General features: G+C 36.2%; 3 protein-coding genes across 4 annotated transcripts; 2 read left to right on the top strand and 1 right to left on the bottom strand.

Moving 5' to 3' along the window:
* Positions 1-60,986: 60,986 nt before the first annotated feature.
* Positions 60,987-81,074, top strand: LOC100893185 (ras and EF-hand domain-containing protein-like). Its single transcript, XM_030992553.1, has 14 exons — positions 60,987-61,119; positions 62,972-63,062; positions 64,486-64,572; positions 68,473-68,535; positions 69,341-69,412; positions 70,043-70,158; positions 72,507-72,587; positions 73,708-73,828; positions 74,595-74,724; positions 75,733-75,814; positions 76,882-76,996; positions 78,751-78,852; positions 79,759-79,835; positions 80,562-81,074. Exons 1-14 carry the CDS (start codon positions 61,088-61,090, stop codon positions 80,671-80,673), a joined length of 1,281 nt encoding a protein of 426 aa, XP_030848413.1. The 5' UTR covers positions 60,987-61,087; the 3' UTR covers positions 80,674-81,074.
* A 3,813-nt stretch (positions 81,075-84,887) lies between these two features.
* On the top strand, positions 84,888-98,832 carry LOC755300 (dnaJ homolog subfamily C member 25 homolog). The gene is made up of 11 exons (XM_030992880.1): positions 84,888-85,018; positions 87,969-87,997; positions 88,976-89,035; positions 89,709-89,811; positions 90,952-91,058; positions 92,299-92,370; positions 93,519-93,587; positions 94,719-94,783; positions 95,662-95,857; positions 97,314-97,379; positions 98,431-98,832. Exons 1-11 carry the CDS (start codon positions 84,904-84,906, stop codon positions 98,548-98,550), a joined length of 1,002 nt encoding a protein of 333 aa, XP_030848740.1. The 5' UTR covers positions 84,888-84,903; the 3' UTR covers positions 98,551-98,832.
* Positions 98,833-104,778: 5,946 nt separating this feature from the next.
* LOC754756 (ATP-binding cassette sub-family B member 8, mitochondrial) lies at positions 104,779-120,205 on the bottom strand. Of its 2 annotated transcripts, none has more exons than XM_030992884.1 (16): positions 120,004-120,205; positions 118,959-119,095; positions 116,960-117,189; positions 116,475-116,633; positions 114,661-114,806; positions 113,470-113,545; positions 112,781-112,921; positions 111,442-111,625; positions 110,206-110,384; positions 109,609-109,728; positions 109,019-109,225; positions 108,597-108,668; positions 107,672-107,787; positions 107,213-107,334; positions 105,852-105,940; positions 104,779-105,015 (listed from the first exon to the last, which is right to left on the bottom strand). In XM_030992884.1, the coding sequence occupies exons 1-16, from the start codon at positions 120,141-120,143 to the stop codon at positions 104,935-104,937; spliced, it is 2,199 nt and encodes a 732-aa protein (XP_030848744.1). In that variant the 5' UTR covers positions 120,144-120,205; the 3' UTR covers positions 104,779-104,934. The 2 variants fall into 2 exon arrangements, with proteins under 2 accessions (XP_030848744.1, XP_030848741.1); XM_030992881.1 differs by having other exon boundaries at positions 104,780-105,015; positions 118,959-119,107.
* Between the last annotated feature and the right edge of the window lie 1,691 nt (positions 120,206-121,896).

The raw sequence follows: 121,896 nt of genomic DNA on the forward strand, positions 1-121,896 counted from the left end.
GGAAATTTTTAAATATGGATGGATAGTGAATCTTTACAATTTTGATATATTTCGATGCCTCTGTGGATTTATTATAAGCACTAGAAAATTTAGCCCCTAAAACATTTCTGCTTTTGAGAAAAAATGAATATAAAAATTTACCGGTGCTCCCGGTAAATTTTGATAAATTTCAAAGAGCGCCTATACGGCCGTACAATGGTAACTGCGACGATGAAAATCTCAGAATATGTAGTTGTGATATATAATTTTCAAACGGGAATAGGTAATCGGTCGATTTTAGTCAAGAAACATTGTTTTATAGCTTAATTAATATCTTGACCTTGAGAGGGAGCTAGACAACATAAACAGTTTTTTGTTTACAATTTCATAACTTTAGACTCGATTTCAACCGCGAAAACAATCACTGAATATTGAAGGATCGCATATGCTTCCAATATGTTCATTTGAACCAAATTCATGACCCATACCAAAACTTTGTAAGTGTGTGTAATCCGTAACCAAGTATTAGGAATGTAAATTGACAACAAAATCCTTTTTTAATAATATTTGGTGGAATTCAAATTCTACTATTCTACTATGGAAGTTCATCAGGAACTTTACAAAGTATTAACAACCGAGGAAATCCGGATCAATACGTAATGATTGTACTATTGAAAATGCTGCCATCTTCGTTTGATACTATACATGTTCAGGCATCGTTATATTTTGCTTTAAAGTACTAGCTTGCTCAAAAGTTGGATTTCACTAAACTTTCACCGATAGTGGTGAAACATTTTTTGGGGGAGGAAGGCTGGCATGAAATATTACCTAGTATGTTTTAATAAAAATGTCCGCTGCGCTAGTAAAATAGACAAATATATAAACAAAGAAGGAGAAGGAGAAGAAGAAAAGGAACTGTTTTCTTCTGTTCCTCCTGTGTCCAAGTTCTGAGTTATATATGAAATGTAAGCCAACGTTTTATGATTAAAAAAAGGAAGCGAAAACATGTTTACACATTTTGTTTTAACAAGACAATTAATCGTCTAGCTATATCAGTGTATGTAGGGTTTAGTTTTAGATTAAATGTTTAACATATCGAAAGAAACTATGTTATGGTAAATCTTTTCCCCCATTTTTAGACCTAATATCTGCAATGTCTGCGTGCTAGTTTTTGGCATGTTAACGACATCATAATAGGCAAGATTACCAATAGTATAACAGCTTTTTTATAATTCGATGGATTTTTACAGGGCACAGCGACAATTAATATGTTTTTATTAGTACTGTTTTTTTTTTTTTTTTTTTTTTTTTTTTGGGGGGGGGTCGTCTTGAATTTGTCACTGGACTAAATGGATCACGGATTTTTGTTGTTGTTCTAGTTTCGAGGTACAAACATCCTTGGTATTAGACGTCTGTCTATATTTTCTGTCCTCCAGCCAGATGAAGAAGATGGCTACCAGGTAGGAATACACTCGGAATCCTTGAATGCTCTAGCGCCCTGACATGACGGGGGTGTTTCACAAAGACTAAGTTAGACTTAAAGTTGGACTTCAACTGTGGCAGGCCAATATTATGCCACTGGTTGCTCTCACCAGTTTTAGATAATATTTTTCCTTCAATGATGAACTATCAAAAATGGTAAATTCTGTAGATTTGTGTCCACGATTTGTACGTCCCTTGATAGAATAATGCCAGTAAATGGTGCGAGAATGAAAAGGTATGAATGATCAAGACTAGATGGAAGACGACGGATGAAATATCAGCCCAACTACCGCTCAACCGGAAACATCATTATGCATTGCATAAACTCTTTCTTGTCTTGCATGCATCTTAATTAGAAAGGTGAGCTTCCGACATCATTATCATAAGAGATCCATCACTCCTCTGAAAGAGATGTTAATTTTACTTTTTATTACAGTGAATCGTGAACGATGATAATAATGATGGATTCTTATATTATAGCGCTTTACCATAAACTAAACAAACACTTCCTGTGTTACTGTTACCCTGTGCTCTTGATACTACTACTTCTACTATCAATATTACTATTCTTATTACTATTACTATTGATTATATAATTACTATTACTATTTCTATCACTATACATATTACTATTACTATAACTATTATTATATCCTGCATCGAAAATGTATTGGTTTTTGATTGGTTGAGAGCTCGTTACATGACCAGTAAAATTTCAACTATTTGAAGGTTGCTCTGATAAAGTACTATTCGGGAGTACTATTTGGGAGTACCTTTCGGGAATAGAATTTTTTTTTCTTTCTTTTTTTGTTAAACTAATTTTTTTTTTCTTCAAATGTTTTTTTTGGGGGTAAAACATTTTTGAAGCAGGATATAAAACAAATATACCATGCCTTCTTTTCGAGGGACTGGTTGGAACTATGGGCCTCGGTGACTCGAATAGGACCATTTGCTTCGGGCTTCGCCCCTCAGCAAATATTACTATTGGAGTCACCTCTTGCGCATATCATTAACCAGAACCTATTATATCAAGGCAGTGTATATTTGTATACTATTTCTATTACTATTACCGTTACTTTTACTGATTACTATAATTATTTATATTACTATATATGTGGGGATACATGGCTTGGTATAGTGGTTAATTAACTTGATCCGCAATCCAAGGGTTGAGGGATCAAATTCAAGCCCGGTAGTAATGTGCAGTTTGCCGGGACATTAATCCACATTTACCACTCTTCAGTCCAGTGTCCATGGATGATGATATATTTTAAGTAAACCACAAATTGGAATCAGATCAGTGACGACTGCGCCAAAATATCTTGAAGAAATCTACTTGTCTCCTACACCTGGGACGTTTTCCATGGCCAGGCTGATATCTATAGATAAAGATGGGGAAGTAAAGTAGCCTCAAATTTAATGACTGATCACGATGAGAGAAATTGCTCATTTATCTACATATAATTACACCTGCAAATATAATTCCTGTTCAAAGGGTCTAACACATTCCACCAGCTTCGTTATTAGAACAGTGTGTTAATGGCTCTTCATGATAATTACCCCTTAGTGCCTAACATTTCTCAGATATACCCGTAATGTCTTGTGTTTTATTTCCATATGGTCCCTCAAACACTTCGATTTAACAACATCTACAAAGCAAGAACCGTGTTACTTCCAATATAGGGAAGCACTATCTAAAAACAATCAAGCTAATTGCAGGAAAGATCTGAAGTGCTGATTTAAACCAAAACAAACCCAGGTCATTCATAGGCTTACATGTGTATATTATTCAGAAATCCGTCAACGCCTGCAGATGTATATTTAAGTGCGTTCAAAAGCACGCACTCTCATACCTGTGTCTGTATTGAAGTAACGGTTATGCATTGTGCGTGTGCGAGGAAATTAGCAAACGCACTGCACATCGTCGCGAATGTATTCATATCTCAATCAGATTTCGCGCATGGCGTAACGTAACTCGCACATGCATAACGCCTATTAGAGAACATTTCACGATCAAAACAGACAGCTTGCGCGTACACCATTAACAACAGTTCTCACAATATCATACGTACGGTGTTCTAGAAGGGAATTCTCAATTAGGTATTATCAACTTGAGCTTAAAATCGGTGTTTTTTGTTGTTATACGCACCGAAGAGTAATAAACCACAAGCGGAGTGACCACTTTTGATATTACTTCGAGTTGGTGAGTGTTAGTAGGAGAGGTAGAGGAGTACCCGGGCGGGCCTCACGAAGCGGCTAGGGAAAGAGAGAGCGCGAGGAACAGATTGTCATCGAAGGTTAGATCGGAATCAGAATGAATTGTACAGTGTTTGAGCATTCTCCCAGTATGGATGATATATCGGACTCGGAGCTCCACATGGAATGGGAGCAGTTACTTCAAGAAATAGGAGGAACAGCCCTTCTAGCTGGGTGAGTAGAATTAATACAATTACTGGCTTTTACTGCCATTTAAAGCCCTACTGTATTTCCTGTAGCTACTTGCTCCCTCTATATATAAAACAATGCCTAATCGGTGACCATTGGTCCCCCGTGATCCTCTTTTTCTTATGTTAATTGAGAGCTGAGTTTATGAGATAACCACCTGTCCAGTGACCTTGCAGGGCGGTCTAATCCCTCCTAGCCAAACTAGTACAAACGGCCTTTAAGCCAATGACATCAATTTTCTAAGAGCTTGACGACTTGCCCGACAAAGCAACAAAGTAAGTATGCAGACTACATTTCAAATTATTGTAGATTTGAAGTTCATTAATGGATAACAGGTTTGATCAAATACATGTACCGTAAGTCGGCGCTAGATTGCCAGGAAATAAATATTAGTAAACTGATCTATTGTATTAGATTACATGTAAACATGTTTGATTTTGGGGTTTTCCCTCCTCGTTTACGCCTAGTGCTTTCAACCATTATGTACCTTTTATTTTAGAATTACCTTAAAGAAGTCTTCAAACAAGAAACAACTGATTTCTGAATGCTATATATATAGGCCTTCTTACATTACGTCATGATGATATATAAAAAGAGGTATTAGGTTGAAAACTTGCATTAGTGTTAGGTGGAATTGTGTAAATTGAATAAATTTATGTGGGTGCGCGTGTGGGTGTTGTTGTGTATGTAATTTAGTACGGAAACGTGGGCCGATTAAATATTCATCCTCATTTAAGTTTTCCAAAGTTCACACAAGACCGGAAATGCACGAGACTGGAGGCGTACAAGGCGGAAAGTTCACGATCGCAACATTTTTGTTTTAAGGAATCTAAACTCATGTAGATCTTCAGGGTCGATGGTTTATTGGTCGGCCAAAGGTTGGCTTTTAAAAGCGAGTTTACTCATTTATTTTTGTAGCAGTGATAATTGAAAAAAACATATTAACCAGAGTGGAAAAACAAAACAGATCATGAAATTACACATCATGTGGTCACAAATGTTTTGTAATCAAATGGATGCATCACAAACATGGATGAAATATAAAATCGTTCCCTTTATGACAAGAAACAGAATATCAACTTCCACAACAACAGCAATAATAACAACAACAAAACACGTCAGAAAGGAGAGGGGAAGTCACATTGCTCCAACAGGATAGACACGGTTAAACAGGTACTATTGCTATCCATTAGGCATGCATAATGAGCTGTCTGTCGAATCGTGTCGACAGCATAAGGCATTATAATCACTAATAATGTTGTGGCCGGGAAACACCATGAGTAATTTGGCATTGCTATACACTTTGCAATGCATCTTATCGAATGGAGTATCAATGTTGGAAATGCAGATATACCATCGTGTCACCGGGGTGTTTCTCATGGTAAAGGAAGTGTCTGTGGGCAGCTCCTGTAAAAGGAAAGGTGCGAAACGGCGAAGTAGAGAGAGAGAGAGGGGGAGAGGGAGAGAGAGGTGGGGGGGAGAGTCAGATGTCAGATATATAGATAGATTGATTGATTGAGAGATACAGATTTAGATAGAAGGGGGGAATAGGCAGAAAGCTAAAAGATAGGGAAAGAACGAGAAGGAGGAGGAAGAGAAGGGAAAGAGAAGGGAAGTGAGGAGTATAGTGTATGAATCTATTATTATTGTCCATTAAAACTAGCTATGCATGAAGCATCAGTATTATTAATGTGACCAAGTAAAGCTATGAATAATTTACGAGGCTTTTCAGCTATACAATGCATCATCGTTTTGTCTATTATCATGTCGCCGGGGGGTGTATCCCATCAACGTGGTGACCATTGTTTCACGGAAGAGTTATGATGGATAAGCAAGGGGGATGGAAACTGTAAAGAGGTAGAAAGGGGTGGGGTGTGAGGCGGAGCAAATAGAGAGAGAGAGAGTGTGTGTGTGTGAGTGAGAGAGAGAGAGAGAGAGAGAGAGAGGGAAAGAGGGAGATAGAAAGGAAAGGAGAGATGAAGAGAGGAATGGAAGGAGGAGGAGAGTTAGATGGACAGAGGGATAACATAAAATAGGGCAGGAGAGATGGTGGAGAGAGCTAGAGGTGGAATTAATAACATAGAGAAATATAGAGTAAGGGTGTGTTTGCGTGTGTGATAGAGAGAGAGAGAGAGGGAAGAGAGTCACGCACATTACATAATACAGGCACACCATGTATAAACAAATGCATACATTCAACTTCATGACATATGCCTTGCCTCGCCTTGAAATACTGGGAAAGTGTGACTTACGAGATAACTGCAATGTGTTTTTACACATGTACAGAACAGCTTTGAGCTTTACGGCTAAAAGTCATATCCGGTCGTATAAGTTACATCATAGAAAATTGTTGAATATGGGGGGAGAGTGGATTTGAAACACGGCTTAAGACCCCGCATCTTCCCGTCGTCATGGCGACCCCTCCAACGGATGAGACTGCGCATCTCATAATTCTATTCCTTTCAAACCCACAAGGAATTAAACAAGTGGGACTGTATTTGTTTAACCGTGGGAACACATGCTGTACATGAAGCCAATAAGTTAATCAGGTTAAGCATGGAAGAGTAGATGATATAATGGAGGCCTTGTTTAGTCAACTGCCAACAAAAGATGGTTGTTGGGCATGATGGGATCCCTTGAATTTATCAAATAGTAATTCATCTTCATCAATTCGTGATGAGGCTGAAATGAAACTCATTGTATGTGACTGCTTGAGAGGAAAATTAAAATACTCTATTTGTTATCACGGATTATGCTTGGTATAACGCTCATCATTCATATTCATTGCTGCTACTGCTACTTATACTACGACTTCTACTACTACTACTTCTACTACTACTACTACTACTACTACTACTACTACATCTACTACTACTACTACTTCTACTACTACTACTACTACTACTACTACTACTACTACTACTACATCTACTCCTACTACTCCTACTACTACTACTACTACTACTACTACTTCTACTACTACTACTTCTACTACTACTACTATTACTACTACTACTACTTCTACTACTACTACTACTACTACTACTACTACTTCTACTACGTCTACTACTACTACCACTACTACTACTTTTAATACCACTACCACTCCTTCTACTACTTTTGTATTGTAATTGTAAATGTATAATAATTGTAACTTAACTTATATTGATGTACAATAAACAAAATGCAACAACATTATATTGAATATGTCAACTAATCAATGCAGTTCTGCAAGGACTACATTACTCATTACTATCCAGATATTATCTGTTCCAATTCCATTGCTGTAAATAGTCCTGGGGGGTGTTTCACAAAGATCCTAAGTTGAACTTATCTCTAAGTTGGACTTAAAAATTATGGAAAGCCATTAGCATCTTTGAAAATATTTTGTACAAGTTATTTTGGAAGGTATTAATTGTTTATTCAAATCATTCATATTTTTTATCATCAAGGAGATTTCATGTTCTTGATGTGGAATTTATAAAAAGTCGAAAATACTTGAATTTCTGCTTTTGAATATATTTCATTTTAAGACTCCAATGGCTGTCCATAATTTTTAAGTCCAACTTAGAGTTAAGTTCTACTTAGGATCTTTGTGAAACACCCCCCTTGATGCATACATTAAGTTAATGAAGAGCATCATGAATGCATTGGCTCGGCCCTGTGCTTTTTCTTACCTGATTGAGTTATGATAAAGGAATCAGACAGCATTGGGCATCTAAATGATGCTGCTTTTAGCATTATAATTATAACTAATGAATATTCATGACCGACCAAGAAGCATGGACATGAACAACTTTGATTAGAGAATTATGCTAATTATATATCCCAGAGTTTCCTCTCATTATTACATTATTCACGCCGATTCAAATCAACAACTGAACGAGTAAGAAATTATATTACGCAAAGGGTTTGAACTTGATTTGTTTTCGGTTTAATAATAAAGTAATTCATCTTATTTTGAAATCGATTCATAAAACTCTATTCAAACATTTTCTGATTTTAAGATGGCTCATTTTCATAGTAATAACCAATAAAGGATGAACATGAATTAGTGTCCCGGGTTCGCAACGTATTCAAAGCCCTAGTGACGTTTGGTAAGGAACTAAATAAAAATCTCATTATCAATTCTGAAAAACCAAGATGCAGGGCTTAAATTAATCCAAGGCAACCAAGGCCATGGTCGTGGATGCCCTTTTGATTGGCCTCAATGCCCCTCTCATTGGCCTTGGAGATTTTTGGTGCCCTTTCCAATTCTTCCTATTTGTGCTGTGATATAGGAATGTGCCCTACAGAAAAGTGGCCTTGCCCTAAAAATATTGAAATTTGAGGACGTGAGATGCATAAACATTTTTTGGGGAGGATCGAAATTACAAAATTAAGGTGCAAATAAAAACAGACAGAGAGAGAGAGGATGGAAGAGGTATGTAGGGAGAGAGATTTCTTATATAAAATTAAAAAAAAAAAAAAAACAGAATACATACTATTTTCTTCCAATTTTTTAATGTTGGCGTAAAATCTCAAAGTTCAGGCTGTTTTTATTATGTAGGCTCAGCAAATACTGATAAGTCTTTGTGTATGCAGTGGTTCTATGATTTATTACCTAGGAAATCCTCGCAGTGGATATGACGTGTGATTTTTGTCCTTCCTGAGCCTTGTTCACAGATGCAGTAGTAAACCGCCCGGTCCGGTCGCAATGACGCAAGATGACCACACTTCTCAGAATGCTATAATGACGTTACGCACGAAGGCATCATTTTGATTTTACTATTTCCTATGCTATGAAGCCAATTACACGCATATGCGCCAGTAATTCAACGCGATCTTTTGTACTGGCCATTGTGCATCCATTATTGTGTTTACATTTGTTTTATTTGCTATGGTATGACTCTCACACAATATGCAATAAAGACGGCGCCAGTAGCCGACGCAATCTTACGTTAACAAAAGTAACAGCTCGTGTGCAAGAGATTACACATTGACGTAAAGTGAATGCGCTTATGAGCTTTGTTGTGCGAAGCTTCCTTTTTCATCATCCCCACTTGCCATTCCTTTTACAAATTACAAAAGACTGAGAAGAAGTTGAAGAAAGAAGAAGAAGAAAAGGAAAGAAGGAACGAGAGAAAGAAGGAGAAGAAGAAGGAGGAGGCGGATATGAAGAGGAAGGACACGAACAAGAAGAAGAAAAAAAGGGGAAAAGGATGAAGGAGTAGAAGGAGACAGAAAAGGAAGTAGAAGGGGAAGAAGAACGAGTGTGAAGAAGCCTATATGTCCAATCCCATTAAGTGATCGGATTGGAGACAAACCAATATCATTAAGGCTCTGCTTGTATTTGCTAGACGTGTTATGGTGTGTGTCAAGCTTAATGGATGCCGTGGACGTAGCTTTGGAGATGGTTAGACAGAGAGAGACAGAGACAGAGACAGAGAGACATAGAGACAGAGGGAGAGACAGAGACAGAGACAGAGCGAGAGAGAAGGCAAAAGGGAGGAAAAGGAAGAGAAAGGGAGAGATAGAAATATGCAGCGAAACAGATAGAATCAAAATAGAAACATGATGAAGAAAAGGGTTTCAGAAGAAAGGTTGAGTTGATGTAGGCAATGTAGAAACAAATTAGAAGCTTTCACATTTGTCTTCTTATAATGTGGAGGAATATCATGTCATAAAATGTCGCGTGGAATGGATTGCGCTTGAAATTTATAATATTTTTTTTCTAATTCCCAATAAATGTTCCTTTACTTCTTTAAATCTTTCAACCACTTGTTATGGTTCCACATCTACTCATGATTATGAAACATGTCAACAGGGAGAAACAGGGCGAGGCATGAACAAAAAAAAGGGGTCAGTTTAATAACAATAATAATAATAATAATAATAATAATACATTTTATTTATATAGCGCTTAATACAATGTTTCTAAGCGCTTTACAAAATTAGCAATACTTAGATAATAATACATTCAATATCATATTTACACAATTTAATTGATATATACTAATCAACTTACATTCAAAATACATAAGCACTGATACATCTAGTCAATACATTTGAATACAATAGAGTACAAATAATTTCAGGCCAAAACATTACAAATTCAAATTAAGGCAATTTAAGAGATTGACAATAATTCATAGTTCATTCGATATTTTACAGAAAAGAATAAAATACAAAATATCCATTAAAATTTGAAAGCTTTCAGTCATATCAAGCTTGAATGATCGGAAAATTCAAAACCATGGATTTCGTTCTTTATGTGTATGCCAAACGTGATACGCCTGTAGTCATAATAGATTGTGTTGCTTCGTTTCTACTATCCTGTAATCACCGTGTTAACATTTCGCCCAGCTCAAAAATCCACCTTTTCTTCCTTCCGAGGGAGTTCAAATCGCATATTGCCTTATAAAGGAGAGGATATTGGAAACAGATTGAATTCAAATGCAATTTTCATTCCTATAATTCATTCTCACTATAGGCAGTTTTAGATGGTAATGGTTGTTCGACAATGAATTCAATTCGGGGAATTTTAAGGAAATATACCCATTGCAATGTTTTGATCTAGTAATTTGTAATCTGTTGTACACTAAAGGAGAATGATTGAACAACAAATGGTCTTTAAATTAAGTCTTTATCCACGAAGCTCGATTCTATATGAAGATAATTATAATACTAATTCTTATCTACCCAGGGTAGCCTCATCAGTATTTATACCGTTCTCTCTAAGGGCCCTGCAATCAAATTATTACCTCGGTATTATCATGTATGGCATGTATTTATAAGAAATTTAATTATTGCAAAACATCCACATAAAGTGGCTATTCAGTGTTGAATATCAGAAAAGAACCATTAAATGAGAAACAATTTTGTTTCAGTTAAATTTCACTGAAAAAGTGAGAAAGGAAATGAGGGAGAAAAGGGAAACGGGCAAACAAAATAAATCGCAAAGCACTATTCAGCTGAAAAGAAGAAGGCACGTTGATTTTCATAACATTTTCATCATAGAGAAAACATTCTTGTGGAAATAACAACTTTGACATTTAAGCAGATTTGTGTAATAGTCTAACAGCAGACAAAGGCTTTAGTTTATAATTGAAGAGAAACTGAAAAGCGTGAAAGAGGGAGAAAGTGGCAGGGAGAGAGAATGAGAAGAGAGAGAGAGAGAGAGAGAGAGAGCGCGTGGATGAGACAGAATTGTAGGTTAATAAGACTGATTTTAATAATGTAAGACAACTCCCCGACGCACGTTTTGTTTTGAGTAGGCTGGCTATCTATTAGCGAAACAGAATCTTAAACAAGAGACGTCAGTCTCTATTTAAGTAAAGCGTGGGTGGACATATGCACAATAGACAATCCAAGTCAACCACTTTGAGAAGAGAGGGACTGCACTGGTCTTATGAACGCAAACCATTAGAATACCGAAGAGAAACAGCGTACAATTTACCATATGGAATTTTTTGTCATCACTGTTTCTGTATTCCCGACATTATCGCAAATACTTTCAGAAAATTAAGCAAAGGCATTTTAAAATTCAGCATGTCATGCACTAGTCGACCAGTGACGAGTACAATGATTTGTTAGGTAATCCAAACAAGATTTCTGGCGAATAAATGATTGTCCTTTTGATATCTTGAAGTTTGTGCAGTAGTGTTTCCTGAACGGAAAGAAATAGGCTTTTATGGCTTTAAAACAATTGTGTACTTCTCAATGCAGTATTACTGTATATGTATTATGAATGTTACTGCCTTTTAAAAGTCTACAGCTATATGGTTTAATCTCATGTTGATCATACCATGTAGTGTGATGAACCATACAGATATTCATGATATGAATAAATAAATAAATAAATATGAAAAAGCTGAATTAATGTAAACTCACTATAAACGGTGAAATGTAAACATATAAAATTAATATACCTGTATGATTTTCTAGGAACAAATTTGAAAAATCAGGGAATAAATATTAGGCATATTATTCTTATATAAACGAGACTGAAATTTGTCCTTTATAAGCATTAATAATATTTGATTTACAAATTTTGAGAGGTTTCTTCCTTTTATTTAAAGCTCATATTAAACCATGCAAATTGTTAAAGGTAAAGACCAGTTTTGGAAACGCCCCCCTCTCAAAAAATGAAATGGAAGCTCTTATTACCAATCATTTGAAAGAATGTTTTTACTAATACGTGATGATACCAATTTTGCCGAGAAACCGCCTACTCATTGATATGTTAGGTAAATTATTATATCTATTTGGACCTGATACATCTCTCTTTGTACAGTGCTTGTAACTTTACCAAGACTGGGCCAAACTTCTTAAAATTTTGATGATTCCAGAACCTTGCAGTACACGCCAATACTTATATGCTAGATGATCAACTTTTTCTGATGTATTCCACACCTTTTCTTTCACAATGCAATCGCGTTACCAGAACTCACCTTTATCTTTAAACCATGCACATTGTTAAAGAATACACTGGGCCTTTAAAAATTATTTCTAAATCGCTGTTGTCTGTACCTTGATCCAAAGAAGAATGGATCTCATTTTGTGAGAATTGCATCTCTCATCGTCGAGTAGATAGATTGATTCTATTACATTGTCAACTTTGGTATTTCAAGATAGCAAGCAAACATTCAATTAAGCTTTGGGGCAACACATTGCAACAATCAGACCGCAAAAACAGGTTTTGAATACAATGCAAGTGATATCGTGGCTTTTTCTTTCAATAAAACCTTCATATTGTGAAGAGTGAAGATTAAGGACATTGTTGAGTTTCCAGTAAATAAAAGTTAAAATCATAAACACCTTCGTGAAGGATATTGCCACTCAATGTAAAATTCATAAACTTGCAATTACGCCTGGGGGCAACACATTGCAACTGTCAGACCGCAAAAACAAGTTTTGAATAAAATGCAAGTGATATCGTGGCTATTTATTTCAATAAAACCTTAATATTGTCAAGAGTGTAGATTAAGAACATTGTTGAATTTCCAGTAAATAAAAGTTAAAATCATAAAGGAAATTGCCACTCGATGTAGAATTGCAAATGCGCTTAGCGTGCCAAAATAACATTCATAAAGTTATGATTTATATTAAAGAAGTGAACGTGCTGGCATTTCCGGGTAATGGGATTATATAAACTGAGTATTTTATCCATCAAGACTTCCAACAAAGGCACAGTTGAATCTATCGCTCGGGGTGATCTCAAAGTTATGATCCACCAGAGAGTCTGAAGTTCTTTAGACCAGTCTGAAGATAACGAATCCATTCTTTTATTCACTTCATCGCACTGGTAAATCATTAAAATGATAAGAAATATTATTGAAATAACTGGTCAAAAGCATTTATCGGTACGGAGATTTATATAATAATATATTATATTGTTAACGTTGTGCACAATCTTGTGCCGGCGTCCTTATAATTCCTGCAAAACATTTCTTTTACAGGAAATATTTCTTTACTTTTGACCACGTAATATTGATTTCATTCAATAATACATTGTATTCCCTCCAACTCTTCGTTTTTCCTTGTCTGATGTCTAGAAACCTGAAATACGCTGAACAATATCAATTGGAGAAACAAAAAGAGTTTCCCTGTTTCCCTTCAGCCCCCCCCCCCATATCTGTTTGATTATGCATGATTTGTCTTTATGCATCTATCGATTACCTCAATCGCTCTTTCTTTATTTTTCTACCACTCACACCTCTAGCCCCATCGTTCCCTTTCTTTCTTTCTCCCTATCTCTCTCTCTATCTCTCTTGTCAATTTCTTCCCTCACCATGCTGAACCTTCTATTTCTCTCTCTTCCTTTTACCTGTCTACCTTCCTCCTACGTCACACCTCCACTCTCTTCCCTTTTCATTTATTTTCCTCTGTCCCCATCTCTCTGTCTAACTCTCCAACGCCCCGCCCTATCTCCTTTGAAAACCACATGGACCAGTTAACTCCTTCATTAGGGACTTTTAGATTTGCGACATAGAAGACTGCTATACGTGCAAATCTAAACGTCCCTATTTCCATCGGGTCTTTCTTTCTCACTTTGCTTTTACTATTTCCTTTCCCTATCTCTTCTCTCTCTCTCTCTCTCTCTCTCTCTCTCTCTGTCCCTCCTCTGTTTCTGTCTCTTTTTAGACCCTCTCCATCTCCCGTTCTCCCACCCCCCCCCCTCTCTCTCTCTCTCTCTCTCTTCCTCTCTCTACCATTCTTCCTTCCCTTACCGCACGGTTCAGCGAACTCCTTCAATTCCCATCCTGTCTCTGCGGCCGTTGGACCGTGATGAATTAACTCCGCGTATCATTCTCGGTTTGTTAACCATCCGAAATCAGCCCAGACAAGATACGACAGTACACCATGATTGCAGCTCAAGCGTCTATCCCACCAGAGTCCATACAATAACGATTGCCTACCTACCATTCAACCTCGAAATAACCTTGTATTTCAGCTCAAACGCTCACATCGAAAGCATCTAACGTTAAACATTGCCGTATAGAGCAATCTTGGTCCGTCTTGATAGATTGTATTCATCATCTTTATTTCCCCCTCCCCACACACACACACACACTTACACTTACACGCACACACCAGCACACATACACACAAAAACTTGTATCTTTAAACCGAATTTTTTTATCGAAGCAACTTTACTCTATCCATAGTTTAATAGACGATTTTTAATTCACCTGTTTAGTTTTCATCTAGAAAAAGATTATTAAATACATCTACAAATATTCTTTTGAGATATCTGATTATATATAAATATATTTATCCATAGTATATTATTTAGGATAAAATCAAGTATTGTTTTCGGGTATAAATCTGTAGCAAAACAGGTAGCGTCTATAAATATATGACTAAATAATATGTAAGAGAAATTTGAGCGAGCAAAGTAACTGAAAGATAGATCAAAAGCATCTAAAATTATGAAATAAGAGAATTATGAATGATAGGAGTGAACTTGTTTATTCTGTTACATTCTCGATATCAGTTAGAGAATTCATATTCATAAATGCAGGAGTTTATTCCTGAGGGCGAATTTATATCCAGTGCACAATAAATCATTTTGCCATAATATAATATGTTAAAATCTTTCTTAAAGCACCGTGTATCTAACACAAGTAATGACGTCAATGGTTTAGATTCCCTCCCCACACACCAAATATTTTTTTTTAAATGTGATATTATTTGTGCACTTGTAATTAATAAAACATTTCTCGTTCTTCTAAATTTTGGCTTACTTGTAGAATTTAATCTTATTTCAAAGAGCAAAATACTAATTATTTTGTTACTGATTCATTCATTAATAAATTAATTCACTTTTTCATGGTCTTCTTCTCATATTTACAAAGTAATTACGAAATAGTAAACATTTCAAATGTTAAGTTGTTACATCGTAAAAAAACAATTACTAACATTTTAATATTATACATTAATCAATCATGAACAAGGATTGCCACAAAAGCCAGGCTTGAAGGCTTGAAATCATTTATAAATGCTGATATATAAACAAGGAAATACAAGGAGGGGAAAAACTTTCTGCTTATACGTTAATGTAATTTGTATTCTTAAGTTATTTTCTTTCAATGACAGAAACATCGGTGAGCACAACTGAACTCGTGTCAAAACAAAGGCACGCACAAAGACAAACAAACAAAGACACAAACAAAGAGAAATAAACAAAGGCACAAATAAAGACAAATAAAACGAACCCTTGATACGAATATATTTGTTTTCGATTTTTCACCAACAAACGTCCACGGTTGATATGCATTGAATATTGACCTAATCAATGCAATTTATCCCAAATGCAAACAAGATTTGTTTTTCTCTCTCATCTTTCCTTCCCCTCTTTCTCAGCAATTTTTTTATGAACTCCACGCCGGTAAAATTCCCGGAAACTATCTCAGAATACCCGAAAGCCACAACAAATCAACTTCGTATTTGCATCTCTACTTTATTTTATTTTATATCCAAGTACGATGTCAAACAGATATAGGCTTATTTGATTGTGTTTGTTAATATTTAAATGTTGAACACTCAAAAGGAATTATGCATGATAGCATTTTTATATCACAATATAAAGTCATCCTTTAGAATACCATATACAGAAACAATACACGATCTTGATGTTGGACAGCCTAAACGGTAGCTCTCGATCTATCATACCTACATGTGTCAAATAAATTCATCGCGACCTTTCGAAAGTGGATCAGACATAATTTCACAATCTCAAACATGATCTTACAGGGTTGGCACTTTATGAGAAGAGTAAATATGGGTTTTGAAACTGTAAAATGCACAGTCACGTTTCGTTAACATCCTTGATATGGAAATGCTTCAACTAAATTGCACTGGAAATTCCAAAGTTCCCCGCAGTCATAACAAATCAATTTCATATTTGTAGATCTCTTTTATTAAAAACGAATGCGCCACAAAAAATGAACTTTCAGCATTTGACAAAGAGTCCAAACCCCATCAATCTAAAATCTCAAACTGGATTACAAAACGAATGTATCGTAGTATAACTCATGAAATGATGTGATAACTGAGATTGACTAGACGAATAAGTTTTTTTTCTTTTTACCTGATAGGTGTTTCTAGGAGACCTCTTAGTTCTGTTTCCATCTGTCTCTTTTTGTTTCTTCTGCCTACTACCGCAATTACTCCTAATTTCATTTCGCTAGGATAAATGTTTATAAACCCTGTGAGTTGTATTCATTTATTTATTTCTTCTTCTCCTCCGTCTTCCTCTTCTTCGTTTTTCTTCTTTAGATACTTCTTGTTTTTCTTGTTATTCTTTTTGTATTCCATTCTTTCTTTTTCTCTTCCTTATTCCTTTTTTTCTATTTTCTTCTTTAGATACTTCTTGTTTTTCTTTTTATTCTTCTTTATTTTAATTGTTCATCTTCATTCTCTTCTCCTTCTTTATCTTCTTCTTTTCTTTTCGTTCTTCTTTTCTTCTATTTTTTCCTTTCCCCTAATTGTTTTCTTGTTTCTTTTCTTTTTCCTCATGTTCATTTACATAACAGGGAAGATTTATATTTACGTTCCTTGATGTTCAACTTTATGTAATTTTATCCTTCGCCTTTTATCTTCCCATTCGTAGACATTATCTCATTGTACTGCTTTCCTTCCTCTCGTCACTTCTCCACTCATGTCTGTCTCTCTCAATACATCTTTCTCTCTTTCCATTTATCATTCGACGTGTCCTCTGCATTCGTCCGTCTCATTTAATTCCTGTCTTCAACAAAGCTCTGCCGAAGTCTCATCATGTCGTCACAACGGTCACATTACCCGATAAGAGCTAAGTAAAACCTCTTAGAAATGTTTACAAGGTGGACATCTACAGCGCTGTCCGAGTTACTATTTATAACATTCTCTATCGTCATGACATTCAAAACAGACAGAGAATTAAAAAACAATCTCTTCTGCCGTCTTTTGAAATGAGGAGAATAACCTGCATAATAATGCAGTAAATTGCATTATGTGAATGTATTTTTATTCGATTCAGAAGTCGGGGCCGAGAGGAATGAAGAAAAACCTTGACATTTAAAATCAAAAAGCGCGATTTTGTTTTCTCTTCAATTCATATTTTCCAGTACAACACGGGGACAGGCGTGAAATGTTGCTTTTTAGCGCTTATTCCTGAAAATAAAAAAATATTTGGACACATTCAAAACAGATCGAGGTTGACAAAAAGCAGTAATCAATTTTCTATCTTCCTTTCTTACCAAACCAGAAGGATGCATAACGTCTGCAGTAACACAGCGAATTGCATTATTTTCATTTATGTATTGATTTAATAGAAAACTTAGATTTAAAATGCCTTGACATTTCAAAATGAAGTGCACGAGAAACGTAGGACAGAAGGAGAAATATTATTAGCTAGAAAAATAAACGTGCGACCAATTATTCATGAAGAGTACAAGTTGAATGATAAGGGGGCGGTTATTGATGAAGCAATGTCCCTTCAGTTATGCACTATAGGATAAGATTGAAAAACTTTAGCTCGGCAATAGGTTTCTTTACTTACTTTTTCACGAATTTCACTTTGGAGAGATGGATCGCTTTCATACATAAAGAAGTATTGTTTCACGTGGATCACATTGACTATAAATAGATGAATGAATAAATACATAAATGATTAATAAAGAAGTAAATAAACAGATTAACAGTACAGAGACTTAACGTCAAAATCCATCCACTTCATGGTGGAAACATATAATACGTAGAAAGAAACGCCACTAACCTTTCAATACAACTACGAATTTGAAATATCTCATCAATGGTGGATGGCCGATTTTTTGAAATCATAACCTCTTTTTAGATTTTTGATTGCTTCCTTAAATTTGGAGATGGTAATAAATCGAAGAAATTATTAATGAGGGATGTACCCCTCGGGACTCTCTCCTTCGTGTAAGCGGGTAATGAGGTCACTGTTATGAGGGCAACTCCAGCTATCATGGTCTTTCTCCAACGCCTTCAAAGACCACCCTTGATGACCCTCTCTGGCATGTATAGGAGGTAATGCATCAAACCCCATGAGAAAGACTCCAACCATGGGTTTCCTTCTCTCTGATGTCCACATCGCAATGATCAGTAACGCATTTCAAGAGATCCTATTAACTGGATGGTGGTGATTTTCAAGTCCATTCGTCGTGCATAACCTAAAATGGGATTTGTTCCATTACTACAACTTTCCAGGAAAATTGCCAGACACATTTTAGGTGACCTTTAAAAACGATGGTAAATAAAATTATATAATAATGATATATAAGTAAATAAATCAAATAAATAAATAAACAAATAAAGAAAGAAAGAAATGGGTTCCTATTTACCGTAAAATTTTAATTCTTGTCTGCAAACTTTAAAATCAATTTAAACGAAATTGTTGTCCTCAGTTATTTCTTCAGACAAACAAAACGGATTAACAATATTTAATGAGGAGACGTACATTGATGATGCTCGATGAGGGGGAGGGGGCTACCTTTTTTTAAATGTTGTTGCTTTTTTTTTCCTTTTAAAGCATAGGTGAGAAAGAATATCAGGCAGTTGATAAGGCATGGATAATATTTCTTTTATTTCGTTTTTGTGTATGTTGTGGTGTGTGTGTATGCGTGTGTGTGAAACTACAGCTACAGTACAGCTACATGTACTGAATTTACACGACCCTTTATCGTGATAATTAGACATGTTACTGATATAAAAGAGAAATCAACCGCATTGCTTTGATAAAATGAAGCCACCAAAGTTGAAAAGGCTTCGAGTAATAATATTTGAGACTGTAAAGTACATTATCAAGAAAAGATGCTTAGGACAATGTGAAACTTAGAGTGGAAATATATACACAGACGCATTTAGAATAACAATGGTTACAAAAGCTAACCACACTGAAGGTTGCAATGCCTCAGATAAACCAAACAGTTCTCATGTCACCTCCCTGGCAAACAGTGCGGTGCTGAAAGCATGAAGGAAATCGAATCTGACACTTTGGGAGAATGTGTCTGAGAGTACCTTAATATCTCATCTCATGGTCGGCCTTGCAGGTGATGAAGACGTATTATTTTACCACCTTCAATCATAGGATCTCTTAAAAGCTTAGAGTGGGATTCGCTGATGGACTGCCTGAAGTCTGACGATACAATTTTAGAGCCATATAAGGTATGTGGAAACACTGGCATGAAGAAATGAAGAAGTATAACATTGCGCCTTTTTAGCCTTAAAAATACCGCTGTTTCGTTAGAACTCATGTGGATTGTTTAAGGCTCTTGGTTGGATCCGGTTTCCGTATAAAATCGTATAACATATTGCTCCGATTGTCTCATTTTCGCTCGCGTGAACATTGCCAGCACAAAACACTGACATCTACCTCCTGGATGGATCATCTCCCATTCCCATTCACTATACGTTACGTACTAAAAGGCTGTATTGTCTGACCGTTCATGAATATTCATGTTTTTGCTAAACTCGGCAAAATGTTTGCTTTTACTGAATGGAAAAATTACGGTGGGGGGTTGGATGAAATGGACATAATGAACATAGCAGAAGTGATAATTGATAATTCATGCTTCTTATCCTTCGTGTGCTTGACCTATAATCTTACAATCACTTGGCAGACTGAGTCCAAAGTTCGACTTGTTTCACATGTGTATTATAGGCAATGGCGAGCTTGCAACCTATTTTGAAAAATTACGGTGGGTGAACTTTCAAAAGTCAATGAGACATGAGGGCTTCAATGAAAGAGCTAGTGATAACGTACGTCGGGGTGGGAGGAAAATCGTCACGCAAAGTGAATGCAATTTGTTTTCACTACCGTCACTTCGTGAAAACAGCGACGATATGACACACATACATTTAATGAACCTAAGCAAATTAAAAAATCAATGTTTAAAAAGATAACGGGACTGCTCTATTCAGATCCATTAATAATAACAATGGTCTTTGTTCTTCATCCAGGTGAAAATAATCGCAGAAATCACACTTCTTACACAATAAATTTTGCACTGGGCAGAGTGATCCTTCATATTTTCTTTGATTATGTAGGGTTTACCCACATCATGCTTTAGCTCACACCCACACACGAACGCAAACACTCAGCTACATATCACTGTAAATATTTGTTAGATATCTGCTCGTACTCTCCTTTTCTGTAACAGGGGGTGTTTCTCAAAGATCCTAAGTTGAACTTATCTCTAAGTTGGACTTAACGATTATGGAAAGCCGTTAGCATCTTTAAAAATATTTTGTACAAGTTATTTTGAAAGGCATAAAATGTTGATTCAAATCATTCATATTTTCTGTTAGCAAGGAGATTTCGTGTTCTTGATGTGGAATTTATGAAAAGTCTAAAATACTTGAATTATTACCGACAGATTCTATTGTAAGGCTACAAATGGCTCTCCATAACTTTTAAGTCCAACTTAGAGTTAAGTTCGACTTAGTATCTTTGTGAAACACCCCCAGGGGTTCAAAGTTCTGCTGTATTATATTCTCTTCCTCAATAATCATGATGATTGCGAAACTATGCATAGAACATATCAGGTGATTAAATATGAAAATCGTACCTGACAGTTGATTACAGAGCTTGTGATACATGTATGTTTAGAGATCAGGAAATTTGGAAGAAAAGAGAAAAGGTCGATCAGATTATTAAAACATGGCAGTTGTTGAAGGGATACGTGTCTGTGATATCCAACGGCACCTCTATACGTTGAAGTTTATAGGGTATGACAGTGACAGAAATCTTGTTCACGACACGACATTATATTCAAACCTTTCTGCTTTTGCAACTAGATACTGACACAGTAGTTGTTATTACTTTTGAAAGACTATAATGTATAGGTGTGGCAATATTATAAATGTTATAATAAACATAAAACATAAAACATCAGTCTTCTGCTTATGGACAGGTCATACTAAATCATTTTCGGTTATTTAGTTACAGATACGTTGCTAAAGCAAAGGTATGATATCCCGCGTTCCTATTTACTTAATCTGTTATCACTTTTCATATCAGGACAAAATGTTGTCTTCTTTTCCTTTCGTTCACCTCTCTCTCTCTCTCTCTCTCTCTCTCTCTTTATATATGTATATCTGTACTGTACTGTATATATATATCTCTGAATAGAAACACATATATCTTTTGTTCCGTTTCAAAGGCGCAATCTAAATAAAATGGAAGCTAAACACCTTTGACAATTCACAAAATAACTATATCTTGGACTATTCTTCTGGAGTGGAATTCCAAAAGAAATCAACGATGACACAAATTGACTGGCAATTATTTTATATGAAAGAAAGTTATTTAGACAGAGGGAGCGCGCAATAAGAAGAAGAAGAAGAATAAGGTAAAGTAGAAGACAAGGACGAAGAGGGAGAAGAAGAAAGTGTACGTGTGAGAGATGGATGTTGCTTCAGATAATCACCCACGGTAAGTTCGATGACTGCTGTCTGTCCTACCCTTTACCTTCAAGCACGTGATGGATGATTGAAATGCTTTCCACTCAAGGTATTAGAATGACCGCCAAAATAATCCTCCAACGATTGTGGTCGTGGTTGCTCCGTGACAATTTCAATCATTTATCCACCTCTCCTGCCTGATCCTTCTGCCGCCAAGCAGACCCTGAGTGCCACATTCTTCTTCATATTTCCATACTTAAGTAGTTATCTGACAAGTTTCTACCCCAGAGGGGGGTACTCACATATTGAGACACACGGGGGTGTGCCGGTCTAATGGGTCACTTTTTCACACAAAAATCCCTACACATGGGTCCTATTTTTAACAAAAATATCCCTAAACATGGGTCCGCTTTTTCAAAAATTTTACATTTTTCGTGTGTGTTTGTGTGGCAAACACCCGAAAAATTAATAAAATGGGCTTTACTTCTAGAAAAATCCCCCCAATTAAAATGAAGTAAAAACGGGTACGGGTTTCGAGGCTTCAGCGGCACACCCCCGTCCAAACCAAATATGAGTATCCCCTCTGGTGTCTCTACTCCCTTACAGTAATGCCACTATGCCATTGTCCATTAGATTAGGGTTGTGTGTTTTTTCTTCAACATTATTCATTACATGATGTTATCATTTAAAACTCTTGTGGTGATGATGTCCAAAATGATTCATCCGATTCTAATGATTCGTATTGAAATTAGAATACATAAGTCATATTACTGAAACACAATACTAGAAAAAATATTCAACACAATGACCGATATGAAAACTGACTCTGTTGTCAGAACCTTTGTGATAGTGAAATAGACGGAAAAACTGCATTTGCAGTATCGCTCCTATTGAACAAAAGAGCTGTATTTTAGTCGACGTTGTGATTAGATTTGGTACATAATCTGAATCCTCTCAGGCCTGCCTACAGTGCAAATATTGTGTGGAAATTGTGTTAACCTGGTATGAAAACTGTGTGAAGAATGTAATGTGTTAGTGTGTGAACATAAGGCGGGAAATGTGTTAACATAGTGCGGGAACAGTGTTAAAACCCCCGTTTCATCACATATCGACCACTGTGAAAGTTTCTTAACTTGTTAGTGTGTTAACATTTAATAAAACACAGAACCGTATCCTTAGGGCTTTTATCTAGAGTTATAACACAATTCCTTATCCATAAATGCGTTCAGCGTGACGTATCGTAATTATTTAAAAAGCTTGAGTGTAAACATCGTGATATCAAAAACTGTGATAAAATCCTTATTGGATCATATATTCAACTTTCATCTGTGTTCACACAGAGTGTTATGCGTAGGTCTGTCGACGAGGGATATGTATAGATCTGGAGTCATACACTGTTTAGTAATACAATTCCCAGTCCGTGGGAGTGCACAGGGTAACGTGGTGTCACACACTCTCCCGTGAGTACCCTGTTATGACACCAGACACGGACCATCGTCAGGTTATCAACCACGTTCAGCGACAGTCACCGAGTGATTGTGACGCAGTCGCACATTCTCCATACATTTTTCATAAACACATCTACCCTAAACTTGCAACTACTTTTGCGTAGCTACACATTCTCTAAACATCTTTCATAGATACATCTACTTGGATTTTGCAACTCTTGTGCGTAACTGCTCTCTCTCTCTCTCTCTCTCTCTAGTGCCATATCGTTTGACTTTTGCGATCATGCTGATCCACAATCCTCGGCTCCTAGCCTTCCGTATTATTACCACTCCCAGTTCTTTCACTCCTCTCTCTTTCAACAATTTCTGCAGACTGTCCATCCAAAGTATCCTCCTTCTTCCCGTACTCCTTCTTCCCACAATTGCCCCTGTCAAAGCAAGATTCTCTAGGCCTTCTTTACGTGTAATGTGACTCATGAACTGCATCTGCCTAATCTTACATCTGAAATATTATTTTCCTTTGTACTCCAGCTCGTGTAAGAACTTCCTCAATACTAACTTTGTCAGTCCAGGGGATTTTTAATCATTCTTCTTAAAAAACACATTTCGCAACTTTCCAAACGCTTTTTAGTAACTGCAGATTATCCATACGTCTTTCATAGATACTTATACTTGGACTTTGCAACTACTTGTGCGTAGCTGCACATTCTATCTACATTTTTCATAAATAGAGGCGCATTCATGTAATTAGATTCACTGCCATCGCATTGCTTTGCTATATTAAAGCACTTTATCGATATTTGGTTAGGCGAGAGTTAGAACAAGTATTCATTTCCGGTAGTAGGGACAAAAAGAAGATGTGGAAGTAGAACGAGATGGAGAATAGGAAGAATAAGGAAAGGGGAACAGAGGAGGAAGAAGATATAAAAGAAGAAAAACAAGAGGAAGAAGAAGAGGATATGTTGTAATTTGAAAGAGAATGTTATGAGAAGTTCTAAGCATTTTCAAAGCGATAAAAAAATTCTTATAAAGGAAAATAAATCTGTTACTTCAGACAGCTACACTGCACTATACCTATACCCTTTCTCAAGAAAGACGATATTCTTTCAAACTACAATTGCATGACTAGAACACGACCTTCTCTTTAGCAAAGCAGCTCACGAACATAATCATGTAGCATGTATCCTGACGAGCATCATCATGTAAAATGTAGGTTAACGATCATGATCGTAAAGAAGTAGGTTGAAGAGTAGGGTGATTTGACGGGGTTGCCCTAAATGTTGGATCAGGATAGGTTCAACCCACTGTTCACATGCACTCTTTCAGTATGTGTTTGTTTTAATAACTGTTCTGGGGGACCAATAACCAATATCGATTGCCAGCGGGAGAGTCGAAAAGGGCGAGATTCTGTAAAGGGTGAGAGAAAAAAATATGAGCATTATCAATCCGTTTTATACTTTAGTATTGTAGAATACCATTGCAGAGAAAAGGCGTTTCTTTTCAAATGCCCTCATACTCAAAATGTGAAGAGAAGGAGATTACAACGCGTGACATTAGTAAATACCAAATGCGTTTAGTTCAATAATACGCATTTAAGTGTATTTGCAGAACGTAGTAGTACTTCTCATGGTTTCTGATTATAAGGAAGAATAGAACAATTTCGTACTTTAAAGCTGCCAAAAAAACTCATCATTTATACAAATTCAAATTTCCTACATATAAACAAAATGTCCACTATGTTGAGACAGCTCATTTCGCAACGCCTACATGACCAGATAGTTCTTACTGTAACCTTTAATCACGACTGTTTTCATAGATATATTCGTATTTGTATGGCCTGAGGGAAGCTCTATGGGCGGGAGCAATTTCAAACCGCTCTTCGGCGCCCTTGTTTGACTCATTTCTCCTCCATCGAACAATTAATCTTGCCGCTTGTAATCCCGATGGAAAATGATTCCTTTAAATACCGGACTGGACTCGCTCTCTTGCTCCGAATTATGCATGCGTTATGGTCAGACCGAAGTCGTGCGTAACATGTGAAAATCGTTTGCAGAATACTTCTTGAATTGTAACAAGAGCACCAGCATATATAGTCTCACACCAAAACTCTCTTATATATTGATAGGTTCATACTTTCAACATATGTGTAACTAATACACACGGTAGCAAGGCCTTTCAATAAATCAACTTAAGGCCAGTTGCAATACCATGTTGTATTGATTATGCAAATGATCCTCGGATTATATAATTATGTCATTACGTACGTATCGAATGAAAAAGTGAAATATATCATCACTCGAGAAATTATGAATGTCGGTTTATATATTATTGTATGCAGATCGGGGACGTGAAAGCATCTACTATGTGTATTATAAATCATATGAATTAAAACCTTTTGTTTCAACTATTATTATAATGAACAATAGAATAGGTAATGTTCATTTTCTGTGTGTATCTGTGTGTGGCAAATGATATTTATTTTGAGATATATTCCAAAAAGATCCATTTATAACAATTATAGTTCGGTGGCAGTCAGTGCTTTCTTTTCTAGGCCTGTCTTAAGTCTCGGGTGACTTGTACATGGGTCATACAAAATATAAATGCATGTAACTGTATTTATGCATAGAAAGGAATTACTACTAATTTTGATAATATACATATTTGTCATCTGTGGCAAATACTGGATTTATCTACATTTGAATGGTAAATTTGTGGTTTTCTCCCCAATATAAGCTTAATTCTTTAATTCTTCGGAAATGCAGCTAAACAATTTGAGAGAGAAATGCTGACGTAAGAACCCTCATCCTGGAGTGTTAATGCATTGTTTTCAGAACAATTGGCGTTTTAATGGGTTGTTAATATAAATTACACACTCATTGCAAACTTTGATTGAATTTCGTTAATGAAAACATAATTCGAGTAGTAAAATATTAAAAAACGGACAACAAATTAAGTCATTGCAATATCGCCTTATTTTGTTTTATATTCCAACTTTGTTTTTAACACTTACAACCTAAACCAAGGGCATGTGAAGCAAAAATAAGATTAAATGACAAGCCACTCTTTTACACCAGCCGAAAAGAAGAGATTCCCTTTTCTTGTCAGTGTTCACTTCTTCACATTAGGCTTTGTACGATGATGTTTCTCCATAATGCCATCATTTATGAAGGCATTGCATTGAAAGCGAAATCCGGAGTAATATGAGAAGAAAAAAACATTGGTTGCGAGCCTTACTTTTGAATTATGGCAGTTGGCGGAGAAAATATGGCATTGGTAAGTGTTTATAAAGACTTGAAAAGAACCATTATTATATGCGACTAACAAATGACATTGAAAATCAGATGAGTTGGAAAATCTTAACAAATACGAACGGTAGAAGTTAGATTGCGTGATGAAATGGAGGGCGAATGAAAAGGGAACAAAAAAAAGTACATTATCTATGACCTTATAGGCAGAAAATTAATATAGGCTTGGTGGTGTGTCTATATAATGAAATTAAAGCCAAAAGCGCTAATTTGAAGCGAAAGTTAATGGAAGAAAATTGTGTAATTTGAGAAAGAGGACATGGTTGACATAAGTGAATGTTACGTTTGTAAAAGAATGTAGCTATACATCAAATATGAGACGTACAGAGAAATGAATAGAAACGAAAAGTAGACGAAAATATGAGACGAACAGAAAATGTTAAGACAAGAAGAGAGAGAGAGACACACACACACACAGAGGGAGAGAGAGAGAGATAGAGAGGGCAGAGGGCAGACTGTAGGAGAGACAAGCAGTGAAGGTTAGAAATGGCAAATACAAAGAGAATGATTACTTGTATTAATAATACTATTATAAAGCCTCGTGGATGTTAGACTAATTTAGATAAGTGTGGGCGAGTGTGTGCGCGTGCGTGTATGTTATTCATCGGACGGGATTAAACGGAAGAAAAGGAGAGGGAAAGAGAGAGGGAGAGAGACAGAGAGAGAGAGAGAGACAGAGAGAGAGAGACAGAGAGAGAGACAGAGAGAGAGACAGAGAGAGAGAGAGACAGAGAGACAGAGAGTGAGGGGCAGACTGTCAGAGAGACAAGCAGTGAAGGTCAGAAATGGTAAAGACAAAGAGAGTGATTACTTGTAAGCCTCGTGCATGTTAGACTAATTTAGATAAGTGTGGGCGAGTGTGTGCGCGTGCGTGTATGATATTCATCGGACGAAATTAAACGGAAGAAAAGGAGAGGGAGAGAGAGAGAGAGAGAGAAAGAGAAAAAGAAAAAGAAAGATAAAGAGAGAAATTGGGGAGGTAGAAAAGGTAGAGTCATTGATTTTAGAGCTTTCGGTGTTGAACTAATAATTTATCATGTTCATTACGCATTCATAAAGAAACCGACTCTCGTTCTAAAACTTACCCTAATCAAAATGCAATAGTGTACATAGCTAGGCTATGTGGAAGAATGGGTGATTAATAGGCAGACAAAGTTCATGGGCCTCAAGTATTTAATGTGATGAATTATAATAAATATCGGTATTATGTTTATGTTAATAATGTTAATGCTAACTTAATAATAATTTTAAAAAAATACCCGGTAATAACAACTAAATAGGCTAACTGTCGACAATGGCCTCCGTTTTTCCATTTTCCTTGGATAGCCTCAATAGAAAGGTTTAGCTGTAAGCGCTTCATATTTGTACTTTGCTGAAAACATTTACATTACATTTTGAGCAGAATATGTTAGACATACATCACAGCAGACTCTAAAACGTGTTTTCAATCGAAAAACGTTGTTTAATCTTTGGGGAAAACATTACCCTTTGAGTTATGCTGCAGTTTCACTCAAGCATGTAGTAGGAAACGGAGTAGATAGATTTGACTCGTAAAACACTTATACGAGCACGACACTTTTCATTACTCGGGAACATGATACCGGTTTCCCGCCAAAAGCACGTGTTAACAAATTACCGAGAGGTAGCCTATGTATTACAGAAGTCACGTGACCTTTTAAATGTTTGATGGTGGTGGTGGTGGTATACGTAGCCATCCATATTCAGAATAATATGTATTCATTTCCACGTCCCGATGACTGTGTTTGTATAATTTTCTCGCTCTTTTTTTGCTCTCACTCCCCTCTATATGTCTCACCCGTATCCTACCCATTTCTCTTTGCAGTTCACTAGTAAAGATCAAAGTGATAACATAGTATGCATAGTACACATAATATGTAAGATAATTGCTCTTGTACATAATGTAGAGTCTAAGATTTATTGAAATAATAATAATTATTTATTTTAATAATTAATGTTGCACCCTAGTGGCTTCCTCTTTACGACATCCTTACATATATCATTAAAGATGCCATACAATACGTTTAGGAATTTCGATTTACAATTAAATTGTTGGCAAATACTGAGTGGATTCATCGAGTTTTCTATCCCGGGTATTTCAGACAAATCCACCTCAACGAATGATTGAAAATGAACAATAACATCATAAAAACGCAAGAGTCACACATGAAAAGAAAGACAAATTCTTGAAAACCCTAGACATATTATGGTGCAGTGCCTGGGTTCTTTATCATTCTTACATATGTTTCCTGCAAAAAAAATTCAAGTGCTGTTTGTAAAGATCATCTGTGCAAGCTCTTAGACATTTCGATGCTAATTATTGCACGTATTATCCTTACAATTTAGCACATTTCATATACTCACTTGTACTTGAATTTGTTTCCTTGACTAAAATGTTTATATGGACATTAGTACTGATATAAATATCACAAATGCATGTTAGGTTCCGACGTTTGGAATAATTATCTATATAATTGAATACACTTTTTTTAGTAGGTTATACGTTTTCGCTATCATATATGATTTCAAACACAATTAATATAGGTATAATTTGCTATCTCAGTTAATTGGACAATACCATATGTTATCCGTACTAGTGAGACTCTTCAAAGGAAATACACTAAAATGTAATAGAATCTAAAAATAATCACTCTCTTGGATTGTGTATTGTATCAAACATGAGTAGCCCATCAAGATTCCTCAATCTGTGACGTCATCACTTACGTCAGACATTCTTCTGTTTCCTTCATGTATATAGTGCTATAATGGTTCCGATGTAACATATGGTGGGTGACTTTCGCAGATATATACGAACTTAGGTCACGGTGAGGCCCGCGCGCTCAGGCGTTCAGATGTGACGAGCCCATAGCTGTGGTTTCACGGTATTGCAATGAGACGAGGATGTGCAAGGAAATTTGCACATTTTCAGCATCTTCCTAAAAGCATTTGTCGGTGTAATCTTAGCGCAAAGTGTGTAGCGAATGAACGGAATGTATAGTCTTTATGTAAATAATTACAACTGAACGCCGAATCTCAGTTTTTTAAATTTTTATTATAAAGCAATCGGTAAATGAGATATTTGCCATTTTCAATGCTATTTTTGGCTATTCTCAGTTAATTTTTCTTCTCTCGTTTTAGCCTCTCTTGGTTGTCCCTTTTGTCTTGTTCTTTCATCTCCCATTTCTCCTTTGAACCTAATTACAGAGTTTATCATCTATTTGAAGTACAATATTTTACAAAATGCATGTTTTGTTTAAATAGTTTCGGGTAATGTAGGCGTGTGTGTTATTTTCAGAAAACAATTTAAGTGCAATTTATGCGAATCAAGCTACGAGCCGTTTGAAAAGACCTTTTTAATGAACTAATTAAATGATGAACAAACAACAAATGGTTTCAATAATAATAAATATACATCAAATCGTTTTCCAGACACTTCTGTAGTTATTAATAATATTAATCCATTTCAATGGATGACACGTTTTATGGATTGCTAAGTGACCCATCTAGTTTAAAAATTGACGTCATACTTGCCATATATGGTGAAGTTTCAAGCTCGCGCTTCCTGCACTTTGCCTCCCAATCGGCAAGATCACTTTGCATATTGTAATCTGTGCGAAGTAGATAATCAATGGCCCGTTTGGCAACATTTTCCAGGACGTAGTGAGAACTAGTTTGGTGTGATTGGGGATTAAAGGAACAGACCAAGCGTTATTTACTACCAAAAATATGGAGGTGGAGAAAGAATAAGAAGAAAAAGAGAGGAAGAAGGAAAATAAGTAGAAGAAGAAGAAAAAGAAAGAAAATACACAAAAATTAACATGGACTGCAGAACTTAAGAGTGTTATGAAAAGATATATTACCCACCCGTTTCAGATAAATTTTACTGAGGAGATTCGAAGAAGGCTCGCCTTGTAACTACTAGGCTTTTACAAAAATATCGAGTGTCGAAAAGGATACTCATAAATGTGTCAATATGGAAGCCGGTACACAGTATGGAAGAGAAGAAGACAGACTGGTTAGGTTTTCGACAATTAGATATTCATAACAGAAATGAGAATTGCAGAGAAATAAATTCGCCATGTTATTGGGAAGATAAAAGAGAGAGTAAGTATGGAGGAAATTTAAAAAAAGGTAATAAAGAAATTGTTTGACATACTGGATGTAAGTGAGAGAGCGAGAGGGAGAGAGAGAGAGTGAGTGAGTGAGAGAGTGAGAAAGAGAGAGAGAGAGAGAGAGAGAGAGAGGGAGAAAGACAGTGTTCAATTGGGTCAAAGCGATCGACAAGCACATTTGCGATTTGATTTCATATTTGAAGATTCACAAATATCATTCAATTACTGTTTAATACATTATTATGCACACACGTCACCGCAGGCTCCATGTAATGTTCCGCCGTGATGCCCGGTGCCTATCAACATGTATTGGTAACATTTAAAGGAACCCTACCCCTTCTACAGACAAAAAGAATGTATTAAATAAAGAAATGAAATTAACCAAACATGATTACCATTGTATGTAGAATAAGAAAATGTCTATTTAGAACTCCCATCTGAGGAAAGACCCAGAAAACATTACTTTTTCTCCCAGTCTTAGTTGGGTCTGAGAGGAACATTTATCTGGGTGGCACCAAGTGTAATACTTGTAATTTATATTAAAATTAAAAAAACTGTAAACAAAAATTAAAAAATCAAATTGGTCATCTACTTGAATTAATCTATCAACATATTACGTCAACAAGTCAGCAATTTGCGAGATTGATTTTTTTTTAAACGATGACATAATATTCATACAGTATTAGTGGTGTACCGCTTAGCACCCGTTGTCAGCATCAACGGGTTTTTTTTGTTTGTTTGTTCTGTTTGTTTTGCACATTTTTTTTTCTTCATATGAAACCACTTTATAACATACGACTGTATATAGGCCTATTCATGTTCTTTATCAACGCGGTATAATGCTGATCCTTGGTGATTGGTATTTCACAAAATCACAGTGACACACAGGGACACACTACCTTTAAGAAGAAACGAGGATGACATGCCATCCTCGCGAACATGGATGAGTATGATACATCTGTTTTTTCGTTACGATATGACCCACTTTACGGACAAATCTGAGGCCAAGAGGGAAGCTAGTATGAAAGAGAAAGAAATAAAGAAAGAGAGAGAGAGAGAGAGAGAGAGAGAAACACACAAATACACACACACCCGCACTAACACACTAACACATATTTATAGATAGTTAGAGAGAGAGAGAAAGAGAAGCACACACACACACACACACACACACACACTAAAACACATAGAGAGAGGGAGGGGAGAGAGACGCACACACACACACACACACACACACACGCAGAGAGACAGAGGGAGAGACAGAGATACAGAGAGGATGGAGAACGGCAAACAGCATGGCAAGAAAGAAAATAAAAGGAGAAGAAATTCCAGGACACACAAAGACGATGTAAGAGATAAATAAAAACAGACAAGTAAAAGCAGAGGAAGCACGTAAATGGGAAGGTAACAGACATAGTGAGAGAGAAAGAGAGAGAACGAGAAAGAGAGAGAGAGATAGATAGAAAGGGGGACATAGATTCCATAAGTACATTTAGCCACACAAAAAGATGAAGCGGAAAAAGAGTGGTTGAATATATATAAAGAGACAAAGAAAAAAGGGGAGACAGACATAAAGAGAGGCACAGAGGGGGTATGCAGAGAGAGAGAGGCAGAGAGGGGATAAACAGAGAAATAGAGAGAATGAGATAGATGGAAATGGTAAACAGGGATTATTTGTGGGGAAAAAAAACCGATGTAGGCAAATGAGAGCATTGACATTGCACCTGCGCACGGAAATCTCATGATCATGTAGGAAACGAGTATAGTGATAGATCACCTCATCATCATCGATCCGAACCTCAGGGAAGATAGCCTAGCTTTAAGGGTTAGGAATACCCCCGATGGTCTCTATTTCTGTGTCTGCCCCCTCCCTCTCTCTCTCTCTCTCTCTCTCTCTCTCTCTATGTTTCTTTCTCTCTCTCTCACCCTCTCTCTCTCTCTCTCTATCCCTCTCTCTCTCTATCCCGCTTTCTCTATCCCTCTCTCTCTTTCTAAAAGTGTAAAGTGATAAAGATCACCTTATCATCATCGACCTAAACCTGAGGGAAATTAGCCTAGCTTCAAGGGTTAGGAATACCCCCCGACAGTCTATATTTCTGTGTATGCCCCTCTTCCCTCTCTCTATCTCTCTCTCTCTCTCTCTTTCTCTCTCTTTCTCTCTGCCGCTCTCTCTCTCTCTCTCTCTCTCTCTCTCTCTCTCTCTCTTTCTCAACGAGTACAGTGATAGATCACCTCATCATCATCGACCCAAGCCTGAAGGAAAATAGCCTAGCTTCAAGGGTTATGAATACCCCCGACAGTCTCTATTTCTGTGTCCGCCCCCTCCCTCTCTCTCCCTCTCTCTCTCTCTCTCTCTCTCTCTCTTTCTCTCTCTCTCTCTCACTCTCTCTCTCTCTTTTAATATACCGAAATTACAGGGAGAAAAAATAAAATAATGCTTTACCTAAAATATAACAGAAACAAAAAACAAAATTATATAAAACAATATTTAAAAAACGGGAAAAAGGTAATGTACCTCGTCTGAATGCTAGACTATATTGTACAAAAATATGGAGTTACCTGAACAGAAATAACACTGAAAAACAAGACGAAGCAAATATAGAATGCCATATCGGAAAGGAAATTCTGTTTGCATTATGCAGAGAGTAAAAGGTAGAGTCATGACATTAGAGTGTATTTCCATAAAGTGTAAATAATGAAAGAATATGGCTGACAACAACTTATTTATAGTACAAAGCTATAATGCAGAAATGGAAAATCATCTAAATTGCTAAAGAAATATAGTAAATGTTGTATTTTACTACAAATGTTACATTTTGATCTAATTAACAAATAGAGATACGTATTCGGCCTAGGATAATATTATGTGGAATCAAAATTATTGAAGACGATGAAAAAGAAGGGGAAGGAGAGGGGCCTGTGAAATAAAATCCTAACAGCAATTAAAAAATCAACCACATTAATTGTTATTAAAAAGATGCCAGAAAGGGAGAACAAAGTGCCAGGTTTATTACATAATTGGTAATCTTGGTCGAGTTACAGACACAAACATGAATGAAAGCTAGACAAAATAATAGGCACCAGTATGCAGACACACCCACAAAATAATTAACGATACAAAATCAATTATTCTAAAAGGCAGACGAGGGAGTTAAATATGCATCATTTCAGACATAAAGGATTTGTTTTGCAGACTGGTTAATTTGATTGTCCCCTCCCACTCATAAATTATTTTGTAAAAGGCACACGGACAAACAAGTTCCAATTTGAAAGAGAGAGAAAATGTACTGAATCTTAGGACTATACAATAGGATGCATTATATTCATGATGGCTTGAGATATGATATGATATAAGTGCGAATGTTCAATTAAAAAATATATGAAAAGTGAAACATTAATTTATTTATTTCAGATTATGTTCCCTCTTCAGTTGATTGAATGCTGGCATTGAGGCTCCTGAATCAAAACAATAACAATAGTAAAAACAACAAATACCAAATTAGTTTTAAAACAAAATGTACAAGGGAAAAACACAATGTACGAGACAAAGGAAAATCTGTTATATACAACATTAAAACGCACATATATATATATATATATATATATATATATATATAGGTGTGTGTGCGTGCGTGTGCGTGTGTGTGTGTGTGTATCCGTCTGTCTGGCTGTCTTGTCTTGTAACGAATGTCTGATGTTTAGTCATGCATGCAGAGATTCAAATGAAAATTGTACCTAAATGTACTGCGAAGATCACTCTATCAAGACATTTTTTTCTGACTCACTCTGTATATAAATCTGTATCTGATATTTTTTTCGTCGAGACTTTCATTCAGTCTGTCTGGGACAGCACATGAGGATAATTAAGCTTTATCCTTCTAATCAAAGAAAGGGAAGGAAGCTGGATTCGATTAACGGATCAGTTAGTTGTGTTCACGTGACATCAACACCTGACATGCTGCTAACAAGTGTTTCATTTGCTTTCGACATGTGAGGAGGCTCAATTAGAAAGAAAATATAAGAAGAAATTCGTAACTACTAACAGCTTATCACTTTCAAACATTATGATATAATCAGAATGGGCGAATCTAGGTAAAGAGACAACTATACCTTACCTTTTCAATATCCATAGATGAAGATGTTAAAACTACTTTAAAAAAGAAAGTTTGGAAGAATAAGAAAGAGAAAAAAAGGGGGAGACATTAAATATAGCTAAAGTAAAGGGATATTGGAAAAGGAGAAGTCTCGCTGAAGGAAGATAGAAACGAAGGTGGGGAAATTGAGATAAAAATCAATTTGTAAGTGCGGTGGATGGGAAGACCAAAGAAAAAGAGACAACCGTTCTTTCATCGAGTGACCTTTTATTTCTTCTTTTGAAGGAATACTGACACATCCAAATCAAGAATATACATTTGCTGCATGAATGAATGACGATTATCTAATTTAATTTATCGTGTTTTCAATATCTGCCTGAGAAGATTTCAGTATAGAGAAACACAAACAAGGGGGTTCTAAACATGTCACGGTGAATCATATTAATAATTCATTTACAACGAAATGAAATAAATATAAATAAATAGTAGACAACTGAAATTGCCTTCTAGGTCCAATTAAATCATTTGCAATGTTATTTCAGGACGATTTTTGTTTTAATGAAGGAAAGTGGAATAATGAAGAGATGCACTCAATGAGATAGAAGGTGTAGAATGAGGACAATAACGTCTAATCAATGGAGGCATAGGACAGCACAAAAGAGTGATTTTCACAACCGGAAGCTTCAATTTCCTCTCTGCCAGTGACATTTACTGGTCGATTCCCCATTGACTTTTTTGACAAGAGATGTTGGTGGGAGGTTAATATTTTATAGTGATGTCATACTTTTTTTTTATTGCACTCACCAGGGTTTTTTTAATAAATATGTTACAAGCTTGGATCGACGAGAGAGGATCAGTTTTAAGAAAAGAGGTTAACAAAAGAAACTCAATTATATTTAATAATAAATTCATTCGAATAGATGGATGCGCACTGTACGATCAGGACTTAAAACAAATTATAAAGTACATCATTTGGTGGATAGAAATGTAATTTAAAATCAAGAAGGTAATTTGAAAATATGGGATTAAGTCCGACCAAAATAATCAAATATATTTGGCATTCCCATTAACATGATTCATTTTTTTTTAACAAAAACGATTTTGATGTTGAATACACCGGTTAAAAATGCAATTTCTCTTTTTTTTTTAAATGTGTGTAATTTTAATGATGTTTCTTCTAGATTATTATATACTCTGTTCCATTTAAATACAACGATTCCAATTTGAACAGCCGTTACACGAAAACAATAATGTTTTATCCAGAATTCTAACTATGCGCTTGAAGAACTGGCTTTCAATAACGATGTTAATGTGTGTAATTTCCGTGATGTAACTTCTAGATTACTAAATACCCTGTTCCATTTAAATACAACGATTCCAGCTTAATAACAGCCGTTAAACAAAAACAATATTTTTTTAGCCAGAATTCTAACTATGCGCTTGAAGAACTGGCTTTCAATACCTCAAAAATCGTTCCCTCTCCAGGGAGAAAAAGATCTTTATACTGACGCCTGCGTGCGTGAGCTTTGCATCTTGTTTGCATTAATGCTCGATGCCAAGCCGAATGTCAACCATTTCAGGCAGAACACTACAAAAAAATCATATGTTCCATGTCAAGTCTTTGAGAACATAACCCTGCGGTTGAAACATGATATTCTTGATATTCACTCCCGGAAATGGCAACGTGGTTCGCAACATTTACTATAGGGCGTTTTAAAGCCACACTGTACTACTTGTAGCTACTTGCTCCCTCTATATAGAAAACTTCCCCGATCGGTGCCTGTTGGTCCCCCATGATCATCCTTTTCTTGTTCTTATGTTAATTCAGAGCTGAATTGAAGAGATAGCCACATGTCATTGGCCTTAATATGTGGTCTAATCCCTTCTGGCTGAACTAGTACAGCCGGCCTTTAAGCTCATCAGACGTGTGGCCCTATCATGTGGTTTCGATTTTATGTTACTAGATATGAATCAAAATTAATAATAACAAGACAGAAAACATGATTAATAAACCTCAATAATATCATATACAATACTCATGTTCATGAATAACTTGAATATGATATCATCGACATTTTTTTAAATATCCCAATTTTCAATACCCAAAATTGTAATTACTGCTGAATTGTGAGCTTTCTTGAACTTCAGGTCCTGCAATAATTACACAGCAATCACAATAGGTATTTTCAGGTAAAACTGTTAATAGCCTTTTTCTCGATACCGTTTCATTTCATATCTATCACTTTTCATGAAATAAGCGGTAAGTATGATCTCTCAATATATTAAGAGCTTCATAAAGCAAGCGAGGTTACCTCAATGTTATTTTTAGAAATATCATCAAATAGTCTCTTTTTATTATCCATCAACAAACAGGTGGTGAACAGAAACCATCTGAAATTGAGAAAATCTCCGGAAAATGATCTTCCAATCAATGCAAAGCCTTCGCAAAGCGCCAAATATTACCGTAATGACATTTCGCAAAATTCGCCAATGTTCCTTCTACGAATCAGACCATATGGTGCAGCTTTTTGATCAGCGTCATAGCGAAGCGAGGTAAATGTATGTCAATTTACACGACTGTCCCTCGCTCTCCCAAGAGGCTTGAGAGCGAATGGCATCCCGCATCACCCTGCATACACTCTAGGTCTGTCCTCATCAGCTCAAGATTGCCAAATGTCCCGCTTTTTTAACTATCCCGATCGCAAATTATCCACATAATTTGCATCTTCATCAGTTGCAATTAGCAGATATTTGGTCGAGATAATCATCCCAAGATATCTTGGGCTAGTTTGCAAAATATCCCGCTATTAGATCCGGTGCGTGTTCACCAGCCCTAAGACTCACACTATGCGCGAACGCTGAGCAAAATATCTCGAGCTAATAATTATCTCGAGCTCGAGTTTCAAGTTTCGAGGTCAAGTCTCGAGCTGATGAAAACGCGATTTGTAACTTCGGGATTATTTCCCAAATGAAAAATAGCGGGCTATTTGGCAATCTCGAGCTAATGAGGACAGACCTTCTGTCTTTGTTTGCACTCATACTCAGCGAAGACTACACTGTGTTTTATTGAAAGAGGCCTTCCCTGACGTTTACGAAGGCAATGACTTTTGGTCTGTAAATACTCAATCCTCTACTCAATCTTTTTGTGTGGTTCTGAGGTTATTAAAGGTTTCATGAAATATTCACCAGGCGAATGTTATAAGACAATGGAAATGCTCATTCTGGAATGGACGTATTAGATCAGGCTTATTATTGCAGTGCTTTGGTATATAGAACTAACTGAATGCATTAACCTGTTAAAGTTGGCTTTGAAGGCCGTTTTGTATAATATTATTATGTACGTACACGTATGTCTTCGACTGCATAACACATGCGCTTTTTTCATTGAGTCTGTTTCTAATAAAAGCAAGAAATTTGCGTATGACGTATTTGATGATTACGTAATAACTCATGACATAATAATGAGCATGGTGAGTGGAAGGACTGAGGCTGAATAGCCAACAGACGGGTAGGAGATATATGAGGACAAGTTTGCCAGATTTCCCACACGTTTTATATAATTACGTGTTAAAATGACCGATAAAGGGATAAATTAATTCGAAGCTCTGAGAGCTGTAACAGCCTCATTTCATTAGAATATATAAACATGCTTCAAGGGAGAATGGCTTTGTATCTACTTAAAAATAAATAATGCTACTACGCACTGTGTAGAAAAACAAACCATTTGCCGAAAAACAAAAGGGTATTAACCACTATAGAGTTTACACCCTTCTGGTAGTTAACAGATTAAACAGTCTCTGAAGCGGGTTCATTTTGCCTTGATTGAACTGGATGAAACATATGGATATCACGAATATGAAATTTGTTACATTGACTTATGGGTTAAAGCCCATCTGCACTAGTTTGGCCAGGAGAGGGATTAGACCTCCCTGCAAGGTTACTGAGGGTGGTTATCTCATCAAATCAGCTCTCAATTAACATAAGAAAAAGGGGATTATGAGGGACCAATGGTCACCGATTAGGCATTGTTTGCTATATAGAGGGGGCAAGTAGCTATAAGTAGTGCAGTGGGGATTTAAGATCATGAAAATGGGGGTCACATACCTGACGGCAATGTACGGGAGGTCCTGTCAGTGTGGACATGCCTTTAAACCAACCTGATGCCTGCCAATCGCAATCGAGACAATGCCAACCAACAAACCCTGCCCAACTCAAAGTAATTGGCAATTCGTGATTGGTCTGGCGATAGCATCTTTTCATGAGACGCGAATAATATTGTGTGAGTGTGTGAGTGCGCGCTTGTGTTTTTTTTTTTGTGGAGGGGGTATGTAAGCTTGAGTAGCACGCTCTCTCTCTCTCTCTCTCACTCTCCTCTTCTCTATTCAGAGAGAGAGAGAGAGAGAAAAAAAAGAGAGAACTTAAGGTATAGATTCTAATTATACTTGTGTAAATTCCGGCGCGTACTCTTTTTTGTGATTTGGCAGATTTACTGGACCAAAACAAAGACGTATTTTACTTTCATCATCACATATATCTACAGATTTGAGATTGAAAATGAGGAGAATTATAATGAGTGTGCAACGTTTGCTTTACGGTTCTTCGTCATAGTGACGTCATTATTCCACACAATTCTCGTCTTCTACTTCACGCCGGGTTCCATTGGTTGCACCACTGACGTCACGTGACCTCATTGCACCATACGGCCAAGCTGCGACATCTGACTAAGATGTGAAACCATTGAAGTATTACATTAGTGAAACAGGGGGTGTTTTACAAAGATCCTAATTTGGACTTAAAAAATTATGGAAAGCCATTTGTAGCCTTAAAATAAAATATATTCACAAGCTAAAATTCAAGTATTTTAGACTTTTTATAAATTCCACATTTAGAACATATTTGAATCAACATTTTATGCGTTTGAAAATAACTTTTACAAAATATTTTCATAGATCCTAACGGCTTTCCATTATTGTTAAGTCCAGCTTAGAGATAAGTGCAACTTAGGATCTTTGTGAAACACCCCGTGGCATGTTCTGCATGTTCCCACTCACTGTTCCGCTACATACAGCTGAAGGCGATGACATAGAGAAACTATTTAGTGTTTGGAGAGTAAACTATAAGGGTGCTTTAAGATAAGAGCGTGAGCCTATGTCCAAAATAGAATACTATGATATGATAAGAAATGAAAGTTAAGAAGAGTCAGTGAAGGGAGGGCCGTCATTTTATCCAAGAAAGAATGATGAAAATTATAATGATTATGATGATTATAATAATGATAATGGTAATACTTATGATGATGAGAGTAGTTGTAATAATTATATCAACAAAAATAATAGTAATTATAATAATTATAATCACAATAATAATATTTATAATCAAGTATATTGTGTGAGGTTAAACGATGAATTTAGGGTATTTGTTTTCAATTACTTCTTTGAAACAATCGACTGAAATTGCTATGAGACATAGGTGTCGGGTATAAGTGAATGGTTAAACGGAATTGGAGACAGATTTACTTATTTAAAAGTCTATAGGTAGAGCGAGTAAACGTTTACAAATAGTTTAAGCCCTACCTTAATAGAACCACCTCAACAAAAATATAACTGGGCAGATAAAATGGCAATGGTCTAAAAATACAACGAATAGCATATAAACCTGGGGTGTTTCACAAAGATCCTAAGTCGAACTTAACTCTAAGTTGGACTTAAAAATTATTTGAAAGCCATTGGCATCCTCAAAATAAAATATATTCAAAAGCAAAAATTGAATTATTTTAGACCTTTTATACATTCTACATCAAGAACATGAAATCTCCTTGATAATATAAAATATGAGTGATTTGAATCAACATTTTTTTGCCTTTTAAAATAACTTTTACGCCTTTTAAAATAACTTTCACAAATATTTTGTATTGATGCTAACGGCTTTCCATAATTTCTAAGTCCAACTTAGAGATAAGTTCAACTTAGGATCTTTGTGGAACACCCCCTGGTCATACTAGGTTTGTATTCACGTAAATATGTCTGTTTCCCAAATAGATCGTGGTCTGTGTTCTGCCTGTAAGCTATTTTAAATGCACTTCGAGCGAAAAGGTCACTACTCAGCTTTGACTGATGGTTCTTCAAGAAAAATTAGAAGATAAGGCGGCTTATATTTGAGATTGATAGCGGGGCGAAATGCCAAGATTTGCATATTTATGAAAAGAACGTGCTCATTATTTTCATGATTGTGTCCGTAATGCATCTATGAATTAGTAATGTTTAAAAATGAATTAGGGATGGGATATAGCATTACATGAAGTAGAACGGAAATAACAGCAAAAAAAAACGACGAAACTATTAAAGAACATATAAGGGACAGGAGCTGCGAGAGCACATGGAAATACGCCTATCAATTGTTTCCCTTTCTTTTCTTTGTAGATTTAGTAATCATGGTGCTTTTAAATTGCAAAACATGATTTCATGAGCAGCAAGATATCCAGTTGATGATATTTCTTCAAAAGTGTAGTAAATAAAAGTACAAACATATATATTCTATATATTTGTTTTGCAGTAAATTGAATTTACCTGCTTCTACATCAGTGTAATTTAATGTAATGTAATGATGGTCATGAGTATAAACTGTTTGAATCTTCCTGTGCAACGTTGTAATCAGGCCTGTCATGCCATGGATATACCAAAGACTTCAAGATTAATTAGTTCTAGTGCAAGAATAATCTATACCTGTGTTACAAGGTTTGTCATGGAGATTATCATGATGAGACATCGGTAATTATGCAAAGCCAATGTGGGGCAGAAAATAATCCTTTCATCAATCTGTGCCTATTGTAAAATGCCCGTGTGACACTTAAAATTCGCCAGTTCAGGAACGAGAAGAAAGCAACATCGATATCCACAGAGTATAGTTTGAACAAATGCTGTTTTGCCGTTTCTTAGGCATTTAGGATAAAGAATTCCCAAGGTAGTCCAGTGGAAAAATACGAATTAGGACACCAACAAACGTTGTTTATCTGAAACTTCTTTCTTTGAGGGGTTTTAGTATTATGTGGGCAATTCGATTAGCCTTAGGACAAGTCGAATGTTATATCATTGTCACCTGCCTGTGTATAATTCAACAACAAAAACACCGTTCTCCGGTTTCAGATCAATATTGATACTGGCCTGAAAAGGGGCTTTTTTATTGGTTTAAAAGCGAAAGCTTTAACAATGTATTCCTGCTCGTAGAACCTGAAAATGTGAAAGCGTTGTATGTAAAGTTTGCTAATAACATTTCTCTAGTTTACTTGATTTCATTTTCTTTCAAAATTCCTCATTCATCTAAGCATCATTGAGTCTATGCATGTCAGTGGACAACACTGGTTAATCAGTGTAATTTATTGGAACTTTTGCCATGTTTGTAGATCATGTAAAAGGGTCATTGGGCAACAATAGAATGTTACAGCAGACGTATTCTGCACAGTAGATATATTTCAGCTTTTTGATAGCTAAATTCAACGCTACTTCAGTTAGGTTATGCAGTCGAACTCTTATAGCAAATTAGATAAAAACGCGGAAATTGTTTATACTCTATAACCTTCATGCTAATATAGTAATACATTCCGGAAGAATGGGACAATATAATTATATTATATTGAAAAATTGTATTTCCCATTAATGGGCATGAAAGCATTCGTGTGTCTTCAGAACCACACAAATTTATATGACCAATAACTATGACTAGGCACACAGCAATTACTATTACATCATCAATTGCCATCCACCCATTTACACCTTGGTGGAGATTGGTAAATGTGGATTAATGTCTGGCCAAAGGACGTCACTGCAAGGATTGGGATTCGAACCCTCAACCCTTGGATTAAGAGTCGAGTAAACGAACCGTTATTCTACGCGACGTCTCCCCCAATTTAAGATATTCCGTGGCATTAACGGCATCTACGTGGTCATTAGGTGTGTAATTGGCCCTCCCAGGAAGAGGTAGTGAACATCTCAAAATGTTCAAAAATTTCACCACGTAAAAATCAGCCGTATCTACTTGCGTGGGCTCTCTGTGGCCTTACGTGACGTGCCGTGGATTTAAAGCAACTGCAGGTGGCGTTACGTGTCATCTTTCCTGGAATTACAGGGTATTACGGCTACAGTTTAAGAGGGTCGAAATTTCGGCAGATAATTTGTGGCTTACGGCTGCTACGGCTGCTACTAGGTGGCCTCTACCTGTTTTTTTTATGGTGTCGTAATCCTTTGAAATAAAATAAATTGGTCCTAGATCCCGATTTCTGGTTCAATTTTACGGGCAAGTGTTACTGTGGAATACGTGTGCAGTGCATAGACAATCTGCAGCATGCGGCAGCTATGGAGACTTTAATGAAAAAATAGCAAATGACCCATCATCGCCCTTACGGCTGGGATGTGCGTGAAAGTGTCACTGCAGCATTGGGCGGTAATCGACGATAGGGCCCAAAGCCGTTGTAAATTGGAGTTTGATTCGCAATTACACACAGCTGAGGATTTCATTATGCAATGATGAGAAGATTCACTGTCAGAGTGGAGGCCGTAAGCCCGGGCGAATCGCATACTGATTTGATATTAGCTACAAGTGGCGACGTGACCACGTTGTTGGCAGTGGTAATTACACGCAATGAGAGTCACCACCCGATCAATAACGGATAAAGTGTTTGACTTCTTCATGATAGGGACTCCAAAATAATGAATTGAACAATGAGTAGGTCTACATGTAATAGACTGTAAATATTAGACATAATGGCGTCTTTATCATACAGAATCATTCATAATTGTAACAATGATAGTAACACTACATGGGCAACATGCAATAAACGGTAGACTGTAAACATTAGACGCAATGGCGTCTTTGTCATACAGACTCATTTATAATTGTAACAATGAGAGTAACACTACATGGGCAACATGCAATAAACGGTTGACAATTAAGTGTTGGAAAAGCTTGGTTTCTTTCTAATGGTAAATATAAAAATGAATTTGCGTCCATGTAATTAACTGTTGATAATATTGTTCGTACGACACACGCAATTAGGTTTTGTCCTCATTTTCAGAATTTCAGACTTCAATCCGGGATCTAATGATGTATATACCTAACGCTAAACATGTCCTTAAACCTACCTTCAACCCAATTTTATACTTCTGGGGAATATTTCATAAAGATCCTAAGTTGAACTTATCTCCAAGTTGTACTTAACAATTTGGGAAAGCCGCTAGCATATTTGAAAATATTTTGTAAAAGATATTTTAAAAGGCATACGATGTTGTTTCAAATCATTCATATTTTCTATAATTATTAAGGAGATATCATGTGCTTAATGTGGAATTTATTGAGAGTTTTGAATACTTGAATTTTTGCTTTTGATTTTATTTCGATTGCAACGCTACAAATGGCTCTCCATAATGTTTAAGTCCAACTTAGAGTTAAGTTCGACTTAGGATCCTTGTGAAACACCCCCTGATGACATAGATACTGGAGCATACTTCGGATCATCGTTACTTCACATCCGAAACTAACCACTATTAGACCAGATAAGAGAGTGCAGTAAATCTTGGCCATATATCCGTTGTATCTATTGCAGACGGAACCAGATATTTAGATACATGTTTATCATAGTCGAGGCTGTATTTGTAATGAAAGAAATTGGCGTGTGTTATCTACTGCGGTATATAAAGTTCTTCACCGCTCCTACTTTATTATCTTCTTGGCGAAACGAATATAATGTTCGTCAAACAGTTAGCTGTAAAAACAAACGTGTAAGCATGCTGTAGTCAATCAATTTGTTACTGACTTGTCTCGTGCATAATTCAACGCAATCTAATTTAAGATCACTTTATATTATACCCCCTCTAAAGAAAAGTATGTAATATTTTCAATCTTAACATTACCAAAAAATAATTGGTTGAATATGGATATTGCAAGTGAAGGTACATCAATTAGAATGTTCATGTAGAATGCACAAAATACAAGTATTGGTTGTTTGCAAGAATCGAACATGTATTACAAAAGTATTCAATGTTTGAAATGGTAAAATGGGTCAACAAATCGAATTTGGCGCTTCAGTTTTCAATAAAGCCTATTATCGACATCCTGTCTCGGTGCCTGAGGCAGGAATATATATTCTTAAATTCCGCAACATTGAATGTGCACCCTTTTGGTATTAACATTAATTTGCCTAACAATGTACACGAGCCAGCACTCAGAGACATGACGCTCCTGTATTAATCCATTTCCTCTGGTACAGTCTATATGCGTACAATAGCTAATCAAATCACGTGTCTTGATCGAATGTAATACCCCAGGGATACTTCCTAGGCACTCTGCTATTTATCCGATGTTTTGGGTATAAGGCAAAGACAAAGCGGGTTTATTTGTCAGATATTGTCTTCGTTAAATTCAAATCAGCGGTTTTCTGAATGTAACTACATACAAGTAACGTAGGGTTTCTGATTGTGATGACTTGGATACATGACCTGCGTTCATAGTATACTCACACGCCTATGGAATATGAATAGTACGCAAATTTAGACTTAATGTATCCTTTCATTTTTTCTCTTAAAAATAACCATTTGTTATCTCATACCTTTGATGGGTGATTGAAGTTTACATTTCCTACAGCCATCAAGTTAAAATCTACACTTTTTGGTTGTGTTTTCACATCTTAATTGTCTTTTTCTTGTTTGCTGTACTTTTTTCTTGTTTCTTATATTCTGGGGTTTTTTTTTCTGTTGGTGTCTTCGTTCCCTGTTTACTTTGATTGTACGTGAAATAAACTGGTCCGATCTGTGAATTTTGTTAATACAAATTTTATTTTTATCGTAACAATTAGAAATGTAGAAAAACTAAATTTATGGTTGCATACACTGTATGTTGAGAATGTATGTATAACTATATTTACCATGTTAACAAATAATAACCACTTTGATTATTAATCATTTATATAGTATAATTAAAATACGTTCATGAAGAAAGGAACAAATGTTGATGAATTTTTTGTGTCACCAATACAATCACTTAGTAAACAAAACTCAAATCAATGTTCATAAAACATGTAAAACAAGTGAGTCTAATCTAACGGAAAAACTACAATTCTGAATATTCAACTAATACATTAATGCATGAGATAGTGAACCATCTGCGTTTATTGATAGATGCCTGGAGTGCTCGAAAAAAGTATTCACAAACATTTAATTTCATAAAGAATCCTCAGAAATATCAAAAAGAAAACACCTGCACTTTTGCATTTTTTAAGTTTACGATCGCATTAATAGCGAGCAACGCATCCAAGATACGAGAGAAATAAAAACATCCGCCCCTTGTGAGTATAGTAGAGAGGGCATCGTAAATGCATGATGTATAAATAATTTGTCATAAATGTGCTCCTTTAGGACTAGAGGGGTAACGATTCATGTCATACGCCCCCTCTCGTGCTCCGTGATAAAGCGTTTTGACTGATAGGGTAACTAGAGGGGTAAATATTCCTCTCATTCGCACCCCCTCGATTCATTCAATTCAATGAAGGACATGTTTCGCAGTACAAAGACTGAATTATACAGGGTTTACAAAGATTAAAATACATCAAAATTACAAATTGCAATTCTAAATAAAACATATTGAATAAAATACCAAATTACATAAAATACTTTACATTCATACAATTATAGGTAATGTCAGAAAATATGTTGAAAGATATCGTAAAATTTATATTAAATTGAGAGTTAATTACATTCCCGCTACCAATGCAAGATATTTCACGATAACAAAGGAAGAGGTCAAGGAGAAAGAAGAAGAAAGAGTGAGAGAGACAGTGAGAAAGTTTGCGAGTAGTCGAAAAATGGGGTAGATGCGCGCAATATAAGTTCTACCGTGTACTCACTTTCCAATATAAAGAAATCTTCACCCTATTGATCGTGTTACGCCTACAAGATTATACTAATAAAATGGCAAAACAAACATTCAGACAAATTGAACGAAAACAAATCACACAAACAAGAAGAATTCATTATTAAGAAATACCTGAATTTTTGCTCTTCATATGTGAACACCCCTTAATGCTCACCACGATTGAGAGTAATTTATACCAACATCGATATCTGGGTTGTATTCCGGTTGACGTTGTGATTCCACCAAGGGGGATGCAGAGAGGAACTTGAGAACATCTTGCGATAGGAAAGGTATCTTGTGTGGGAGGGGAATAAAGGGGGAAGCAGAGGAGATGGGGAGAGATAGAGAAGAAAGGAAAAGAAAAAGAGAGAGGGGGAAAGGATTGGAGACGGGGAGAAAGAGGACTTCGAGAACATCATTGTCTTGGCCCTTATGTGGGAGGAGAATGAAGGGGGAAGCAGAGGAGATGGGGAAAGATGGTGAAGAAAGGAGAAGAAAAAGAGAGAGAGGGGAAAAAATGGAGACCGGGAGAAAGATGACCTCGATAATATTTTACGGTGGGCGAGGTATCTTCTATGGAAGAAAGAAAGATGGGAAGGAGTTGGGATGAGGAAAGGTAGATGAGAGAGAAAAAAGTGAGAGAGCAAAAAATAAGAGAGCTAGTGATAATATATGCAGAATTCGTGTTAAGAAAAGAAAGGAAATTATGGAGAGATGCGTTAAAAAACGGACAGATAAACGAGAGAGAGAGAGAGAGCGTGTTGACTTCGAGAAAGCTAAAAGGGTATTGCGGAGAAAGGAAGTCATCGGGAAGGGTAATAGATCGACAATGTGATAGCGTGAGAAAAAGAGAGATGAGAAAGAGAGAGAGAGAGGACTCTAAAGAAACAGTGAGAGAGAGAGAGGGAGAAGAACAATAAGAGAGAAGGATAAGAGAAGAAATTTATGAGCTGAGGTATAATGAGGAATATCAAAGAAGTGTAATGAAATAATGAAAGAAAGAAAGAGAGAGAGAGAGTGAGGAAGAAGAGTACTATAGAGAAACAATGAGGGAGGGAGGGAGTAGAAGATAAAAAAGAAGAGAGGAAATTAATAAGGTAATTACATTTCAGGAATAGGGTCTTTTTATTGTCGCGGAAATCAAAGACACAATTCGTAAACAAGAAGGGGTTTTCCCTTTTCATCTGAGCTGAAATATATTATTACTGGCAAGAAAGCACAAGAATCACACTTATTTGTCTTGTGTGGCATTTTATTTCGTTCAATCTTATTCGGCGGGACAAGATGAAAATAACAATGAACAGTGGGGAAAATGGGAGGACGGAGGTACATCAAATTGAAAATTCACTTCGTAACATTAATGTTGAAATAAGACTGTAAATTCCATTAACAGAAAATGAAAATCTTTAATCTATATTTCAAAATCGTAATCTTTCCAATCTTTACCTCTACCGAATTTTAGCACCCCCGAACTCTCCCTCTCTCTCTCTCTATCTCGTCCTCATTTTCTTTTTGTCTCCTTCACACGCACACACAAACACACACACACGCAAATGTTATCACATCTCCTGTTCTATCTCGTCCTCTCTATCTTTCTCTCACACTCTCGCCTTCTATTTCTAGTTCTCTCCTCCACACGCACGTACACACACACATACACACGCACATCTCCCACCCCTCTCTCTCTCTCTCTCTCTCTATCTATCTATCTATCTCATCTCCGACTCCTTCATCCATTACTCTACAATAGCAGCGTCACTTTCCTTCCTTTCAGGGCCCTACCCAATACCTGCCCGTCTGGAGATATCTTACGTTAATTGACAATTTCACCCGGGGTCACAAATGCTTAATAAAATTTACTGCACTCTTGCAACCCGAAGTCATGTCTCCATTGATTCTCATTCGAGCATAGGGTCATTTATTAAAACAGGTGTTGTTTTGTACTGGCTGCTTCCATTAACATAATAAAACCTCAATCTCAAACGTTCGGTATCGATTAATTTGATATTGGTGACTATAGATTTTGAATAAATATTTAAGAAGGAAAAGTACAACTATTCAAAATATAAGAGTCAAGGAGTGTAATTGACGTGTAGTGAGTGCTTTAGCATTCAATCTTATAAAAACTAATTTAATTTTAAAGCATATGCTGACGTATTAAAAAATCTAATGAATCCACGAAATAATTTGTATAATTCTAAAGAAATCCCGTTTCGAATAATTCAGCAAATCCGTTTAAACGAGGGTTTTTCAAAGATAAACTGATTCCAAAAAGAGGGGGATAGATTCGGCTCGTATTGGTTTTTATTCGTATAATTTTGTTCTTTCTCACGTGCGAGGCAATGCGAGTAGCAAGTTAGCTTTAGAAATACTAAAACATGGGAACAAAGCACGATATCCAGACTGTTCCATTCAGGAGGAATAACCTAGATTTAAAACAATCCTACAAATTGTGCAAACGAGGACCTCAGCTCCTTATCAATAGTTAACAGCTTCTTTTAATACTTCTTTCTAATAGGTTGCTGAAAAAACATCTAATGATGTTCATGATATCCATATCAATAGTAAATAAATCTAACCATGCTCCAGGGAAAAACATATGAGACTGAAGACATTTTTGTAATCCCATGTAAAAAAAATAAATTATGCTTTCCCCTAAGTGTCCAGGATGTCTACCACGATATCTACATCAAACCATTTGGGGATATCTTTGTTTCTCAGGCAACCCGATATAGAGGTTGACGGTGGGATTTAATTTTTTTTTTTTTTAAAGATTACAAGTATCGTCGTAAACAATAATACGCTACATTTTTATATTAGATTTTGATTATAGTTTGTATTGTAAATGATATTGTTATCATCATTATCATATTGTCATTATTGGTTATTTTGATTATCATTATAAACATTGTTATCATCATGTTCTTTGTCATCCTCATCAACATTATCATTTTGTTTTATTCATCTTTTTCTTGATATTATTATATTTATTATTAATTGTTTTGTTATTTTTATTATCATTATTAATAATGTTATCATCATTATTATCATCATTATCATTACAACATTACGATACATCGAAAAATTAAATTAGGATGTTTTGAACAAGACGAATATAGACACAATACTATCGTAAACAAGGTGGGCAGAAAGGCAGAGAGAGAGAACAATTAAAGATGAAAATAGGCAAGACGTAAAAGCTTTCGCTGGGGGGTAAGAGCCAGTATTTAAAATACCTAGAATACCTTTTAAAACCCTAGAAATTCACCTAGAATTTGTTTAAAAGTGAAGTATGATTCCTTGGCTAGGGCACCATATGGTCACCCAAGTGCCTCAAGTTTGATAGGATGGTATCAATTAAGTGTCTATTGCACGGGCTTTCAAGATGACCTGTAGCAGGTATACGGTTTCACGTTAACTCATTCAAATTGGTAAATTCCAAGGTTGACTAAGTGCACAAGCACTCTTATGCCTGCATCCAACCGGGTAGCTAGAGGGCTGGACGAGGTCGGTGGAGACGTCTTACCGTAAGCATTGAGCTTCAAATCCAGGAGCAGGCACTTGCCGAAATGTTGGTGAGAGTTGGAAGGTGCATTAAAACCCCACTGTGCTTCTTGTAGCTACTTACTCCCTCTATATAGAAAACTTCCCAATCGGTGCATGTTGGTCCCCCATGATCCTCTTTTTGTGATGTTAATTGAGAGCTGGGTTGATGAGATAGTCACCTGTCATTGACCCTTCTGACCAAACTAGTACAGACGGCCTTTAAATCCATTTACTGTAACAGCGAAGCAAGCATTTTTTTTCAGTGGCGGGGGCCGACGCGTCGCGACGGGGTAAAACCGAAAAATAGGTGGGGGGATGCACAAGAAATAGAGAAGGGGTGGGAGTGCATGGAAAGAGAGGAGATGGAATGCTCCCCAGGGAGTGGAAAAGTGCATACATTGTGTTGCGGGTAAGCCTGAATCCGGTGATCGGAGTAATAATATGGAAACAAAGTATTAGGCGCATTATAAATTAATGTGAGCTATTAAAATACGGTGGGAAAAGTGGGTATTCTGGCAACCATCATATCTTATTTGGGGATGGATTTGTCAGTTTATGGTTTGTGTTCTATTCTATTTGTGGATTTTAACTGGGCACATGACGAAATCACATCGCTAATCATAAAATTAAAATTAGTAAATTAATTGATTGATAATAGAGATGCAGTTGGATGAGAAATAGTCAGCCCCCTAGAAAAAGCCTTTAACAGGGGCCCGTACGCCTATATCTCTTTTTGTAATCAAATCTCTTTTACAAAATAAAGTCCTCGACAAAGTTTTATAGTCCCCACGATAACTCAATAAATAGATTTATAATTTTATAAACTAATGTTTTTGAAGTCTCTAACTATGATACAGAGTTGTCTGAGACTCCTCTTGAAAGGTTTTCAAACAAGACTAGGCGTTATAATTGCCTTCCACGTCGTGGACGGCGGCGAAGAAAGGTGAGTTCGTAGACCCATAAATACAGGAGCAAATTGGATACGAAAAAGGAGCCCAAGGCAGAACGACTTATTAAACGGACCGTCATCTCATATTGAGACCAGATGCACACGATTTTAATTATTTGGCCGTTTGTCTCGTGCCATGTATATTAACAAATGGAAGGGTCAACGATTTACGAAAAGTAGATTATGCTCCCATGTTAGCGTAACAACTCACAAAATTCATATTCTTTAATTTTTAATACAAGATGCTTTTTAATTCGGTGGCGTAATTTTATTGTGGCATTGGTGATTTTTGTTCTCTTTAAATTGAGCACCATTTACGATTATTGCCCTTGTAAAAATCGTCTTCACAAATGGAAGACAAAAGTCACATATCGTTAATTACTTAGCCATTTTGTTAAAAGCAATGCAAACTTATTTTTTGGAAAGAAGGAATGCTCATAATATTCGAGAGTTTCTATGATTAAGATTGATATAACATTTCCTGTATTGGTAATCAAAATTTACATCTCGAAAATTGCTTAGATATCCGTTTTAGGCGATGCCGATTGATAATTGAAAGAAAAACAACAGAAAGAAAGAAAGAAAAATTCGTCATGAGATTGAAAGAATAGTCAATGGGTTTACCAGTAGTGTTCTTTAATATTGACAGAATGTTTTTTCAATTTAAAGCCAACATTCATACCTCGAAAATTACTTACCCGTTTAATCTGGGCATGTCGGTTGAAGCTAATTGATTGTTAGAAAGAAGGACAAATCATAAGATTTAAAGAACAGTAAAGAAATGCCCATCTCTTGTAAAGTATTTATCTCTTTCCGTCTCACGCAATGCTTATTAAGTGCAAATACAGGAATGGATATAAGAAAATATGTAGATGACATCAGAGATTATTCGAGTTCTCATCTAAAAGGAAATGCATTTCTCATGGTGTTTCCCGAATTGTTCTTCTTCTTCTTCTTCATTTTCTAAAATCAAATGATTATTGTAGCAAGGTCAAATATCAGGTTAACACTTCGATTGCTTTCTTCGTCTCTCTGCACGTACATTCATGTTCATATTTGCACAAAAATAGGCACCACTTGATAGATTTGCTTAGTGGATGGCTTTGAAAAATTGCTACGCGACAACACGTTTAACGCCGGTAAAGATTAATCTTTCGTTCAACACAGTTTTATAATCGTGAAGTCTTCGATATAATATGTAGAGTTTATTTGTGCGGCATATAAGGCTTTTCAAAAAAAGGTTGCGCTCTTAAAAAATATAATATAAGTTTTGCTAAGAGATGACTTATCAAAATGTTTATATTTAATTTATTACCTCATTTCAAGGAGTGACACATTTTGAACTTTATCACACCAAAGTACCTTTTTTTTAATTTATTTTAACATAACACCTATCTTTCCGTTGTATTTTTGTTTATTGCTTCTTCTTTAATGCTTTCATTAACCATTTCCAAATTCAATTGTGTCATTAAACTAAATGTGCATGTGCGTTGCAACGACGATGACTTTAAATAAGTAATAACTCCGAGGAGCGCAATACTCAATCACCGACTCATGTAGATATCTAGCGTCAAATGTGCAATAACTTACGACATTCGAAAGCAAGTATATAAACTGACATCGATTGCCCATGAATCAAAGGAATAAACAGATTTGGTTTTTGTAATAACTTGATTAATTTAATTGTTAGTAATGTTTTAGTACACAGAGAGATCATTTCGCGATGTCACGCAGTGTCTTTTTTCACACCGTATAAACAATAAATTTTCATGACAAAAAATTGTTTCGCATGCTTTGTGAGATATCTCACGTTATATTATCTGACATTTAGATAAGAAAAAAGAATTTAGATGAAATCCGGCTTATCTTTCGATATATCAAGAAAGTGTAGACACCGCCATGGATTTGTCATATAAGTCTGCAATTATTCTTGCCAAATCATTGTATATGGAGTAACTCGTTGATGTCAGTTGTCAACTAGAATTAATTAAACATGTTTTTATAATGAAGGACCCTACTACGGATGCATTACGGCAATAGCACACACAACAATTCAGTCATATTTTTTTATCTATTTCATTTATTTCTTCATAGAATAATTTCCAGAAAGCAAGTATTATTTACTATGCTCGCGTGATATCATTCTAGATAACATCATAAACAGAAGAAGTCAGCAGACGAAATAAAAAAGAAAAGTAATCACACTGGATACTTCCATTTGTAAAATAAATGAAGATTATGTTTCCATCTGCGTTGTGATGTCACAAATCCATTTAGATCACTAGCATACAGGCTTTTTCCACATGATAGATCTGATATAAATTCTTCAGCTGTCTGGTTTAATAACGATAATCCAGCAATGGTCATTAAATAATTAATATTTTTATATCCTTAATAAGTAAACTTATTAAGGATATAAAACAGACTGCAAAAACATGTTTTGAGAAACATAACATTCTACTTTATATATCTTATCTCTTGATACATGCAAGGAGGTATATTCTCTTGTATTGTCCGAGAATCGGATTTCCGTTAAGATATTCTCCGTTGAGGTCATGGTTTAAAGAAAGTAAACACAACAATATCGTAATAATAATTTCAAATCTTTAACTATATAGTGCTGAATATATTATACCGTCTCTAAGCGCTTTAAAGCCACTCTTTCCTAGTTTGGACAGGAAGGATTAGACCTCCCACCATGGTCCCCGACAGGTGGACATCTCTTCAAATCAGCTCACAATTAACAAAAGAAAAGGGGGATCATATGGGGTCCAATGGTCACCGATTAGGCATTGTTTGCTATATAGAGGGCGCAAACAAGTAGTGCAGTGGGGCTTTAAAGATATCATAAGTAATGTATTGGAGCCGTCAGCTTGTGTTCTGCAGCGACAGTGGCGTATCGCAGGTGAATGCCTCAAGGGGTCATCGACATCACGGGGCCTGGTTTTGCTTGCTAGTAGAAATTAAAGATAAACTTGAGTTCTGGTAAAAAAAGAAAATGAATTCTCACAGAATCTAACTAAACTTACACTGAATGTTCAAGATAACAAATAAATGTCATGTGCCAAACAATTTTGGAAGAAAATGTATATTGGCTGAGTAATGAGCATAGAAAGATAAGGAAATCAGGGTAGTACTAGCCCCGATACCATGTGTGTTGTCCCATATACATCTTTCTGTGTAAGTGATTGTTACTTTACCAAGACTCTGCCAAATTTATGATGATTTTGATGACTCCAGAACCTTGCATTACACACCATTACTTACATGCTATATGATTAACTTTTCTGATCCATTCCATACCTTTTCTATCACAATGCAATCGCATTACCAGAACTCAAGTTTATCTTTAATATATACAATGAAGTAGGCCATCCATTGGGGGATTGATGTTGTGAGAAGACTTTCTCTTTCTTTCATTCGCAGCCCCATTTCTTGACCCCTCCCCCTTTAAAAAAATAATATTCTCTTTGCCACTGTCTTTTTATTATTATCATTATCTTTATTTATATAAACTCACATCTCCCTTACAGCCATCGATGCATGACCTTACGTTTTATCAGTGTCTGTGATATGGTGTAATGTTGAAGCCCTAACAAAGTTGCGCTTCAAAATGATCATGAAGTGCCTCAAAAAGTACAAATATTTGAGTGACCGGTTTTACCACACTCATTTTTCCCAATAGATTTTTTTTTAAATAAAAAAAACGTTAGGAAAACGAAAAAATGATATTTCGATTTCCAATTATAAATATCTTGATAATCAGACAGGCGATCAGCTTAAAAGTCAAGGGATTCCTGACTGACCTAAAGGTTTATAATTATGATTGCAGCATGAGCTAAATCCAGGAGTTTGTTTCAGAATCTAAGGCAATGTTACCATGTCACTTTAAAGAAGATTAATGCCACTGTGTTTCCGCCTGCCACCCGGCAACACTGCTGTTCATATCTAGTTATTATAAATAATTATACAACGTTATATTTATGCTCTGACGTCTCGCATTCGCAATTGGAAACGGAACCCGGTTTGGTAGATAGCTGACAAAAATGTTTGGCATCGGAAAAACCTGGTTGAGGATGATCCAAGTTGATTTAAATCTACTTCAGAGGCTTCCATTTACATGTCACTTTCAATTACACTATGTTTTATACTTCGTCTACCTCGATTCGTGTCTCTTTCTTGAAATGTTATGAGATCGTGGATAAGAAGGGAGATATGAGAATCAGGAGAGATCCTGTAGGAAATAACCATCACAAGAGACTGCGAGCCGGAGGGAAGGATTAATGGAAAAGGGATATGAAAATAGAGAGATAATAAGAGAGTGATAGAGAGAAAGGGGGTAGACGGAGAAGAGGGGAGGGGGAGAAGAGAGAGATAGAGGGGGGAGAAAGAGAGAGAGAGATAGAGAGGGAGGGGAGGGGAGAAATACATGTAGGAAATAACAATCGCAAAAGACTGCGAGCCGAAGGGAAGGATTAATGGAAAAGGGATATGAAAATAGAGGGATGATAAGAGATTGATAGAGAAAAAAGGGTAGATAGAGGAGAGGAGGAGAGGAGAAAGAGAGACAGAGTGAGAGGGGGAGAAAGAGGGGGGAGAGAGAGAGGGGGGAGGGGAGAAAGGGTATAGGATGGAAGAGAATAACAAACAACCTTTTCTTTGCCTATCTCAATAATGCATATGGTTTGGGAGCATAATCATCAAAGCCCTCCCCTTCACTTTCTTGGAAATCCAATTAACACGATGGAAAAGAAGAAAGAAAGAGAGAGAGAAAGAGAGAGAGAGAGAGAGAGGGTGTTATAGCGTACCAATCACTTCATAAGCTAAAATGTTTAAAGGTAGAATGTATAGGAAAAAATGATAAGGTAAAGAGTACGAAGAAAATAAAGGATAACATGAAACCCTGCGTAAATTAGGCCTCGCATGGAACCAAATTCGGACTTCGGTTCCGTCCGCCCTTTTTCATGAGTATAAGCGTGCGCGTGCGTTAAGTGGTCTACTCAAAGTGATGTTTTACGGTTCCTTTGGAGCGTTTTTAAACTGCAACATCTCTTCGTCATAAACTTTTTTTAGAAGAAATATTCAAAGCCATAGTTTGGCTACAGAATAGCACAATGGAATCCCTCATACACACTAAGAAATAAGGTTGCAATTCTGCTACAATACCAACACCCTCTGCCAAATACGCGTCGGTGGATGCAAATCTGCACCCTGATTGCACCCTTATTTCTTAGTGTGTATAAAGAACATAACATATGTTAGTGTATGATACACAATGATGTACAAAATGTCCTTGCCATCTTCAGAATATCTCAGTAAGGCCTACGGTCGGCTTTTTTTTTCTTCTTCTTTTTTTTTTTAAAAACCGTTTTTTAAAGTAAAAAATGTAGTACAGCATTCAAAACTGAGAAATATCAGCCCAACGAGGGAGTAAAAAAAAAAGGATTTCCGACCGACCGACCCATGTTTTAGCACCTAAAGGGTAATACAACTTCTTTGTTTAGGCCTAATGATAGGGAAAAAGGTGCGAAGAAAACCCTCTCTCCGTCCATTCTTATCTCAAAACAGAATATTTGTGAACTACACATGTATCATATTCCATCGCACATTAATAGGTTTATGCAATCCACCCTCGGGATGTTTTATAAGTTAGACAGCCGATCGAGTGGAAAGCTCACATTTCCATAAATTCAAGCTACCATGGTAACGTTCTACCGAGACTGCCATAGATCCTACTAATTGTATTCATAACAAACCTTTCTGGCCAATGCGGATGATTCGGTATTACCGAGTGTTTTGCAAAATAAATAACTTGGAAACATATGAGATCTTTTCTTTTAATGATTCGTAGCAACAAGTAACTATACCCATTCAAGGATGTTCGTGCTTTTTTCCACATGTTTTTTAAAACAAACAATATTCTGATTTTAACAACTGAATTACTACTTACGCGACAACCAGATGCTGGTAATTGTACGTCAAGGATAGATGCAGATATGTTTTGTATATTATAAAGTTCTATTCTCTTTCACGAGCTTTTTTTCAGATTTAAGAACATTCCTACTACAGTACGCTATTTGGAATTTGGAGAAATAAAAAGAGAGATGGGGAAGGATAGTACAGAAGAAAAATTGAGAGACAGAGGAGTATTAATCGAGACGGATTGTGGCAGAATGCGGGTGAAACACAATGAATAGAGATAGAGAGAGAGAGAAAGAGAGACTGAGAGAGGGGGAGAGAGAGAGAGAGAGAGAGGGAGAGAGGGAGAGAGAAAGAAATAGTCATGTAGTTTGGGAAGAAAGACAGAAAGAGAGAGAGAGATAGGGGAGGGGAGACGTGGGGATGGGAGCAAAAAGAATGAAAATCAAACCAATCTCTCAGACTAATGATACAATGTGTTAGTATATAATCAGCATGCCATTATAGTATTGCATATCGTATAAATGCTTACAGCGTACAACAATGCGATTAGGAATAGGGATGGAGACGGGCACACGCAGAATACGGAGAAATAGGAAGAAATATAGTGGAAGATGGATGGGTGCAAATAGATTGGAATGGATGTTATGTTGTCATGTAAAACCTTAGGTAAGAGCAATGCTAACTGATTGCAAGTGGCGAGCAGTGATAGATACCAATCACCTATTGGATTCAGCATTGTTAATACGTCAGGGGAAGCTGCTCAGTCATACCTCATTACAGCCGATTTATAGTGAGCTCTTATGCCCGAGAAGGTCATATCTGCATTTCCCATAATCGGACAAAATGAGAGAGAGAGAGAGGAAAAAACACAGACAAAAATAGTGAGTGTGTGTGGGTGAGTGTGAGAGAGAGAGAAAGAGAGAGGGGGAACAGACAAAAATAGTGAGTGTGTGTTGGTAAGTGTGTGTGTGAGAGAGAGAAAGATATATATATATATAGAGAGAGAGAGAGAGAGATAGAGAGAGAGAGATAGAGAGAGAGAGAGTCTAAAAGCGGGATGCCAACTTGAATAGCCCAAGGATTTCTTTTGAACTACCCATCGATTGAAAAATGAATTAATCCCGTTTTAATAAAGTAATGAATATAATCAGATTGGCCTTTTATACCAGTATTGTTGAGCATATGGCCTCGTCATCAGTTCATGATCTACTAAAGTATGATTTCATTCTTGTTGTGTGGATATGTTGCCTTGGTTATGCAATGCATAGTGGGGTAATAAAGAAATAAATTAGATATATTGAATATATATACGTCATGAGGTTTCCAATTTATATCAATGTGCAAAGTAAATCATCCATATATTACTTTTAACCTTGGATGAGAAGTATAGAACTAATGAATATGATCTGAGGATGACACTAAAGATAATAAGGTTCGATATATGGTCATTAAACTGGGAGGGTGGAATTGAGAGAGGTTAGCATGATCAAGGGGAATATGGTACAGTAGAAAATTGGAACAGATAGAAAGTGCCTCGCGAGTGAGAGTGTGAGAGAGAGGAAGAGAGAGAGAAATTTATTGGAGAGAAAGGGATAGAGAGGGAGAGAGAGAGAGAGAGAGAGAGATGACAGCTAGTTTTATCGCTTTCCCTCTATTAGAATTAACACTTCACCCCACCACCCATCCTTTCATGATTCTCATAACTCGCTCATGACTTTCCATGAGAATTGAAATAAGAGACTATGCTTCAAATCTCAAGTCTGTAAAATAATTTACATGAAAATCGCAACGATAACGTGATAATATCCACTCTCCACCGATTGGCATCCCTTTCTAAAACTGGTATCATCGCAACAAACCTCTTTTTCCTGAATAATTTATGATAAGAACCGCACGTCTGTTTTCTGGGCCAATCATGTTAATAAGACTCTCAAGTGCTCTTGCGTCGCTATATAGACGAATCAGACCGTATAATTTGGTCTCATGAATTTCGATAGAATTTTTTTTAAACATACCGGGTATATATATTTTTCATCCCACAATCTGTTAGAATATCAATTTGGTAGCAATGAATAATATGATAAAAATAATAATATCTAAGATTTATATCACGCTGGTATACATATACAGTTTCTAAGCGCTTTACAAAACAATTGAAATGAAAATTGCTTTTAATCTAAATATGTAATAACCGTTTAAAAAATATATAGCATGAATATACAGAGTGTCTTAGTATTTAGCTTAATGTAATAGTTGCGGTTCACTGCACATTTGGATACGGATGGCTAAACTGATATATTCCAATGTCAAGTATTGGAAAATTGACGTCACAATATACATACCACTGTGAGATTTCATCTTGCAAACTGTTAGAGTATCAATTTGGGAGCAATGAATAACATGAATATACAGAGTGACTTGATACTTAGCTTTATGTTGTAATTATGTTTCCCTGCACATTTTCCATCTGTCAAGTATTGGAAGAATTGACGTCATAAATACATACCTGCACGTTAAATGTATACAAAAGTAACGTACAATTAGATATACACGGACATCATAGTTTATATTTAAATCAAATCACCTACTTCAATAAGGATTTTCCTTTCAAACTGTGTATTTAGTATGAAATTTTGTTTTTGATTATTTATGCTCTACTGCCCATAAATTTGACAGAAATTGTTAGAACCTCTTTTCGTGAAATGATTTTTGACAATTATGATTTATTCTTCATAGATAATGTTTAAATTTCTCAGAGCACTGATCAATTAAAAGAGATGTAGAGTTTGGTCACTAAAGTTTTGGCAAAATTTAAATTTTACATGTCAAGAATAAACCATATTGTCATTGTCATTTCATAAAGAGAGGTAAGAAAAATCATTCCGACTTTATGGGCAACTATGTACATCTGTTTCGTTAAATTCGTTCGAGGTGAACCGAAAAAAAATGAAAGCAAGATTAAAGAAAGACAAAAAAACGGAATAGCTTATTCCCAGGTAGGCAGGTACCCATTGACTACACTTGGGTTTGGAATGACAAGTGTATCATTCCTGTTACTGTGTCATTTTCTAATGCATGTAGCACACGAGGCGTCATTCACTGACGTAAGACTGCGTCAAAGACGTATTTATCATAGTCTCTGACGCGACGTGTAAGGGTGATATTGCATGGATAATGTATCGAAAATAAACTGTGCAAATATTGGCGCATGCGCCGATTTTCTTCACAGACTTGATTGGCGCAGGTATGACGCGATCAAAGTGACGCCTGGTGTACCATAGAATAGGCACAAGAGTCTTTGAATAAAGACAACTGTGAAATAAGACTACACGAACGGTCACCGGCTTACCGCTAGATTACTAATCATTTATTCATTACCATAACGCGCCGCTTGGGTTAGCCCATAAAAATCATTCTCCGCCAAAAATGTATATCGCTCGCCTCGGTCAATATAGTATACTTTCTCTTCCGTTTAAATGGTTGTACCTTCCCCATATCCATTCCATACAAGCCACTTGATAGCCTGTTCAATGCATCTCCTTCCCCCCCCCCCCCCAATCTCTCTCTTTCTTTCTCATATAAGCGTATTAGCGTATCTCTATTGTGTCTCCATGTTTACTTTCTTAATTATCCTTTTTCGCTAATTTTCTATTTACCGATTTGTATCACCTTTATTATTTGTTAACTACAAATCATTTCCTTCCAACACTTCGTATGTTTAATTAGATGACTAGGGAGATTGCTGTTCGTCTGTCTTTCCATCTCTTTATCCTCTCAAGTTTACCAATATCATTTTACATGTAATATATTACTATAATTGCCATCATTGTCTTCTTTACTTCAACTCTTGCCCCTCTTGGCATTATTTCCACCCTCTTATATTGTGCACTGCAGATACGATGAGCTGTACGTGTTGTGGCAGAAGTTACGTAACGATGAACCTGAGTTGCTTGTCACATTCCAGACCTTCCTCAAGAAAGCGGTCCTAGAAATCAATAAGATGCACGACAGCTGTGACAATGTAGTCAGGAGGTAAGACTTGTTTTTCTTTCTATTTATCCTCTTTCGAGGGACTTTATTTGTTAATATCATAAAATGACAGCTATTTACAGCAGTGTTTATACACATAATTCATACAAGTAACATATCATATGTAGTACAAAACATGAAACTAATGTGATATAATCACTTACTAAAATAATGATTTTTTTTTTTTTTACTTCCTTTGTATCTAATTTCTTTTGATAACATTTCCTATCTAGATTAGTGCGAATTCCTACCTTTAATTCTTTTATCAAATATACAACATGTATCCAGTGCTTCCCTTCTCTAATATGGTTTCTATAGATAATAAACTGAGCAAAGTTTGAAATAAGATCGACAAGATTAATTTCTCTTCTCTCTATTTCATGTCCTATTAAAATAATTTTTTCGTTGAAAAGAATTTTTAAATTAAACAAAGTATCGATTAATTTGGATACAATCTTCCAGAAAAGCGAAACCTTTTTACAAGCCAGGAGAAGGTGGTTTTTTGTATCCGGGATCTTACATTATATCACATAGATTATTATTATTACGGAAGGTAAGACATCGTTATTTGAAAGTGACTGCTTTTTATCATCAATAGTTAGAGTTTGTGCAAATGCCCCTCTATTAAAGGACCAATTGTGCGATACCAGAAAAGAAATATTAGTTAATATTACTTATTATCCCTCAAAATAGGTTGTAAACGAATACATGTCGTAAGCATAACATTGAATCCTTTATGAAATTAAACAAGACAGCGTTTGATTTTGTGATATTAATCGAATTTTCTGGAACACGTAATTATTTTCATCCAGTATATTGTTCCTGATCCTTATAATTGTTCCAGGATAAGAAGGGTTTGATGTCAATGCATGTGGGTGTTGGTGTGTGTGGGTGGCATTCAAGAGAAATACACGAATAAAAAGTGTATATTGTCATGCCATTTTCCTGAATTACTTTAAAAAAAGCCAACATAAGCACTAAGAAGATTTTCCACAAATATATACAGGCCTGTTTTTGACTCTTCGTCTTCAAATCGATTTGCAGGACATTTTCGGATGCCCTGAAAACTTCGACATGTATCACACGAAAATGCATTTAAATAAAGCATCTATTTGTGGAACTATTAATCGAAAAACCTAGAGGCAAGTGGGTACAGATCAATAGAACACTTTTTGCAGATTATCCTAATGTTATGGCAAGTTGCCTCAATACTTATTCCCTTTTACCACCAGAGAATGAATGGAATTGCACAATACAATGTTAAGTTTAAACGTAGTTAAGCAAAATGTGAACTCTCAACATTTGTTTTTCAAAATGCAGTTAGAAGCCTGTGCTACCTTTATGAAATTACGTGATCTTTAACAATGGTTATTAATAGGCATTATGGTAACGACGACTACATGTATGATAATATTAATAGTAAAAATGATAATAATATAATAATTAAAAGTAATAATAATAATTTAAAAACAAAAATAATATGATTAATAATTACAAAAACGATAATAATAACAACAACGATAATGATGATAATGGCAACAAATGGTAACATTAACACGCACACTAAGTATATGAAATTGAAGTGCTCAAATGTTTTATCGAAAATCCACAGTTCCTACAAGGAAACATTAATAAACGTATATTCTGCCTTCTCTTTGGTGACCAATTCTCTCTCATTCCTAAGCTTGCCCCGAACAATAAATAAAGAAATCAGTTCAGGCCATCTTTTGGAGTTAATTTTTTACGAAGAAAGGATGGTGTTTAAAAATCATGCTATAATACTCGTGCTATTTTCACCATTTTCATCTTACTTTCTTTCCATCTTTCATATATTCTTTCTTCTTTTTTATTCCAGTAAAAATGGTATCCATGCTGATGATATGAGGCGACTGTATGAGGAGATGGAAGTCTTACTGACACAAGAAAGAGAGACAATCCGGAAAAAGGTATGTACTCTACCACAACACCTCCGACTGTGTAGTAAAGAAGAAACTTAAAACCTAACTCTTTCCATCTTAAATCCATAATGTATGTTTTGAATATCTTAATTTCATTTCGTTCGTAATATCTTAATTACTGTTCCTTATTTGATTGTTATGATTTGTATGTTTCTTTTCTGTTGTAATAGCGCTCTGATCAATTTGTCTGTAATAGCGCTCAATAACAATCAATTCTTATTATTATTGTTATTTCTGTACTTATTGCAGGCACAGATTATTATCAAACAAATGATGTGCATGATATAGACACAATGAGACATCAAGTTAACAAGGGGTAGCCGTTTGACGTTACTAGTAAATGATCATTTTTGATCAGATAGGAATTGGCTATTTTTGTTTTCTTCGTCTTATTACTATTATTATGTTTGTTATTTAATAGTATTATTATTTTAATTAGTATCATAATTATTGTTATTATTATCATTGTCATTTTTTTTAATTATTATTATTATTATCATTATCATTATTAGTATTATTATTATTATTATTATTATTATCATTATTAGTATTATTATTAGTAGTAGTATTATCAGTATCATTATGAACATTATCTTTTCCTTTTTATTTAGTCATAAAGATCCCTCAAAACTCACCTTTTCCCCAATGATCTATATGATATACTTTGGTGGTGGTGGTTATTTTACCTGACTGCTAAGAAAGCATAAATGCTTGTAAGTAAGCAACCAGACGGCCGACGGCTTTAGGTCCACTCCGAGGGACCTGGTAATGAAGATTAATGCCTTACCAAAGGGCACTAGCGCATCGCGTTGGTTTCGAACCCGGGTCACCGGATTACGAGACCACTGCTCTACCGACTACTTCCTGTATTTGTCCTCTTTTCATATATTTGTATTTGTAAGCGCTATGGTACTTATTGTTTTTAGCGCTCCTAAATATTCGATATTATTATTATTATTATTATTATTATTATTATTATTATTATTATTATTATTATTATTATTATAAACTTTTATAATTATCATTATTATCATTATTATTTTTTTTAATGATTTTTTTTTTCTTTTTTGGGGGAAGGAGTTCATATTGCTGATAGAAACAAAACGTCAGCAATAATGATTTGAGAAACATTAAATTATGAATGATGCTTAAATCTACCACCTTTATGAAATGGAATTTAATGTTCCCGTGTTGCCACAAAACTTCTCCCAATGTGCTGTGTTTGCATCCCTGTTTGCAAAATAACAAACGACAAACCGACCACCACAATTGTTTTGGCCAAAAGTAGAAATCACTGTCTACCCTTACAACGTAATATATCGTTGTCATGAATGGTGATGTAAATGATATCAATGTGAAACTTCATCTCAATAATCCAGATTTTTTGTTGTTATCTTTTTCTTTTCTCCAGTATCGACAAGAAATGGAGGAGGAGCTAGAAAGATTAATGGATGAGAAAGATCAAGAAGTTCATGACCTCATAGTTAGAAAAAGAGAGGTAAGAATTCGTCGCTGTTTTCACGAAGTGACGGTTACCGTAGTGAAAAAAAATTGCATTCACTTTGCGTTACGATTTTCCTCACTACCGTCACTTCGTGAAAACAAGGACGAATTGTTTACCTCTGAAAACATTCTTATTCCCAGCTTAAATTCTCAATCAAATATACATTACAACAACAAAATTAAACACTCCCTTAAAAATCTAAAGCCATGTTTACTCTTCTTTTGTGAATTTGTTTTTGTTTCAAAATTACAACTTTCCTAATACATGTACCAGAATTAACATTGTGGATGTTTATAATTATTTTCTGTACATCTCTCTTGATTTAAATACCGCCATAACATCCCTTCGCAACCTATTTGTGTAGATAACTTCTCTATGATGGAATGGGACAGGGCTAACCACCACTCATCGACGTTGAATACATATTACATATTACAAGTACTTCAGACGTAAACAACTTCACTATTTATAAAGAGATACATAGAGGCTACGTTATATAGTGATCACAACATTGGCATAACTCATTGTAAACTGCTTAAATATTATCTTGTACGTGTTTTTATTCAGGGGACCAACCTTTCAAAGATCATTACGTGGCATAATATCCCAGATCACAGACAAGAGGTCCACCCGTACTTTCAGATGATCTCTGTCTTAAATGTTCTTTTTACTCCTTTATGAAATTATCGGAAATTGTTTGGTTACCGTTCTGTGTTCTATTGCTGATATTACGACTATATATAGCTAACGTTATGACGCTAGTAGATTGATAAGGTTTGGCTGTCTGCTTTTATGAGTCCACTGCCCCCTCAATAATCTATCAATTACACGAGATCCGTGACTTGAATTGAAAACGTGACTTCCCTGTTGTTATAAGCTGTCATTATTCTCCTGTGGTGCCGCCATTTTGGAAGCAGTTGTCTCTGCATTATATTTGGTTCGTTATTCATGTCGCCTTTCCTCCTCATTCAAGAGACGTCGTCTTCTCCATCGTTTTCAGGCCAGGCGCCATTTTACATTAAGCACGCGTGCACATACAACCACATTAAAATTCGCAACCCACTGGGTACCAATTTTAGACCTGGGTGGAGAGTGGGACTCAAACCGCGAATCATGTGATCCATAGACTAGTGACGTATCCACTAGTCCACCGTGACATCTCTAGTTTACGTCTGGAATCAAGTATTAGTTTCAGGTTTATAGGGTTAACAATAATAGGGCCAACCATAATAGTGTTGATAATTTTGTTCTTGTTTTGAGCATACCACATAATGATATTACTTCCAAATGAATTAACGGAGGAGTTTTAAATGATTACCCTGGCTAAGCTCCTCAGGCCATTAATAGCACAAAGTGCATTTCAAGGTATAGTTCTTAAGCATTCGTACTCTTTAAATTAGCAACACGTCCATGATATTTAATCGAAGCCTGTCGAATCAAGTTATCAATTTTTAAAAAGGTAAAACATAAATTTTGTCTTGGTAATATAAGTGTGTCGGGGATCCTAATAAGCATAAGAGCCTTTACATTGGCAAGGCGCAGTGGATTTCTTAATCGAAGCAGGTCGAATTAATATTTTATATGGTATGGATATACATTTTATACCGGCGATGTAGGGGTGTCACACATGTGTTGTATCTGATGGCTGGTCGCCTGTAAGTTAGTATTATAATGTGGGAAGAATGAGATAAGCGCTAGACTCAGGGGTGCGATGTGTCTGTGAATGTGTGGGCGGTGGGTGCGTGGGAGAGAGAGAGAGAGAAAGAGAGGCAAGAGTAACGGCACATTCACACGCTTCTACTTCAGTGCCGGAAACCCCCTCCATTCACCCCCCCCCCCCCCGGTAAAAGTCAATGGCCCGTGTTCCACTAATCCATGTTCACCCCACCCTGGGCCTGGGATCACGTTAACGAAGAAAAAAATAGACCTCAATTGAACAACACCTTAAGGCCAAATATAAAAAACCTGTCTTTTTGACAAATAGGAAGGGAGAGGCCCCTTTTTTTCTTTTTTTTTCAAAATGGCCGCTCGGTAGATTTTCCCTGACAGTCGGGCTACTTTTCACCATGGCCGCCGGTTTTTTTTTTTTTTTTTTGCATTTTTATATCAGAAAGAGATCCATTTTAGCAGTGTTTTTCATGTTTGTTTTTTCTTTTTAAAAAAAGGAGGCGGCCCCCAAAGAGAAAATGGGCGGGGACGCTACACATGTATATATTTTTAATGGCCTTATAGCCAAGCATCGGGTTCAAATCTAAGTAGAATGCGGGCAAATAAACTTTTACTCACCCCTCCACCTCGGGAAATCACAATACTTTTGTTAAAGATAAAAGTAGAAAAAGCACCTACATTACTTTAGCTGCTTGATAAAAAGCTATGTAGTGTAATCTTAAAATGCAAATAGAACCTAAATATTTAAATGAAGGCGAAAATACGATTATGATTAGAATAAACAGGGACACAGATTTGAAATCATCCACATGTGGGATAACAATTGGAAAATGTAGGAATTAGGAAGAAAAGGAATTTAAAGTTAAATCCTTTTAAGTTATATTCTCACGTTTAAGGACACAATATTGAAATGACTAAATCATTGAATTAAAAAAGATACATATTTGTAATTGTGTACACTTATTTATTCTTACATTTTCAATCGGGCCGTTCTTTTAGTTAATGTCTTGCTAGAATATCACGAACAATGACTTCAACATGAAGAAATAGGAGGAATTATGTACTCGTGAAAATTAAAATCAAAGAGAACCCCGAATAAATATAGCGACACTTTTTTCAATACCTACCAACTGTACCATTAATCTTAAGTTCTATAAAGGTTGTATATACTTCCGATCTTTCTTTTATTGGGTTCCTTCTTTATGTCTCGTTTCCTCCTGATTCAAGAGACAGCGTCTTCTCCATTGTCAAAAGTGATGAAAAATCGATTTACCATGTTGATATCACAACGAAGCCTGTAGTACTAAACGTCTACCATTTACAAATTTGCCGTAGTGGAATGAAAATATCGACTTTTGTCCGGGCACGTTTGGTATTTGATCAGAAATGCCCCTTGCGAATTGCCATTGACGTCTACACAGAACGCTCAATACTGGGCCTAAACTAGAATCGATAGCAAGGGAGGGATATCGATTGTCTGCCCGCAGTTTTTGAGTGATTGATTCGGGTAGCGTTTCGGGAGCGAAGTCCCTGAGCGGGGAATCTTGTTCGTGTTTGATGAGACATGCATCTGGTTGCTTTGGTTTGTTTCTTAGTCGAAGGAAGAAGACGAGAGTAGGGAATTCGAGTTGAGAAAAGGCGAAATGGCAATGATGACACACCGAGGAGGACACACTTTGTCTATTTTTAATTCAACCAAAATGATTAAACATTAAAAAGCATTTTAATAAAAAACATTATTATAACCAGTTATAGATTTTTAATAATTGTTGTAATCAATACAAAAGTATATCCTTTGAGGGTAAGCATTTCGAAATGAACAGCATATAGCTTTGATAAGGTATCTTAAACAAACATTAATCGTGTTTTTAATGCTAAACAATAATTGTGAGGGGGGATCCATTTAAATCAGTTTACAATAATTAATTTTTTCGCGAGCCTTCCGAAAGATCATCTTGAGACAACTTCAGTAGCCTTGTTCATCATATTTTGAGGTGCGAACATTGCAATGACGTTTTAACCCGTTGACTACTGGGTTCTCTAATTGCCATAGGCTTAATACATGGAACACCAGGTTCCAAGAGGTGATGGGTTAGGTAACCCGAACATGATTTCTAAGGTAGGCCTATATACAAAAGCTAGGTGACTCTTTTTTTCGGACGAACTTGCGATTGTGTTAACTGAAGATGAGTTTGTCTTTAATGAATATTTATATCGTTTATACAGCTGGAGTTATCTCTCCAAGAATTGGACAAAAAGGAGAAAGAAAAACACACGCAAAATCATCAGGTTAGTTATATGTAAATAACATATTTATGCATAAAGTTATTCATTTACATATTATTTTAGTCTGATGGAGAAGGCATCATTGCTACATGTCAAAAAAAAATATGTCTATACACATTATTTTACGTATCATTGGCTTTTTGGTTCGTTTCACGAAGCATTTTCTAGTTAAGACATAATGTTAGGTACTTAACCTTTAGCTATTTAATTAAGTTAAAACATTGATCGTTTGCTTGTAAAAACTCCCTAGTAGTAGTAGTAGTAGTAGCAGTAGTAGTAGTAATAGTAATACGCTGTAGAATTAGCAATAATAATATCAGTAGTAATAATGGTAAAAGTAATAGCAAAAGTAGGAGTAGTAGTAGTATAAGTAGCAGTAGTAGTAATAGTAATAATAATAGTAATAGAAGTGCATTAATAGTAAAAGTATTAGTAGTATTAGTAGTATTAGTAGCAGTATAAGTAGTAGTTGTACTACTATTGTAATATAAGTAATAGTAGTTGTGGTAGTAGTAGAAGTAGTAGTAGTGGTAGTAGTAGTAGTAGTAGTAGTAGTAGAAGTAATAGTAGTACTACTAGTAGTAGTAGAGCGTCGTATGGCAGCCGTGCTAAAGCCAGGGTTATAATCGGGAGCGCCAGGAGGGTCTAATCTGACTGACATGAGCGCTATACAAGAACCAACTATTATTATTATTATTATTATTATTATTAATAGTAACAGTAACAGTAGTAGCATTATATTTGATATGGATAACAACAATAATTAAATTGTCTATGATCCACGCTACTTCTTGGTTTCCTTTTACAGCTTGAGCAGATGGTGATGGAGCTAAGCAGACACGAGGCTAACATCGTGGCTGAAAACGAGGGGCTAGTAAAGGTTTGAATTATCTCTCTCTCCCTCTATCTCATAAGAAACAAATTAAAACGTGACCAAATTTAGGAATGTCTCGTATTGTAATATATACATTTTGGGGGGAGAGTCATTTAATCGCTGCCTGCAGGGCTAATGAGTGTTAGTGAAGTATGATCCGGTCTGTAAACTCCAAGACTTGCCTAAATTTAAGATTTCATATTAAGCGTATCAAACATCAAACATTTATATACCATGCTCGCTGCAGCCAGCTGCACTTATTATGCGTCCGGCTGCATTTTGTTTTATTTTACACGTAGAGTATGGCTCACCCTCTACTACATGTGTAATGTGTTACACCCAAGGTGTTACAGTGATTATGAATATTCATTTGACTAAATAATTCTGCCGGCTGACAAGGGGATGGGAGATATAATTGGGGGGAAATGAAAGGGAAAAGACCTCGGGAAAAGAAAAGAATTATGATGCTAGATGGTATCAAAGTAAAGGATTTATAACACAAGATGAAGGAAACAGCTCAAGACAGGAAAAATTGAGTTTTTTCACTTATCATGAATGTGTTCCCGTGGTACAATGCGCTACGATGTATTACACAATGTCTGACAAAATCTTTTTAAATTCTTTGACATTTTGCAGGAGAATTCACAACTTCGATTCCGTCTGGACCAATCATTAGCTGGCCTGAACGAAACGCAACAACTATGTCTTCAACTTCAGGAAGAAACAGAACGAGAGAGGGCGTTCATCGAAAGGTATGTCGGCAGGTAATGAATGTTATAGTATCTCACTTTCAAGGGTTGTTCTACCGATACACACGTTATACACATACATACATACAAACATGAACAGTACACCCAACTTTGGTACATTACCATTTCACAGTTACCATCTGTGTGACGTTGAAAAAGGTTAATTTTCAAGTTTTACTAATATTCTGTCCACTGATACTTAATTCACAATTTATCTGACACGGATCACTGAAAAGCAGCGTTTTCAAAGGTATTGTTGAATTCCCCTTTTACCAAGTTTGGGATGAAGCAATGAATGATGGTCAAATGCATTAGTTATATGCATTGTTATTTCAGTCCAAAAACAATTGCTGAGTGATTCTATAGATTTGTATTGCATTTTAATTCAAAAAAAGGGTGACAATATCAACCCAGACTAACAGAAGTCGCATTGACAACCAAAAAATGTTTTGATGACACAATCGTGGCTTCTCTCGCATCCCTTGTAAAAAAAAAGGGGGGCCGGGCAGGTGGAGCATGGCAAATACTGGCTAACGCCATCTACGGATTGACAAAAATAGGAACTATGGAAGCAGTATAGCCCCACTGCACTACTTATAGCTACTTGCGCCCTCTATATAGCAAACAATGCCTAAGTGGTGACCGTTGGTCCCCAATGGTCCCCTTTTTCTTATGTTAATTGAGAGCTCATTTGATAAGATAACCACCTGTCAGTGACCATGCAGGGAGGGTTAATTCCTCCTTGACAAACTAGTGCAGATAGGCTTTAAATAGATACAATGTGTCACCTTAAACAAAGAACTACTGAAGCAGGTAGCAGAACTTAGATTTTCGTGGTTAATGATTTAAAATCCAAAGTAACACATGAATATAGCGTGACCTAGAAGAGGAGTTGTTGACAGCGCTTTATTGAAGAAAAAAAATTGTGCTCAGATTTAAAGATATACATGATCGGATAAACGATATTTTATCCTTTGTTGGATTTCCTAAAACAGAACCCTTCAAACAGCTTTTAATGTCGCTTATCATGAACTCCAAATATCGAGTTTTTCCACTTTCAGATGCGGCGATCCCGGTGGCGTCCCAGCCCCCCCCCCCCCCCTCTCAATTTAAAAACTGTAAAACAAATGTATAGCAAATACTGACAAAAGACTGCAACACACTTTTAGGCTCTGGAGGGCCCAAAAGTGCAGCGTTTAGACTAATAAAAATGCAAAGATCTTCTCGCTTCCTCGCATAATATCCTTCAAAATGTACGAGTAAATATTGTAGAAAAATCTGTATTCCGTCGGTATCACCTGTGAAGGGTAGTGACTTCCGTCACCTTCGCCCCTGTCGTTCATTATGCTCCCGCGTCCCTCGCATTTCGCCCCCACCCCCCGGTCATGACAAGAAATCGCCTCTTCACTTTCTGCTCACAATCATGGCGAATAATCGTTCAGGTATCGAAATGATGTCTGTTTCTTCACCACTTGCATGATACATTAAAATTATCGGTAAAACAACCCTGTCACTCTTGCATTACACATTTAGTAGATGTTTTTTCATGTTTAGTCGTCACTTGTTGCCTGACTTGTCGAGGGATGTGTGTAGTTGTAATTTATCATGCCACATCACTTTAGTAATAGTTCCATGTTTTAATATCATGTTTTAGGAGTGACTTTGCCTTGGTAGCTTGTAAGAGAGTAAATATGTTTACAGTCAAACCTGTTTAGTGACCACCTGTCTACAAAGGCCACATTTGATGCTTCCCTTGAAAATGGTTTCTCATTGAATCATATACTAAAGGAACCTGTCTTCAAAGACCACCTGTCTTCAAAGGCCACTTTTTGTGTTTCCCTTGGGTGGTCACTATAGACAGGTTTGACTGTATATGACAAGTTAGTTCATGCGTTTTAGTGTGTGTTCTAGTCTCCTTATGCAATATAGGTCATGTCGGACACAAACGATGTTTATAGCACGTCTTCTTTGTGGTGTGTAATATCTAATCACGATTTACGTCTTAAGTCAGTGACGTCTCATTATAGAATACTCAAATGCTAACATTTACAACCAATTTTCATTTTAGTCTATAAAACCAGCGTATTTTCAATGCTTAACTATTATTTGTTTCTTTTCATAATCTGTTTAATACCATAGTTTTCCTTACGGACCACGTACATTCTGTTAAAAATAGGCCTTATAGGTCAAATGTGTTATACCCCTACTCGTTACATTTTAAACACATTGTACTATTCATTATAAAGAAAAACATAACAAATACATTTTTATTTTATTTTCAAATGTCATGCTTCGTTTCACTGTACTCGTTAAGTTGCATGTATTGTTTCAAATGGTGATTTTCTTTCTAGAGAGTACGCAGAAGCAGTAGTGGAACAGGACAGGAAGTCACGTGATAGACACAATCTGGAACTACAACTCGAGAAATTAAGGTAAAAAACATTTGTCTAAACTATAATGAAACTATCGAAAATAATATCGCTATTGATATTCGTTTGTCTCGCAACAAGGGATCTAAAAGATCACGACGCTTCGTGCGCCGCTGCAACACTTCGTCAGATGATAAAAAACTCTACGGGCGGATCCGTCTGTCATATATCTATATTTTGTATTTAACTCTATGTTAAATTTCAAATAAACACAACTCATTCGTAACTTTGAATTAGAAAAAAATTGAACTCCCCGCTTTTTTTGTTAAAGTAGCTTCTTGTTTTCCTTTTTTTTTAAAACATTATCCTTTTTGTTAAACACATAAACAGTAAGTTGTATTACATCTAATTTTACATATTGTTGTACTATGTTCAAATTAATTTCTATGTATTTATAAAGAAACGCATACTTTAAGATGTCATTGTAAAAGTTACAATTTGAAGATGAAGGTCAACTCACTAACCCCTCAACTCATCGTACCCATCCAGTATACAATGTGTCCTACTAATAAGGAAGTCGGATTTCATTGCAGAAATTATTATCATAATTATTGTGTTGAGATAATAACGTATGGAAAGCTCTGATTTTCCTCTCCATTATTTTGATTCAAACCACAATTCACGCATGATTAATTTAAAACGATTAAAAGTGGGACTACCAAAATTTAATTTGCATGTTCAAATTGCAACTTGGAGTGGGTCTTAGGATAGTAAACATAATTATTTGAATAAAAAGAAAAACATTGTAAACTCATGATCATCCCAGTTATAGGACACCTTATGCGTAACATGAATGACGTAGGCCAGCAGAGAACATGAACTAAAAACATGCTTCATACCTACACAAATGAGTGGATAGTTGAGTAAAACGCTATTTTAGTATCATAGTCTGACTGTGTTCATTCTATGTCATTGTCATTGCATAACCTTCCATAGTTACCCAGACAATGTTATGTTATGAGTTTAGTTCCCCCCCCCCCCCAAAAAAAAAAAATAGATGAAATAATGAATAGTCGCCCTGAAAATTAGGCGACAGTATAAAATCTGTCAATATATTCCTTGTACAAACAGGCAAAAAAGCAACAAAGTACAATATTTTTTTCTTTAACGTTTTTTTTTATAGAGAGAAGTATGAACAGCTTGTGGAAGATAACTACAGCGTCAAAGAACCTAAGAGAGTCGGGGTGATGCAGATGAGTCGAGTCAGCTCTTATAGTGACTGCGAGTGCGACCAACAAATGCAGGTAAATGAATGTTATCATCATTATTCAATTCAATTGAATAAATAAAGCTTTTTTAACAACGCCTAGCTATTGTAAACTAAAATATTATCGGCAAAGCAATTTTAAATCATTTTTTTGTTCATGTGACAGTGCTCGGTGCTCTATGACATTATTCAACAAAGTAACAACCAAATTCAATTATCGCTAGAAAATCAGCATCTTCTTTTACATTTTCTCTAAAGTGAATACTTTTACCCAAGACACAAGATTAATATTAGATCTCATCAATGATTTTCAAAAGTTCTATCTTTTCATACAATATCCTTCAGATCAATACTTATAATATCACTGCATTTCCTTGTTAATATCAATATTTCATGCCAGTGCCTTTACGTATCTTTGCCTTTACATTTTTTGTTTAAATGATAATGATACTACCTCACATTTATAATGCGCCAAATACTTTGTTTCTAGGCGCAACATAATGTATGCGAATTCTCCACTCCCTGGGGAGCATTCCGACCAGTCGCCATTTTACAAGCGCCACTTGCTCATCCAACCACATTAAGTTTCGCATCCTACTGGGTGCCCATTTAACACCTGGATGGAGAGTGGCAAAATGTAGATTAACGTTTTGCCAAAGGACATTACTGACGCGGCGGGACTCGAACCCCGTTCCTTGCGATATGCAGTCGGGTGACCTAACCACTAGACCATAGCACTTCAATGTCACTTTTATAAGTTTGTTTATTTGATTTGTTTTTCAAATGTTATTTACTTACTTCAGTTCCTTCAGTTACGGACACCTGACAGGTGTTTCAAGGTTGTAATGTGCGGCGACTCAGGAGTCGGTAAATCAAGTTTCGTCCAAAGATTCTGCCATAATACCTTCACAGTGAACACTCAAGTTACGATAGGTAGGTCATAAGCACTTTCACTATTCTTAATCACTATGAATATGACGGACAAAGAAAGAGGACAAAATATACATTTCCTCAGGCTCATTCTACCCTCAACAATTGTTGTGGTAGACAAAGGAACATCCCTTCACTGCTATGTAAAAACGTGTAGAACAGGTGTCACATGCATATTCACCTGTTCTACACATTTTTACATAATAGCAGTGAAGGAATGTTCCTTTGTCTACCACAGCAATTGTTGAGGTAGAATGAGGAACTGTATATATTGTCCTCTTTCTTTGTCCGTCATGTTCATAGTGAATGTTATGTACACTCCTTGATTATTAAAGTTAATCAATTCTCCAAGACGATAGCCACAATGACGTTCATTTCATACTTGTTACTTATTTCCTTTTTTGAATCCCAAAGGGAAATATATAGCAAAGTTAATGTTTTATTATTACCATTATCATTTCATATCTGTATATTAGTACAGCACTTAGAGAAATTTATATCAAAGCCTCACTGTACTACGTGTAGCTACTTGCTCCCTCTATATAGAAAACAATGTCTAAACGGTGACCATTGGTCCCCCATGATCCTCTTTTTCTAATGTTAATTGAGAGCTGAGTTGATGAGATAGCCATCTGTCAGTAACCAGCCTAGGTGGTCTAATCCCTCCTAATCAAACTATTTCAGACAGCATTTAAGCGCTGTATAAAGGCGGAATATTATCACCATTATTATTATTATTGGTATTATCATTATTATTATTTACAATTTTACTATTATTACTATTTATTGTAATTATTATCAACATTATTTTTATCATTACTATCATCATAATTATTTATCATTATTACTATTATTATTGGTACTGTAATTATTATCAGCATTATCTAATCATTATTATTATCATTATTATTTACATTATTATCATTATTACTATTATTATTATAAGTATTGTTATTCACCTCCTTACACTGTGTTCGTATGTTTTTACAACATGTACCTGGCCGGCTACAGAGATTGGATTCCACATGAAATCATTAGTGCTTGATAACACAGTAGTATCACTCCAAATATGGGACACAGCAGGCCAGGAAAGGTAACATTTCTTCTTTTTCCCCCCTTTTTTTTTGAATTAATTTTTTAATATGTCTTATTGAAACAATCAAATACAATCACAATATTTACAAGTGATTATACATATATTACAAAAAAACATAAATATATGTTTTAATGTGTCTTATTGAAACAATCAAATAGGCCTACAATCACAATGTTTACAAGTAACTATAAAAAAAAAGATTACACAAAAGTAGTACAATGTAGATCAAAATCTCACGAAAAGTAAATTTACACTAAGATGCAGGCAACTACATGCACATGTACCTATACAACATTGTAAAACAAACTTCCATTTTTTAAAGTGCATGGGCATTTTGTTTTTCTTTTTTGCAATACGATACTCAAGATCCTTATTATAGTCAATGTAAGTTCTGAAACCCTGAAAATGGGTACTTTACTTTTATACTTGCATAAATAAATGTAATATTTAAGCATAAGAAATAAATAGGTCAAAAACATATCCTTTTCATAGTCAAACATTCGTTTTTCGATAGTCAAAAGAAGGTCAATAATGTGGCTATAGTCTACCAGGAAAGCTGTTTGTATAACATGGCAATAGTGACCAGGGGAAGTACACTCTGATATCAATTTGGTTTTAATAGATGTAGAAAAAATGAGAAAAAGAGGTCAGTGAAAGTTCGAGCAAAGACCGAAAGACCGAAAGATTTGAAATGTTAAAGGTGCAATCAATACCAGTTGTTATCAATTTCATAAAGGAACAAGACGGTTGTGCAAAGTAAACTAAACATTCATCATAGTTTTGTTTCAAAACACGGGTTATTTTTCCCCCATTTTTCATACAAACAGGTTTCGAAGTGTTCCCTATGCGTACTTCACCATTTTAAGATTGTCAAAATAAACACAAATCTGGCTATCTACCAGGAAAGCTGTTTGTATAACGTGGCAATAGTGAAAGGGGAAGTACACTCTGGTATTAATTTGGTTTTAATAGATGCAGATTTTTTTTTTTTAAGAGTTCAGTAAAGATTCGAGCAAAAACCGATTCTAAACACGGTTATTTTTCCCCATTTTTCCTACAAACAGGTTTCGAAGTATTCCCCATGCGTACTTCCGGAAAGCCGACGGTGTTCTTCTTCTCTATGATATCTCATGTGAGAAATCTTTCCTCAATGTACAGAGCTGGATAGCTAGCATCAGGGTAATAACTTCATTTATCAGTAATCCTCATTATCAACAAAGGAAATAAAACAGTCCTGATCATACATGCATGACCATTAGAGAAAAAAGAGATAATAAAAATAATGATAATATTTATAGGCATTTCTATAGCGCCGTTTATCTAGAAATTTTATTCAGAGGCGCATCAACGATTACTCTGGCTTTAGTCTATAGCTGCCATTACAGCGCTCCAGCATTTCAAGGAATCAATTCCTGCCAGTTACCCTTTTACCTCACCTGGGTCAAGTGTACCAAATGAAGATTAATGCCTTGCCAAAGGACATTAGTGCCGTTTCGGGGATCGAACCACGATCTTTAAATTTCGAGTCAAGTGCTTAAACCACTCGACTACAACACTTCTTGGTCAAACTCATATCTAGTTATTGAGAATGCAGCGTTATTAAGACTCATTGCCTCGGATAGAAGCATGATTAACTTAGCAATATAAAACAAAATAAACGGATAATGTTAAATGATTGTTTTTTTAAAGATCCAAAGAATATTTAAAACGCTACTATAGTTCGTCGCCAATGAGCATCGTTCAAGATTCTGTTGATTGTATATAAATAATAATAATAATAATAGCTCACATTTATAATGCGCCTAATACTTTGTTTCTAGGCGCGGAACATATTATTACCCCGGTCATCGGATTCAGGCTTACCCGCAACACAATGTATGCACATTTTCCACTCCCTGGGAAGTATTCCAGCCAGACGCCATTTTACAAGCGCCATTTGCTAATCCAACCACATTAAATTTCGCATCCTATAAAGCGTATGTCGGTCCCAAGATACTTTCTTATTGCATTCCATATAAGTATCATGAAACAAAATTAATATTTGGAGATTGAGTATTTGCATGCGCAGGCCCAACCTGTGGAATAACTTGTCATTAGAAATTAGAGAAACACCATCGTTAAGTAATGTTTAATCAAAGGATATCTTTTCATGTACCGTTATGTTGTAGATTTAAACACAGCAAAGACTTTCGCAGCGCAGTAAACTATATTTACATATTGTGTAAGCTTTACCAATGTATAATTGATATTATTATTATTGTTATTGTTGTTTTTATTATTATTATCATCATTTTTAGTGTTATTATTATCGTTAATATTATCATTATTATTATTATTTTATAGCTAGCTTTCAATAATAGTATTTTCTTTCTCCCAGAAAATGAATCATTATAATGATTGTTGCCGTCAGGATTTTAAATTAGTTCATACCAAATAATAATAACGATCAGTGGAAATTCTAAATTTGACTTTAAAATTTCGCTCCATATTATATCAAAAAGCTGATGACACCAAATGAGAAAGGTTACCTGAATAATTACTTGAAAGGAAAAGAGGATATTCTGTAACCTCTTAGAGTGATAACGAGCTGTCATAATCATAGCCCTTGGGGTGTTTCACAAAGGTCCTAAGTCAAACTTAACTCTAAGCTGCACTTAGACATTATGGAGAGCCATTCGTAGCCTTAAAATAAAATATATTCAAAAGCAAAAATTGAAGTATTTTAGACTTTTCATAAATTCCACATCAAGAACGTGAAAACCCCTTGCCAATAGAAAATATGAATGATTTGAATCAACATTTAATGCCTTTTAAAATAACTTTTACAAGATATTTTCAGAGATGCTAAAGGCTTTCCATAATTGTTTAGTGCAACTTAGAGATGAGTTCAACTTAGGATCTTTGTGAAACACCTTCCTTTTCTTCTATATTAGGAGCATGATGACAATGCAGTGATCATGTTGACTGGAAACAAAGAAGACCTCGCATCGCCTTACAGGGAAGTCCCTAGAGAGGCGGCTCTCAAAGTCGCAAGGGTAAGGACAAGTTCGAGCTACCTTTTTCTTTCTTTCTTTATGAGTTTGAGTTTGAGTTTGAAGTTTATTAACCAAAACAAAAAGTACATCAATATAACAATAAAATGTGAATGATTAACATTGAAAGGATAAATGGGACCAGAAAATAGGATTTAATGCTAATCGTGTCTGGTACCACTAACACACAAAAGTATCACAGCAATAAATGAGAATGTAATGAATAAATATGAATAACTATAGAATACATACTTAAGCTACAACCTATTCTACATCTAGGGTAAATATGTTCTGTGCTTATATACAAAGCTTTGGTATTTTACACTAAATAAAAGATAAAGAATTATATAACATAATATTTACAAAAAGGCAAGAGCCTTGGTTCAAAGTTAAAAAGTTAAAAGCGTGTAAGGAAATATTGAGATCGTTAACTTGGAGTTGATAATGTAAAATGGAAACAATAATGATTGCAAATTTGTATTACAGCTTATATAAATATATAAAAGAAAGTGATGAGTTACAAACAAAGAAAATGGAGAAAATCAGATTTAATAATGCGTAAATAGACCCCAACTGAAATCATAAAGATGTGAATTATTGAACTTATGAAGAACCGAATGCAAATTATCAACTCTGTGTCATACCTACATCCACGGAGGCCATCTCACACCCTACCCTCCTAGTACGAACTGAGTTCTTTAACATATGCTACAGAATTAGATAGTGAACATTTGAAATGAAAAGCTCGTCATGATTAAAGTTTGAATTGACCATATAACTATAGTGATATCTTGAGCTATTCGTTTAGCCTTTCTAAGCAAACCTATAATAAATATGTCATTTTGTATTTCGTTAATTTTTTTTTATACTGATCTTGAAACGTTGCTTTGACCTGTTTTTTATATAAAGGAAAACAACGCCCTGTTCATAGAAACCAGTGCCAAAAATGGAACAAATGTTTTCGAGGCCTTTGGACGACTAGCAAGGTAAAGAAAGGCCTTTTGATTCCTTATCTTTCGTTTTTTTGTTATTATTTCATATCATTTGATTCCCAAGAACATGAAGATCATTATTCTTGAGAATAATACACGAGATGTCATAGTAAAATAACTTCGGATCCTGTAAACTAACACAAAATGACGTGAGATATTCTGTTATCATCTCGTTCCCACTATTTTTTTAAATCTCGTTCTCGATAATCATATTTCCATTTGTAAAAAAACCTTTCCTACCTGTACTTTGTAGGAATATAAGTTGCAAGAATGCTTCATCAATTAAATTTTGCTGAATGCATGCAGATAGAGAAAAACAAATAAATTTGTACTTGTGAAATACCATTTTGAGTATTCTCATTAAAACATCTCATTGTATTTTTTTCAATAACGCAACAACTCTTGTTAACACTAATGTTATTGGTGTTATCAATAGTATTATCACCATTAGAATTATAATAATGATGTCGATGATCATGATGGTGATATAATTATTATTATCATTATTATCGTTATCATTATTATCATGATGATGATGATGATGATCGAAATCATCCCCCTTGTAATAATCAATATCACCATTATTATCATTCGTATATTTAATTGTCCTTATATTATGTTCATTATGTTATCAATAATTACCATCACCGGTACCATCATCAGTCCAAATATAAGTAATATTGATACAATTGTTTTTCATTGTATTTTACCTAACCCCAGGGAGCTACAAAAGAAGGAGGACGATACTTCGAGTAGGGTGTACGAGATGGACGTGGAAGAGCAGAATATCGCCTTCGCTCCAAAGAAAAAACGGAGATGCTGCAACTTCTGAAATCTATCCGACCCCGGTGAAAATTCAAGCGCCAATCATCTTAGTCTCACCGCAGGAAAACATTTTTACCATTCTATAGGCGGTGTCAGACAGAGGCAATTATCTAGATAAAAGTTATCGAGATAATCCGTAGCCTGTCTGTCACCTGCCTGTCACCTACATAAGTGAATTATCTGGATAAATATTATCTAGATAGTTCAAGATGGATCGGGAAAATTGTGTCTGCCATCGCCTTATGAAGAACTTCAAGAATAAAAGCTACATGACAGTGACAGCATTTTTTATTTTAATGAGTATGATAATTTGCGTGCACATTCGTCACGATTGAAAAGACTTTTAAAGCCTTACTGCACTACTCTATATAGAAAACAATGCCTAAGTGGTGCCCGTTGGCCCCCCCATGATCCCCTTTGTCTTATGACAAGTGAGAGCTGATTTTGATGAGATAATCAACTGTCAGTGACCATGCAGGGAGGTCTAATCCCCACTTGCCAAACTAGTGCAGTGGGGACTTAAGAGGCTATTCCTTTGGAGAATATTTACACAAACTAATATTTATGTTAAAATCGTATAAATAAAACATAATTTATGGGGATGAATAATTTGAACACTATTATTTTTTCGTCTGACGTTTTCTTTTTTGCTGATTTTAATTACGTAAAATTATGCTCACTATTGATTTCATTCGTTATTCATGTTCTTATTTGTCAATATCAAATATTGATAAGATATTTATTTCAGTTACTTAAGGCAAAGGAGGTAAATCACTTTGTAAACCTCTGCATTGAACTTTCCTGAAGCTTCGAGGATTATTGTAAATTAACTCTAAAGTTCTTTTGAAACAATGCATTCCTTAAGCAAATTTTAACATAGCACAAGAAATGTATAGCTATATTATTTATTTGCCTTTCAACAAAGTTTATATATTTTAACGATTTCTTTTTCATTCGAAATTAGTGCAATCGCTCTCGATATGAATTCCACATTCACTTTATGCCCACATGATATTATGTTTACATTTCGTTATCACCAAATGATACAATAACGACAGCATCAATCAGCATAGCATACAAATAGGTTCATTATGCGACCTATTCATGCATACTCGATTGAGAGTAGATTTGTTAGCAAATCGGTCTGCTGGTCAAACTGAACCTATTGTAAACCTGTATCATTACTAACCGTCACTATATTCGGACTGAAACTTAAAGGTAATACAAAGTTTTGGAAATTTTGAAAATTGGTTAGATAGTGGTTCTTTACGATTTTGATATATTTGGCTGCCCATGTGGATGTAATATAAGCACTAAAAAGGTTAGCCTCTAAACGCTTCTGCTTTCGAGAAAAATTGAATATAACAATTTCAAATAGCGCCTACGGTCGTACAATGGTAGCTGCGACCAAGAAAATCTCAGAATATGTAGTTGTGATATATAATTTCCAAATGGGAATAGAAAATCGGTCGATTTTAGTCAAGAAACATTGTTTTATAGCTTAATTAATATCTTGACCTTGAGAGGGAGCTATACAACATAAAGAGTTTATTATTCATAATTTCATAACTTAAGACTCGATTTCAACCGTAACAACGATCACTGAATATTGTAGGATCGCATATGCTTCCAATATGTTCATTTGAACCAATTTCATGACCCCATACCAAAACTTTGTATTACCTATAAGAAAGTGTATTTATCTGTATGCAATCACTCAATTGGGACTACTGGGCCTTATGTATCATACTCATGAAATATATATATATATATATATATATATATATTTACACGTCTTGTGTAAAAATGTAAAAACAAATCTTTCTACAATGTATCTATATAGAAGTATGTATAGGCGGTGAGGTAACTGTACGTACTATAAATGCAAAACGATTTAAAAATAAAGATAAACAAAATGGCCCAGGCGAACCTCGATCCAAAGCATCAATGTTTTTTTCTTGCCATGTACACGTCATTTACGCATGTCTTGCCAAAGGACGTTAGCGTTTGCCGGGCTATAATTCAAACCTTTAAACCTTCGATTGAAACTGAGAGTCCAGTGAATGCACCATTATACGGAAGCAAAAAGATGCACACCCTCTTTTGCTTCATCATGCAGGGGCGGATCTAGCTTTTTGCTAAGGGGGGGGTTGACCAAAATAATGACGATGCGGAGCATCGTCCACGAGCCGCGAAGCGGCGAGCCGATTTTTGGGGGGGTGTTTATTTGAACCCCGTAAGTGATGTTTTCCTGGCATCTATTAACACAATGGAGACCATAAAAAGCAGTGCATGATAACGTCTTTTTAAATCAAGTAATAATAATAATAATAATAATAATATTGGCATTTATATAGCGCTCTTACAGACATAACAGTTTAATACATAGTTATATCCAGAGTTATCATGTGTTTGGTTAAGTTACCAGATGAGTTGAATATCTTCTCACAATATTTGCACTTGAAAGGGTTTCTCTCCAGCGTGCGTTCTTTTTTCTTTCTTTTTTTCTTTCTTTTTTTCTTTTTTTTCCCTTTTTTTTTTTTTTTTTTTTTTTGGGCCGCCCAAGGGGGGGGGTTGCAACCCCCCCAACCCCCCCCCCCTGGATCCGCCACTGTCATGCAATTCCCTCAATATTTTAAAAACACGTTTTGAAATTGTCGTTCCAGACAGGACTTTACACAAGTTTAAACTTTGTATGCCATAATGCTAATAGAACTGCCAATAATAATTCTGTATCAAAAAGGAAAACACCTCGGTTACCGTCTTGTGCGGAGAGCCGACAGTGGGTATTATGAGTATTATTGAGAAGTCAAAACCAGATCAAGTGCGATTCATATAGTGACGTCACGTCAGTCGGTTGACTGCCTCTGATTTGACACGTACATGTATAATTAGCCGACAGGATGACCTGCAATTTAAATGACTTTGCAATATTTATTTCATTTTACAATTCATATGGCCCTCAAGAAACCTCTATTAGAAAGGTTTTTATGTTAAAATTTTCGCATCTAAATTTTTTTTTTTTAAATTGGGGTCTAGGTCCAACCGACTTGGACCCAAATTTCGATTTGATTTGATTTGACCAATGGCAGTACATAGTTTAACTTTAAAAAGCTATGAGATCAATCCAAATAAATTGCAAACCTTCAATCAGTCGCAACATTACAGTTTACTGCCATCTCTTTAACGTTTGCTATTGGTTGTACTTCAACGAAAGGTTGTGACACGAGAAACACGCTTATAGAACCCACAAAATAAAAATGTATAGTGTTATCAGAAACAAGGAACCTATATAGTATGAAGCTAGTAAACAGATGTAGGTTTGCTTTTTATTTTATGTAGGCTTTATCTTACATTAAAATGATCCAAACTTTCATTCAGATATATCAAATAAGAACTTTAAATTTAAGAATATACTAGGCATAATTAATTTACATCTTTTCGTGTCACTGTAAGCCCTTTTTCTTAAAACAACACAGGAACTAAATTTAAACAATTTCAACCTAACTTTAAATTCATTCGGATGAACCTAAAGACGACAAAAAAAGGCGAAAACTTATTTTAAACCGCCATAATGCATGTACGATATTGTAAAAAGACTGTTAACCATTATGTAAAAAGATTATAACAAAGAACGATAATTTGGTCTATCTTAAACCAATTGTGTGCTGCCTTGTTTTTGTTAAAAGGATTAAGAGGAAAATGTTTATGGCTTTGATGGGGAAGAAAGTCAGAGACAGTGTGTGAGATCGAGAGAGAGAGAGAGAGAGAGAGAGAGAGAAAGAGAGAGAGAGAGAGAGAGAGAGAGAGAGAGAGGCTAGAGAAAAAGACAGAGAGGATAAAAGGGAGATAGGGAGAGAGAGAGAGAGAGAGAGAGAGAGAGGAAGAGAGAGAGAGCTAGAGAGAGATAACAAGAAAACTAACAAGAGAGAAAGTAGAAGAAACATACAAAGAAAGAGGGAAGCAGGGAGGCCAAGAGACTTTAACTACATGCCCTGAGGGAAGGGAGCCAACGGAAGCGAGAGAGAGGGAAGCTAGAGTCGAGAGCTAGATCGAGAAGGGCCTGGGGGCGGCTGAGAGGGAGGGGGCGTAGACGAAGGAGATGAAATAAATTAAACCAACGTAATTATCAGTGTGGCCTTTTGACACTGACGCATATAATAATCCTAAAATTTATTATAAAATGATATGGATCTGAGAACGCCATCTACGTTTAATGTGCTGACAACGTTGCAACATGGCGCTGCACATGAAAACATTTCTCTTTATTATCATTACAGTTTTTGTCACCTTTAATGACTGTAATGCTATGATAGATAGCTTGTACTGTGGAAAAGAAAACTGCTATGATGGTAGGTGTATTTATTAATACATATTTTGCTTTCTTGTGACTTTTACTTGGGTTATCTTTAGGTGAATAAATTGTACAATTTTACTACAGTCCCACTCGTAGCTAAATTAGTTTGCAATTTGCGTAGCCGTCAACATGGATTTTCGGCGCTAGTTCAGAAGTCTAGCCAAAATTTGAGATACCTAACTGAAACATATCCAAAATGAAGTAAATATTCCTCAAATTTTCAAATAAATATCATGAGTTAAAAGTCGTTATGTTTATTACTTCCTGTTTTGTGTCCTAGAGTCTCGGTCTAGTTTCGTGTCAATTTTCTTGTTATTTTTGGATTATTTTTCAGAAAACCGTTGATATTAGTATAGATCTAGTCTACACTTTTTCACAGGTTTCACGGCAAACTGCTGCACAATATAAAGCATACTGGCGAGCGCGCACCTGTGTTAAGTTATCTACCGTAATGAGGATCTGAGACATTACGGTAGATAACTCAGATATCTTGGTAGGGAGGCCAATGCCCGGGCGTAAGGCTTCTACGCCTACGATTTGTGCGCTCGTCGTCCAAGTCAGAAAATTACCAGAAGAAAATAAAAGGGGAAAAAAAAAGAAAACAAATATCTATGGAATAAAATGTATAACAAATACACAATTACACACTCCACAACATACCTATAATCACGGATCTGTAATGGTCTTTCACCATTTGTTGACGATCTTGCAGATTTTGATGTATTTTGATCCAATAATTGCGCTAGCAGACGAAAATAACGGACGCACGAGAGAAACTAGACGGGTCCTAGAGGGCGATGAGGTTAGCTCACTAAAATCCTTCTCAATGACTGAAGGTAGCGCCTAAAAATATGGAATCAATTTAATATCAAAGAACTTTTGATAGAGATTAACATATCAGTTGTGCACAAATGTCACTTTTAACAACTAGAAAATATAACGAAAAAGGATTATATCTTTTTAATTGCAGATTTTTACAAACTGCACAATCAAAGGTAGATAGAGTACGATGTTTTTGTCAATCTTGCGTTGGTTTGAGCCCCATAGCTAGAGCCATCTCAAATTGGGGAGCAAAACTGTGACAAAGACGTCATTGTTCCAGCCCAAAATAGAAGTCTTGCGACATCATAATATGAATATGTATGAGGTCCGGTCTCATCGCGCGCAAAACAAATTTGACGTAGTCTCACACATAGTACCTTTTTCTCAGCACTAGACACCAGTGTCGTGCAGTAATGTATGAGAAGTGTAAAAAAAGACATTTCAGTAAAAAAAAAAAAAGTCTACGTGAGCAGTCTATACTCCAATTGAGAAGTGTAATGAATGCCATGATTTGAACGTGTGTGTTTTAGTGTATGATATCATCATGGTTAGTGAGAGAGAGAGAGAGAGAGAGAGGGAGAGAAATATCTCCGTCTATCAATGCGTGCAGTCCTATTGACTATGTTTGATTCCGTATTGTGTTCGCTGCAACTGTTGGATTTTGCAGTGTCAGATTCATCTTTACTCATGAGGAAATAATTGGAATACATATCAAAACTAAGGTAGGCCTATTTATTTATTTCAATCATTTTCTTAATTTACAATGAGTGGTTTTCGAGCTTTCTCTCATTATGGCATGGCTAGCATGGCTCGATTGCGGCTTGCATGCAATTACCGTACGTGGACGGCCTGTAGTACTGTGTCGGTGTGTACGACTAATTCAAGGCTAGCCGGTGATGATGAATGCACTTTCGCGCGAAGTTTTGAACTTGTTGTCCGGGCAATGACCATGATGACACGCCCATTCCCTCGGGCCTGTCTAATTCTCGACGTAATTTTTGGGACCATGAAATTGATTGTTTCAAGGCTCTTGCGTACGGCCAAGCGTAGAAGGAAGGGAGTGCTTAAAAGCTGGATATCTCCTATTTTATGGAACTTCTGGAGTCGGCAGATGGGTGAGTTTTCTTAGTGAAAGTAAATGCTTTCTTTTAATCTTTGTTTTATTTTAAACAAATTCGTAATTAAAAAGTTAGATTTGGGCATTGGCCTCCCTAATCTTGGGCTTGAGCATGAGCACTTGCTGAGTTTTGTGCTCGGTGCAAAGAATTGTCACAAATCATCATGGTGATTTTGGTAGGTGTTGCAATGAATTTTTTTCTCCCAAAATTAGTTTATTCATGCATGTTCACTATTTCACAATCAAATCATTTTCAATTTTAAAATCTATTTGAATTGACTTCACACGAAAACAAAAATTAATTATTTTTTTTTATTTCATAGACAGTTTAAAGAATGAACAAACGAAGGAGATGAAACATAAGCAAACAGATCTTGACTTGTTACAACACCATTTAAATATATAATATATGACAAATAAAATACCTGAAAGGGTTGTTATTTATTTACAAAGAACAAGGAAAATTAAAAAACACCAAAACGGAGGTACATGTAGACCTATATTGTTAAGTCTAGTAAAATGTCTCGTAGATCATAAAGATAATTTGATTCATGTACATAAATGTACATGTATATATCTTCTTCTTTTTTTGTAGACTCTATAAAGATACTCTGATCAACCATTTTGTCATAATTGCATTTTTTTCATGCTTAAAATCAATGTTGATAAATCTTTCATTTACTTTTGAAAGTAAAACAATGTAATTCACTTATAAATTCTCCATTACTGTGCTACCAACTTTGTATTACAGCTAAAGATTTAATCATCAATGTAACATGTTATGAACCTGCTTTTATAAGTACACCACTTTTTCTCTGTCTTTAATGCTTGATGCACACATTTACTCCACAATTTGCAGTTTATGTACATTACATTTCATTCCATTTGTTTCGAAAAGTAAGAAGACAGTCAACTCTTTTTTTTTTCTGAACATTATTTTTGGAGTTCCAAATTGTGTCAATGGCCCTGAATTTAACTAATTGATTTCATTATTTCACCTTTTCAGTTCTTGGTGTCACTAGAGATGCAGCCAAGGTAAGTCAAGATGCATTATCTCTTTTTCAGTTTTTTGTTTTTGTTTTCAAAGTCTTTGTATTCATTGATTATTAAATAGTCAGTATTATTGTAGAATGTAGATATTAATTTACTTGTTAGGAGGTATATATGGGGAAGAAGGCAACCCAGAATCAACACTCAATGATGAAATCATCACTCATGGATTTAGATAAAAGAAAAAATCTGATTGTACATAGATCAGTGTCTTATCATACCTTGGATATCATACCTTGAAGGAAAAAATTTATTTGCCCCTCGATATCCGCCAGTAGGTTACTCTTGCATTTGGTGCTGTGCAGTTATGGATGAACATTGACAGTTGAATAATTCATCAGGATTAAACTTGTCTTTCTTCATACATGTAGCATGCAGAGTATACACTGTATGGTGCATAATATTTGCTGTGTGTATATTTACATGTAGGTACATGTGCTTGTTACTGCGTTTTACAACCAGTAGATGCTTTAAAACCCTCCAGAATGTATGTAGAAGAGAAGTTCTTCATGTAACTTTCATTGTAGTATACCATATAAAAAAGTGAGTACAGTAATCCATTGTGAAATCCTCTAAAGATGTAAACTTCGTAAGGACCTTGTTGATTTTGAATGTACATGTAATTGTAATATATAGTAACACACATGTTTCAAGTTTGCTTAAATTCAAGTATTTTTCAGCAAGTGGGTTAAAATTTTCCCATTTTGATTCTTCAAATTGGCAACTCCAGCATTTTCTTTGCATTGCAATATATTTGGAATAAAATTCTATTTACATGAAATATGAGCTGGACAGAAACTGCCCGAATTTGTGACACGCAAATTTGTACCATGCATATAAAATAAGAATGGCAACTTTTCATTGTGTTGCAAAACTAATATATAAAATACATAATAGATTGACTTCTTTGATTTTGATAATTGACCTATTCCATCTGTTTCTTTTTAACTATTGTATATACAGTCAGAAATTGCCAAGAATTATCGACAGTTAGCCAGAAAATACCATCCTGATAAGAACAAGGTAAGTCTTCATGCTGTTAATATTCATGTTGGTCTCAACAAAACATCCATGCTAAAAAGAAGGAGTGTTTCATGCACATAGAGACATATTAGTGATATATGCTCTGTATAATATGGTATATTACTATGAATATAATGAATGTTGATCTTTACTTTAAAGAATGGCACCACAACACTAAAGGAATGTTAAGTAATATATTTTTAATAAGTTTTTGATAAGTTTTTTTAATTCAATTTGTTTGTTTACTGAATTACATGTTTGTATTGATTTCCTTCCCTGATTCTCAACAATTTCTTTTTTTCTGCTCCTGTCTCATCACTCCCTTTTCTCTCTGTCTTTCTGTCTCTTCTCCTCTCCTCTCCTCTCAACTCCTCTATCTCTCAGGTATCTACCCCTCTCTCCTCTTCTCTCTCTTCTCCTCTCTTCTCCTCTCCTCTCCTCTCCTCTCCTCTCCTCTCTCTCCTCTCTCTCTTCTCTCTCTTCTCTATCTGCTCGTCTCCCTATATCTCTCGGATCCCCTCGACCCCCCAATCTTACTCTCTCCCTTTGAATTGTAAGCTAACTGCAGAAATTCAATACATAAATGATTATGTGTGCATGTTTCATGAAGTACGAATAAGGAATTGTTTATTGCAATCTCCTTAATAAGTTGTTCATTGATTGTTTTGAGTAGGATGCTGGTGCAGAGGAAAAGTTCCAGGCTATTGCCACAGCCTATGAGATTTTGAGAGATGAGGACCAGCGAAAAGATTATGATTACATGCTGGATAACCCAGGTAAGAAATCTGTTTTTAAAAAAGAGACATTCTTCATAAAGTTTAGCAAACATCATACATATTCATGACTAAACAAATTATTTCTCATTACCTAAAATTCCCAATGCAATCTTTTGCCTTCTTTTTTTTATATCATTGCTTAATAATTGCATATAAAAAAGAATAGTTTCTTTCATTAGAAGAAACCAATAGGACTTTCCTACTGCAAGTGCTTACAGTGACATTAAAAAAAAACTTTTCTTAGTGGTTCTAAAATTGACCATCATAAATATAATTAATTTCTGTTTTTCTCATATTAAAGGGCCTTTTCAATCGGGGTACTACTGAACAATATGTTATGTACATACCACTGTTCCTGTATACCTGTAGCATTATATTATAATACCTCTAAAGATTTTTAAAAAAAACATCCTGAGTCTGTATATATATTTTTGAAAACTGTAAACTTAAGTAATAGTGTGTTTTTAAACAAATTGGAAAGTTGTCCACCACTAAATCACAGAGACATTACCAATTCAGGCAATTTGAAGAGCCCATATCTATAGTGATTACAACAGGAATTCATAACTTTCTCATTCAAACTTTACAAGTCTTGTGTAAGTTTTTTCAAGGTTGGATTGCCTTTATACAGGAATGAAAAATCCAGGAAATTAAGAACTTTTACTTATTTTACTTTTGTTTGCTGTTAGAGGTGTATCAGCCCTAACCTTAAAGGGATTGGGTAACTTTGTTTCAGATTCTAAAACAAAATCCTGGATTTAGCTCATGCTGCAATTATTATTGTAAACCTTTATGTCAGTCAGGAACTCCATGACTTTTACAAGCTGATCGCCTGTCTGATTATTAAGAAATTTATGATTGGAAATTGAAACCAAATTTTGCGTTTTCCTAACGGTTTTCGTAAAACAACAGTCTATTGGAGAAAACGAGTTTGGTAAACCAGTCACTCAAAGATTTTTACTTTTTTGAGGCATTTCTTGATCATTTTGAAGCGCATTTTTTTTTAGGGCTTGAATATTACACCATATCACAGACACTGATTACATGTAGGGCCATGCATCTCAGATTTAACATTGTTAAATGATGCCTTTAATCCACTTAGAGAAAATTATTTATTGAATTATTTTCTTGTGCTTGTAGATGAGGTCTATAGGCATTACTACAGGTACTACAGAACAAGAGTTGCCCCTAAGGTGGATGTGAGGATTGTTATAGCAGTCTCCATCACTGTCTTGTCTGCAATACAGGTATGTTGTGTAATTCAGGGGAGTGTTTCACAAAGAATAAGATCGACTTTAAGTTGGACTTAACTATGGCAGGCTGTTCATGCCACTGGTTGCTCTCACCATTGGTCTCTCAATTATGATCTTTAGATAATTTTTTTTTTACTTCAATACTGATCTATCAAAAAATGTTAGATTATGTAGATATGTGATCATGGTTATCACTTTCCGTGAGCCAGTAAATGGTGAGAAAATACAGTGGCATGAAAGGCCTGTCATAGTTATGTTTAATTCAAAGTCGATCTTAGTCTTTGTGAAACACTCCCCAGATTCATTCAGATTCATTTTTTTAATTGGTCCATTTGGCAATTCAGTTTGTCTGCATTACATAAAGCACATGAACAATATACAATAGAAAATAATGTACACGAATAAATAATACACAGTAGCAAATTTATAATGATGCGGTCATATGGAAGCACAGATATATATCGTTTTTACATAGTGGAATAATATAAGAAAATAAATGGACTTTAACAAGAAGCATGCTAGACCCCTGATTACGCATAAAACAGTAAGGCCCTTCAAAAGAAAGGGGAAACAGCAGAAATAAGACTATTTATTTGTGATTAATGCAAATGTAGGGTGCAAAGGAAGAATATTTGCAGGTAACAAAGGGCCCTTAATAGAATTCATGTAAATACACACTTACATGTTTGTGCGGTCAATTGCAGACGTGTGATTCTCACAGTGCGTATTCGTTTTTAATTTACTACTTCTATATTAAAAGTGGTTCATTCTGCTCCGTAATAGAGTAATTACATATTATGTTGGGATTTATAATTTGAAAACTTGGCATATACATATTAATAGACTATCCTACAAATAAGCACATGAAATATCATATCTAAATCTGTATATGGGAATTATAAATGATTAATAATTCATATCTTCATGTATTGGCATTTTTGCTTTGAATGAGAAACATACATGTATGGGTGACATGTTGATTTTGGCATGTTTTGGCACCTAAATGGCAATACAAACATCTTTTGTCTTTAGGTCTTATGTACATGTATCATGTATCCAGTCCCCCCCCCCCCCCCACATCCCAACTCCTCTTCCTGGAGCCACAACCAAACCAACCATCAATATGTATTATACTTTGATTCATACAGTCACTGTACTTTTAGTTGCTCCTGCTATGTGTAATTATTGCCTTTAGATATAAAATGTATACTTTTGCCTCCCTTTTTTCCCCAAGTATTTTAGTTGGTGGTCGAGGTATAACACAGCTATCAAATATCTTGTGACTGTTCCGAAGTATAGACTCAGGGTAAGTGAACAGATGATGAAATATTGGCTTTGGGGGTGTTTCACAGAGGTCCAAAGTCAAACTTAAGTTAGACTTAAAAATGATGGAGAGCCATTTGTAGCCTTAAAATAAAATATATTCAAAAGCGAAAAATCAAGTATTTTAGACTTTTCCACATTGAGAACATGAAATCTCCTTGATAATAGAAAATATGAATGATTTGAATCAACATTTATTCCGACAGGCTAGTACTTTCCACAATTTCACAAAATTAAAATTTTGACCATAACAGATCATTGTATTTACCAGACTTCAAGAGTAGTCAACTGTGTACAGGGTGAGATTAATCTACACTGGGAGTGTTTCACAAAGATCCTAAGTTGAACTTATCTCTAAGTTGGACTGAACAATTATGGAAAGCCATTAGCATCCTTCAAAAATATTTTGTAAAAGTTATTTTAAATGGCATAAAATGTTGATTCAAATCATTCATATTTTCTATTATCATGGGAGATTTCATGTTTATGTTTTTGGAATGTATGAAAAAGTCTAAAATACTTCAATTTTTGCTTTTGACTATATTCCGAAATAAGGCTACAAATGGCTCTCCATAATATTTAAATCCAACTTAGAGTTAATTTTCGACTTTGAATCTTTGTGGAACATCCCCCTGGTATCAAAAGGGTTGTCATGGAGTTAAGCCATAAGTGCACAAAGCATTCCTTCCGTCAATCAGTGCCTATTGTTTTAGTGCAAAATTACATGTGCAGCAAACAAGCGACTATGCAGAAAGATGGAGGAAGCAAGCTAAGGGTTAAAAAAATACAAAATACAAGTTACAAAGCTATCTTCCTGCTGAAGTTAGAAATATCATGTTAAAGCATTAGAAGGGGAAAGAGAAAAAAAAACTGATGAGCTTTCTCATTTTTTAACCATTGACTACTGAAGTTGATAGGTTCCATAGGCTTAACACAGGGACCACGCGGTTCCCGTAAGCAAAGGGTTAACATTTCATATGAAATACAAAGAGGAACATGTTCTAATGCTGGATGATGGAACATTACAAATGCAATTAGTAATGATTGTCTATATATGTGTGAAATATCACCAATTTTCAAGGTCTATAGTCGATTGTTGATTTTGTTTCTGTTTTGTAAATCATATTTTAGGCACAAGACATTGCCAAAAAACAAGGTTTACTGAACGACTCTGTCAGAAAACGAGGGAAGCGGAGCAAGGTGAGAACATGTTATAACTTCTTAAAGGTATAGACCAGTTATGGTCATGCGATTGCATTGTGAAAGAAACATTGTGGAATCGATCAGAAAAGGTTGATCATCTAGCATATATAAGTATTGTTGTGTACTGCAAGGTTCTGGAATCATCAAAAAGATAAGAAATTTGGCCCAGTCTTGGTAAAGTTACAAGCACTACACAGAAAGATGTATATGGGACTACGTGATATCTATCCAGTCCGGGTAGATATAATAATTTACCAAATATATCAATTAGAAGGCGGTTTCCCGGCAATATTTATATCATCACGTATTAGTTAAAACATATTCTTTCACACGATTGGTAATAAGAGCTTCCATTTCATTTTTTGAGAGGGGGGCGTTTCCAAAACTGGTCTATACCTTTAAAGTTATATATTGCATAAATTCAAAATGAAATCAACAATATGTAGACCAATTTCAGTCATATAATTGAGGGGAAAAAAAGGAGTTGAAAAATGACAAGCTTTTTAAAACAGTTGTTTATTGAATACATTGTTGGCACTGAATGTATAAATACAAAACTAATTAAAAACTCAGACTGAAATCAGATGTTTGAAGAAGAATATGCATTGGAAGTTAAATGTGTTCTTGATTAAAGGAGAACTACATGTAACATACCCCAAATAATGAGTGTAGCTATTCTGAAAAACCAGATGAATTCCTGCCTTTTGATGTACAATAAATCTTACAAACGTATACAAAAGATAAATGAAGATTTCTTGGCATAATGTAGGCCTAATACTTTTTAGCATGACATGGGTGCAGTTATATTCTTAAAAATGTGAGGTACCAGACGGAGTTGTACATGTATCATGCACCAAGCTTTAATTGGAAAGACTTTTTAATTCAATAACAAAACCTTTACTATTCAATGATGGAAAAAAGGGCACTTTATGCATACAGAACTACATACACCTTAAAATATGAATATCTTGGAGACATTGATTCAGAGTGTAATATGAGATAGCAACCAGAAAATGATGCAGACTGCTATAAAAAAGAACCCCCACCCCCCCCCCCCCCACCCAGAAATAAAAGAGGAAATATTGAATTTCTAAAAACTTGTTCTTGATTTTCTCCTTGTTCTTACAGGAAGCAATGAGAGAAGAAGAGGAATCTATTCTGAGACAAGTAGTAGAAGAAAATGCTGATATAAGGTAAGGAGCAGAGTGGTGTGTTGTTGTATACACCTGACCCTCATTATGAAGGTTGAGGGTTCAAATATCTGGCTGGTGCATACATGTTTGTGATTGTGAGCATGCTGTCGGAGCTATTGTGTTGTCTCGTCTTGACTATGCCAATTCATTATTGTATGGGATCAAGTCATCACAAATGAGCGACTCCAGAAAGTTCAGAACTTGAAACTCGAGCTCGAGAAATTAGCTCGAGATATTTTGCTCAGCGTTCATGCATAATGCGAGTCTTAGGGCTGGTGAAGCGCACCAGACAAATAGGGGGATATTTTGCAAACTAGCCCAAGATATCTTGGGATGATTATCTTGACCAAATAACCCGCTAATTGCAACTTCGGGCTGATGAAGTCGCAAATTAATTGGATAATTTGGGATCGGATAGTTAAAATAGCAGGATATTTGGCAATCTTGAGCTAATGAAAACAGGCCTCATAGACCCTACTGGTAATTTCTCTATCAGTGGTCAGTGCTCCATGTGTCTCCCTATCAGATCATGGTATCACCAGGATAAGTGTTGAACTGGTGAGCTGAGCTCAAATGAGATGTTTTCCGAATGGTACAATCTGAGCCCTGTTTCATAAAACTTGATATCAATAACAAGTTACAAGGTACAAGGTACACCAAAATTACACAGTTACAAGGTACTGTTATTAGCTACTGAAATCATTGCATGTGATTGGCTGAGAGCAAATTTGTCATAGAAATTTTGCATTAGTTATAGATAACAAGTTTTATGAAACGGGGCCCCAGACTGCAGTCTGAGTGAAATAGAAATATCATTAGATCTGCGAAAATCTTAAAATTCAGACCGTTTCTTTATTTCTTTGTTTTGTTCTTTTCAGGGGTGGGTACAGTAAGCCTAAAATTACTGATATCCTGTGGATCCAGCTCATCTTGCTCCCGGTCACGATAGCCAAATATTTCTACTGGTACGCCCGGTGGACGTGGAAATTCAGCATTCAGAGAGAGCCCTATGGGCTGGAGGAGAAACACTATGTCATCAGAAAAAACATGGGTGTTACACATTTACAATATGAGGTAAATAATAATAATAATAATAATAGGCATTTCTATAGCGCCGTCTATCTAGAAATTTCATTTCCGAGGCGCATGTATTATTATCCCGGCTTTAGCCTAGCTGCCATTACAGCGCTCCAGCATTTGAAGGAATTAACTCCTACCCATTTACCTCACCTGGGTCGAGTGTGGCAAATGAAGATTAATGCCTTGCCAAAGGACATTAGTGTCATGTCGATGTCGGGGATCGATGGTTCGAGGGGTGACCCAACATTTTCTCTAGGCTTTATTTCGTAGAGTTGTAATTGGGTTTTAAGTAAGGCTTATTATTAGGGTGATGATTTGGTATAGTGTTCGGTCAATATTGAAGTATAGAATTCACTTAAAGCCCCACTGCACTACTTATAGCTACTTGCGCTCTATATAGCAAACAATACCTAAGTGGTGACAGTCGGTCCCCTATGATTCCCTTTTTATCTTATTTTATCTGAGAGCTGATTTGATGAGATATCCATCTGTCAGTTAACATACAGGGAGGTCTAATCCCTCCTGGCCAAACTAGTGCAGACAGGCTTTAAAACTTGTTCAGATATGACAACAGATAGTCATACTGAATGGGGTTACTGAAATAATTGAAAGAAGTGAAATAGTTCTACCTATGATTTTTTTTATGAAATGGTAAGCGATCTGAAAGAATGACTGAAGTCCTTTGTGACTTTTTCATTATTTCAGATTTCAATGTATAATCCACTCAGTTCAGACTTGTTTTTTGCATTTTATTACAAATTTTCACACAAATGTATTCAGTACAAGTTTGTGTATGTATTTCCCATAGGAGGCTGTTGGGGCGACAATGAAATAGACCTTGAGAAACAGGGGCCTGTTCCTCGAAACCGTCATAAGTCTAACTGTATTATAGGATTAACACGTGTTTCAATGGGATAGTCAAGAAGTTAGACTTATGATGGCTTCGAGGAACAGGCCCCAGGTTCTCTGTAACTTTTCTATCTTCAGCTATTCTGGTTAGCTTTAAAATGACATTCCCATCCACTGTTTGATGTTACCAGTCCAGGTCCTAGTTGGTCTGCCCCTCTTTCTCCTCCCTTCAGTTCCTCTTTACAAGATTGTGTTCGCTATTCTTCCACCTAGTTACATGCCCAAACCACTGTAGCTGTCTCCTTCTCACATTGTGATGAGGTGATCATGTTCCCCTATACAACTCTCCATTATCTCCCTCACATTCTTGTTGGATATATGCGAAGTGTAGGGGATATACAGAAGTTCATCTCAAAAGAATTTATTTATGTTTTACAATACATATACTCTGGTAATTATGTGAAGTAATTGCTTGAATGTTGATGACACTAGTCCTACATTTTTTTATATCCAAGAACTGTAGTACATGGTATTGTATTGTATATTGCTGTTACTGTACTCTCATTTATGTTCTGTATTTTGATATGCTTTTATTTTATAGGGTTTAGAAGAATCTGACAAGGCGATGTTTTTGAAGCAGGAATTATGGATACCTGAAAACTTCAAGGTAACTATTAAAGATGTACAGTAGGCTTGCGGATGCACCATGTGTGAGAGAGAGAGAGAGAGGATTGAGGAGTCCTCAAAAGGACTCTCGGTAATCTTTCATGAGGGTGTGTAGTCCTGAAAAGGACTGTTTGTGTAATCTTGAAAAAGACTGTTGGTTATCTTTCTTAGCTTATAGTTCTAAGGAGAACTATAGATATATTGACTACTATGAGAGACATAGCTGTTTCTGTAGGCTCAAGGGGACGTTACATGCTGTTATGATCCGGAGGCTCGCCGAGGGGTCTTGGCAGGATGTAACGTCCCAGGGAACCAGTATAGAAACAGCTATGCCTTGATTATTAAAGCAGTCCATATATCTTTAATAATTCTTGCCTTACTATACTTTTCTTGAGTAAAGATTGGTAACTATTATAGATATATTTACTGCTATTTAATAGAAGCATAGCTGTTTGTATAGGCTCAAGGGGACATTACATCGTGCTATGATCCAGAGGCGCGCTGAGGGATCAAGGCAGGATGTACATGTAGCGACCCCTGAGAGCCAGTATAGAAACAGCTATGCTTTGAATATTAAAGCAGTCCTTATATCTTTTATATAACAAATTCACAAAAAAGTCTACAAAGAAGTCTTTCCTTATCATCCTTTTCTTGAGTAAAGATTGGTTAAAACATCACAGATAATCTGAGACCCTGTATGTCTGTTAATCTTCGCTAGAAATTTGCCTGAATTTTACGATTATTCGGGAATTACACACACACTGTATGATATCCGAGCTCGCACAAAGAAACTTTTTACATGTAAACCAATGGGCATCTCAGCAAAATGATGGTTGCCTGGGCAACGGGCATCTTTCTCATTAACTATTGACCGAAACCGGGCACGTTAACATACAACTCGGGCTTCAGTCATCCACCTGGGTTGGAATCGAACCCCCCGATCTTTGGTTCGACAGGCAGACGCTTTACAGACTGAGCCAACTTTGCCTCGTCATCATCATCACCTGTGCAACAAACCTCTTCAGTCTATTTGATTGTTTTTTTTTTTCCAGGTTTATAAGCAAGAGAAAGAAGAACAGATGAAAGCCAACCTGGCAGAGAATAGCCGATACAAAAGTTACAGAAGGTACATGAAGACCCATGGGAAAGGCAGTATGACTTTCCAAGAATAGAGCCTGGTGTGAAGTCTACCCTGTCATATCATCTCACAGTTCCACCATGGAAATGGTAGAATAACTTTCCAAGAATAGATACTGGTGTGAAGTCTACCCTGTCATATCATCTCACAGTTCCTTGTTGGAAATCTGAGAATAACTTTCCAAGAATAGAACTGGGGAGTGTTTCACAAAGACTAAGATCAACTTTAAGTTGGACTTAACTATGGCAGGCTGTTCATGCCACTATTTTCTCTCATCCTTCACTGGCATGGTCTCTCAAGCTAATCATGGTCACAAATCTACCGAATTCACATTTTTTGATAGCTCATTATTGAAGGAAAAGATATGATCTAAAGATCATAATTGGGAGACCAATGGTGAGAGCAACCAGTGGCACTAACAGCCTGCTATAGTTAAGTCCAACTTGAAGTCGATCTTAGTATTTGTGAAACACTCCCCAGATGTGTTTTCTTTTCTATCATATATTTTCTTTGCCACTGTTCAAATACATACATTCACAAAGCACCAGTTTTTCTTTTCTTTTTTCTACTATAAAGCAAACTATAAGATGAAGAACATCAATTTATTTATACATGTATAAATTTGTTACATTGTTGTTGTCATTTTTACACAATTGTAGGGCTTTTTCCAAAATCGTTCTTACACTTTAAGAGTGCCTTATGAAAATGTTGAGGTATTGATCAGAGGAGATGCAACTATCATGGAATTATCTGGCATTGAATCCCATTGCATTTCAGAGTTTAATTCATTTCTAAATTAAACAGTTTCGCCACCACATATTGGCAACAATTAATCGTACTTTCTAATAATCCTTCATAGCTCAATAAAGTAAGTATATTTATTAAATCAATCATTGTGCAAGAAAATTGCAAAATTTAATCCAAAAGATTGCCAATTTGTAGATGAAAAAAAGATTTTATATTTTACACCATGTTGCCAATGTAGAGACTTTAGTGACCATTAAATCCCTGTTATTCGATGTGAAGAAAAAAATACTAGAAGGAGACACTGTACTAATATGGGTTAACTCTGCCATATATAATTCCCAAGTGATTTAACATTTTAGCAGCTAGAGGAAGGGGGAGGTAGACAACGTCTCTAAAAGACATCAGAAAAATCAGGAAGGTAAAGTGATGAAAGTTTCAGTTAAATGTGATTAAATATAAGAAAGTTATGAATTTTTGAAAGTCAAATCACTTTACGTATGGGCACTTCTAATTGGCTGAAGCGGTTATGTCATTGTGATGTCACTATGAACATGACGGACAAAATATACAGTTCCTCATTCTACCCTCAACAATTGCGATGGTAGACAAAGGAACATCCCTTAACTACTATTTTGTAAAAATGTGTAGAACAGGTGAATATGCATATGACACCTGTTCTTCAGATGTTTACATAATAGCAGTGAAGGGATGTTCCTTAGTCTACCATAGCAATTGTTGAGGGTAGAATGAGGAACTGTATATTTTGTCCCCTTTCTTTGTCCGTCATGTTCATAGTGTGTAGTACCGGACCACTTTCCTATCTGTTCCAAGTTCCAACATATAAAATGACTGAAATTTGAATATTTCAAAAAAAAATTGCTCAGGATATATGGTCTGTTCTTTTTAGAGGACCTCCTATAATTTGCTATCTATAATATATGTGCACCTTTAAGAACTATGAATATGCAGCTTTGCAGCAATGGTGCACACAAACATTACTGCGGCAGGTATGATACATTTGTGAATTCTGGCCATTGAAATCATCATTCAGCTAATCAAACTCAAACCTCAAAGAATGTGACGACTGTAGTATTCAACATGATTGTATTCACGGCATTTCAAATTTTTGTTGTCTGGCGGTAATCTAGCGATAGGCCTTTACAAAAAAGATGCTGTATTGCCCTTTGGATGCCAAAACATGGGTTGGTTGGTCAGAAATCTTCTCTTTTTTTTTTAAAGTCCCTCTTTGGGCTGATATTTCTCAGTTTTTAATGCTTTGATACATTTTTTTCTAAAAAACAGTTAAAAAAAAAAAAATTTGTAAAATGCCAACCGTCGATTTCACAAAATTTGGGTCGGTCTCAAAGGGCAATATAACATCTTTTTCTGTTAGGCCTTATGCAAGTGGAATTAAGTTTTGAGAGGAGCTTGCTTTTATCAATTCTGATTCATTGATTTATCATGCAATCAGTGAGCTGTTTTGTCGTGCAGAGAAATAAGTAATATCACATTCTTTGGAGAGAAAAAAAAAATCAAGTCATAACTCAATATATGACAGGGAAAAAATAAATGCTTTTCGTTAAGGATTTTTATATCAATTACTTTATCTTCATTCTCATATGATTACAGGTACTGCATCATCCTCATTACATAGCTATAGAGTGATGAAGTGTGACGTCATAACAAATCTAATTTGAGAATTTCTCAATTCTTTCTTCATTTTCCGAAAGAGCATAAAAAATAATGTCCAAATGTTGAAAACCAATTGAATATGTTAAGTATTGGCTAAGATATAACCATCTGATTAAATATACTCCCCATAGGAGCTCAGTGTTATATGCTCTAGCTCCTAACCACCAGGAGCCAGAGCATAACACTGAGTTCCCATAGGACATATATTTATTCAGGTGGTCATATATCAGCCAATACTTAACATATTCAATTGGTTTTCAACATTTGGACATTATTTTTTATGCTCTTTCAGAAAATGAAGAAAAAATTGAGAAATTCTCAAATTAGATTTTTATGACGTCACAGCTTCTGTACTCTATAGGGCATTTTTTATCAAGATTATTCAGCAGATATTATGTATTTGTAGTTGTGTGTGATTCAGAATCTAGTAATGCAAGCTACACATTGTAATGTTGTGTTCTCTACAAGGTGAAGATCATTTTATAATGTTGTAATTCATTGATGAAATGTTAGAATTTATTGAATTGAAATTTAGAAAATTAGGATTATCAATTCTAGGAAGCTCAGGTTAGGAGAAAAGAAAAAGAAAGATGAGGAAAAGAAATACATGAAAATATCACGGCAATTTTTGTTTTAAGTTGCTTGTTTCCCGCAGGAAAGCAATTGTTACCATCATTTAGTCCAAATTAAAGAATAAATACAGACCTCAAGCAACGGATTGTTATCTTTGAAGTATGTACAGGTGGAGTCGGGCTAACTCAGCTCAAAGACAACTCGGCCCATCTGCAAAAACAGTCAGTTCTTGCAGGTTTAGGGTTATAGTTAGAGTTATGGTTAGGGTTAGGGTAAAATTACCAAAACTGACCGTTTTTGTAGCTGGGCCGAGTTGTCTGAGCCGAGTTAGCCCCGGATTTGTACAGGTGTATGTGCATGCATGACTCTCATGTACCTTTTGTCCTTAAGCAATAGCAGTTTAGAGATTTCTTATTTAGTATAATTATCATTTTCCATCCTTAAATTAGCAGCAATTAACCTTATTTTTCACTCCTTCACAGTTTGAAGAAAAAATAGGTTTAATATTAAATGAACCAGCACAAAAAATAATTGCAAAATTTAACTGAAAAATTGACTATCGTATCGCGATTTTACATGGCATTGCCATGTTAGAGGTTTTAAAGATTAGTTACAATAAAATAGTTCTTATTTAAGAACAGTACACATAGTGCATTGGAAATAGACTCAACAATTTCTGTGATTTTGGCTCTTTCTTCTCATGTAATATTCATAATTACAGAGCATTCTGGATCGAAAAATAAAAATAAAACTTCACTAAATGCTGATTCTGAAGACTGCTCACTGTTAAAGATGTTAATTTTCTTGTACACCTTTTTACAATCGAATCTTAAATATTGTTAATCTTATGCATATTTATGATTATGTAAATGTATGCACATTTGTTGGTGAATGGGAGTCAATAAACCAGCAGTCTCGGGTAACTCGTTTGTCAAAATGTTGTTGTTTTGAGTAATCTTGTGTTGTGTAAGGGGAGAGAGATAATATGCCAAACATGCGTCTCGTTGTAATAACCAGATTTGTAATTTTCCTGTAAATCTTGTTTTCTTCTTTTTAACTACCGTAAAATGAATTATCTATGTTAAAGTTCTAATCTTCTCAGTTCTTTGTTAATTTTTATTTTATTTTTCTAGCTATCAACTTTTTTCTGTTATTTCTTCCCATTTCTGTGTCTATCTGTCTCACTCTTTTTTGGACATTTATTTCTCCACCCTTGCATGTCTCTCAACATTCTTTTTATCTTCATTTTTCATACTTGTGTTTCCATTTCTCTATTGTCTCTCTTTCTCGCCCTCCCATACATAGTCTTTCCTTTCAATTTGTATTTCTTTATTTTTCTTTCCCTCTCTATCTCTTTCTCTGTCAAAAGGCAAGTACAGTAGAAGGAATATAATAATAATATATGGTAACATTTCATTCAAAAATTACATTTTTTTCCACTAACCTTCAACAATGTTACCAAGTCACTTTAATCTTCACACATCTCTTATTCATGTTGTTCAATCAGCTGTACATCAAAGACTTCTTCCTCAATTCAAAATAACAATGGCCCTAAGTCACAAAGGTTTAAATTTAACCCATGGCTTATGTCTCCATTTACATAACCCATGGTCTAAAATCAGCACAAAATAAGCGTGACACAGTCATGGTACGCTTAATTTTTGCTAATTTTAAACCATGGGATAGGTAAATGAGGGTTTAAACCATGGGTTAAATTTAAACCTCCTTTGTGAATTTGGGCCAATATGTTCATCTTCAGTTCAACACTAAATACAAAGATCCACACATTATTTAAAACATTTTTGTTCATAAAGATATCTATTGCCAAACCTGAATTGCGTTCAGTGAATAACATACACCTTAGAGCAATATGTACATGAATTGATAAATAGAATATTTCCACTCAAATATTTATAATTTCCATTTCATGTATAAAAAGATAAAATTGCAAACAAATCAACAAACAATCACATACATGTATAAGAATTGGACTATTCAATTAATCCATAGCCTTTAGGAACTGGGCAGTCCATGTATTAAAGGGAATGAGGGACCTTGGTAGTCAAGGGTTAATAACCCTTGGTACAAACTTAGCAAAACGTAGAGACACCAAACGAAGCGTCCAGAATGACCTAAACCCACAATGCATAGTTGTTGGAGATCATAAAACTATCACAAAGAGGTAGAAGCTGGGGGGGGGGGGTGTTTCACAAAGATTCCAACTCGAACTTAACTCTAAATTGGACTTAAAAATTATGGAGAGCCATTTGTAGCCTTAAAATGAAATATATTCAAAAGCAAAAATTCAAGCATTTTAGACTTTTCATAAATTCCACATCAAGAACATGAAATCTCCCATGATAATAGAAAATATGAATGATTTGAATCATCATTTATGCCTTTTAAAATAACTTTTACACAATATTTTCTAAGATGCTAACAGCTTTCCATAATTGTTAAGTTCAACTTTAAATAGGATCTTTGTGAAACACCCCTAAGGTCTATCTTGATTACGATTGATGTTAACCTTAACTTTCATTCAGATATATCAAAAAGAACTTTTAATTCACAAACATCACCAGCTACTCATATTTTGCCTTTTGGATTCCAAACGCCTCTTTTCCTGTCTACATTTAGCACCAAATATGGTATCAATTTGGCAATGCTCCTGCAAGCTTTGACAGAATAATTAAAGACCAAAGTAGCTATAGCGCAGTGGGGCTTTAAATGACAACCAGAAACACAATGTCCATTGAAATTACTGTACAGAGGATGAGGTAGGTCATACATATAGGTGAAAGTCATTACCATAGCTTCACCCCACCAACACAGACACCGTTATTCCAAAGAGTCTCCGGTCTCTTATTCCTAAGGGTTTATTAAACTCGTAAGATTTCAATGTTGACATTAAAAAAAGGATAAGCCACTTTCATGGTGCTTTTCACTTTCAATTATACATTGCGATAGTTGTTTCTGTGTAGACTCTACAACAGTAACCTTCAGTTGGTACGATTTCTTAAAGGCATCGTTTAACAATATTATTTGGGTGTTTACCCAATAACGGGTCAATCATTAGTATTAGCCTTCAGTTTTATTACATGACCAACAAGCTTTATGTACTGCCCTGTCTTTTCTACATGTGGTTAAGTCCTCATCTCACATTTGCACCATCAAAAGACTCTTCGAGAGACTCGTGAGGGGGTATTTCTTGATTGGACTACCAGTTTACTGTGTGCAGACTTGTACATCCATTTATTGTATTTCCACCAAGTCTGGTGTTAGTGAATTAAGACCTTCTGCACATGGAAACTGCCGACCGACCCACCCACTTTAACCCCTTGCCTACTGGAACCCGGTTGTTCCTGTGTTAAACTATGGGCAATGTGAGGATTCAGTAAGCAAGGGGTTAATGGTCATGAGAGGCTTGTCTTTGCACTAGGTCTGCATACATGCCTTTCCTCTTCATTAGCTCTGTATGGCTGCCAATCTGAAACAATACAAACAGTTAGATTAATAATAATAATAATAGATAATCATCATCATCATCATCATCATCATCATCATCATCATCATCATCATCATCATCATCATCATCGTCATCATCATCATCTTTTTAGTCCACTCCAAATTTTATTAATCCGAAACGAAAATTCTTTTTGCCCAATTGATCGTGAGCCCGGCAGCCACTGAGCAGCGCCAGATCGACGTTGCTCTATCCCTTATTGTTGAATGCCAATTACACAGTAGGCTTGCGGGTGCACCATGTGAGAGAGAGAGCATTGAGGAGTCCTGAAAAGGACTCTCGGTAATCTTTCTTGAGGATGTGTAGTCAGAAGTTAGTTTTTGAAGTTAGATTGATTATGCAATAGATACATAAAGAGCGGTCGAACCTTTGTAATAGATTCAATTGTGTGAATTAAAAGAGTATGAGAAACAGAACTGCGGAAAGTTGAAATAAATCAGAAAAATAATTAACAAGTTATGAATTTTTGAAACATGAATCTATATGAAAATCAAACTTGCAATTCAGACAGTGGATTGACTCTCCTGGTTTTAGTACAGGGACCAATTGATTTTCCTCTATAATTGATATCTTGTTATATCAGAACGTACATAAAAATGCACATATGGGACTGTATGTACATGTACGATAATGATCATACCAAGTTTTTTTCTGCTCTTATAAAGGCTATTAAAACATCAATACTGTACATGCAATTTGTTGATCTTCTGAATCGATTTGTTGACAAAATGTCGGTTCCTATCGGCAAAAGCATTCAATGTATTTTATTTAATAAACATAGTAGGAAAGATATATGTTACCTCTTGAATTCTGCCATCTGACAGGACAGCTATGACATCAGCATTCTGAATAGTGCTTAGTCTATGGGCAATTATGAGTACTGTACGACCTGTACAGAAATATGAAAGTGGAGTAATGTTAGAACAAGGTCATGAACAAATGTCTCACACTTCCACACCCATGAAACAAAGTGTCGCCAGTTTCAGAATTCAGTTGTTAATTCCTAAAAGATTGAGAGCTTCTAAAGGAAGTTTGCAATAATTTCACAATTAAAAATCACGAATACCCTAGAAAGAAAAGGAAAATCAAAAAACATGTGGGGCCAACTATTCTTTACTTTAAAAATGAGAGATATTGGAGTAAGAATATATCAATGAATCCATTACCTGGGGGAAGAGAGAACTAGGTAGTCAATGGTTTAAAGCCAGTCAGTACAAGTTTGGCCAGGGGGAGTAGACCTCTCTGCAAGGTAACTGACAGGTGGTTATCTCATCAAATCAGCTCTCAATTAACATAAGAAAAAGAGGATAATGGGGGACCAACAGGCACCGATTAGGCATTGTTTGCTATATAGAGGGCGCAAGTAGCTATAGGTAGTGCAGTGGGCCTTTGATGCATTTAACTCGTGCACAGTTTATTACTTGGATATGGCTATGATTATCCCAACATAGTTAGGACACCAGGGGGGTGTTTCACAAAGATCCTAAGTCAAACTTAACTCTAATTTGGACTTAAATAATATGGAGAGCCATTTGTAGCCTTACAATTAAATATATTCAAAAGCAAAAGCGAATAATCAAGTATTTTAGACTTTTCATAATTTCCACATCAAGAACATGAAATCTCCTAGTTGAAAATAGAAAATATGAATGATTTGAATCAACATTGCATGCCTTTTTAAAATAACTTTAACAAAATGTTACATAATTGTTAAGTCCAACTTAGAGATAAGTTCAACTTAGGATCTTTGTGAAACACCCCCCAGATGTGGAAGTGCATTAGGGTCATAATTCAGTGAAAGACAAAATACATAGTGCGAGAGATACACATTCATCTTAGGTATGGAGGGAGAGAGATATAGAGAGAGAGAAAGGAAGAGAGAGAAAGAGAAAGAAAGAGAGGGAGAGAGATATATATATATATAAGAAAGAGAAAGGGAGGATAGAGAAATATAGAAAGAAAGAAGGAAAAAGAAAGAGGGAGAGAAGGAGAGAGAGAAATATATAAAGAAAGCGGGATGTTGAGGACAGAGAAATATATAAAGAAAGAGAGGGAGAAAGAGAGAGAGATGGAAAAGGGATGACAGAGACAATATAACAAGAAAGTAAGAGGGAGAGAGAAAGAAAGAGAGAGGGAGAGAGAGGGAGAGAGGAAATCTGACCTTTGGACACAGCATTGATAGTGTCTTGCACCAGTCTCTCTGCTTCTGCATCCAGTGCGCTAGTAGCTTCATCTAGAATCAATATGGATGGCCTCTTAATCAAAGCCCTAGCTATTGCTATCCTACAACAGCAAACAAAGCAAAATAACAATTATAATAATACATTTATAGAGAGCAGAAAGTATCCAACATTAAAGGTAAAGTTGAGTTCTGGTCATGCGATTGCATTGTGAAAGAAACGGTGTGGAATGGATCAGAAAATTGTTCATCTAGCATTAAAGTATTGGTGTGTACTGCAAGGTTTTGGAATCATCAAAATGATAAGAAATTTGGCCCAGTCTTGGTAAAGTTACAAGCACTGTACACAGAAAGATGTATATGGGACTACACGAACGTGAGGCATAAAAATCTGCATACTGCCGGGGGGTACAATAATGAAAAAGAGGAAGTTATACTAACCTCTGCTTTTGCCCGCCTGATATTGTAGCTCCTCGCTCACCTAACACTGTATCATATCCACTCGGGAAGTCTTGGATAAAACCATGAGCATTCGCTAACTTGGCTGCTTCCTCAACCTATGAATTCATGTACAAATGTACAGAAAAGTGTCAAAGCAAACACGGGAAAAGATTAGTAACCAAATTAGATCACACTGAATGGTGCTTATACAGTCAAACATGCTTTAGTGACCACATATCTAGAAAGACCACCTGTCTAGAAACAAGCACATTTTTTGTTTCCCTTGAAAATGGTTTCTCATTGAAACATGTTCCAAAGGAACCTGTCTACAAAGACCACTTTTTTGTTTCCCTTGGGCGGTCACTGTAGACAGGTTTGACTGTATCTTTAAATTCCATCATGGCAAGAATGCTATAGATAATTAGATCTCTGTCCTTTTTAGGTGGGGGGGGGGGGTCCACATACAAAACTATTTGTTTTTGTTTTTATTAAGCAATACAAAACAAAATAGCAAAGTTTCAAATTCAACGGTAGAATTGCTGATTAATTTCAGCTGGTTGAAATCCTAACCTGCAGAAGAGGTCTAGTTATTGTTCAGTTTCCCTACTCAGTCTCTCGAACTCCATGCCTCTATCACTCCATTCAGCTCTGTCTCTCTGCTTCCCTCCCTAAATCCCTCCCACTCTTCCTCCGTAACTCCTAACATCCTTCTCTCCTCCCTCCCTCCCCCCCCCTTCTGTCCCACCCACTCCCCCTTCCTCCCTCCCTCTCCTCCCTCCCTCCCCCACGTCCCTCCCTCCCTCCACCCACTCCCCCTCTCTCCCTCCCTCCCACCCACTCCCCCTCCTACCTCCATCACACCCCCCCCCCCCCTCCTCCCTGCCTCTCTCCCTCTCACTCCCCCTCCCTCTCAAAGTTTATTTACCTCTACGTCTGTAGCTTGTGGGTCCCCATATCTGATGTTTTCCCTGATTGAAGTAGCAAACAATGTTGGCTCCTGCATGAGGTACATAAAACAGTAGACAGTTTATTACCAGACCTCTGAACCAACTTTCAATAGGCAACGTTAATTCATTCAGCATTTGAAGAAAACATTTTAGTGATGAGTTAAATAAATAAACCAATAAGTCTTTCTAAAAGCTAAGTAGATTAGCTTTGCCGTCTAAAGTAATTATTAGGCACATGTTGACAAGTTTAACTTGCATTAACTATTCATTTGACAAGTATTGAAACTCTTGACTTCTACAATGTTTGCAATTTATTACACATACATATCATAAGTGTGTCAAAGGTCAAATATGGCAGCCAACAGTATCAAAGCAGATAGTAATTCATATAATAGCCCACCTGGTTGATGTAGCCTATAGTTCTTCCTCGTAACCAGCTAGGGTCAAGTTCAGTGACCTCTATCCCATCAACCTTTATACTTCCTGCAGTGACATCATAGAACCTCTCCATCAGAGCGGTGACCGTTGACTTGCCAGCACCAGATGGTCCACAGATCGCTATTACTTTACCTCTCGGACAACTGAGGCTGAAGTCCTTTAGGACCGTCTGAAATTGAAGAAAAAGCCGTACACAAATAAATGCATATGGGACTGAAGTAACTAGGAGTGAACTCTTCTTGGGGGGACTCACCACTCGGAAACTAGAACACTACCTGTATGTCTGGATTAGTGTTTTGACTTAAAGGAAAATTTGTCTGTCATCTTTAGTTTTAAAAACGTCATTGTTACTATTATTTGTGATTAGTTCACAAGCACAAATCGGCACCTTAAACTGTACCTCGCAGTTAAATGAATTTCTTTCACCACATGGTTTTCTAACACGGACCTGGCTTGCTGCGGACAGAGTCGGCAACAAAATGAAAAATTCTTGGCCCCCAAAATAGGGGTGCGTCTTATACACAGAGATTTACGGTACATATATTGACCTACCTGTTGAGGTCTTGAAGGGTAGCTGAAGGTCACACCATCAAACTCTACATTAGCATAGAGACTGTGGTATAGGATACACTTGCCTCCAGTCAGGGGGATACTTGGCTCCATCTTGATGTACTGAAAACAAGAGAGAGAGACGAGAGCACAACTGGGATGAAAGTCAAGGAGATTACAGTCAAACCTGCTTTAGTGACCACCTGTCTAAAACAAGCACATTTTTTGTTTCCCTTGGGCGGTCGCTGTAGACAGGTTTAACTGTATATTAAAGGGTTGTGCAAATCTCAATATTTCACAGTTATTAATGATACAAAAAGAATGTCTTGTTATCCTGCGCTATACACTAAATTGTGTGCACTGATGACAAGTTTTGTGAAATGGGGCCCAGGAAAGGAGCTCAAAAGGTACATCACAGAATTTCAAAATTGAATTTGCTCGATTATAACATTATAAATTACCAAGTTTCCCTAAAATTGTATGTTTTTCTCTCAATATTTTGTCTGGTTTTGATAATTAAACCAACATCATTTCAGGATGGACTTTGCAATTGAAAATTAGCAGCTACTTTACACCCTGGTAAGGCTTTCAACAACCTACCTCCATTACTCGACCAGCAGCACTGACCCCTCTGACCGCTTGACCAAATAGAATTGAAATGGCTGCTAGTGATCGCTGGACATTCTGTGATGCGACCAGAAAGGACATGAGTTGACCGGCTTGGACCTCGTTGGATGCCAAAAGATAGCCTCCATAGTAGACTACACTCAATACAAGACCTAAAACACGCAAAAGGGACAAGAAAAAAACTGTCATTTGTCACCGATGACAAGTTTTGTAAAATGGGACCCTGGTCATGCTTTGCAATGTGACCAGAAACTTTGTGAAAGCCTGTCAGTGACCTTGCAGGGAGGTCTTATCCCTCCATGCCAAACTAGTGCAGAGGAGCTTTTAATGATTAGTTACAATCAAATCACTCTTAAAGGTAAAGACCAGTTTTGGAAACGCCCCAATTTCAAAAAATGAAATGGAAGCTCTCATTACCAATCATGTGAAAGAATATGTTTTGACTAATACATGATGATAAAAAATTTGCCGGGAAACCGCCTACTAATTCATATATTTGGTAAATTTGTTTCTCTCATGGTCTGTGAGAGATATAGGGTAGTCCCATATACATCTTTCTGTGTATAGTGCTTGTAACTTTACGAAGAATGGGCCAAATTTCCTATCATTTTGATGATTCCAGAACCTTGCAGATGCTAGATGCTAGATGATCAACCTTTTCTGATCGATTCCATAACGTTTCTTTCACAATGCAATCGCATGACCATAACTGGTCTTTACCTTTAATTGAGCATTGGAAATGGACTAAATCATTTCTGTGACTTGGCTCTTTCTGATCATGTATAATGAGTAGTTCCTAACATTCTAGCTCAAAAGATAATACATAAATGTGAGTTAATTCTTTATAATATGTTCTTGATATTCTTGTTCGCTTTCTTTTCTACTGCCCTCATATATAGGTCTACATGTTGATATAGATTTTTGCTGCTGCTGCAAGAAGTGTACTTCTCTTTTTTTCCTTATTTATATTAATGTTCGATGGTGATTTTTTTTCTTTTTAAGTATTGTTGTTGTTGTTGTCTTTTCTTCAATTTGGTGGCCCCTTTTATAAGCCCTGCTTTCTCCGGTGTCACCAAACCATCATTGTATTCTTCTAAATTCTTGATGTAACTTATTTTGATTGTATATATATTTTGATGGTTGAACAAATAAATGACTTGAATTGAAAGTAAATGAGACACTGTACACCGCTTTGAGTTACATACTAACCATTAAGAGCTAGGTTGGTAAGCCCTTGAAACAATCCAATTCCAAAACCAAGTCTAGACTGAAGACCACTTGCCCTGTCCAACTCCTGACTGAAGAGGGCAGCCTCCTGCTCCTCCATTGCAAAAGCCCGGACAGTTCTCATGTTAGCCAGGGCTTCGTCTGCCACAGACATTGCCCTCGACGTCTAGAGCGTGACGGGTCAACAACAAGAAAAGAAGGCAATAGGCGGTGTCAGACAGAGGCCAAAAATCTGGATTTTAGTTATCCGGTTTTAAGTTATCCTCTTAATTGGCTGTCTGTCATCAATTATCCCTTAAAAAGATCCCTTAAATCCCCTACAAGGCCGGTGTAAGGTCAACGTTTGACTTAATGATTGGCTGGCATATGGTTTTTAACACGCTATCATAACCTGCGCACAATTATATTAGCGCGCATTTAATGAGACACGTTAATTGCGCATTACTTTTGATTGAACGTGTGATGTCACAATGGTTATCTACCTAAACGGCACATGCGCAATGGCCCATCTAAAATCTGGATTTTAGTTATCCAGATACTTTGTAATCTGTCTGTCACCAGTCTGTCACTGACGTAAATGAAAAAAACTAGATTTCTCAAATCTGGTTTATTCAAGATGGGTCAGGATTTTTCTGTGTGACACCGCGTAATGAGTACACTTCAATATTGTAATTCAAGAAATGAATTGATACGCAGTGAAAATAATTCAAATTCATGCACCAACCTTGTTTTAAAAAAAGAGAGGTGATAGGAAAAGGAGGGAAAAGAGGAGGAATTAAATGTAGAAGAAGAAGAAGAACCCTGATTCTTGTGGAAATATCACCAAACTGTTCGCTTTTAAAAACATGCAGTTTTGGGAAAATGCAAAAACCACTATTCATAACAATTGCAGACATATTAACATTTGAGTACAAAATATGCCCTTCTTACCATCAGCGTCAATTATCCTTTATTTTATGATGGCACTACTTTTGCGCACGTTATTCAAAAGCACATGAAAACAATCGTTGAGCTTTAATTTTGTGTTTCCTTCAGGCCATGTTTGTTAATGTTCATGAATGACCCTTAGAACGTTATTCACAGTTTTAAACAAATCTGGCACCAACAGATTTTGACATGCCATTTTCAAAACAATGTTGATCAGTTAAGTGTGTATGTATTAATGTAAAATGATCCGTTTAAAAGCATATTTCTTCTACTTTATGAAAAACAAGGAGTCAGTATACACTCATAGTTTGATTACGACACCCCCACTACCGATGCTCTAAAACAATAAGGGCCATTTTTTGCTCTGATATGTGGTGAAATATAGACTGGTTACCTGTTCTTGGGCATCCCTGGCTAGCTTCCTCAATACAGCACCAATGGCAGCACCAGCTAGCACTATGATTGGTAAAGTGATCACCAGTACACCAGTCAGCTTGGGTGAGAGTCCATACATACACACCACTGAACCAGCTATCTGTTACCAAAAGGATTGAGGTACATTATTGGCAAATTGTACTGGCAAATAATGACGTGTCCAGAGTGCAAAAAGGCCAAAGGTGAATTAAAAGATGAATCTGACACATCTCAATGAAATTTGTTGGCAAGACCATTAATGGTGTTCAAGTCTGCACATAGCAAGCCTGTAGGCCAATCAAGAAGGATGCCTTGTCTCTCGAAGAGTCTTTGGGTGATGTAAATGTCAGATAATGACTGTACCATATGGGGAAAGGCAGAGCAAGCCTGTTGGTCATAAAACTGAATAATCCTGGTGATTGACAACACCTGGTATAGGGTAAACACCTGAAATAACGGTGTCGAATTCCCCATGAGAACTAAACAAGCAGGCTCTCATACCCACAGACAACCCTAAAACATAATGCCTCCGGCTACTGGAAACCACTGCATGCTATATCCTGGAAAATTCTGGTATAGTCTCAGTAAATAAATCACACTTGACAATGTTTGACTAATCATTTGATCAGTATCTAGGCTTGAGTTGTATAATTTTAATTGTGAACTCACTTGTGTTGTTCCTCTTAGGCCCTGAGAGATGCATAACTTGAAGGAACTCTTGAAATCCTGAACATCAGCCGATAATCTATCAGAAACAACAAAAAATCAAAAAGGTTAAATAGACATCATTGTTCTAGAAACTCCTGACGACGGATGGTCAACCTGTTCGAAACATCGAGCCACTCATCCTCTCCAAGCGCTATAGTTCTCCTTAGAACTATATGCTAAGAAAGACAACAACAGTCCTTTTCAGGAATACACACCCCCAAGAAAGATTACCGAGTTAGAGTCCTTTTCAGGACTCCTCAACCCTCTCTCACTCTCACATGGTGCACCCGCAAACCTACTGTATATCATTGTTCTAGCTATACAAATCCATTTCATTTTCCTTTCTTTTGTGCCTTTTTTTTTGGCGGGGGGGGGGGGGGCTGAGGGGGTTAAATTGTAATGATTTCTATAAACAGTAGCCACTTCAGCTATCAACAGATACATGAAATTGTATCTCATCAAATGGGAGTTAACGAAGATGATGCCCAGAATTATAAGTTTTAGTGCGTTTGTTTATATTTCACTGGTTCAAACAACCAATCAAAGCAATTTTCTCTCAAAATAGGATTCCCATACCAGGGGGGTGTTTCACAAAGATTCTAAGTTGAACTTATCTCGTAGGCGTGATAGCTCAGTTGGTAGAGCAGTGGTCTCGTAACCAGGAGGTCCCGGGTTCGGAACCAAGGCGATGCGCTAGTGCCCTTTGGTAAGGCATTAAACCTCATTACCAGGTCCCTCGGAGAGGACCTAAAGCCATCGCCGTCTGGTTGGTTACTTACAAGAATTTGTGCTTTCTTAGCAGTCAGGTAAAATAACCACCACCACCACCACCAAGTTGGACTTAACAATTATGGAAAGCGTTAGCATCTATGAAAGTATTTTGTAAAAGTTATTTTAAAAGGCATAAAATGTTAATTCAAATCATTCATGATTTCTATTATCAAGGAGATTTCATGTTCTTGATGAGGAATTTATAAAAAGTATAAAATACTTGAATTTTCGCTTTTGAATATATTTTATTTCAAGACTACAAATAGCTCTCCATAATTTTTAATTCCAACTTAGGATCTTTAGGAGTTAAGTTCAACTTAGGATCTTTGTGAAACACCCCCCTGAGCTCAAGATTGGCTTTAAAGTACATTGTACATTTACCTGTTAACCAGTTCCCCTGTATGGTGTATATCAAAGAAGGCTATATCTTGTTTGAGTAGAGAGGTAAAGAGAGCCGTCCTGAGCCTGGTAGCAAGTTGCTCCCCAACGGAAGATAGAATGGCAATGTAGCCACATGTACACACCGCCTGCAACATAAATAATAATAATAATAATAATAGTAGGTCCTTGTATAGCACTCATACTTGACACTCCTGGCACTCCCGATTATTACCCTGGCTCTAGCACGGCCGCCATTATGGCGCTGTAGCATATCGAGGAATTAATTCCTGCCAGGTACCCATTGACACACATGGGTTGAGTTTGGCAAATGTAGATCAATGTCTTGGCAAAGGACATTTGTGCCCCGGCGGGACTTGAACCACAGACCTTGTGATCGACAGTCCGGTGACATATCCACTCGACCACAACACAGAGATAATAATTATCATTATGGTACATACTTGTACAACGCACACAGAGAGAGAGAGAGAGAGAGAGAAAGAGAGGGGGCGTATAATATGAATAAACACACTCAAAATCAATGTACAGTATAGAATATAGAAAAATTGCAAAACCTTAATTCAGTATACTAATCAAAATTCCTGTGGTTTATTTTTGTAAACTTATGACGATTGCTTTAGTCTTTATTTTGTCAACAGTATAGGGTTAGGGTAAGGGATGTAAATGGGTTTTAGGATAGGTTTAGGATTAGGATTAGGGTTAGATATACTAATGTTTAGTCCGGGGTTGAAGTTAGGAGTTTAGTCAGAGTACAGAATTCCTGCCAATCAGTCGTGGCAAAAGCATCAGCACTTCCAATACAAAAGTAAAAACTGCCAATCTTGTGCAACCAAAACTAGATGGAATTTTGACTGCGCGCAGTCGAAAATGATGCCTCCGTCATAGAGCAATTTTACAAACCAAAACAGAAGAAATTGTTCAAATTCAAGTTCGATTGTAATCCATTAACAGGTTCTCAGAATATTGTGATTACAAGCAATTTCTCATATACATATATGACTCTTTGATCTTTGACCTCATGACCCTAAAATCTACTCGGTTCATTGGCTCTGCCAGATGTCCCGAGTTAAATAGTAATCCATCTGTCAGTTCTAATGAGAATGCGTTCACAAGCTATTTTTGCATACATAATGAGCCTATGACCTTTGACCTTTGACCTCATGACCCAAGAATCTACTTAGTTCATTGGCTCTGCAAGATACATTCATGATCTAAGTTTGGCAGGAATCCATCAATCTGTTCTTGAGATAACGTGATCACAAGCTGTTTTTGCATACATAATGAGCCCTGTGACCTTTGACCTTTGACCTCGTGACCCCAAAATCTTGTCAGTTCATTGGCTCTGCAAGATACATACATGACCAAAGTTTGGCAGGAATCCATCAATCGGTTCTTCAGATAACGCGATCACAAACTGTTTTTGCATACATAATGAGCCCTGTGACCTTTGACCTTTGACCTCATGACCCCAAAATCTTGTCAGTTCATCGGCTCTGCAAGATACATACATGACCAAAGTTTGGCAGGAATCCATCAATCGGTTCTTCAGATAACGCGATTTGAAGTGTTCTATTGAAGCAGTGATTTTTAGGACATTTGGTTGACATGCTGTGTGAACAACAACAACAGCAAAAACAACAGCAAAAAAACAACAACAAAATATATATATATATATATATATTTTATGGAGAAAAAACGTACTACCATATTTTGGAGGACAAAAGGTAATAATTCTGGTAAAAACGTAATGGTTGGCAGCTCTGAAAAAGGTTAATGTAACTTTTCTTGCAAACCTGGATGCCATAGGCCGATATGAGTCGGAGGGCTGGTCTTGTAACAGCATCGAGGTAGTTCCCAGCATGCTCTCTGACTGTGAACTCTGACACGACCTGTACAAGGTCACCCAGTAGGAGGGGGATTTGAACATTGATGAAGGCTGCTAGCATGGCACTCTGTCATGTACATGCAGACAAAAAAGAAAGTTTTAAGAGATAAAAATGAATTGCAAAATGTGAAATTATTTTTAAGGTCGACAAAATCTCCCAACCTCTTTCTCTTCTCTCCCTCTGTCTCTGTGTCCCCCCCCCCCTTACCTCTCTCCCTCTCTCTCTCTCTCTCTCTCTCTGTATCTTTCTTTTTCTTACACAATCTTACTCTTAGCATCCATTTCCCTTGAAAATATTTCCCTCTCTCTCTCTCTCTCCCTCTCCCTCCTCTCTCTCTCTCTCTCTCTCTCTCTCCCTCCCTCCCTCTCTCTCATCGATCCTCACAAACTTACCGCGACGGCTGCTAGGAGATACCAAACATCCTCCCTCAAGAATCTCAGCACCTCCCAGAAATGCTCCCCATTATTGGTCTCCAGATCGGATCCCTTCTTCACCTCCAGGAGCCTTGTGGCTCCGTTCGCTTTCACTTTGCATTCTGCCCTGTTCATCTTAGACCATCCCGTATGAAGAGCTACACCAGCACCAACACCAAAGGCTAATGTCTGTGAAGGCTTCCATAATCCTGAAAATGTAAAAACAAATTTGCCAGATTATAACCTACTACAGTCAAACCTGTCTATAGCGACCATCAAATGTGGCCTTTGTAGACAGGCTCCTTTAGTACATTTTAGGTTTTTTTTATTTAGGTGTTATTTCCACATTAACTGCATATGAAAAGAATTTACAAAGTAAAGCATATACATGTACAAGGTAACAATACATGTACCGGTACATAATATTCAATTGATACAACAGTAATAGCAATTTCCAAACTTGATTTGAAAACAGAAGACTAGAAGTAAAGGATTTACTCTCATCAAAATTTTGAGTTAATTTCCAGTTCCCAAAGTCCTATAAGACAATGCTAGATTATCTTACAAATGAAAAAAAAGAAAACCAGAGTAACAGAACTTTCAAGCATTTCTTCAATGAGAAACCATTTTCAAGGGAAACAACAAATGTGGCCTTCATAGACAGGTGGTCAATAAACCAGGTTTGACTGTCTTTGAAATGCTCCTGCATAGTTATTCCTTTTAGAATTCCCTAATATATTTTGTGTGCATAATGCTTACAGTGTAGTTTACATTTGCCCCGGTTGTAATGTATGTTTATTTGTTTGAACTCTGCGAAGCACTGTAAAACTGCTTCATATGTGTAAGAGCCCTATATAAATGAATTTGTTATTATTGTAATATTACATGAGACTCGCTGATTCAGTCAAACTAGCAAAAACAAGACAATGTCTGAATAAAAAGTTCTTTACATGTATAATGAATGAAAAGCAAAATACACTGGCACCAAAAGGCATGTCTGGAACACAAAAAATATAATAGTTTGTAAATAAAAAGTTCTTTACATGTGTATGAATGAAACTTTTATAGCGTACATTATTAAGACTTACTTGAGTAATCTTCTACCAGCTCCATATACTAAAAATGAAGTTTTTTAAATAAAATAATGATTTTAAACGAATGTGCAGTCTGAATTTCAGACACATCTTTTCATGCCACTTAATTTAGCTAGTATATATAGCTACCTAAAGGGTAATGTCTCTGATAGCACAGATGGGAACTTTGCTTAAAAGTTGGAAAGTTGCCAATTTTGATTGAAAATTTTGTCCCACTTTTTGCCAATTTAAAGATTTGAAAGCTAACATACTTTACTTTTTAAATTATTGCTGTCAAAATGCAATGTGGTTAACTGGTCATAAAGCTGTGCATAACCGTGTAATGAGGCGAATACTCAAATACTCGGACGCCATGTTGTTTTTTTGTTGAATTTTTTGTTTGCCACCACCATAGTGATCATGCAACAAAAATGGACAAAAAGTGTGTTTCTAATATGGCTCTGAATCAAAGGTCACTGAGCCAAACCACAAATTGAATTGAATTTATAGTGACGGGGCGGTTATTAGACAACAGGGCCTACTATTTAACTACGGAATACTTCTTAGGATTAACTACTAATAATACTATAATAATGCCTAGATCCTACCATAAGCTGTAGAACTAACTGGTACGTCGAAGTCTCGATAAAGCACCGATGTGTGGAGCTCCACTAGACGCTACGTAGACTTGAGATCAGGGGAACACAGCAGACGGCTAGTTGTAGCGCAGTTGCAGTTCCAAGTTCAATCTGCCATACCCAGTGATGAGTATGATCGCGGAAACTACCGCGGGTGTCGCCAAATGCGGGACTTGCGCGCATATGGGTTTATACCCGCCAGAGCCATATTGGCTCAGGCTGAATCACTACAAATTGAATAGATAAGTTACTCTAAAGTAGTTATACCTTTTGCTCTACTCTGGTTCTTGAAGACAGACCCTTGGACATGGTTGCGGACCCTCTGAATAGATTCTCTAAGAAGCTGATGAACGGTGGGCGGGGTAGATCGAGGAGGCGGCGCCCTGACAACGTGGTGAAGAGATCTAAACCCCAACCTTTGCATAATTTAAGCAAGAAAAAAAAAAGTGTCACCCAAATATAATCGGCGCTAGTGTAGTTGCGTATCCATTTTTTTAGCAGCTTAATATCCATTCTTGGCAAAGGAGTTTTAGCCCAATTTTTTACTCATTTTAATCATAATCATATATTGCATTTTCCACCTCAAATTGGATCACATCCGACATCGGTAAGCCTCCGTTTAGGTCTTCGATGTCGACGTCATCGCTCAGTACCGTCTCTACGCTATAGCTCCACACCTCAAACTGAAGCTATCAGTCCAAAATTATGCAAACTTCTCGTATGGTTTATGGTATCGAGCATGCTAAAAAAATGGATACGGAACTACACTAGCGCCATATAATCATAGGGTCTAGATCTATCATCTAGATCTATTCTACAATGTAGAGTCTATGTGATGTATCGACCCTACCATCTCACCAACTAATTCATACCAAGTTTGGTGGCACTTCCTAAAGCAGCCAAACAAGACTGCATAGATCTATTCAATTCAAGCAAGAAACTCTAGACTAATCTCCAGGCATCCCCATTCAAGTTCTAAATCTCGAGTCCTACTTAGAATAGATCTAGGCCTAGACCTAGGTCTAGATCTAGAGTCTAGTTTTTTTTCTCTCTCTCTTCTTCTTCTCCTCGCATAATAAAGGTAGACCTAACTCTAGACCAAAAGCTTTAGCCTCTTTATATCGTCGGTTGCTCCACTAGACCTCCGATTATAGTGTATGGGGAATGTCAACAAATGTCAGTTTTATAAAGAAATGACCCATACCAGACGGTTATTTCTGTCTAACCTAACTCCAGGGAACTCCGACGCCGACGCTTCGGGGTCGGAGCTCCCTAGAGTTAAGGTAGACCTAGATAGATCTACATCACTCACATGGGCACTTTCTTGGCATTCTGTCCAATGGTTAGTGGAGACTTCTGTTTACACTTTGTGCCAGCTGACATCCATTGCCATCCTTTCTCTATTTTACTCCTTACAAGAATTGACCCCTGGAATTTCCCGGCAAAAAGCATCGTATTTTTCACCAATTCCGTTTCCCAGGCTTCTCACTCCAGCAAAGCATTAAATGCGTGGCTCTAGCGCGCTAGTATAGTGCATGCACTGCACTGCACTATGGGGGGCCAAGTGTTACCCTAGTTTTTCGATATAAAATCACGTCATTTTGCTACAAAATATGTACCGAATTCAGGCGCGTAGCCAGGGGGGGGGCGGTGGGGGCGGTCGCCCCCCCCCCCCAAAAAAAAAAAACGCCGGCCAAAAAAAAAAAAGAGAGAGAAAGAGAAGAAAAAAGGAAGAGGACGTAGGAAGAAAAGGGGAAAAGGAGTCGAGAACGGCCCATACACTATGAACATGACTGACAATGAGAGCGGACAAAATATACAGTTCCTCAGGTAGACAAAGGAACATCCCTTCACTGCTATTATATAAAAATGTGTAGAACAGGTGTCACATGCATATTCACCTTTTTACATAATAGCTGTGAAGGGATGTTCCTTTGTCTACCTGAGGAACTGTATATTTTGTCCGCTCTCATTGTCAGTCATGTTCATAGTGATAGGAAAGTGAAAAGTATGCCGCAGACCTGCCGCAGATCTGCCGCAGACCTGCCGCAGACTTTTAGTCTGCGGCAAAGAGTATGCCGAAGTATGCGGCAGAAAGAAATTTTGCTGCAGACTTGCCGCATACCAGTATGCCACAGGAACAGTCTGCGGCAGATCTGCGGCAGGATGAAATTTTGCTGCAGACTTGCCGCATACTAGTATGCCACAGGAACAGTCTGCAGCAGATCTGCGGCAGGATGAAACTTTGCTCCAGACTTGCCGCATACTAGTATGCCACAGGAACAGTCTGCGGCAGATCTGCGGCAGGTTGAAATTTTGCTGCAGACTTGCCGCATACTAGTATGCCACAGGAACAGTCTGCGGCAGATCTGCGGCAGGATGAAATTTTGCTGCAGACTTGCCGCATACTAGTATGCCACAGGAACAGTCTGCGGCAGATCTGCGGCAGGATGAAACTTTGCTCCAGACTTGCCGCATACTAGTATGCCACAGGAACAGTCTGCGGCAGATCTGCGGCAGGGCGAAACTTTGCTCCAGACTTGCCGCATACCAGTACGCCACAGGAACAGTCTGCGGCAGGTCTGCCACAGGAAATCCCATTAAAGTCTAATAGGGCCAATTGAAACCAATCATCTCATGCATATTCATTATTACTTTACACGTGTGACAGAAAAATACATTTATCATGATTTGTTAAGCAAATTAAGACAATGCACATCATTTTTGTGATTTCTATTTTCCTTTTGCCATTATTTACCAATAGATTATTTTGTCTGATCATGTTACAATTACATTCACGTTTAAGCAATAGATATATTGATTACTAACCAAGAAACTATGATTACTAACCAAGAAACAATATACATATTTAGTATATATATGTGTACGAGCCTGTGTCACTTTAAATGTTACTCTTAAATACACTTCAAATGATCAATGTGATGAAGTTACTACAATTGAGAATAGAATATACCTAATTGGTAATATCGACATACATATTGGTATTACCTAATTGGTAATATCGATATTGCCAATATCGATTATGAAGTATCAATCAGTTTATCACTGGTTCTTCTACATGCATACTTTATTGCCACGTACTGGATATGAAAGAGTATGCGGCAGGTCTGCAGCAGGTCTATATGAGATATGAATATTCGTGACGAAGAGTCTGCGGCAGGTCTGCAGCAAGTCTGCGGCAGAC

Source organism: Strongylocentrotus purpuratus, unplaced genomic scaffold, assembly GCF_000002235.5.
Source record: "Strongylocentrotus purpuratus isolate Spur 01 unplaced genomic scaffold, Spur_5.0 spur5_scaffold_20, whole genome shotgun sequence".
NCBI lineage: Eukaryota > Metazoa > Echinodermata > Echinoidea > Camarodonta > Strongylocentrotidae > Strongylocentrotus > Strongylocentrotus purpuratus.

What these genes read in the sequence shown, in the direction of transcription:
- LOC100893185 (XM_030992553.1), top strand. Translation starts at nt 61,088, where the DNA reads ATGCACGACAGCTGTGACAATGTAGTCAGGAG. An exon ending in TCATAGTTAGAAAAAGAGAG is followed by an intron (nt 64,573 to 68,472) that starts GTAAGAATTCGT and finishes TCGTTTATACAG; the next exon opens with CTGGAGTTATCTCTCCAAGA. An exon ending in GAGAGGGCGTTCATCGAAAG is followed by an intron (nt 70,159 to 72,506) that starts GTATGTCGGCAG and finishes TTTTCTTTCTAG; the next exon opens with AGAGTACGCAGAAGCAGTAG.
- LOC755300 (XM_030992880.1), top strand. Translation starts at nt 84,904, where the DNA reads ATGGCGCTGCACATGAAAACATTTCTCTTTATTATCATTACAGTTTTT. An exon ending in CTGTCTTGTCTGCAATACAG is followed by an intron (nt 91,059 to 92,298) that starts GTATGTTGTGTA and finishes TTTTTCCCCAAG; the next exon opens with TATTTTAGTTGGTGGTCGAG. An exon ending in AACGAGGGAAGCGGAGCAAG is followed by an intron (nt 93,588 to 94,718) that starts GTGAGAACATGT and finishes TTGTTCTTACAG; the next exon opens with GAAGCAATGAGAGAAGAAGA.
- LOC754756 (XM_030992881.1), bottom strand. Translation starts at nt 120,143, where the DNA reads ATGCTTTTTGCCGGGAAATTCCAGGGGTCAATTCTTGTAAGGAGTAAA. An exon ending in CACAAGCTACAGACGTAGAG is followed by an intron (nt 107,788 to 108,596) that starts GTAAATAAACTT and finishes ATGAATTCATAG; the next exon opens with GTTGAGGAAGCAGCCAAGTT. An exon ending in TCAGGCGGGCAAAAGCAGAG is followed by an intron (nt 107,335 to 107,671) that starts GTTAGTATAACT and finishes TTGCTGTTGTAG; the next exon opens with GATAGCAATAGCTAGGGCTT.